The following is a 144,179-nucleotide window of genomic DNA, read 5'->3' on the forward strand; positions in this document are numbered from 1 at the left end:
GAAATTGCTTGCAAAAATGTGTTTATTGAGCAAAATTGCATGCAAATATGTATATTTGGAAAAGTTCATTTGAAATGCTAGTGAATTTTCATGAGGGCTTTTAGAACAAACAACAAACAAACTGATGTATAAAACTGAAGGTAAGACTGGAAGAATGAGAAACTGAGAGAATCAAAACTCACAGGTTCTCCCATTCCTTGTTCCTGGAAAGCGTGTTTTCGGTTGTAGCCAGTAACTGCTCTGTACTGTTAAAACTAGGAACTGAGGGATGGGCAGACATCTAGTAATGTGCATGTTTGTGTGTGTCCATCTGTCGGTGTTTTATATTTAAGGAACTGAGATCACTCTAGAAAAATACTAGCGAAACTGCACGTTAGAAAATCTAATATCAGCATACCACTGTTTTCATGTGGGTGGAAAATCGGACAAGCAGTCAGTGACACATCCATGAGAATTAAGCGTAACAAAATGAAGACAGATGGTTCCCCTGGCAGTGCTCACTTATATCTACGGTCCAGGGATCAGCCAGACCAAAGAAAATGGGAAGAAACAGGGCACCAGAGGCCCACAGAGGTCGCCGAGGTGGATTCCAAGTGACAACTCAGGAAAAAGAAGTAGTGTTGTCCCGATGAGCTCTGATATAGACACAGTCTCTAGGGCTGGCACTGATTACATAAGACTCACGACTAAAGATGGGCAGAGAAGTCTTTTTTCCAGACCCGACCAATTTTTCATGGAGTCATGCATCAATACATTCCATTCCATTCCCTCATTAATCTGTGGGTTTATTTAAAAACCTGCACAGAAAAAAAGTTTACATATTACCAGGGACTACAGAGCTGAAGGAAGGCACACATGGGTCTTTGCCATGGGCCAGGGGCAGATTTTGGGGTGTGTGACTGGTTCAGTTGCACTGGGTGCAGAGCCTCAGGGACATTGCAGAGGGCACTACAACTAAAATGTGGAATGAAAGGTGAGAAGCGGGGGGTGCTGAATTTTGGTGCCATACAGAATTCTGCTGAAATTTGAGGTCTGCCACTGCCAGGTCCCAAGAGGCCACTGGGAGGTTACATTCCTTGCCTCCCAGGAAGAAGTCATGGCAAGAAGGAAACCAAGCTGGCCTCATTCATTGGCCACTGAAGGAGTAGCTGGGAATTCTTGTTTCCTTCTTCCCTCTCTATTTTTGTCATCCTTTTGTGCCATATTCATTACTTTGTGAGCCTGCTATGAACTGCCCTATATTTCAGGATCCTTATGGTGCACTGCAAATTATAGAGGAAGTGAGAAAAGGGCCTTCTATGTGTTGACCCCCCACTTCTGGAACAGAGGTGGATTTAGGGCAGCACGACCAGTTCCACCCCACCGGGTGCTGAGCCTAGGAGGCCCCACAAGACGTTGATGGAGAGAATTGAGCAGAACAGAAGGCAATAGGCAGGGGGCACCAATTTTTGGCCTCACCCAGGGTTCTGCTGAAATTTAAAAGACCAAATTCTTCCCCTGCTCTGGAATGCCACCCCTGCTACACAAGAGAGAGAATTAATAATAATGTTTTTTGGTACTTTTCTATCCTGCTCGTATTTTTATCTGTTTGTTCAACATAATATATCTGCTGCTTGCTTGCAAATAGAATCTCTGAGTTTTTCTTTCTCCAATCTGGAGCAGAGGGTTGCTAAATAACGCAACCAAGAAACCCCATTAAAATAATAGGGCAAAACTATGGGGGGGGGACACCCAAGAAGCAGTGTGTTGGGTGCTGACTTTACTCAGGCCATTGGATAAGGTGAGGACTGGTGGTCATTTGAAGGCTGTGTGTTTCACCCGTTATACTATAAGCAGGTACAGTGGTACCTCAGTTTTTGAACGTCTCCGTTGATGAACATCTTGGTTTTCTAACGCCATCAACCCAGAAGTAAATGCTTTGGTTTTCGAACACACCTCGGAAGTCGAGCATGAAATGTGGCTTCCATATTGAGTTTTCCATTTTGAGGCTTCTGTACTGAGTTTTTGGGTTTTGAACGTTTTGGAACTCAAACGGTCTTCCGGAATGGATTACATTCGAAAATCGAGGTATCACTGTGTTTGGATTGGTTGAACTAAACAGAGGGGGAAAGGTTTGTTTTATGAATATGATTGCTTCATGGCAGTTGGTTGGACATGATGGGTGTTAGAATAAAAGAATCATAGAACCGTCATTTAGGGACATCTAGTCCAAACCCCTGCAATGCAAGAAACTCAAATAAAGCATCCTTGACAGGTGGCCATCCAACCTCTGCATTAAAACCTTCACAGTCTCCTGAGGGAGACAGTTGCACTGGTGCTGGCAAACCTCCCTTGGATCTGTGTGATGATGGGCTGGTTTAGAGATTAAAAGAAGCAATTAATCTCTCCCCCCCCCCAGTTAACTAAATAAATCTCATAAAAGCAAGTTACGGAAATTTAAGGTGAGTTCCTTAGGATGGAGCCTTTGGAGCTCAGAATCTGGTGGCTTTTCACAAGATGAAAGTAAAGTTTAGCCAGGCTCCAGCGTTAATCTATCACGGTGACAAATGCCTCCTCCATAATCCATCATTCATGCAGAATCTATGGCAATGCAGAATAAGGGGCTGACGCTCTCAGTAACAAGTGTTTACATATTATGGACAGAGCCCTCCCTAAATATGAGCAGTCCATAAAAATTATAAATGGGTGGCAACAGCCCTGCACCAACTTTCCATGCCTCCCTGGAGAGGCCCGCGTCACACTTGGGAGAGCCAAGTGCTTTCCAAGCCACTTATCATCTTTGTGGCTCTCTGAATTAGCCTTAATGTCGACATCCATGAAATGATGTGGCCCGAATGGGAGGGAAGGTGATGCAAAGGGAAGACTTTTGTGAACCTGATGGGAGGGCCAGGCCTGGCCTGCTCTGAAATATTTCATCATTGTGTCTGTCCACATTTATTTCTATCTTTCCCGGGAAGCTCTCTCGCGAAGCAGTTCATGGTTGAATCACTGCTCTCCTTTTAAAAAAATAATAAAAAATCTACTTTCTTTCTAAAGAATCTACAATTTCTATCTTCGTGGTTATGGTCCAAAGCAGTGACACATATCAGCAGTGCCCTGGGAGGTGAAGATTAGAAATGATATTTTGCTTCGAAAAGCTCATTGGTAGCTTATTTCCATGGATTAAAAAATCCAAGTCTATTTAAAGAGGCCTGAAGGAACATTCCATCCACGTCAAGCCAAGAGGCAACATACACATTATGTCTGTTGATCATATATTAACTAATTTAAATTATTTTCACCCTGCTGTTTAGTTGGTGGGGGGGAACTCCCAGAGCGGTTTCCATAAGGTCAATTTTTTTATTCCCTGTCTGCAGGCTTTCAATTTAGAAGGCACAACACAAAAGCAGACCCTCCAAGTGTCCCTATTTTCCAGGGACAGTCCCAGTTTTACAGAGCCATCCCAGTTTCTGATTTCATCCTGAAATGTCCCACTTTTACTTAGGATGTCCCTGTTTTAATCGGACAAATGTTGGAGGGTATGGAGTTAGGCAACTCCTGAGCCAAGGAAATAAGTAACTACAACCTTTAGAAGACACCTGAACATATCCCTAAATAGGGAAGTTATTTAATGTTTAATGGGTGGCTTATTATTATTATGGAATAGTACATCCCTATTTTCATTGGACAAATGTTGCAGGGTATTCAGAAGTGGAAAGGGATGGAAGGGAAGAGGAAAACAAGAAACCTCATGTAGCGTTTGCCTCCTAGGTGGGTCATAAGGAAAGGGTTAAATGAGTGTGAAGTGATTGGCCAGTGGGAACCCAAGGGGGAGGAGTTAGAGTTAGAGTTGGTGTTGTTTGGAAGTCAGTTGGGAGTTGGAGAAGGAAGAGGGAGGATAAGTCTGTGGGTTGGTTGAGTTGTGAGAGAGTGAGAGGAACTGTTAGGTGGAGTCAGATAGATAGTTGGGATAATCAGTTTGAAGTTGTTAGGAACGTGTAGGTCAGTAAAGAAACTAAGATTAAGAAACTGACAAGAAAAAATAACTGAAACCTTAAACTTGTTCATGCTTATAAAAATAAACTTGATTATTTGTTAATGTTAACAATTGTCTGGACTCCGTGTGTACCCGAGGGAAACGGGTTGGTGGCAGCGAAGAGGCAATCACAGGGGTGGCACAGGGATCAATAGATCGTCAAACGTCTGGGGACCCTGTGTGATCGCCATACCTCAGCTACCATTCTTAATGTTACATAGTAGTTTTTAGAATGATCACCTGTTAGAATGGAAATATTACAGAGAGGAAGAGTATTGAATGGAGCTGGTCTCTTAGCAGAACCTACAGAATGTTTCTACTACAAATTCTAAATTCCTATTTCCAAATTCAGTGTTGTTTCTCCTTCCTAATTCCAGTTAAACTCAACTATATGAATGTTTTCCAAACTTGGGTCTCCAGCTACAACTCCCATCATCCCTATCTAGTAAGATCAGTGATCAGGGATGATGGGAACTAAATAGATCTGCTAATGGGAGTCAGCGGAATGAATCCTGCTAAGCACATGGGACTTCTCCCCACTTGTCTCTCCCCTTGTATCCTCCTGTTCCCCCAACCATCTATGGGGGATCAGGAGAACCCCCAGAAGAGTAGGGGGAAGGGGAGAGTGTTCCATCAAGCAAGCAGGAATACTAGTGCTGATGGAATGACCTTTTTAGCATTGCTATGAATTCCACCCTAGTTGTCTTTCCACTGACCAGCTTCTGTGGAATCTGGCTGTAAATACTGTGAAATAATAGTACAAATTAGTAGGTATTGTATCTTGGTCTAAAAGCCTGGGCTATTTCACTGCAAACAATGCACAGTCTTGGGGAAAAAACTCAAAAATGATCAGACAGAAACATTTGGGGAAAGACAGTTCCTTTGTCTGTCCTTCTCAATATAATTTCATATCTAATTTCGAGACAGCAGTACAAATCACCCCTTCAAGCTTTGAAACGGCTCTTTTAATCAGAGGACACTGTTCCCCCACAACAAATATGAAAAGCATTTAAAGTGGTTTTCTAGCAGGAGTGCATTACTTTTGACCTCTGCTGAAAGACCACAATAAAAAGAATTCAATGAGGTTTGCTCTCTTAAAATCCTTAGTTCTCAAGCTTTGGTGAGCACGTGGAATATGATCACAGATGGACAATGTCTTTGTAACAGGGTTCAAAAGTCCATAGATCTCCCGAAGATGCCAATTATCAGAGCTCAGATTTTGCAAAACAAACAGATGCATACATGGTTCTCAAAATATACAATACAGATCTTTTTTTTTTTTTTTTGAAAGCCAGAATTATCACAATATTTTTGAGTTCTCCTCAAAATGCCTGCGGCATCAGGCAGTCAGATTTTGGGGTCAACATTTTGAATGGGCTTCCCAAGCTTTCCCTAGGAAATTTCTGAGAAGAAGAAGAAGAAGAAGAAGAAGAAGAAGAAGAAGAAGAAGAAGAAGAAGAAGAAAAAGAAGAAGAAGAGAGAAGAAGAAGAAGAGTGGTCTTTTCCTATGTGTTCTCTCAAAGCTCAGAAAAATGGACCTGGAGAATCCCACTGTCCCCACTCAATCCTCCAACACACACACCCAATTTTTTAAATTGGTTGGAGAGAAGGAGACAAGAAACTGGTTATAGAGAATTCTGAGAAAATCTGCAGTCCATTACTTACTTGCATGTGCTGTGCATGTAGGCTTCAGGGCCTGCCCAACACAGATGCCATTTTGTTCCCAAGAGTTATAGCGACAACTTGGATGCAATGACACACCGCTCCAAAACCACAGTTTTACCTTGTTTGTTAAGGCCAGTCTAAGATTTGATTCAATCCCATTTCACCCAGGTGCATTCAGTTACAAAAGTGATCAAGAACAAATGAACATGAATTTAGTCAAAGACAATACAGTGGTACCGCTGGTTGCGAACGGGATCCGTTCCGGAGGCCCGTTTGCAACATGAAAAGTGCGCAACCTGAAGCGCCATATCTGTACAGGTGCATGGTATGATTTGGCACTTGTGCTCATGCGCAAGCAGCAAAACCCGGAAGTAACCCTTTCCAGTATTTCCGGGTTGCAACCTGAAAACATAACATGAAACAAACGTAAAATGAGGTATGACTGTATGTAAAGGTAAAGGTAAAGGGACCCCTGACCATTAGGTCCAGTCGTGACCGACTCTGGGGTTGCGGTGATCATCTCGCTTTATTGGCCGAGGGAGCTGGCGTACAGCTTCCGGGTCATGTGGCCAGCATGACGAAGCCGCTTCTGGCGAACCAGAGCAGCGCACGGAAACACCGTTTACCTTCCCGCCGGAGCAGTACCTATTTATCTACTTGCACTTTGATGTGCTTTCGAACTGCTAGGTTGGCAGGAGCAGGGACCGAGCAACGGGAGCTCACCCCGTCACAGGGATTCGAACCACCGACCTTCTGATCGGCAAGTCCTAGGCTCTGTGGTTTAACCCACAGCACCACCCGCATCCCTATGACAGTATGAGGCTTTCATTAATTTGGTCAGATGGGTATGACTGCATCGTACCAGGGCTGAAAAGCAAGGTGGCATGGCTCTGCCTGCTGAGCAGAGGTGTGTGGGCGTCTCGAGTGCTCGCTTTTGGCTGCCTTCTGCATAAATGGTAGAAGGAGCTGCTCTTTGATGCTGGGCTCAGCCGTTCTGGTTTGTAAACGTAAGAGAATGAAAAGGATGCTGCCGTCAGCCCACTTCAATTGAGCGAGGCTGTGGCATCTGAAGCACAGTTCTCCCTCAACTGTAGCCGTCACTCAGAAAGAATGAGGAAGTGGGGTGACAGAGGGAAGGGGCCTTTGATGCTTAGAGAGGGGAGGCAGCATTTAGCTGAGAAATTACCAACTCCAAATTGCTGATCGTATACTGCCGTCCACTTATTCGGGCAAGGATAAGCAAGCGTTCAGTTACAGCACAGATGGCTCCAGGTCCAGCAGATGTGCTGAAAACTCAAAAGGACAATTCTCCTCACAAGGTGTGGGAATGCTAAAAAGGGTGGTTTGAGGTTGGGAGAGTAGCCCTGAAGCAATTCTTTATTTCCATACATCTCTGAGACAGTATCAGACATCAGCAACGCCTTTGCAAAACTTCTATCAGATACCTGGGAGGAACATTTAAGATTAGCAAATGAATTGTTAAAATGCACAGATGCAGTGAAGTTGGACCTGCAAGAAAGCGGTAGCTGTGAGGACTGCTCCCATGCAGGGGATCAGTCATCCATAGACCTTCCTAGGATATTCCATTCCATTCTACTTCATATTTCCATCCCCTCTTGCCATAGGCAGTCACCATTCTGTGGTGACTGAGCATGCTCAGTCATTTCTTAGCTGTTGGAGATTGTTCCCCTCCATTTTTCTTTAAAAAAACTATTTCACCTGAGTAATAATCCCCAAATAAACTTTCCATTTTACTTTAGCAGCAGCCAGCCCCACTCAAGTCTGCCAACAATCTCTGGGACACATTGAAGAGGCCTCTTTAACCATCCCGAGGGGGTCAAGTCAAGAAGAAAGACACAAGCCCAGGTGAATTCTCCTCACCTTCTGCTTTCATTATGAAAGTTTTCCACATCCCCTAAATATCCTCTTAATTGTTCTCAAACATCTGCCCTTTCTAAATCACCTTCTTCTGATGGAGCTGCAAAAGGCATTACTATTTTAGGTTCTTTCTGTGCTGAAGCTGAAGCAGTAAGCTGGGGGACTTTCAGAAGAGATTGCACTAAAATGTCAACAGATGGCTTGCTAATCATATTGGAAAAAAACTACTCCTTGCTGTTCTAAAATGGCTTTTTTTTTCAGTGACTAGATCAGAAAGGAATGTTTATGATATAAAACATATTACTCACAACGTCTTTTAATTATCATACTTAATCATCAAGGTCAGGATGATAATTGTTTCTAAAAATTAACACCTAATTTTTCCAAGAAACTTACCCAAACGCATGGTCAGATTCACGAAATTTCCTCACGTGAGTATGAAAAAATGCGTTTGCTCCTCCGCTGAACCAAATGTATATGCAAATGCCATGAAAGATTTTCAGATGCAATACCTATTAAAGGCACAGCCTAATTAGTCCGATTCCTACCTTCTGAATGCAGTCCTTCTAACCATATGCCCCAAGTGGGGTGCCATGTGGGCGCATAGCAACAGTACACATTGAAGATGCACTTTTCATAACACAGTATTACTCAGTGCCACACAAATGCATCCATGGCACATAGAGTTATTGTGACCTGTTGGAAACAACTTTTTTGGGGGAGGGGGGAGAATCAACCCTGCTATGATAGCTTGGTAAATACTTGATGATGAATAAGTAAGCCTGATGGGTCACTAGTCCACATTATGCGCTTACATGAAAAGAAAAGCTACACTTCCTAGATGGCTCAATGGGAATATTGTCCCCCTTTAATTTTGTATTATTCTGAATTTTTTATAGAGAGATGGTGTGTTGAGTATAAGTTGGAGATCTCTGTTAGACTATGGCACACCAGATGAATAGGTTGCAGATAGCAGGACTGTCTGGAACAAGTCCGGAAGCCTACAGAGAGTTCATGTCAAACATTCCCAAGGGATACAATTAAAGTGAATGGAAATGGAGTAAAAAAAGATGGGTGTCTCTTTGTGAACAAGGTTACAATCTCTGGTGGGTGGTCACTGTTCCTTAAAAGAAATTTGGTGATCTATGAATGATTCAGACAGTCAGGGGCATCTTACCCATAGACGTTAGTGGCGCGGGGCACCAGGGTGCCAGATTTTGGAGGGCGCCACAGGCTTAGTGTCCGGAAAGGAGAGTCAGGGCGTGCTCCCTTCCCCGCTCTGGGGCAGCCTGCTCCTTGCCTCTCAACCGCCCATCGGAGCACGCTGCGTCCGGCTCAGGGAAGCCCCTTTGCATCCCCTCCCACCAGGGCTGCCTGGGCACCTAGCAGGTGCAACTGGGGGCGGGCATGTCTCTCCTGCCCCTCTCTGGCTGTGTCACTGCCTGCACACCTCCCTGTGGAGTCTGCAAGTGGAGCAGGGAAGCACCCTGTGCAATCCCAGTGCTGAGTGAGGACGGAACATCTGGCAGGCCACCTGATCTGCTTGCTGGCCCTCCTGTCACGCGGACTTCCCTGGATGGGGTCAGGTAAGGGGCGCCGGGTGCTTAGAGGGAGTCTTTGTGGGAGGGTGCAGGTGGCTGTCTGGGTTGTGATCCGGGCGCCGCTTACTTATGTGCAGCGCTGAGCGCGTGTTGGACCATGAGATGTAAACAAGCCAGCCTGAAGTCTCCCCCCCTTAAAAAAGGTCGGCAACTCTGGGAAATGGGGGGGGGCAAAGATATTTGCACCACGGCACCGGATATGCTTAAGACAGCCCTGTAGACAGTTAGTATGATATGTGACCAAACCATCCTGGAATTATTTGTGTAGCAAGAAGTTGAAGATTTATCTTGATTCTGGAATCACATTATCATTTTCAACAAAGAGTGGAACTATCTTTTTGGTGAGATCCAGGTAGGACAGGATTGTTAGCAGTAGGCATGGATGGATCTGCTGTGTTTCATTCTGGAAGTAGTCTGCCAAATTGTTTATTTATACATCATCATTTATAATCATTTGACAACAATGGATTATGTTCCTGCACCAGAGGACCAGTTTTCATCATGAACATAGCAAGAAGGGAAAGGGTTAACCCCTCCTTTCACCTGCTGTGAATCAGATAATTAGCAGAGCCTCCAGCACATGCTATTTGCAGGTTTGTTTGTTAAAGCATGCATGCTAAATATAAAGGGTGGCATTCAACTAAGTTTTACTCAGAGCATTGAACCCATTGAAATGGATGAAGATAACCAAGTTTGGTCCATGTATCCCAAATGCAGATTGTTATAATGGCATTATGATATTAGCACTTTTGTTTTCAATTCTTTTCCTAGCTAGGGATTCCCTAGCATGGAATTTGCCTTTTTTGCTGTCACCACAGACCGGGTTGACATCTTTATCAAGCTACCTACTGTGACCCCAAAGTCTTGTTCCTGGGCATTATGTGTTTCCCCATAACATACACATTTTCACAAAGCAGTTACTTCGAATGAAATTCGTTTCTGTACATTATCTTCACTAATGTGTGCATTCTTTTGGCGAACTTTACCTTAGTGCATACATTCGTATACACACCGGCTAGAGAACTGTGTTGCAAAATTCAGAGAAGAACAAATCTGAAAAGATGGTGATTTGAATTCCCCCCCCCCCATCTGTAATCCTGCCGATGGCTGCTGCTGCTGCACCGTGAGTTGGGGAAGGCCGCTCCCTCCTCAGGCTAATTCCATCTGGCCCAGGGGGCGGGGCCTAGACTGACTCACCACCGCCACAGCTTAAGAGGCCTCATTGAGGCACTGGGACACCGCTGCTGCTGCTGCACCGTGAGTTGGGGAAAGCCGCTCTCTCTTGTAGGCCCACTCCACCAGGCCTAGGGGGCAGGGCCCACACCCGCCCCCGCTACAGCTTTGAGGACACTGGTGCTGCTGCAGCAAATGTTAAAAATGTTTTTATATATTTTAAGGTGTTTTAAAGGGGTTTTTACTTTTTACTTTGTTGTACCACCGTGAACGGTGGTTTTTATTGATGTATTTTTATTTTGTTCCATTTTATTTTGGTTTGGGGTTGGATATTGAGTGGGGTGGGGTGGTTTTGTTTGGTATACTTGTTTTTGGTTTGTTTTGTTTTTCTATTTTGTAAATGGAGGTTGGTTTGAGGCTTGGGATTGCTACCGTAGTGGGGCGAGGGAGGTATGGCGGTGGGGGCAGATGTCATAGGCGAAGGGGATCGAGATACGGATATGCTCGTACCCCTTCCAATCTGCGCCCCATCCCGAGGGACGAGGGTAGGGTGAGCAAGGATTACTCACCTCCGTCACTGGTGTTGTGCAATGCCAGGTCTATAGGCAACAAAACCGCCACCCTGCGAGATTTCTTCACCTCGCAGGGGGTTGACCTGGCTTGTGTGACGGAGACCTGGGCGCGCGAAGGGGAAACTGTTACCTTACGAGAAATGGCGCCCCCGGGTTTCTCCGTCCTCCACCAGTCGCAGACTGTGGGCCGGGGGGGAGGGGTGGCATTATTAATCCGGGAAGATTGTTCTTTCAGGGCTCTACCATCGCCATCGATCCCCGGCATTGAATGTGTTGGCCTAGTGTGGGGCTCCAAGGTGAGCTTGGCTGTCTGGCTGGTGTACCGGCCACCTAGCGCACCAGCAGCCACCCTGTCAGGCCTGCTAGAGGCGGTGGCCGGCTGGGCCTTGGAGTTCCCTAACCTATTGGTATTGGGGGACTTCAACGTCCATGCTGATGCCACTCCCTCCTCACAGGCTCTGGACCTGGTGTCTTCCATGGCGACACTAGGGCTCTCCCAGTCTGTTTTGGGCCCCACACATCAAGCAGGCCACACGCTGGATCTGATCTTTGGCGTCGGTATAGATGTGATCATGTCTCCTCCGATGAAGGTGCCATGGTCTGATCACTACGCTCTGAAAGCCAGGATTGATTTTCCACCCCCACCCTGCTTAGGTGGCGAGCCAATTTGGGCTCGCCCACAGAGGCTGATGGACCCTGATAGATTCCATCAGGCCTTGCGGGACCTTGCTCCCCCTGGCGACTCATTGACTGAGCTTGTTGAGGGCTGGAATATCCAGCTCCTAGCAGCTATCGATGAGATCGCACCTAGGTGCCCTCTGCGACCCCGCAGAAACCGGGCTCCCTGGTTTACCGAGGAGCTTCGGAAAATGAAGCGGGAGCTCAGATGGCTAGAGCGAGTATGGCGGGGTGCCCGTGACGGAGCCTCAAGAACATCTTATAGGGTTTTTATGAAAACCTACGAGATGGCAGTGAAGGCCGCTAAGAAGTCTTACTTCTCGGCCTCCATTGCCTCCGCTAGCTCTCGCCCAGCGCAATTATTTAGTATAATTAGGTCTTTAACGTCCCTTGAAGGACAGCCAAATTTAAATAACAATTTGACACACAGCTGTGAGGCATTTGCGAGCTTTTTTTGTGGAGAAGGTCCTGTTGCTCCGCCATGACCTCCCTGCCAATTTGGATACAATAAAGGAACTGGAGGCCCCTCGACTGTCCTCGGGTCCAGTATTGGACCACTTTGACCGGATATCCCCAGCCGATGTGGACAGACTCCTCCGAGCTGGAAAGCCCACCAACTGTCCTCTTGACCCGTGCCCATCTTGGCTGATTAGAGCGTGTCCAGACGAGGTGCGGGCCCCCCTGGGTGATATCATCAATTTGTCCCTTGGCACCGGGATATTCCCAGGGGAACTGAAGGAGGCAGTGGTGCATCCACTCTTAAAGAAAACATCATTAGATCCCTTAGATCTATCCAATCACCGCCCGGTTTCGAATCTTCCATTCCTGGGTAAGGTGATTGAGAGAGCGGTTGCTGAACAGCTTGGTAGGTTTCTGGATGAAACATCGGCTCTGGATCCATTCCAGTCCGGCTTCTGCGCTGGTCATGGAACCGAGATGGCTCTGGTCGCCCTAACAGATGATCTCCGCAGGCAACTGGATCGAGGCGGGTTGGGGCTGCTGATTCTTCTAGACCTGTCAGCAGTCTTCGACATGGTCGATCACGAACTCCTGGACCACCGCCTTGCCGATGTGGGGATCCAGGGCACAGTCCTTCAATGGCTGCGCTCGTTTCTCTCTGGTCGGGGACAGAGGGTGGCGCTTGGGGGGGAATTGTCATCGCACCACTCCTTGGTGTGTGGAGTGCCTCAGGGTGCGATTCTCTCCCCGATGCTTTTTAACATCTTTATGCGCCCCCTCGCCCAGCTTGTCCGGAGTTTTGGGCTGGGTTGCCATCAGTATGCCGATGACACCCAACTCTATCTGTTGATGGATGGCCATTCTGACTCGGCCCCAGACACACTGGCCAGATGTCTGGAAGCTGTGGCTGGATGGCTACTTGGGAGCCGGTTGAAGTTAAATCCTTCGAAGACAGAGGTCCTCTGGCTGGGACGGAGCGATATGGGATTGAGGGGGCAACTCCCATCTCTTGCGGGGGTGCAATTAGTGCCAGCATCGTCCGTTAAGAGTTTGGGTGTAATCTTTGATACCTCCCTCTCTATGGAGGCGCAGATTACAGCTATAACAAAGGCAGCATTTTTTCATCTCCGCCAAGCTAAGCAGTTGGCTCCTTATCTCTCTCGCCCTGACCTAGCCACTGTGATCCACGCGATGGTCACCTCCAGACTGGATTATTGTAACTCGCTCTACGTGGGGCTGCCCTTGAGACTGACCCAGAAACTCCAGCGGGTGCAGAATGCCGCGACGAGACTCCTTATGGGGTCTTCGCTGTGAGATCACATTCATCCGGTATTCTACCAGCTGCACTGGCTCCCGGTGGAGTACAGGATCAGGTTTAAGGTGCTGGTTTTAACCTTTAAAGCCCTATACGGCCTAGGACCCTCGTACCTACGGGACCGCCTCTCCTGGTATGTGCCACAGAGGAACTTATGGTCTGCAAATAAAAACATCTTGAAGATCCCAGGCCACAGAGAGGTTAGGCTGACCTCAACTAGAGCCAGGGCTTTCTCAGCCGCGGCTCCAATCTGGTGGAACGCTCTGTCACAAGAGACTAGGGCCCTGCGGGACCTGACATCTTTCCGCAGGGCCTGCAAGACAGAGCTGTTCCACCAGGCCTTTGGTCAGGGCGCAGCCTGACCCCCTCCTCTGGCAATCTGCACAGAATTTTGCTTAATGGTTGCCATGAATTTGATTTTAATTAAGTTTTATAATGAAATGTTTTTAGAACGTTGGATTATTTTGATTGTTGTTAGCCGCCCTGAGCCCAGCCTCGGCTGGGGAGGGCGGGATATAAATAAAATTTATTATTATTATTATTATTATTATTATTATTATTATTATTATATTGTGCATGGGGTGGGGGCTGCTTTAGTTGATTGCAATAATGGCAAAATAAAAGTGAAAACACAAAGCAGAAGAATTCACCCCCCCCACTGTCCTTCAGGTAAGCCTCTGTCTCCTAAAAGTTACTTAGAATTATCTCTTCCCCACAGAGAAATCACCAGAACACAGCTCCAAATTTTCTGCCCCTGAGAATGAGGGGGTGAACCTCAGACACTGAACTTGCAACCTACCTTTACTGTGTGATATTGTTTTATATTATGTTGTAAGCTGAGATTGAAGTGGGGGATATAAATCTTATAAAGAAAGATATAAGCAAATAAATAAATTTGATTTGACTACCTAGTAAAGACAGGAGGGCGGGGGCAGTGCAGAGGCAACCTGTATTATGTTGCTTCCATATTGCCACATGAACTTCAAAGGGTAGGAACTGTCTGGTGTGTAAGGTAGAGACAGAGGCCACATTCACACCACACATGTAATAATAATAATAATAATAATAATAATAATAATAATACTCCGTCCATATGGCTGGGTTTCCCCAGCCACTCTGGGCGGCTTCCAGCAAAATATTAAAATACAATAATTCATCAAATATTAAAAGCTTCCCTAAACAGAGCTGCCTTCAGATGCCTTCTAAAAGTCAGGTAGTTGTTTATATCTTTGGCATCTGGTGGGAGCGCATTCCACAGGGCGGGAGCCACTACCGAGAAGGCCCTCTGCCTGGTTCCATGTAACTTTGCTTCTCGCAGTGAGGGAACCTCCAGAAGGCCCTCGGAGTTGGACCTCAGCGTCTGAGCTGAGCGATGGGGGTAAAGCACTGTGATCCCACTTTAAACAGTCATGGCTCCCCCCAAAGAATTTTGGGAGCTGTGGTTTGTTAAGGGTGCTGAGAGTTGTTCAGAAAGACAGTTCTGGGAGGGGAGGGGGGTCAGTTAAGAAGTCCTCTCCTTTTTGGAGCTTCAGTGCTTGGCAACAACCATTTTATTTCAGCTGGCACAGGAAAGTTTCCTGGTTTCATGGTTAATTTTCACTTTTATCCTTGTTACATCTTTTAAGAACGTAAGACGTGACTGCTGGATCAAGTCAATGGCCCATCTACTGCAGCATCTGGTTCTCACCTGACTGCTTAGAGACTACAGTGTTAAGCCAATTGTTGAATTAAAAACATAAATAGCATCAGGTTCTGCTTGGGCTTTCTGGCCCCGATGCTTGACCCTGTCTTGTCTTCATAAACATCTTTTGTCAACTCTTAGCACCACAGAAGGATCTGAATGGTAAAGGTAAAGGACCCCTGGATGGTTAAGTCCAGTCAAAGGTGACTATGGGGTTGCGTTGCTCATCTCACTTTCAGGCCGAGGGAGCCAGCGTTTGTCCACAGACAGCTTTCCAGGTCATGTGGCCAGCATGACTAAACAGCTTCTGGAGCAACAGAACACTATGACGGAAACCAGAGCACACAGAAATGCTGTTTACCTTTCTGCTGCAGCGGTACCTATTTATCTACTTGCACTGATGTGCTTTCAAACTTCTAGGCTGGCAGGAGCTGGGACAGAGCAACTGGAGCTCACCTCGTCACAGGGATTCAAACCGCCAACCTTCTGATCAGCAAGCCCAAGAGGCTGAGTGGTTTAGACCACAGCGCCACCCACATCTGAATGGTCAGCCTGCTTGCCCCAGTGTATATATTTACACCACATATGACTCCCAGATTAGACTTCCTGTTCTGTAGGCTTTTTTAAAAGCATAAGTGGGGATCCAATCCTAGAATCAGGAATACTGTTTTAAGAGAAGTTTCTGCATTAGTGGGGTGTGGGTTTGAGAGGAGGAGCACCTATAGACAATCAGTGTGGGATTCAGCTTACTAGTCCTGCTGATGGAAGCCCACAGGAGGACTTCAGCCAGCACAATGGGACTTCCCCCCTCCTCCGCTCACTGCCCCCCAATTGGTTTGGTGGGTCAGAAGAACCCCCAGAATAGTGCCCAGGGGAGGAGGGGGATGATTCTGTCCAGCAAGCTGAAAAGCTGGTGCTAACGGAACAATTGCCATAGCGCTACATTGAATTCCCCCCTCTGCGTTTTGTCAGAGGACTTCTCATGCACACCTGGAAATGTAGGTTTCCACCATAAAAGTGTCACCCTAACACAACAAATGTGCCTTATACAAGAAACTGACTTTTCTAGTTAGACAAGTGATGGGAAAATGAGAAGAATGAATGAAAGAATGAATAAATGAATAACAGGAAGGTGTGCAAACGCCCCATAAGCAAATCAGGATGAATGTTCATTGTCGTCTAACCTCCCCACATACAACTCAGAACAAATGCTCAACAAAGGCTTGATAGCATCTAACCTCTGTGTAAGCAAATCAGGACGAATGTTCAATGAATAAGTCATCTGGAAGAACCGAGAGAGAAAGAGAACAAAAAACCTAAAACTTACAAGGGTGAGAAGATGAAGCTCTCCTTTTCTCCTCTTCCCTGCCTGCCAAATGTGATGGACCTTTATCCAGTAATAATAATGATGATAAATATTTAATAATCATAATTAATTACAATAATTCATCTTAAAGCTGCGGAGAGGCCTATATGTGTCATCTGGCACATAGGCGGGGAGAGGTAGCGCATACCTTTGTTCTATTTGACACCAAAAGATTCAGCTATATCGCCTGTTCTTCCTCTTTTTAAAAAAAAATGTTTAAAAATTGATGCAGGAAATTATAACTGGACTTTTAAAAACATTCCACTCTGACAGGAGGAGAGAGATCAGTGTCTTTGTTTTGCACAACTTATTGAAGTTTGATGTCCTTTGAGGAATATTTTTCATAACCCACTGTTTGCTGTCCTGTATATTCAATTATTTAGAACAAGCAATCTGTCATTTTATTGTTTCCCTCCAATTATATAACTTTGGTGACAGTGGTGACAGAGAGAGAGGATTCTTTGCATGGGGAAGAAAACCTTGCCATACGATTTCTGAGACTTAGGTATGTATTTATGTTCATACATATTTGTGTTCTTGTTTTTAGGGTTTCGGTGGCTGCACCAGAAGGGTTTTGATGCCATTTGGGGGCAGAAGAATTTAGAGGTATCTTTTTTTCCCTGAGCAAGAGTTTCAAAAGGAATAAGGATTCTTGAAATGTAAGCAGAATTAAGATTGGAGAGCCTCTATGCAGGCACCTAACGGCAGCTAGCTTTGAGTGCCTAGTCTGCTGAATGCAGATTGCAGAAGCTTGGGATCTTTCATTACATTCTGAGATAGAAAAGAACTTCTCGGGGAAATGACATTTGATTTGAATCTGAATTTAGCCAGCCGTTATGAGCTGGGTAAATCGGCACTCGGAATCAACTAATGATTACCTTTGCTAACATTGCTAGCTTGAACGAGATATATCTGGCTCAGTAGTAACTCATCCTCCTCACCGCCCCATTTCAGCCCCTTTCACTAGCGCACAGGGCCTCCGTGTAATGAAGGAAGGACTGTAAAGGTAAAGATAAAAGAACCCCGGAGAGTTAAGTCCAGTCAAAGGTGACCATGGGGTTGCGGCACTTATCTCACTTTCAGGCTGAGGGAGTGGCGTTTGTCCACAGACAGGTTTCCGGGTCGTGCAGCCAGCATGACTAAACCACTTCTGGCACAACGGGACACCGTGACGGAAACCAGAGTGCACGGAAACACCATTTACCTTCCCGCCACAGTGGTACCTATTTATCTACTTGCACTGGCGTGCTTTCGAACTGCTAGGTTGGCAGGAGCTGGGACAGAGCAACAGGAGCTCACCCCATTGTGGGGATTCGAACCGCCAACCTTCCCATTGGCAAGCTCAAGAGGCTCAGTGGTTTAGACCACAGCTCCACCCGCGTCCCTAGGAAGGACTGTAGGTCAGTGGGGAAGCAGCTGCTTTGCTTGCAGAAGGTGTCAGGTTCAACCCCTGCCATATTCATGGAGGACTGGGACACACGCCCAGTCTGAAACCCTACTGCTGGTCAAGGTAGACGATACCAATCAGATGGACCAATGGTTTCATTCAGCATAAGGCGGTTTCTTATGTTCCAGTGTTCCAGCCATGGAATGCTTTTAGTGTGAGGAACAGCCTCACAGGGGCGAGCTCTGACTGCTCTCTCTGCGTGTTTTGAGCCAATGCTCAAGCAAAGAGTCCCTGATCAGAGGGAGAGCTGCCTCCATGATGGAACATTGCAGATTTTGTTGTGATATATGTATTTAGAGTCGGGGGGGTGGCAGAGCCTGGCACTGCAGCCAGAGCACCCTGTGCAGCACATGTTCTTTGAACAAAAGGAGCCACACCCACACTTCTGAAAGGGCTTAGATCAGCTCTCTTAAGTGGAACAATGGCCATGCTGGTTTTCTGGAAATATTTGTGGTTGACCATTTTGGCAGACTAGTTAAGGTGGATTTTAGCCAATTTAGGGTCATCCATGCAGCCCTGTGGTTAATTTTGACAGCGCATTCATGAATTATGCTAAGAATGCAGTTTCGTCCTTAATATGTTGTGGATTTAAGAATTTTTTAAAAAAATAGGATTATTGTCAATTCAGCAAACGCTGTGGAAAACATCCATTTTAATTTGGCGGAGAGATTTCAGATTTGGCTTCTCTTAAGGAGGCAGCACTGCCTATTAGGGACGGGTGAAACTGTCAATTTCAGTTTCTCTCCATTGTTCTCCAGTTCTCCACATTTTCAGTTCAGTTTGTGATTATTATTTTTTAATGCAAGCTCTCATTCAAATTCGCCAGCAGTTCAGTGCGAATTCCTTGTAAGATAAAGTATAATTCTTTGTTTGCCATTTCACCCAATATATATATATATATATATATATATATATATATATATATATATTGGAAAGAAAATTTCCCTTCTGTAGTGCATGTTTTAATGCCATGTTCTGTGCATTTCTGTGCACACTTTACCATTGCATATGTATTTTTGTACACATTGCTTAGCTGCAGAACTGCATTGCAAAATTCAGAAAAGTGCAAATTTTGAAGGCTGGCCACAATCCCCCACCTCCCACCACTGAACATTGTTTGGGAAAGTGAGAGCTAGGTAGATTCACCTATAAAAGGGAACTGAACCCAGTTTCTGTCCCACAACTCCTGTTTATACATGAGCTGAAAGAAGGAGCATTTTATTATGGGAAGGGAAGCAGAAAACCGAGATCTGGGTAACCCGAGATATTTGGATATTTCTCTGAGAACTGAAAATCAAAACCTAATGCCTGCCTCCATCCTCCTCCCACTGCCTTAAAGGGAGCTCCTAGTGGAAATTTTCCATGCAGTCCTGATTTGCATGCTGGGTGTAAATTTTTCTAGGACGTTTTCCAGAAATCTGCATTTAGATAGAAAGTACTTTAAAAAGTCGAAAACCTGAGATTTTATGTGTGTCCTATTTTTCCTCGTGCCCCCCCCCCCGGATAGCTAAAAAGAAAGCAATTTTTACTTATTTTTTACACTATCTCAGATCAGTAAGACTCCAGCACACCTTCCAACATATTATGAAGATTGAAAAATACATTAATCCTTCTCCCACCCCCTGCAAACCAAACATCTGAGTCAACTGAGCCCCTGTGATCTATCAACCAGATAGATGGCAAGAGTTACCTGCAGCTCTCTGTTCACTTGAGCTTTAAACAATGTGAAGCAAGCCTTACCTCTCATCTGGAGGCAAACAAATTTTAGGGGCAAACTTGATACACTGGTCTCTCCTTCTGTTTACTGTTCTTTGCTGCTTTCACCTTCCAAGCTTCTAATGCCCTCTGTCTCTCCCTACAGCCCCTTTTCACTGGTTAACTAGCTGCCATGAGTTTAAAGGCTGGAGGACAAAGGAGAATGGGAGGCTGAGCCCTGATAACAGAGCCTTCAAAGGTGGAGAGGTGAGGAATCCTAGCTTTACTTGAGCTACCCCTCTTGTCATCTTAAGAGAGATATCATCATCTCTTCTAATCTCTTATGCTTTATTTTTGTTTTTCGGTCAGTGGGAAAGTTTTCTGCCCTAATGAAAAATGATCCACTTTGATTCATTATATGCATTCCAAATTATTATTATTATTATTATTATTATTATTATTATTATTATTACTTATACCACACCCATCTGACTGGATTTCCCCAGCCACTCTGGGCAGCTCCCCACAGAATATTATTATTATTATTATTAATAATAATAATAATAATAATAACAATAAAGTGATAAAATATCAAACATTAAAAACTTCCCTAAACAGGGCTGCCTTCGGATGTCTTCTAAAAGTCAGATAGTTATTTCCTTGACATCTGGTGGGCGGGTGTTCCACAGGGTGGGCACCACTACTGAGAAAGCCCTCTGCCTGGTTCTCTTTAGCTTCACTTCTCTTAGTGAGGGAACCACCAGAAGGCACTCGGAGCTGAACCTCAGTGTCTGGGCTGAGCAATGGGGGTGGAGACGTTCCTTCAGGTAGATTTCCAGGTTCTTCTCAGGTACTTATTGTGGTGCAACCTGCTGAATACATTGTGGGACGAACTCTCAACCTAGTGTGTGGTTACTAATTGGTTTGACTTTGAGCTATTACCCCTCAAATCAGAAAGTCACCATGGTTCTGTGGCTGCTATTGCTGAATGCCAGGTTGGCTCAGAGTAAGACCTCATGCATCCACGATCTGACTGTGTATAAGGAGGCAGATCTGTACCACTGAGACCTGGATGGCTGAGCAGGGTGAAGTTGGTCTCACCCAGCTGTGCCCACCTGGGTACTCGTGGCAGCATCAGGGCAGACTTGAGGGTCTGGGAGGGCCTTCTTCTTTTGCAATCCTGTGAGGTATATACCTTCCTGTTTTTAATTTTTGTTTTAAAAAGGCCAGTGCATTCCCTAAACATGATAGCAAATTAAAAAAAAGTAGCTTCTTTTGATAGAAACTTTACACTACAAAAAAAAAAATGTGGACATTGCTAAGCTTGTGTCCATTACATTTTGCCTGAAACATTTTGCTTAGAAAGAATAAACATTGATCACTAACCACTAAGATACCATCATAGGTGAAAATAATGTTTGCAAATGAAAATATTTCTGTGCATCTGAGTTGGGCTCCTAGTTTTTTGGTTAGAAGATACCATCATGAGCAAAAATAATCATGAACGCACCATAAGGATGGGCCCTAAGGATGCAATCCTAAAGGTTGTAGTGGGAGATCCTAAGGAAATTTAATCACCTGATCCAACATCTTAATATGTTAAAGCTTAATATACATACAGAACACACTCACACACACAGTCTGCTGGTTCTGAACATAGAAGTTTCAAGGACATTCAAACTTCTCAAGGGCATTTATCAATGGGAATTGTTGCATTTGCTTTTTTTTTTTTGTCCTAACTAACACAATCCATTCCAAAATAAATGTGCAAAGTATATCTAACTGATATTGCCCTCCCCGTTCCAGGGTGGACTGCAGTTTGGCAGAAAACAACAGCATGAATCCCTTTCACATGTAGCCTTTTAGCTGTCCCTTCAAAACACTGATCAGATGTTGGAAGCCGAACTGTTTTGCGGGTGTGTTGGATTGGCAGGGGCCGGACTTGGGTTTCAATTTTCTGTCTCTACCAACACAAATTTTGTCAGTAAGCCTGCCAAAACCATGCAAGCGAGAGTTGGCAACGTTGGTGGAAAGCTAAATTGGGAATTCAGTGGGAATTTTTGTCATCCCAAAAGGTTTGCGCTGATGGACGGCTCATCTAATGAAGTCCATTTGCCCGACAGAAGAGGCTTCAACTACTAGTCGATGGTTGACAAGACTCTCTCTCCCTCTCCCTCTCCCTCTCTCCCTCTCTCCCTCTCTCTCTCTCTCTCTCCCTCCCTCCCTCTCTCTCTCTCTCTCTCTCTCTGCTTCAGTTGAAGATGCTGCAGAAAAGTTATACTATCTAGTGATATGCTTCTGATGGGGTATCTGGAAAGCTTAAGGGATGTAATTTAATTTGAAGCTCTGAACACAGATTATATCTGAAGGTTCCCCAGATGAAAAAAATAAAATGTAAAACAACTACTGCCACTAAATTCGATTGTTCTTGTTCGCCTTATATTCTGTGTTCAGAAAGATTGGGGGGGATTGGGGGATTCCGTAAGGTTGCCTTTAAAGAGTTTGGTTCTCCAACTACAGTGGGGTTGCCCTGGGGTCACATCCCAGCTCAGCTATAGCCTCCCTGGGTGGTGTGAGTGAGTCAATTTCTCTCTCCTTCAGCCAGACCTAAGCAGGGAGCAACAGGGGAAATTGTCCTGGGCCTCACACATGGGCCTCAACACATCATCTCGGACAAATTGTGTAGTCCATTTGAGAGAAAATGGCACTGATCCAAAATGCAGTGAGAAGGAACGGGGAGGGCTTCAAATGAGCATTTAGACTCTAGCCTTCTTTTCTGACAGTGGTGGACTTTGGGGTCAAAAATTTCAGCGGTGCCCTCTGTGACGCAAATATTTGGCACCTCCCCACCTCGTAGTTGTGGTGTCCATTGTGCCACTCCACAAGGCTCTGCACACACAGCCTCTGTTTCTGATCTTAAAATATGAGACCCTTAAAGAATCCTTATTTTTCAGGAGCAGTCCCGGATTTACAGAAGCCATCCCAGTTTCTGATTTAATCCCGAAATGTCCCACTTTTAATTCAGACGTCTCTATTTTCATCTGAGAAATTTTGGAGGGTATGGAGTTATGTGATTCAGAAACCAAGGAGATAAGTAACTATACAACCTTTAGAAGACATCTGAAGGCAGCCATGCATAGGGAAGTTTTTTGTTTTTTAATGTTTAATGTTTTCTTACGTTTTTATATATGTTGGAAGCCACCCAGAGTGGCTGGGGCAATCCAGTCAGATGGACAGGGTATAAATTTTATTATTGCTGTTGAACAGGACATCTCAATTTTCATTGGAGAAATGTTGGAGGGTATGAAATATTCTTGGCATGAGATCCTGCACCCCTCTCCCATGGTTGTGCTGCTCCTTAGTGGGTTTGAAGGTGGCAGTTTATCCCATTTCCCCAAGAGTTAATTTTCACTTTATATTTGAGCTTTCGCATTGCGTAAAAAAAACACTTCCAGAAAGGTAATGGGATGTAATACATGTTTACTGCTGATTTACGTGCTCTTTGATTATAGGGAAAATCTGTTTGCAACCCTCTTAACCCAGACATTTGCAGGAGTAAAACAACGAAACTTGAGGTGGCATACCAGAATACAGTTCTTTCTTGCTGCTATTATGGGGAAACAGAAGTGCACACCATACCCACTGGCACCTCTGGCATGGCATGCCAGCACATTGGTCAAAAAGCAACAGTCCCATAAAACAACAGCCCAGTACGTCCACTGCCACACCTGCAGATGTAAAGGAGCTTAAAGGGGCTGAAAAGCACTGCCCAAGCATCACCCTCTGGAAACAATAATCCAAGTAGGACCAGAACCACCACAAAGTGGTGCCACCCACCCCTAGGACAGAGGGATACCATGGCTGATGATATCAAAAGCTTCTGAGAGGTCAATGAGAATCAACAAGACACATTTACCCTCTCTCCTGACATAGGTCATCATACAGAGTCGTAGCCCAAAACACACCATGCTGGCTAAACTTGCCCAGTTTGAGCCAATGTTTAGTATACTGAGTCCAGTTACGCTTCTGGTTACATAGAAAGATGAAAATATCTGAGCCACACTTCCACAATCTGGTTCTCTCCAGATTGTTAGACTACAACTTGCACCAACTGCACTCAGCATGGCCAATGATAAGGGATGATGGGAGTTACGGTCCAAACCATCTGGAGGAAACCAGTTTGAAGAAGGCTGCTCTGCATTTGCACCAAAAACACTCACTGTGAACAGTTCCCCACCCCTGGTGTAGATGGTTCATCAGGATGACCAAATGACCAGGGTGGTAACATGTTGATTCTGGGATAGATTGCACCATCTCTTTACTCTGGTGTTGCCAGACATTGGGTGGGGTGGGGGGAATAAACCAGAGGAAACAAATATTTGATTTAAAAGAATTACTGTTCCGTATAAAGAAAAGTGCATCTAGCCCTAATTTTAGCTATCAGAAATGGTTCAAACTGAAAGCAGATTTTCTAAGCTGCACTGACGAATTTCCAAATGTGTCTGCTTTAACCAATTTGGTCTCTGATCACTGTATGCAAAGTCCCTTCTTCTCCCCCACCGCTCACCGCACCCTTTCCCTCTGGTAAAGATAGCGACGCTTAACTGGATGGTCTCTCTTAATGCAATATGCTGATTAATAAAATGTGTTATAATAGGTGAGACATGCTCTTTAAGGCTTTCAAAGCTTTGTAGTCACCCATTAATTCAAGTGCAAATTGAAATATGGTTACATTCTGTGGAAATAAAGTGACTCAGACTTCAAGGATCCCCATTTTACTTACACTTATGAAGTTTGAGATAATTCACCACAGACAGAGCAACAGCAGCTACAGAGGGGATCAATTTGGCCATTCCCTCACCCCCTCCCTCTCTTAAAGCTTCATATCTTTTTCTAGAAGAGAAACAAAGCCCTGATCTTCTCCCAACTTTTTGGTTTCAGCAATGGTTTTCTAGCTCTTTCCTTTTACAAATCAGTTACACCTGAACAAGTCAAGAAAATCAGGGTACATTTACAGTGGATTGAAAGCCAAAGATTTTTCAGTGTTTCTTTGGATAGAAAGCAACCCTACAGATTTCAAATACAAAAGTTTGAAACGTGTTCTCCTTAAAAAAAAAAACCACAAAAAACCAAACACACACACACACAAACCAGGTCCACATTTTTGAATCAGGTCAAAATTTTAAATTTTGTAACCAGTTGTGCTACAGGTGAGATCATTGAGAATACCATGAGGCCAAAACTATGTTCCAGCAGCAGCAACAAGGTGGACAAAAGAGAAGGCTGCTTCTCTGTTAGACCCCCAAAGCCCTCCTGACAGAACTTGCCATTCTAAAGATCCCAGGAGCTTGACAGGTATTCCAAATCCACACAAATGCCAGTAACTCCCAGGGATTTTTGAACAGAAAAGTTCCTGCTGGCGAGGCTTAAGAGCCTAAAGATGACCTGAAGGACAACCTTTCCCTTTCTGCGTGCACTTTCCTGCTTCTGGGAGGTAAGTTTTGGGAACAGTAAAGGAGTTGCTGCTTCAGGACAGGCCTGAACTTATTTATAAACTGTGCCAAAATGTAAAGGGCCAGATTCACATAAGTTTTTGCATGAGCAGAAGCAAGTGTAATAAGTTTTGCTAGGGTAACAAGACTTCCCTTTTTCTTTCCCCCATACCCCCTGCAAACGCTCCTCAAATGTGCTAAGTATGACTATCTTTGGATACCATTCTAAGTTTGTAAAAAAGCATCGCCTAGTCTCTAAAAACCTCAAATCCTCTCATTGTAGAAAATGAGTTGGTGTCATGCTGTGTGTATACATTTATAGAGTTTATTTGCAAGCTACAATTTAATCAAGGTGGACCGATAAGTGGATCTGGCTCATTGTGTTTACCTGCAAACACAATTCACTTTTAAAAAAAGAAAAGAAGTGTGCCTGCGTAAGCTAGAGTATATTGGAATCCAGAGAACATATAAGCAAATAAATGCACTGACGATAATAAGAATGGAATAGTCCGTGTTGATGCTTGCAGTTTACTTGGAATAGGCACATTTAAAGCATATCAGGTCCTCTGGCTGAATTTTGCATTACACAACTTGTGGTCCACCACAGACATATTAAAATGATATCACTCTTCCCACCCTCCCAAATTTTCTCAGCCTTTCCCATTTCACTGTCTTTCATTCGGATGAACCCCCTACTCCTCCTATTCAGTCATGAATCTAGATTACTGTGGTGGGATCTGAATCTTCTGGCGATTCTCAGTATCCAGTGAGCCGATTAGATAAATGAAGCAATGCTCTTATTTTTAACTCAATCCAACAAGAAAGGAAAGGGCTGAAACCCACACAGGCTTTCCAGTTTGTGTGTGGCCATTTAATAATGTCACGTTGCCCATGAGTACAAGGCAGCTCAAGCTTCAGTCCAATGCTCACTGACTTAGTGACTGACATGCTCTGTGGCAGCAGTGGAGAACATCCAGGCTTCCCCATTCAGCCCACCCAGCTGCTTTGGCCAAGCCAAGCTCACCATGCCAGATGTTGGCAGGCACCAGGCTTGCAAGACCTGATGATCAGCTGATCATGGGTGGTTGAAAAGCAAAGGACCCATTGCAAGGGCCAACAATCAGCTGACACAAAGTGGGGTCACCTAATGCCATCCTCCCTGGATGTCATCATGACAGCAGGCAACCGACAGGTGAGCAGCCCCTCCCACCTGTCAAAGCTGGCTGCAGTATGTGTGCGAATGGGATAAGGATCTGTCCAGCACTCAGGATCCAGTTCCTCACCCCTATGGCTTTGGAATCAGCGGGGGTTTGTTCCAAATAAACATGGATACATATGGGCTCCGTGGGCTGGTTCTGATTTTCCACCCGCTCACATGGAGGCAGCTGAGAGATGTTTCCATTGAAAAGGGGGAGATCCCCTTTTTGTTGTTGTGTTATCAGTAATTTAGAAAACCGAGCTCCTTTAAGCATGCAGCAATGAAAGGGTCAAAGCCATAGTATTAACAGAACCCTCCCGAGGACAAATGTTGTTTACAGTATATGTTTAAAATAATATTCCTGGCTAGTAGGACTTTCCCCTTAGGATAGTGCAATTACAACAGTAACAGAGGATTAATTAAAGCCTTTCCCACAGGTGTTGCTGGAGATCTGGAATCGGCCAAACGGGGATACATTACTAACTTGGCACAGGGGTGAACAGACCAGAAGCCGCTGACAATAATTACTGAGGCAGAAGGGTAGGGTTGAGCCTCTTTGCCTCCTCCGCCTCCTCTGCCTCCTCCTCCTCTCTCGTCCTTGCTTTGTTTATCTGATTTTGATTAATACCTTCATTTCATAAGATACAATGCCAAAGAGGCACAATAGATCGCTCCTTTTGTGTGTGTGTGTGTGTGTGTGAGAGAGAGAGAGAGAGAAAGAAAGAAAGAAAGAAAGAAAGAAAGAAAGAAAGACCAGTCCTTCCAATGCTGAATCCAATAAGGAAGGAATTTCTTCCTGATCATCTTAAGGAGTGCCTGTTTCCAACACCTGCATTTAAGGAACATTGCCCCACTTTCCCAAAGGCTTTCTCTCAGGGAAAGAAGGCACAGTTTAGGATTCCCCCACCCACAAATCCCTCTGAATACTTGGCACTATAGGGTTCACGCACTGAGCCTCAGGCTAACATTGATCTGCCAATGTGCTTGAATCATCCGGTGAAGTGATCTGTTTTGCTGGCCTCTTTGTTACGGTGCCAGCCTACGCGGAGACGCGATGGTTTTAGCAGGTCAGGGCTGATGCGTTGAGGAACCAGCCAGAGGGCAGGGAGTTGGTCCTTACACCCCTTTGATGGCATCGTTTGGATGGCTTTAAAAGGGGATTCGACAAATTCCTTGGGGAGGAGCAATCAGTCCATGGACGCTTGCCATGATGGATTTATGAACCCTCCAAGTCCAGAGGCAGAATGTCTCTGAATATCCACCACAGCAGGAGAACCCTGCTGCCTTCAAGCCATGCTGGTGGGCTTCCTGGAGGCATCTAGCTGGTCCCTGCAGAAAGCAGGATACTGAACAGAGATGGGCCTTCGAGAGAGCTTTTCTTACATTATCATTTGAGTGTGGAGAACTGACAAGCTAGAATTACATTACATTCACATGAACACAAGTGAATAATATGAAATAATTCTGAGGATTTTTTTACATGTGTGCATAAGAGCCTTGCTAGGTCAGGCCAAAAGCCCTTCTAGTCTAGCGTCCTCTTCTCACGGTGGCAAACCACTGTGCCTGCAAGCAGGCCTCTTATTTCTCGTTGGTAGCTCAGGGCCTTTCCAGTGTTGGCACCCCTTCTCTGGAATTCCATCAGTAGACGAGCTCTCCCAGTACTGCTGCTGATCTTTTCAGTGCCAGGTAAGGGCCCTTTTTATTTGCTGAAACTTTTAAAATGCATTGATGCAATTTTATCTTATTGATTTGGGTTCTAAGTGACCAGATATAGCTACTGTTAATCATGCTTTGTACCGTTCTACTGATTGGTGGTTTCAGTGATTGCTATTAAATATATCTTATCAGCAGAGTTGGCCTATGTGAATAATGTTTCAATGTAAATCATTTGGGATTATTAAGAACTTAAGTGAATTTGTTAGACTGTGCAAACTCCATTCTCCACCCAACCCATTGTTTTCTCACCCTAAACCCATGATGCAAATAACAAGGTGGTGGAAAGTTGCCTTTTGTTGGCACTGGGAGTGGACCTATATCTAACTGGGTCTGGAATACCTAAGGGGATGTCTCTGACTTTGTGTTCCATGGTTATCTTTGAGATCAAATTAGGGTGCATTCATAGCAATGTTGTCTGTGAAATGTGTTGCAATATTGAGGGTGTGTAAGACATAACAGCTTCAGTGGTTGCCCCACACTTGTGGGACTCTGGTTCCTTTGAAGATATGCCAAATTCCACACCTATATAATTCCACCTAAAGTGGCTAGCTGTAGGGTGGTGTAATATTATGTGATATACTTTCCCACTTCTGATGCACAAATGGCCCATTATTTTGGTAAGGATGTGTGTGATGCAAAGAGGTAGAAAATTATCTTTGGCTCTATAGGAAGAAAAGCAGGTAATTGGATGTGCACTGCAATGAAATACAGACGATGGGTTTTGGAGGGTGGGCATTATATGAATGTGGTGTACAACTAGAATTCAAATCTGCATGGTACTGCTGTGAGAGATGCCTGGTGGGCATTCAGCTAGGGATCATGATGTACAATTCAGCCAACTGCGCATAACAATACTGCAGAGAATTATGCATACATGTATACATAAGTTTATTTGATTGCCGCCTTTCCATAGTTCAAACCATGCTCAAGGCACCTTACAACATGAGGAAAAAAATAAATACATAATCACAACAAAAGTAGTAAAAAACAATAAATAAAACATAAAAAATACTCAACCAAATCAAATAATTTCCACAGAAATCATCATCATCATCAGACCGATAATCCTCCCAAACAGAACACCCCAAAACAATACCCCAGTCCAATTATGCAGCAATTCAGGCCTTGCATCAGATTTTGCAGATAAGTGTACAGTGCGTGTGGTCCCAGAAATAGATGGACAATTGGAAATATCTCAGGAAAGGAAGAAACATGGACAGCATTCACACATTGTGTTATCTGGACTGGCACAGCATGAATAAGCAGGAATGAACAGCAGCAAAATTTGGATTCGCACCCTCCCCTCTCCTTCAACTCCTGAACAGCTGCTTCCACTTTTTCTCAACCATGGTTGGTTGTGTTGTATGGACAGACAAACTGTGATCAGCTACATTTGGCCAACCAGACAACTTCAAAGAGTGGTTTACAAAGCTGGCTTGTCTAAAGTGCCCCTTGTTTAAGATTATCCACAATTCTGGGTTCAGACAGCTCAGCACACTGTGGTTAATCATATGCCAAAGCTTCCAAACTCCTCCCAGCTGTGCAGGAGGAAGAGACAGGAGTAAGGGAGCCAGTGTGGTGTAGTGGTTAAGAGTGGTAGATTCGTAATCTGATGAACCGGGTTCACTTCCCTGCTCCTCCACATGCAGCTGCTGGGTGACCTTGGGGTAGTCACACTTCTCTGAAGTCTCTCAGCCCCACTCACCTCACAAACTGTTTGTTGTGGGGGAGGAAGGGAAAGGAGATTGTTAGCTGCTTTGAGACTCCTTTGGGTAGTGATAAAGTGGGGTATCAAATCCAAACTCCTCCTCCTCCTCCTCCTCCTCCTCTTCGGAGTGTGCAAGCTTGAGTCTCACTGCAGTGTGTTTCTTCCCATTCATATCACCCTATGATTTAGTGCAGGCTTGGGGACCTATGGCCCTCCAGGTGTTATCGAACTCCAACTCTCATCAGCCACAGCCTGATGACCAGTGGTCAGGGATGGTGGGAATTACAGTCCAACAACACTGGGAGGACAGCAGCTTTCTCCTCCCTGATTTGGCATCATCTGCAACCACTGCCAGGTTTTGCATCATTAGGTAGCTTTGATTTACCTGGTTGGACGTAATAGGTTTTAATATTTGTTGTTTGTTCTGAATGTCCCATAATCATGCCAGAATTTGTATTATCTCTCTTCCCCCTCCCCCTCCCCACAAACATACACAATATTTGGAGAATGAGCCCTATTCCGGCATTCAAAATGAACTTGTGGGCCGGGAGACCATTACCTACATTTGCTCACTGTGTCATTCACTGATTCGACACTAGCTGAACAAGAGCACTTCCCACCCCCCCAACACAAAGCTTTAAACAAACTTACAGTCTCATGAAAAAGCTAGGCTAGGCTTTGCTTTTTTACTGATACTTTGGAATTTTTCTCAGAGTGTCCTGCTGACTGCAAAAAAAAGAAGAAGAAGAAGTTCCTAAGTAAAAATAAAAATAAAATCAATATGTACTAGTCCAATAATTCTCGAAGGCGCGCATGAATAATAGGACCCAGGACGGAAGGCTGTGTACCATCACATCCCGCAGTTGCCCCCTGATACCTAACTTAGTCTATGTTGTGGACTGGGATTCATATTTGTCCGTATAAATCTGCTCTCCAAGGGTCCAATATCTTAAAAAAGATAGTGTTATATACTGTACTACTGATTGAGAGTTGTTTTGTGCATATTACAGGCGGTGGGCAGACGACGCAGTTGCTTGGTGGGGTTTCTGCCTCTGATATTCCCCAAGTGATTCTGTTCCTGTTCTGCGCATATTGGGAGTTTATGCATGCCCGCTGGCGTCCCAGGGATTGGTTACAAAGCTTATGATGTGAGCAGTGGGTGCATTGTGTTTCCAACCTTACCTGGACATATATTGAAAGCGCATGTCGCCTGGGCACATCTGGGAAAGATTTCATTGATCACACAGGGACTTTGAATGTGGGCCCTGTTATTTTACGATTTTAGGAAGCATGGCCATAAACCCCCTTCCTGCCACAAGAGCTCCTTGGTCTGCACACAGAGGGGGTGGAGAGACAAAGAGAATAGAGGCAGACAAAGAGAACAGAGGCAGGCGAAGGGAGCTAACAAGTCATCAATTCAACCCTCTGCCATAAAGCTACTTACCCAGTATCTTTTAGCATCCCCAGTGAATTCGTTCTGCGTATTTCTTGAAAATAATCTCTCGGAAAGTAGCTCCCACAACATCCCTAGGTGGCCTGTTGCTGAGAAGCTTCCTTACCTGTATATGCGGATTAAAAATCAACCCTCCTGCACAAACACTGGCCTGAATGCCTGTGCCTGGTTTGCAAAGTCCTAGACAGAGAAACGAGGGCTTAACTGAAAACACAGAACCCGCTGATTTGTAAGGAGAGGCGACAAAAATGCAGAGTATATACAAATGTATATATCATGGGCAACTGAGGGCAACTGATAATTCTGTGATTGCGAGGTAAATCTGGAAGGAGGAGCTGTTATCATTGCTGGTAATGTGCACCATTGTGGAGTGGGAAGGAGCATTTCTTGGAAGTCATCTGAGACACCGTGGCTGCTCTGTTATCACTGTAGCATCAGCACCAGGGTGGGGCTGGTTGCCAACACCCAGAGATCCAGGGCCTTGTCGCTACACTCTCTCCTTGCTGTTGCTATGGCTAAGCTGAGCAGCCAATGCCATATTGTGACAGTCTTGCTATCACTGAAACTACATCAATCCAGCCCATTCCAATGTACATTTTTTGCTGATGGTGTCATGGGGCTACGCTGTTCACAGGACCTCTGCCCAGTTGAGTTGCTGCACTTTATCGGAAAGGGGAGGGGGAGATTGAAGGCATTGGTGCAAAAACACCAGCAGGTGTGCCAGATTGGCTCCACCAGCAGTGCGCCAACCTCACCATCACTGTGCCCCGTTCCACCTCTTTATCTTGCCATGAGTCAGTCAGCTGGAGGTCAGGCACATGGCGCAACCCCAGTAACAGTAGCTAACAATTAGAATTGCTTTCTTCCTCAGAGCAGTGGAGCAGATTCAGTCTAATGGGACAGACCAAACGAATAGACAGTTGCAAGAGGGATAAACAAGAGGTGGGGTGCTGGTATGGTGTATTTATCCTGGTTTCATTCAGTCTTTTATGATTGCTGGTTTTGGTCTGCCTCTTTTATTTTAGGTACTGTATGATGGGTTTTGCAATACATTTAGCTGCTGTTTGGAAGGGTTTGCTGTTGCTATTGGTTTTTCTTTTCACTATTGTGTGGAAGCTGTCTTATGAGGGTTCTTACTCTAAAAAGGCATTTCAAGGGGGGAAATAATCTCAATAATAAAAAAAGGAGTAGGCTGGAGGTTAATTTACTTTTTCCACCCTCTTTTCCAGCATCAGCATTGGTCCTCTTGCACTGGCCACCCCTCTCCCCCCACCCAAAAAAATGCCTATGGAATAATATTTTAAATTACTACAACATCTAAGGCAAAAATAACTAGAGCAAAAATAACTATTCAATCATATAGGTGCCTGCTGAAGGTCAGTGGGACTTATTCAGAGAAGGTTTCAGCATTACAGTGTAATTCTACACATGCCTACTCAGAAGTAAATACCATTGTTTTCAGTGGGTCTTATTTTAGGTAGCTCTGCACAAACAGTTATCAGCTAGAGTAACCAATGGACTGACTTGGTATAATGCAACCGTCTATGTTCTTATGTTGGATGAAGCACCATGACACAAAATGGGACTTAATTCTATTCTGAATAGACAAATATGGGATTGCGCTCTTATATTCTAATTGCATTTCCTCCAGATTAAGTGCACCTGATTCCAGTGGTCTTTCATCCTGTAATCTGAATAGAACACATCACACAATCTTTTCCAAGTTTGCACCTGGGCTCACAGACCAGATTTCCCAAAACTGATCTATAGCACTGAATTTCTGATGTAACTGTTGCCAAAATGCCTACATTATTTTTGTATCAATTAGGCACATTAAGCAGATTTGCATGAGTGCTCTTCTTTTGCATTTATTGATTCTGCTTTTACTAGTCATGAGCAAAGGGGAGCCCGATCTCCCAACCACTGAATATTGTGTTTGGCCGTCTCTTCTGATATTTCGGCAAAAAAATTACTCACATGCATTTTCAGCCATAAGGACTAGAAACCTTTCTATTCAAAAACAGAAGCTGGGATTCTAGGGATGCCAGAAACTGCATTATACCAGTCAGAGTGTATGTACACCTCGAATTGTCTGCTCCAGTGGCTCCCAGAATGGCCACCAGAGATTCTTCCCATCACTTGCTACCTGACCCTACATATCAAGAAATGAACCTGGGATCTTCTGCATTTATGTGCTGTACCACTGAGCTAAGGCCCTTCCTCCCTTGGGAAGCTGAATTCTGTGCCACATTTCTGCTCTTTTCTGTACTTGAACAAGTGCAGAATTCATACAGCCCTGGCTGCAAGCGGTCGCCAGTAGGTGGTGCTGGTTGTTGTTCTAAGAAACCAAGTGCTCTTTGACTCATTTACCGTCACATACCTGTGGTAAGCAGCCTTGTGAGCAGACAGATGAGAATTGTAAGAGGTAAGCTCGAGGCAAACGAAACATCTCCCAGAGCTCCAAGATGTAGCCTCCTCTACTGTCTAGCCTACCTTGCTTTGCTTTTCTGTCATAGCTTAGCTATTGGGTTTGGGTGGTTTCCATTTCCTTTTTGACACTGGCAACGGAAGGAACTCAAAACCCCAAACAAGGGAGCCTTCCATATATTTACAGGGGATCTCACCAGTGGAAGGACATTGAAGATATTTGGAAGGAAGATAAAGCTTATCAATGACTGTGTCTCCACAGTCAGAGGAAGTAATGTTTCTCAATACCAGCTTCTGGAAACCAAGGGAGAGGGGAGAGAATACTCTTGTCCTTCTTAAGGGTTTGCCTTTGAGGCATCTGGTTAATCACTGTGAGAACAGAATGATGGAGTTGATGGGCCCTTGGCCTGATGACCCAGCAGGCTAGTTTTTTGTGTTTGTGTAGAGGAATTCCTGAACCAAAGTACTGAATGCTACCTGCTCTTACATAACCACATGCCCACCAACCACTGCCCTGATAGCAACATTGAGCCATACTTCACCAAAAAACATACTTCACTTTATCTGTAGATGGGGCAGGTGCATGCACACAACCCCCACCTATGGGGCATGCAGGTTTCTCTTTCAACCTTCACACGTCCAATCAGCGTTCCCAGTTATGGTGCCATTTCACTTAGAAACCCTCTTCAGACCTTTGTGCTAAATACACAAGAGTTTGATGAGAGAGAAGTCTTTGCACCCAGGGATGTTGCCTCCTAACCAGACCACAAGATGTTCACTTCTCACCCTCCAAAACCCATCTATCTGTTTTATACTGCTTTTCAATTGTGCTTTTCTGCTTGGCAGGGGGTTGGACTCGATGGCCCTTGTGGTCTCTTCCAACTCTATGATTCTATGATTCTATGATTTTAACATGCCCAAATTCCTAAAAGCATCAATAAAAAATAATGCATAATAATTAAAGGGGAGCAATGCAGAAAAGCACTTTAAAAAAAGCCAGATCATAAGTACATAAGCAAAGTGCCCCACATTCATCTTAGGTAATATATGGAAGCTTCAGTCATATGGGGAATCACCCCCCCCAATCATGCTGTTCCTTCCTCTACCAGTGCATTCACCCCACCTAATGACTCAAGAATGATGCAACTGCAGATTTTTCATATCTTACGAAACCAACCTATGAATTGACCACAAGGAGGTGGTTATTTGGTGGCTACTGTGCCGCCACAGAAACTCACTCACCCACTGTGTCTTTCTGCAAGAGCAGCAAGATATCAGGCGTGTTTGCATGAGAAATGAAATGAGGGGTGTGAAATGAGTGTGTTTGTGTGTGTGGAGAGGGTTGGAGAGAAGATGCAAATGTGCTTTGGAGCCACAAGGCATCGTGCCTTGGAAGTGAGGTGGGAAGAAGAATGGGCATGGAAAGATGCCAGGCAACTCCCAAACAGGACTTCCTTTAACCTTTTGCCAGAATTTAGAAGTGGGTTAACAACATAACCAGGCCATTGGCCCATCTAGTCTAGCATCCTGCTCTCACACTGGCCAACCAGATGTCTCTGGGAAATGTGCAGGCAGGATGCAAGCCCAAGAACACTCTGTCCTCCTGCGGTTTCCAGCAATTGGTATTCAGAAGCATTACTGCATCCAACTGTGGTGGCAGAACCTAGCTATCATGGCTAGTGGCCTTTGATAGCCTTCTCCTTCATGAATTTATCCCATCCTCTTCTAAAGCCATCTGAGTTGGCGGCCATCACTGCCTCTTGCGGGAGCAACTTCCATCGTTTAACTATGCACTGCACTAAGAAGTGCATGGTTAGCTACAGTCATGTAGTTATATCTTCAGAATTAACACACAAAAAGCTTTCTTGTGTGTGAAGAAAATGCCTACAAGAGGTGGCTGTAAAAAACACACAAAAACAAGACAAAACGAAAACCAACCCAAACAATTGATGCAGCTGGTTTCTCACCAGGGTGTGTGCTTGTGTACAGTGGTACCTCGGGTTAAGAACTTAATTCGTTCTGGAGGTCCGTTCTTAACCTGAAACTGTTCTTAACCTGAGGTACCACTTTAGCTAATGGGGCCTCCCGCTGCCACCGTGCCGCCACCACGCAATTTCTGTTCTCATCCTGAAGCAAAGTTCTTAACCCGAGGTACTGTTTCTGGGTTAGCGAAGTCTGTAACCTGAAGTGTCTGTAACCTGAAGCGTCTCTAACCCCAGGTACCACTGTATTTGGAAATCTGACCCCACTTGCAGATTTCTTGTTCCAGTTCTGATTCAAAATGCACCTCACAGATTCTGTTGCAGCCTTCACCCTAGGAAGGAGGCCACCCTTGCCTTGCACACCTGCTTCAGGGGAAACAGATTGTTCCTGAGGGCTTTACTCCTGCAGAAGAACAGGACAGTGTCGCTGCAGAGGGATACAATGCCTTGGGCATTGTGGTAATTGTAAATGATTTCTCATATCTAGCTGTTTGGCATGGGGACCACACCACTGCACAGAAGACCAGCCTGGTCCCCTGTAGTGAGCAGGTGGCGTTTAAATTTCCCAGAATGCATTGCATCACTATTGCACATACAGTGGTACCTCGGGTTAAGTACTTAATTCGTTCCGTTCTTAACCTGAAGCTGTTCTTAACCTGAAGCACCACTTTAGCTAATCGGGCCTCCCGCTGGCGCCGCACCACCAGAACACGATTTCTGTTCTCATCCTGAAGTAAAGTTCTTGACCCGAGGTACTATTTCTGGGTTAGCGGAGTCTTTAACCTGAAGCGTATGTAACCCGAGTGAACCAGTGACCTTCTACATGCATCTAAAGCTCTGTTGCTCAGCTCTGGAGGTGCAGAGAATGAACAGCAGTCTATTCTTCCACCCAATCTAAACATTTATGTCCCGTTCAAAGAGGCCATGTTTGCTGCTCTGAATATCTTGGCGTGGACAGTCGATGTAAAATAAATGCACAGTGAGGTGTCTGCAGAAGCTGGGCGCCATGTGTCACAATGAGTTTTGCCGCACCTGATCTGCACAATCTGGAGAGGAGAAGGGGGGTAGGGGTGGAGAAAGTATCACTTGGTATCATTCTGTCTTCAGTGGAGCTATAAAATAAATGGCTGCATGGCTGCAAGCTATAATTGGTGCCACATGGCTTAAAGCCAAGCTCGCTTGCTTTCTCAAGGCAAAGTCTTTCGGATGTCTGGCTTTGATGGGATTTGGCCGGAGATGGTAGAGAGAGAGAAAAGCGCCGAAGTGTGAGCTAGGGGGACAAGGACTTCAGGAGTTCTCCCCCTCCCCTAGCAAAGCCTTCACCTCTTGTGATCACGGGACTCCAGGAAGCAGCACCTTCCATGACGTGCCGGTGTTGAGCAGCGAGGAGCCAAAGTGCAGCGGCTGTTGTTTCCCAGGCAGAAATGGTTCGGCAGGAAGCCAGTTCTTAATCACACAGCCACATCATATCATTACGGAGCGTCACTCGGCGCAACCACTTGCTGCACACCCTGCACCTCTGCAGCATGATGCTGGCTTCCTGCCAGTGGTTTAGAGAAGGGGGGGGGAGAGAGAGAAAGCTGCTATCGGCTTATATAATTGCTTCCCCTGATGAAACAACCCACTGAAATGGCAGAGCTAAAGAGGGAGGGAGAGCTACAAGACCACAAAGTTCCCAGACTTCCAAGTCCAGATCTATTAAGCACCAATTAAACTGCTGGCCAGCTTCAGATGTCCACCACAATTGGACTCTATTGTCAGCTTTGCTGCCAGGCTCAGCACAGAGGCCAAGGGGGAAATGTGCAGAAGAACTAAGACTCTCTCTCTCTCTCTCTCTCTCTCTCTCTCTCTCTCTCTCTCTCTCTCTCTCTTGCTCTCTCGCTCTCTGAGCAAAGTTTGGCAAAAGTGAGAAAACTGGTACAGCTGCACTCCTTGTGTGTAATACAGCACGATTCAGGGCTGTGTAAATATATCTTTAATATACAGTGGTACCTCGGGTTAAGAACTTAATTCGTTCCGGAGGTACGTTCTTAATCTGAAATTGTTCTTAACCTGAAGCACCACTTTAGCTAATGGGGCATCACACTGCCGGAGCAAGATTTCTGTTCTTATCCTGAAGCAAAGTTCATAACCCAAGGTAATATTTCTGGGTTAGCAGAGTCTGTAACCTGAAGCGTATGTATCCTGAAGCGTACGTAACCTGAGGTACCACTGTATATAGTGTTACACAATAGCATTGGTTTGGCTATATGGCAGGCATTCCAGACTTCGTACAGAGAAGGAAAAGGGGTGACACTTTCAACAAACTTATGGAATAAAAACATCTTAATGTCTTTGTATTTTCAGGGTCAAACATCCTGCTCATAATGTACTGGGCTAAGGGTGCCACTTGCTAAATTTGCAAGGGCATAAATAGAGCTGGACTAAGATGGATAGGGAATACTTTTTAAATCTGGCTTGGCAGCAGAATTTAATATCTGGGGTTGTTGTTTTTCCTTTTCTAAAATCTGTATATTAATGTTTAAGGGAAAGTCTTTGTAGCATAACAGAGTTCAGGTCAGATAAGAAGGAGCTTCAGTGTCACAATCTCAAATACTTATCAATACATCCAAGATAACTTTTGTTTGACAGGGTGGGAGCAGCGGTGAAGCTTCATGCTCCGGCACCGGGGGGCAGAGAGCAGGCGGGGGTGGGGCAGGGCGCGCGTCCTGGGGGCAGGTCACCCAGCATGGAGGGGGGGCAGCCACGATGGCACCCTGCCGGGATCGCACTGCCAGGGGCGGTGCGCTCCCCCCGCACTCCTCTTCCTCCAAGAGAACAGAAATACTCTGCTGCTTCAGACCATCTGGCCCAGGGATGGCTAACCTGTGCTGTTCTTGGAGTCCATCTCCCATCAGCCTTAGGAAGACGGAAGTTGTAGTCCAGATGCTTTGAGACTACAATTCCCATCATCCCTGACCACTGGTCCTGTTAGCTAGGGATGATGGGAGTTGTAGTCCCAAAACGTCTGGAGGGCCGAGTTTGCCTATGCCTGTTGTAGTCCAACAACTTCAGAGAGCCACAGGTGAGTGAGCCCTGATCTAGTCAAATACTTTGTCTTCTAACTGATGTCTGCAGTAAACCGACAGGGGACATAGGGTTCACACAAGCACACTGCATCTAAAACGTGGACATTGTATTTTGTTATCATGACTAAAAGCAACTAACAATTCATTAATCCATGAACTACCTAAGTGATTAGCTTTCACTATATCTTATAAATACTGTATGAATACAGTAGGTTCATAATTTGCTGTGCATATAAGTATTTTTTTGTGTCAGTCCTACGCTTATCAGTTTCATTAGGTGACATTGAGTTACTGCAAGAGAGGGAGGGGGGGGGAAATCCCCATTCATACACAATGAAACAGCTGAAAGCAATTTCTTTCCTACTTAGGTCCAATTTCACACAGGATGTATTTAACCCCAATTTTTTGCAGATAATCTAGGCGAACATATAATGTGAGAACCATATCAGACAGATCAGTGGTCTGTTTCTGAGATTCGTAATGTTAGGAGACACAGGTCATCATTTCAGCCCCATTTCCTTAAGCAAGCCTCTGTGTCAGTGTTCATGCTACAAATATATATTGGCTTTATCAAGGGTGGTGCTGAGATTTTTCAGAGATGCCTAGGCAATCTTCTGGAACTACAGTTCCCATGAATCCCTGAGAGGGAATAGAAAGCTAAAACAGTTTTACCCTCAGAGATGCGGCTGTGCTGGTTGTGGGAAGACTTCATTTGCTAGGTAAACTTGTGTCGACACCTCATGTGGTGGGGAAAATGGGCATTTTTTTGCATTATTTGATAACTTTGGGCATAGTAAGTACCGGACAAAAGATTCATTTAGGATCCCAATTTGGTGCTTTGGATACTGGCCAGAGTCAGGAGGCTTCATAGTTTACCTTGAGTCTGAACCAGGACACATGTTCAGGAAAACCAAAGCTTCATGCTTTCCATTCCCAGAATGGTTTAACCAGTGCTTTTTTCGGGTGGGGGGTGCGCAGGGGTACGCATACGCCTAAACATTTTGTGAATCTAAGTTTGGCCTCATTGAGGGGCAGTATTTCAATATGAGTAGGAAAATGAGAGTACCCCTAAACATTCTTTAAGAAAAAAGTGCTGAGTTTAACAATCAAACCCTCTTCACAGGGAACTCTGGGAATTGTAGCTCTGTGAAGGGAACAGGGGCATCTTAACAACTCTCAGCACCCTTAATAAACCACAGCTCCCAGAATTCTTAGGGGGAAGCCATGATTGCATAAAAAGTGGTATCATAGTGCTTTAAATGTTGTGAATGTAGCCCAGGGTTCCAGAATGCCGGACCCCAGGACTCTCAAAAAAGATTATGGAAAAAAGAGTGCTCATCTGTATGTACTGTAGCTGTCAGCAAGGAAAGTACTCTAAAATAAACCTCTTTATTTAAGAACCATAGTCTCGGTCCCTGTTTTGATTTTGAAGAATCCCGGCCCTCTGAACTGAGTTCTTCTCTGGGAGCCAACACATTTTCACAGTCCCAGTAAACCATGGTTTGGCTTACCATGTCTTGCAAGCCACAACATTCATGGAGGATAAGGCTGGCTATTAGTCATAATGGCTAAATAAGAACATAAGAAGAGCGCCTATTGGATCAGGCCAATGGCCCATCTAGTCCAGCATCCTGCTGTTGTTGTTGTTGTTGTTGTTGTTGTTGTTGTTGTTGTTGTTGTTATTATTATTATTATTATTATTATTATTATTATATTTAACTTTCTCTACCACCCTTCACCCTGTTTATATTGGAAACAGGGCAGTTTACAATATAAAAAAACAACATGCATAACAAACAAAACCAATAATCCCCAGCCCGAAACACACAGTTAAAAATGCTGTAGATGGTTTAATTAGCCAAAGACCTGGAAGAAGGGGAATGTTTTGCCTGGCCTGGCACCTAAAGATATGTAACGAAGGAGCCAGGCGAGCCTCCTGGGAATGAGCATTCCGCAAACAGATAGCCACCACAGAAAAGGCCCTGTTCTCTTTTTTTAAAAAATAATATTTATTGCTTTTAAAGATTACAAAAAAGGAAAAGAAAAGAAAAGAAGACAAGAGATAAAAAACAAAAGAGAAAAAACACAATACAAAACAATATACAAACAACACAAAACACAACCCAAACCCATTAAACTAAACACATCAAATTAAACTAACCAAAACCCACTCCCTAAACCTAACCCTAAATAAAACGAAAACGAAAACAATTTAAAAACATACATACATCATCCCTTTTCCATTCTCTATCTTTCATTCCCTTGTTTCCTCGACCTCCTCTCACCTCCCTTTTTGTATTCCACTTCTAATAATTTTTTCAGCAAATCCTTTCCATCTTTCTCCATTTTCTGTCATATTGTAAATAACATATTTTTAAACCTTATTTTCCATTAAAACTAAAATACTTATATATGCTTAACTCCTTATAACATTTCTGCTAAGTCCATAGAATATCATTCCACCATTTTTCTATCACTCATTAGTTTTACAGTATTTCTATATATAAACTTTAAATTTTCCAATCTTCTTCCACCATCTCCTCTCCCTGGTTTCGGATTCTGCCAGTCCTTTCCGTCCACTCCATATAGTCCATTAACCTGAAGATCTTATGTCCTGCAGACATAAGAGAAAAGGCCCTGTTCTCACAGTGGCTGACCAGATGTCTGCAGGAAATTCTCAAGCAGGACCTGAGCACAAGAGCGTTCTGCCCACCACTCCCATGGTTCCCAGCAGCTGGTATTCATAAACATTACTGCCTTTGACTGTGGAGACAGAGCATAGTCATCATGGCTGGTAGCCATTGAGAGCTTTATCAATTTGTCTAATCCTTTTAAAAGCCAGTTGGAGGCCATCCCTGCCCTCTCTGGGAGTGAGTTCCCAAGTTTAACTGTGCACCGCATGCCCTTGAATACCAATTACTGGGAGAATAGCAATCGGAGAGGGCTGTTGCCTGCGTGTCCTACTTTTTTGGTCTTTTGAGAGGCATCAGACTGGAAAATGGAAACCCAAGGCTGGACTAGATAGTTCTGTTCCACCAGGATGTTAGTGGGGAGTCTTCCCCACCCTTGTCTTTTCAAAGTTCCTCTGCGTCCGCTACCAGCGATGCATCTTTCTAGTTTGTTTGTTGATTTAAAATATTTCTAATCATGCCTTTCCATGAATCATGCCCAAGGCAGCCATCATCAATAATATATACAGAAATGTCAATGAAGCCATTGAACAATTACAAACAGCAGCAATAAAAACCAATAAACAAACAAGCAGGGTTAAAGCATTACAGAAGAGCAGGTACATTATTAATAAAACAATGCAAAACTGTAGAGAGAACAGCATGTCAGAATAAAAGCTAATAATCTTTCAGGCCAGAAACCCCTCTGCCTAAACAGGAAAGTTTTTACATAGAAGTAAAGAAGAAATCAATTAGGGGTAGCCGTGGGGATGTAAAGCTATCTGGGGAGAATATTCCACTTTTGTGGGGCTGCCACGGAAAAGACCCTCTCTCTGGTTCTTGCAAACACAGTTTAGAAAACGGTGCAATAGCAAGTCAGGTTATATTTTGCTTAGTTGCCATTTTGCTGAGCTAATCTAGACACACATTGCCTCCCTCGAAATTCTGTAGGGAGCAATAAAAAAACCACTAAAACAGCAAATGCCCTGCTGATTGCACAAATCAGGTGCAACATGGAGGGCACCTGGAAACCATGCATTTTTGCTAACACCACCTCCAGGCTGGTGCACCACAGTTGGATCCTCCATCTGCGACTTGTCTTGTTTAGAACTATTGGCTGTCCCAGCTCTGCCCCCATTTCCACCCTCTCCCTACTCCCAATATGAGACATAATGGATCCCATCCATTATTCTAATGTGAAAACCAATTGGCACTGTGCCTTAATGGAGAGCCAGTGTGGTGTAGTGGTTAAGAGCCGTAGACTCGTAATCTGGGGGACCGGGTTCGCATCTCCACTCCTCCACATGCAGCTGCTGGGTGACCTTGGGCCAGTCACACTTCTCTGAAGTCTCTCAGCCCCACTCACCTCACAGAGTGTTTGTTGTGGGGAAGGAAGGGAAAGGAGAATGTTAGCCGCTTTGAGACTCCTTTGGGTAGTGATAAAGCGGGATATCAAATCCAAACTCTTCTTCTTCTTCTTCTCTTCTTAATGAAGGCCTATGAGATTTGGTATATGCTGGTTATCTCTGACAGGGAGGCTCTCACTTGTAGCTTCTGCCCACTCACAGTTTAGGCAGTTGCAGTCTGGAGTTCCCTGATGGAGTCCTCCCTGGAGAGCAGCACAGCCAAGCAGAGCTGAACAGAGGGACACCTACGCATGCCTTCTCCTGTGTGGCAGATCAGGGAGTTGGGCTGCTTTGTCCAACATGCTGTGGTCTAAACCACTGAGCCTCTTGGGCTTGCTGATCAGAAGGTCAACGGTTCAAATCCCCGCGACAGGGTGAGCTACCACTGCTCTGTCCCAGCTCCTGCCAGCCTATCAGTTTGAAAGCACGCCAGTGCAAGTAGATAAATAGGTGCCACTGTGGCGGGAAGGAAAACAGCATTTCCGTGCGCTCTGGCACTCATCACGGTCCTCCGTGTGCCAGTAGCAGTTTAGTCATGCTGGTCACATGACCTGGAAAACAGTCTGTGGACAAAATGCCGGCTCCCGTGGCCTGAAAGTGAGATGAGCGCCGCAATCCCATAGTCGCCTTTGACTGGACTTAACCATCCAGGAGTCCTTTACCTTTGCCCTACACCACCAAACCAAAAGGATGTCATAGAATCATATGGTTCCGGAACTGGAATATTAATAGATAATGTGTAAAACGTGCAGGGGTAAGCAAGGAAATAATAAAAGAATCAGTTGACTAATTATTAAATTACAACAACACAACAAAATGGAAGAAGTAAAATATATATATTGAGATCACACATGGGTGAAGGGGAGTGGGGGGTATAGGGGAATTTATAAAAAAAATCTAATATAATATTTCTAATTGTGTTTCATTTATATACAGCAAAGGGAAGTTTATAGCAATTTGGTATATTTTAATTTAGTCAACTATGGATTTTGAATTTGATGTTTGTTATTCTGTTTTGGTTTTGAAATTTTTTAAAAAGTGAAAGAATAATAGAATTATAGAGTTGAAAAGGACCCCAAGGGTCGTCTAGTCCAAGCCCCTGCAATGCATCCATGACAGATGTCCATCCAACCTCTGCTTAAAATAAACTTCTTCTTATTATTATTATCTCCAAGTAAGGAGAGTCCACCACCTCTTGTCAACATTTGCAAAGCCTCCCCCAAAATTCCCTTTGGGTGCATGCAAGTTCTTGTGAGGTGCTCCAAACAGCTCTTTTTGGGATCCCAGCCATCATTTAGCCATGTCTTTAGAAGAAATCTGAAGGCAGCCCTGTGCAGGCAAGTTTTTTTAAAAATATTTGATGTTTTATTATGCTTTTGTATTTGTGGAAAGCCACCCAGGGTGGCTGGGGCAACCCAGTCAGTTAGTTGGGCAGGGTAAAATTCATTATTATTATTATTATTATTATTATTATTATTATTATTATTATTATTTTATTATTATTATTCAGAAACAAAGCAGTGCTATGCTATGCCTTAATGCGGGGCTGTGAGATTTGGTTGCTGTTCTGTCATCTGGGGGAAAGTGCAGGCAACAAAGGAGTGAAGTCTTGATAAAGGAAGACTGAAGAGTGCATATGTCTCGCTGTTATACATGATTAAAATAAAGCCTCCAACCTTATTTTATGATGATGTTTGTATAACATATGGCTTTCTAGAGACAGTCCTAACCATTACCTCTTTATCTGTTTAGAGCAGGATTCTCGGCTATTTATTATAAGCAAGCAGCTCACTAATATACTGGCATTTTTATCGTTAAGGTCAGTGCAATGATAGAATTTGCTTCTGCTTTCCTTGTTGCTTATAGAGAGAGAGAAAAAAAAAAGTCAGATACTTGCAAAGGTTGGGTTATTTCCTCCTCCCCTTCTTTGCACTTAGCTTCTGACATTAGCAGGGTACATGTTTTAGTGTCTATTTCCCACTGGAGCTAAAACATCAAATTAATAAATGATGGTAGGGCAAGGAAGAAAGTATCAGGGTCTGGCTTCATGCAGATCTCGCTGTGTTTTTCCATTTGTAAAGCTAATCAAACACATTTCTTCTCTCTCTCTCTCTCTCTCTCTCTCTCTCTCTCTCTCAAAGTCAGCTATGGTATTGCCTGCCTGACAGACAGCTCTCAACTCTAATTAGTGTGGGTGTCTTTTCAGATACTGTACAGCACAGAGATATTGCTTGTAATTTCATGAACATGTGTACTGTTAGTTTTCTTTTCACTAGGCTAGACTCAAGACAATTGCTTGACACATTGGGGATGAAAGCAAATATAACTAGGCAGTTTGTCTTGTACCAGATGGGCGGTTTTGGCCATCCAGGTTAGTGCTGTCTGCTCTGAATGGCAGAAGCTCTCTGTGGTCTCAGGTGGAGGTCTTGCCCCCTCACCTACAACCTGGAGAGACAAGGGCTTGACCTGGAGAGGCTAGCATTGAGTCTGGGACCTTCTGTAGGCCAAGCAATGCATTCTAACACTGAGTGGTGGTTCTCTTTTCTGTCTTTTGCAGGATGTTTAAAGGGATTTCAGCAAAATCTCTCAGGGGTGTTTCTCTAAGTTGCCTGCTGAATTTATTTCTATAAAGAGAAATCCAAGGGAAATTTGGAAGAGCTTATTCAAGGGCAGGGGGGTCATGTAGAAATTCTAAGGAAATCTGAAAGGATTTTGATGAAACTCACAAAATTATGCTTCTTCCTCTCTCTCTCAAATCCTTAAGGTAAAGGGTAAAGGGACCCCTGACCGTTAAGTCCAGTCCCGGACGACTCTGGGGTTGCGGGGCTCATCTTGCTTTAATGGCCGAGGGAGCCGGCATTTGTCCGCAGACAGCTTCCAGGTCATGTGGCCAGCATGACTAAACCACTTCTGGCGAACCAGAGCAGTGCACGGAAATGCCGTTTATCTTCCCACCAGAGCGGTACCTATTTATCTACTTGCACTTTGATGTGCTTTTGAACTGCTAGGTAGGCAGGAGCAGGGACCAAGCAACAGGAGCTCACCCCGTCGCGGGGATTCGAACCGCCAACCTTCTGATCGGCAAGTCCTAGGCTCTGTGGTTTAGACCACAGTGCCACCTGCGCATCCTTAATCTGATCCAAATAATTTCTCCAGATTTGAGAGTCCTTCTAGTTCTCTACCGTGTTTTTTTACCCTCCTGGCTCTACTCACTGCATTCTCTGTGGCTCCAGCAGATTTTGAAGAATAGAGGAACATAAAGAAGGTCCTCTGCATTAAGGCAGTGGTCCATCTGGTCTAGCATCCTGTTCTCACCATGGCCAACTAGATGCTTGTGGGAAACCTGTAAGCAGGATTTGAGCACAGGAGCCCTCTCCCCTCCTGCAGTTTTCAGCAACTGGTATGCAGAAGCATTGCTACCTGAGACAGTGAGTGCAGAGCATTGTCATCATGGCTAGTGGCCATCAATAACCCTGTCCTGAATTTGTCTACTTCTCCTTTAAACTCATCTAACTTTTTTTTTTTTTTGCATGTTCAGACCCAGAAACCTCCCCCCTAAATAAATTCACACTTGACTCAAATTTTGGTTTTTTGCAGAATTTAGGCCACAACTTTATTGATTACAGAAAGTGACTGGTTGCATAGGCTCTGGTTCGACTAGCTCCCTGACATGCAGGGAGCGCTGACCCAGGGTTCCACCATAGGTCAGCCAAGGGTGAACACCTGGATAAGCGGAAAGCCAGGAACAGGCTAACTCTACCACCCAAATGTCCCCCTGGACTCAGGCACGGGCACAACCCTCTCTCAGGGGTTGACCAAACCATCGAGTCCCTGGATTCCTTTAATGGAATACCCTTCACATAGGGATGGCGAGAGCATTCTCCCATCCCTATCACCTGAACCAGAGCCTATCCGCAACCTTACAAGTTGTGACAATTTGCTACACAGCAGGCAAAACCCAAATGGCAACAGCCAATCAGCCAAGTGGGGGAATTCCTGCCGTGCCCCTGTCCCAATGACAGATGACACATGATGGCATAGCAAGGTCAAGCACAAAGCCCTAAAAGTAGGGAGAGGTGGGTGGGTGTTCCGAATGCATGTGCCGAAAGAGGAAGCTCTGGATCACGTGCATGGGCATAAATAGGTCCCTCGAACCATTTGGACTGCGTCCCATTGGCCAGATTACACCCAGCTATGATGGACCTACCAATCAGGTGTGGTGGCCGACTAATCGTACCCACCCACAACACAGGGTGTCAGTTTTCCAGGTCTCACTACAATACATGCCCTCTTTAAGGGAGGACCTGATTTGCCAAGGTTTCCCTGATTTCAGCTCTCTGGTGCTGAACCTGGTTAGTCCTCAGTTTTGTCACTTTGAAGGTACTTTGAGGACATCAGTGGCAGCTTTTACGCACGAAGCTCAAAATATAATGTTAAAAACAACAGCAGAGGAGTTGCCACGAAGCAAAAATCGGATCAGATGCTATCTATTGGTAAACATGAGGACAGTCCAACTGTTTGGATTTTGTTTTTTAGCTGCTTGGAAAGGCTGAGTTTCAATGTTGTGCATAAGCCTAAAGATTGTATGTGTGATCCGCGTAGAAATTCCACATGCTTCATCTCTGTCTAAGGAGACCAAATCTGTTCCCGCAAAAAGGCTTATCTGCTTGGGCTTAGTATGTTGCAGAGATCGTCTCCATTATTTTGCCCCATCTGAAACGGACTAAGGATTCACCCAGACTTCCATTTGCGCCACGTTTTCTGGACATTGGCCCGAGAGGTTTTTCTTTTCACCCTTCCATTTTCCTCAGGAAAATCTGCCGTTTACTGCTGAATCGGAACAAATGTCAATCGGGTTTTCTACAGATTGGTGTTCATTCTGATTCAGAGGTAGACAGTGGGTTTTCCTGGGGAAAGTCACAGGACAAAAGAGAAACCACATTGAAAGCAGCGTCAAGCCACTTTAAATAGTCGTGGCTTTCCCCAAAGAATCTTGGGAACTGTAGATTGTTAAGGGTGCAGATAGTTGTTAGGAGACCCCTATTCCACTGCAGTTTCCATAGTTCCCTGGGAAGGGGAATTGATTGATAAACTACTGTGGAATTTGTCTTGTTTCCTGCTTCTGAAACTGAAGGCCCCTTGTAGTCATCATTGGAAAGCCTTTTGTAGACCTATCCTCCATGACTTTGTCAGGAGCCTTTCAAAAAGCCAACTCTGATCGTGGCCATAATCCCACATTGAGAACCAGTAGGGTGTAGTGGTTAGAGGTTGGCCTAGGCCCCGGGAGACCCGGGTTCAAATCCTTGCTCAGCCATGAAGCCCACGGATGACCTTGGGCCAGTCACAGTCTCTCAGCCTAACCTATCTCACAGGGTTGTTGTGAGGATGAAATGGGGAGGGGGAGAGCAACACACACCACCTTGAGCTACTTGGAGTAAAGGTGGGATATGAATGTAATAGTAAATAAACAGAGAAATGGTAAAATCAATCAATTAAGCTACGCCTTGTGCAAATAACTAACGAGCAATTCTGTAACATTTGGGTTGGTGGATGCCTGGATTGGTGCAGCGCCAAAATCTGCCCTCCAATTTCTGGAAAGTTTTATTTTCCTGTGAAAGAGGCTTCCATGGGTTGTTTTGCGTTTTTTGCCTCATTCTCAGGGCACTGTAGGATTTCTTTAGAATTTTGTTGAGTGGTGTGTGTCGCTTTGGGTATCTAAGCTTCTTGATCTATGACAGCCCCATGGAAGGAACTACTTCAAGATGAGTTCCTATAGACTTTGCTTGAAGCATGGGCACCCAGGGAGGCTGCAGAGTGCAGAGCCCTGGTGAGATGGTTTAGAGAGTGAGAGAAAGGACACTCACAAAGACCCCGAAGCCACCTGAGAAGCAAAGTTAAATGCAACAAAAAGCCTGCACCTCCCCCATGAGAATTTTACTGAATCACCATTTGCTTTTTCTAATTTTTGAATGCATCCCCCGTACTCATTAATTCTTCTTTTTTTAAAAGGAGAGATTGGAGAATGTTTTAAAAAAGAAAAAAAGAAAAGAAATGCAGGATAATTTTTGACACATCACTTGCTCAGATGCTCTCATTGTGATGATGAATGTAAACCTCTCTGAAACAATGGTCAGGGGATCATTACAGAAACATTTCATGAAAAATTGCAAATGAGTAAACTTTGAACAAAGGCTGCCTACACAAGCCCTTCTGTTATATATCAGAGCAGCAGCATGCTGGCACCGGGAAGGAAGAGCAAAACGAAACCCTCTCTTGAATTCTTTACGCCATTTCACACATTCCCCGGCAAATGGAATCAAATTTGCCACTGACAATACACTCAACAGGAGTTGCAATAAATCCTGTATGTCTGATTCATGATAGCTATCTTCAAATATCTGAAGGGCTGTCACATGGAAGATGGAGCAAGCTTGTTTTCTCCTGCTCCGGAGGGTAGGATTCAAACCAATGGATTCAAGTGACAAGAAAGGAGAATCTGAGTCTACATTAGGAAGAACTTTCTGACAGTAAGAGCTGTTCAACAGTGGAATTGACTACTGTGGAAAGTGATGGTCTCTCCTTCCTTGGAGGTTTTTAAGCAGAGGTTGGATGGCCACCTGTCATGGATGCTTTAGCTGTCATTCCTTCATTGCAGGGGGTTCGACTAGATGACGCTTGGAGTCCCTTCTGACTCTACATTTCTATTATTCTTGTCACGGTCTGGTTCACGGGCAACCGAAGTCCTGGCTGGGGACGTTGGGACTGAGGGCAAGACGATGGGGTGGGAGCAGGAATGGGAGTCTAGAAGCCAGGAGTCAGGAAGCCAAGAGTCCGAGGGTCAGAGAGCTGGGAGTCAAGAAGCCAAGGGTCAGAAAGCAAGGAGTCATGAAGTCAGGTGTCTGAGGATCAAGAAGCAAGGAGTCAAGGAGCCAAACACAGCAAGGCAGGGAACATGTTGCTGTGGTAAAGAGCCAAAGGGAAATGCTGACCTTATATCCCTTCCTGTCTCTTGCTACCAGGTGCTGTGAGTTACCAATCGGCCTCACCTGTGCAGCCGCGCCTTGCCTCTTCAGAACAAACTTAGGAAGGCCCCAGTCCTGCAAAGTCCTACTGGTCACAGGGCCTGGCTCCTGCATGCACTCCTGGCAATTCGTACATCTGTGTACTGCACACTGTTTATGTCCCATCCCCTCATGGCACATTCAGGAGTGCTCTTTAATTAAACTTGGACATATACCTAAAAACGTAACACCTGAAGAAGTTTCCTTGCCAGGGAAAATGGTTTCATAATAGGTTTTATTGTTTCTCTTTGTTTCTTTCCCCCTTTTTTGTTCTTTTCTAATTGATACTATAAAAACAAGAGGTTTAGTTTATGGTTTGTTTTTTTTGTTTAAGAAAAGCACTTCACTTCCTTTGCTCACGCACTGCACCCCTTGGGGGAGCCTCAGCAGAAGGATATAAATCGTTCAAGCAAATATTTGGTGTGTGCTGTGGCTTCCTAAAAATAACTTGCTACTTTTTACTACTGTAAAAATAGCCTTCTCCCAAGTAGACATGGCATGTCGTTTCCAACAGTGAAATTTCCCGGCATCTGGAATCAATGGAAAGCCCTTTTTACTCACAACAGGTAGGGATTCTCTTTTCTTTTCGAGGGGGGCGGGACATATTACGATCTTTCATAAGGTCAATAAACTCCCATGGGAGGGAGCAGAATAAAGTGGTGTTGCGCAATACGTGTCATAAGGACTGTCTGCTGAGTTAAATCTCAAGCTCCCACAAAGTCACTAAGGGGTAAGAGGTCTCCACAATCCTAGTATTGCATATATGTGTATGTGAGACTAAGTGAGTGAGTGATGTCTGTCTTACAACATGTGTGGGCTTCGAAGCACAACATACGAGTTTCAAAGCAGGCTCTAAAGATTCATGGGTCTATAATGCATAGTACCAAGGTTGCAGGTTCAATTCCCATATGGGACAGCTGCATATTCCTGCACTGCAGGGGGTTGGACTGGATGATCCTCAGGGTCCCTTCCAAGTCCACAGTTCTATGATTCTATATGCACAAATCAAGGAGGCCAGATGGATGGATGGATGGATGGATGGATCCATTCATTCATTCATTCATTCATTCCTTTTGCAAGATTTATATACTGCTTGATCGAAATAAACCCTCATAGCAGTTTACAAAAAAAGAATAAAGCGATAAAATTAAACCAAGTTAAAAACAACTACAGTGGTACCTCGGGTTAAGTACTTAATTTGTTCCGGAGGTCCGTGCTTAACCTGAAACTGTTCTTAACCTGAAGCACCACTTTAGCTAATGGGGCCTCCTGCTGCTGCCGTACCATCGGAGCACAATTTCTGTTCTCATCCTGAAGCAAAGTTCTTAACCTGAAGCACTATTTCTGGGTTAGCAGAGTCTGTAACCTGAAGCGTATGTAACCTGAAGCGTATGTAACCCGAGGTACCACTGTATTTATTCAAAAATAATAAAATCTGGCAATAAGATTTTTTAAAAAAACACCCCAGATTAAAAGACATGTCAACATTCTACATTTCTGAATGGGCTTGTCTAAACAAAAAAATGTTTTTAGCAGGCACTGAAAAGAGTACATCCCTGATAGCAATAGTCAGGGAGCTCCAAATGCAGGTGCTGCCACACTAAAAGATGGAGAGAGTGTTATACAACACCTCTAGCAGTGCCAGTTTGGCAGATCAAAGTCGCCCGGTGGGGTAAGGAGACCTCACAAGTAAGCTGGTCCCAAGCTGGTTAGAGCTTTAGAAGCTAATCATGTTAAACTTGGCCTGGTAGCAAACTGGCAACCAGTGCAAGTCTCTGAGCAGAGGTGTTATGTACAGACAGGGTCTGTCTCCTATCAGCAATTGTGCTGCAGCATTCTGTACTAACTTCAGATTCCTGTTCCAGGCCACTCTTTTTGGGTTGTACCTATACAGAAGGCAGGTTGCTGGCTGCATGCTTCATCATGCAGACACACACACACACACACACAGACCACCTGCCTGCACACAGAAAAGTAGAATATCAGGGCTAAGTTAGATTCCTTCCCTGTTTATATGCCAGTTTTCTGCACTCAGGTCATTAATTTTCTTAGGGGACAATATTCAAATAACCTTCCTGCAGGGTGCAAGCCTACCAGAGCTGTACCACATGATTATATGGTTTAAATCTCAACCTGACTGTGCACAACCAAGGCTGCATTTCTACATGCAAGGAATGATGTATCTGCTTCTTCATGAGTGAAATCATGTGTGGGCGCCCCACCGGGATCATCTGCCATTGTAGCACTTGTGCAATTGGCTCACGGGGCAAGAATTAAGAGAAGGGCAAAGTGGTGGAGTGCAGGCTTTGAGTGCAAAAAAAGATCCCAGGTTTAGTCCTGAGCATCTCTGGGTAAGTCTGAGACCCTGGAGAGCCACTGCCAGCTGACGTAGATAAGAACGATCTAAATGGACCGATGCTCTGACTCAGTAAACAGGTTTCCGACATATCTCTGCCATTCAGATATGACCAGAACAAGGCGGAGGGGATCCAGCTATGGGGAAGAAGTAGCTGCACCTTTCTGGTAACATATGCATTGGATCTCATTCAACACAACTGGCTCGTTACGCATATGAATTGACAAGACTTTATCTTTGCAGCATTCGGCACATGGCAAAGCAGTTGCCTGTGCTTAGGACACACCCGGTTTGAAGAAACAACTGCATTCATAACAAAAGTGCTAACTTAGCAGGAGAATTAAGCTTGTTTATGTGCATCAAAGTTACCACTTTGTACCACTCCAGCTCTGCTCTGGATTGTGTGTGGCACAAACCACTTTTGTGACCAGGGAGAAGAATCGGCAGAAGAAGAATGGAAGAAATTCAAAGACTATTTGCAAAAATATTGTAACATTAAGGAATACTGAGTGATGTTGGATTGAAATTAAGGGGTTATCAGCTGTAATGGTACAAAAGAATATGAAAAAATAGTTCTTTTTTGTACATAAGTAAAAGTATAAGTTACAATAATTTAAGAAGATGGATAGAAAATAAGGTTTATAGCTGTAATGCTATGAGATAAGGATTTGCTGGATGAACAATTTGAACTGGAATACAAGAAGGGGAGGTATGAGGAGGTCAGGGAAATATGTTATTGGAAAATAAGATATGAAATTTATGTGTTTTTAATATTTTTTCTTTTTAATTTTTTCCCTTTTTTCTTTCTATTTTTGGTTTGTATAAAATGGAAAATCTTAATAAATATCTTCTTAAAATAAAAAACAAACCACTTTTGGTTTACTTTTTTAAAAAGTAAAAACAAAAATATTTTTTTTAAAAAAACAACAACCCTGCAGCCAGGGTGTGGGTGTGCTTGTTTTCTATTTCCAGGGTGCATGGCCTGATTGATCAGGATTCCTATCCCCATTTTTAAAACCCTATGAAGGTAAAGGTAAAGGACCCCTGGACGGTTAAGTCCAGTCAAAGACAACTATGGGGTTGTGGCGCTCATCTTGCTTTCAGGCCAAGGGAGCCGGTGTTTGTCACAGACTGCTTTCCAGGTCATGTGGCCAGCATGACTAAACCGCTTCTAGAAGAAGAAGAGTTTGGATTTGATATCCCGCTTTATCACTACCCAAAGGAGTCTCAAAGTGGCTAACATTCTCCTTTCCCTTCCTCCCCCACAACAAACACTCTGTGAGGTGAGTGGGGCTGAGAGACTTAAAAGAAGTGTGACTAGCCCAAGGTCACCCAGCAGCTGCATGTGGAGGAGTGGAGACGCCAACCCGGTTCCCCAGATTACGAATCTACCGCTCTTAACCACTACACCACACTGGCTCTCTAGTGCAATGGGACACCGTGATGGAAACCAGAGTGCATGGAAACACCGTTTACCTTCCTGCCACAGCGGTACCATTTACAGTATCTACTTGCACTGGTGTGCTTTCGACCTGCTAGGTTGGCAGGAGCTGGGACAGAGCAATTGGAGCTCACCCTGTCACGGGGATTCGAACTGCCAACCTTCTGCTCAGCAAGCCCAAGAGGCTCAGTGGTTTAGACCACAATGCCACCTGCGTCCTATGAATGTAGAAGGCAGCCACCTTCAGCCTAAAGCTGGTCATGCATTGGCTATGGAGAAAACATGGGCAGCTGTAGGTCCTGAATGCCTGAACAGGACTTAACAGCTCATGCCTTCTAGGTACAATTCACATAAATCGACAAACATACGGATTCAGTTTCTGTCTCTCTGCATCTCTCCTTTAGGTCTTCTTGTCATTTTACCTCGATCCCCGGAGAGAAGCTGAAAACCCAGTATGGGTTGGGGGGTCCTTGAGAACTTTTGTGTTACACTCATGCCTTATTCCAGCTGCTCCTTGTCTCAAAGGAAACATTGATTGATAGACCCAAGGCCCACCCAGTGACAAGAGAGGCCCAGCGTCAAGGCTTCTCTTGCATTCCTTTTTCGTTCCTTTTGGGGGGGAGAGGAGAGGGGGGGAGGGAGACATTACAGCAGGGTTGACTTGCCATATGCTGTCGGAGAGATGAGAAATCTTGGAGGCTTGATAGCCTTAATCCCCACCGCAGAAGTGTATAAAATTTCACAGCTTAGCTGCCAGAAAAGCCAAGACCACACCAGGAAAGCCGTCTGCATACAAGAAGATACCTGCCAGGTCTTGTCTGCCAGAGCCTGGACTAATGATGAATACACAATGTCCCAATCAATCAAACTGGATTTGTCTTTGCCCCAGGTCTAGGTGAGGTCTGGTATGAGGTGACCATAACTGTCAAGCATGCAGTAGTCGTGGCCAAGAAAATGACTGCATATTTATGCATTTTCTCAAAGTGAGGGTGAATAAATGTCTTTATTTCTGAACCAAACTGCCTCACGGCACACCAAGTACACTACACAGGCCCCCTGCATACATGTGTATTCAGTTTATACCAAGATATCACCATCTTCATTTCTTGGTACATGTTTTATATGCAGGTACAGTCTGTGCTTAAATATTCATATATACATACGTACACATTCCTTTGTGTCTCTTTCCCCAATGTGTTCTTGTTCGGAGCTTTGCATATGATTTTAATACAGCCACTTGGAATATGATCACATTAAGAACCGAGAAACACACCACTCTAGCAGAACCGAACCACAACACTATACACACACGTACACGTGTGTGTGTGTGTGTGTGTGTGTGTGAACTGCAGGGAGAATGAGCTTTGTTGCATCGGTATTAATTCTCCATCACTGTCATTACACTCTGTCGGATAAATTGGCAATGATCACATTTCGAAAAAGGCTTATTTGCATGGGAAACCACAATGGCTCTCAATGAAGAGGGACAGGGAGCTCAAAAGCAGAGCCCATGTGTTGTGTAGTGTCTGTGTTTCTCTCATAGATTCTACTAGCTACTGTAGTGGTCAAGCATAATAATCCTACACAGAGTTCAGTGTGCACCATTATGCAACAAGAAGGCTCTTGTTCATAAAACATTCCCCATTCACTTCTGTGGGATGGGCAGCTGTGACCTCCCTTTGCCTTCCAGGCAGTATTTCTTGCATGAGAATCAACAGGAAGTTCTTCTGCTTTGCCGTCTATTTTATTTTTGTTCTAGCCAATGGGAGGTACAGACCCATGCAAGTTCAACAGAGCTCCATCCCTCCAGCAAACCAGTTGATTTGGACATGCTTCCTCTCATGCAGGGATGAGGGACCAGATGTTGTTGGACACAGCCTCCTATCACCCCCAGCCAACATGGTCAGCGGTCAGAGAAGGTGGGAGTTGTCACCCAACATCTGGATGGCCAGAGGTTCCTCACTGCTGCTTTAATAATAATAGAAATAATAATTTTATTATTTGTACCCCGCCCATCTGACTGAGTTGCCCCAGCCACTCTGGGTGGCTTCCAGCATATACACTAGAACCTCAAACATTAAAAACTTCCTTGTACGGAGCTGCCTTCAGGTGTCTTCTAAAAGTCAAATAGTTGTCTATCTGTTTGACATCTGATGGGAGGGAGTTTCACAGGGGTGAGCTTCACTATTAGTAGTAGTGGTAGTAGTAGTAATATACTGCCCTATAACTGCAAGCCTCAGGGCGGTTCACAGGATAAAATCACAATATAAAAACACAAAATACATAATCAAAACAAAAACAAAAACAACCTAATAACTCTCCTTCCCCCAACACATTTTAAAAGGGCATTGGATGTCAATCAACCAAAGGCCTGGTTAAAGAGGAACATTTTTGCCTGGCACCTAAAGGTGTATAATGAAGGCACCAGGCGAACTTCCCTGGGCAGAGATGGGGTGCCACTGCAGAGAAGGCCCGTTCTTGTGTGGTCACCCTGTGGACCTCTCATGGAGGAGGCACACAAAGAAGAGCTTCACTACCTCTGCCTGGTTTCCTATAACCTCACTTCTCACAGTGAGGGAACTGCCAGAAGGCCCTCGGAGCTGCACCTCAGTGTCTGGGCTAGATGCTGGGGGTGGAGATGCTCCTTCAGGTATACAAGGCTGAGGCTGTTCAAGGCTTTAAAGGTCAGCAGCAACACTTTCCTGCATTGTTTTATCACCCATTTGTGGTGGGGTGGAGATAGAAATGGCTTGCACACACACCTACCATGAGATGTTCATCGAAATGTCTTTTTCATTCTTCAGACTTCCAGCAATTCACTTGGAAATAATTCAGTGAGGCCTTCCCTCCTCCTCCTCACTCACCCATGTTAATAATTTTGCTGATGGTAGCAACATTTTTTTGTGTCTTCAAAATCCATACAGATGTTTTAGCTGAGAAAGAGCCTCCAAATTCCCTTCAAATTTCATATCCAATGAAGGGAGAAGTGAAGTGAAGAGATTTATCCTGATGCCTTGGCAAGGCGGAATGGGGGGTCTCGTATAACACGGGAGACCCACAGAGCTGCACTGTCCTGTTTCCCACCATCATTAATTGCAGGAAACAGGACAAGGTATGGAGCTGTCCAGTTACATTACCGGTTGTGGGGACCCTCTTTCTCATGGATGAAACCACACATTTCTGGACTGAATTCCATCCGTCACAGCAGTCCATGGCAACTTGTGTTGCCTCTGTAATTTCACCTAAAGTGAAAACCCAAAGTGAGTTTCAGGGTTGCTCCTCAGGCCAACTATCTGAGGAAATCCAAGAGAACCCAAAGGAGTCAAAATAAGAGTAATGAAATATCTTGGCTTCTGTTTCTAGGTTGGGACAAGCTGCTAGGAGTGGAGAAGTGGAGAACTAACCCTTTGTCTGATATGGCTTTTAGAGTCAGAGTTCACAATGTAGAAACATTTAAGAATGTAAGAAGAGCCTACTGGAAAGGCCATAGCTCAGTGGTAGGGTAGCTGCTTTGCATACAAAAGGTCCCAGGTTCAATCCCCTGCTTCTCCAGGTTGGGCTGGAAGAGACCGCCTGTCTGAACCTCTATAGAGCCATAACCAGTCATTGCAAACAGTGCTGATGTCAAGGAGCTGTCAGATGAGCCCAGGTCATCCATAGGGCAGGAAAGCACAGGAGGCACGGAATGCAACCTCGTTTTATTAACAGAAAATAACAACTGAGCAGAGTTACTAAGATGTCTCAATCAGCTCGAGGCATGGCTGAAACTGACCACTGGCCCTTCCCTTCTCCCTCTAGCGTCTCCCTCTGGATCCCTCCCAAGCAGACAAATGCTGCATCAAGAGGGTGGGCTCCTCCTCTGGACCGGTCTGGTCCATTGCTCAGCAATGTGCAGGACTCTCCTCAAGCAGGGTGTCAGAGGAGGAGGAGTCAGCAAGACTGGGACTCTCCTGGTGCTGTGTAGCAAGGGCAATCTCTGACTCCTCCCTGTCTGGGTCTGCTCTCACACTGTGGCTCTCAGTCTCGAACCCTGTCCTGAAAGGAGCTCCTTCGCCTGCCCCCCCTTGATCGCTCAACCCCTCTGCTTCTACACCCATGTGCAAATTAATTGAAACAACCAATGTCGTTTGTTGTACAAAACTCACATCTACATGTACAAAACTCACATCTACATACGTGAGTAACGGATATGACCTCTGCTATTTTTAAGCAGCATTTGAACATGGTTTGGCATGGAGTCTACTAGTTTCGAGCGATCACTGTTGATTTTCGGATCCCTGTACCACACTTGAATCAGCGCCTGAATGAGCTTCTCCATAGTCGTATAGTCTACAGAATGGAGGCAACTTTTGCATTTAGACCACAAATTTTCAATGGGATTTGTGTCCAGGGAATTCCATGGCCAATCAAGTACCTGCATTTGCTGCTCTGTCATGAATTTCTTCACCACTTTTGATGTGTGACGGGGGTAAGTCCTGCTGCAATATCCCAGTACCGTCAGGATTCCTCTTTTCCAGCTCTGGAATAACTCTCTTTCGTAGAACCTCAATATATTGTGGCGAGCGCATCATTCCTTCTATTGGCTGCAGGCTTCTGACACCATAATGATCAACTGAATTTTCGTGTTTGTTTTGAGTACAGGCTTACGAGTAAGATAGAAAACATGCCTTGTTTCAATTAATTTGCACAAGGGTGTAGCATCTCCCAGCTTGTCTCTTCCCCAGATTGCTCCTCAGTGTCTCAAATCCACAATCCAGGGGCTAAATTGCCGTCTTCTGTGTCCTCCCTGGTTAGGGGGGCTCTTAGGCGAGTGGCTCCCCCCACTCTTCCTCATCCAGCCAGTCCATGACCCTGATCTATATGGTCCAATGACCTGAGTGTGGACCCCCAACATGTGTTATTCATACTTTCTCTGAACCTGGAGATTTCATGGAGCCTTCATGACTAATAGACAAATCCTCCTCTGTTGATCTGTCTAATTCTCCTTTAAATCCATCTAAGTTTCTGGCCATCACCACATTTTGAGGTGGTTATGGAATCTGGATCTTGTCCAGTGGGTAAAAAGGTAAAGGTAAAGGGACCCCTGACTCTGGGGTTGCGGTGCTCATCTCGCTTTATTGGATGAGGGAGCCAGCGTACAGCCTCCGGGTCATGTGGCCAGCATGACTAAGCCGCTTCTGGCAAACCAGAGCAGTGCACGGAAACACCGTTTACCTTCCCGCCAGAGCGGTACCTATTTATCTACTTGCACTTTGACGTGCTTTCGAACTGCTAGGTTGGCAGGAGCAGGGACCGAGCAATGGGAGCTCACCCCATCACGGGGATTCAAACTACCGACCTTCTGATCGTCAAGTCCTAGGCTCTGTGGATTAACCCACAGCACAAATACTGCTTTATCACATTTGTTGTTTCTTTTAGCAGCTGGATTATATAAGATAATAATAATTTTAAGAGCCTGGGTTATGAATGTTACTTTATAGCAGGAAGCCGTATGGCGGCTCCTTGGTGCCTCCCACTCTCCGGGAGCTTTGAATTCTGAGTATCATTCCAAAGGGAATTTCCCACAATTAAAGTCAAGTCCTGGCCAGCCTAAGGTGGTGCCGGTCAGAGCTAGTAGTGCTGTGTGTGTCTTTTGCAAACGTGTGTCACAATGGTAATTGGAGACTGGAACGGCACAGCTATTGCAGCCAGCCGTTTGCGGGGGCTTTTGGCTGAGCGAAACTACCCAGATCGGAGGCAGGGCTTCTCGCCGTTGATTGCAGTCCTATATGCACTCACATGGGAGCAAATCCCAGTGAACTCAGTGAAGCTGACATCTGAGTAGACATGCACAAGGCTGTGCTGTAAGGCTGCAGGCCAATGCCCTTTTGAGATTAAGGGTTCGTGCACACTTCCCTTGGTTTCATCCATTTGTCTTGGGATTTCTAGCTTTTTGTTTTGTCCCACCGCTTTCCCCAGGGGAAACCTGTGGTTTACTGCTGAATCAGGACAAACATCAACCTGCAGAAAACCTGAATGGCATTTGTTCTGATTCAGTGGTAAACAGCAGGTTTTCCCGGGAAAAGTGGCATGATGAAGGAAGAACCTATTGGATCCAAGCCTAGAAATCACAAACAGGAGCATGGATCAGCCCTAAATCTCATTAAACTCAATGGGACTTACTTCTGAGCAGACATATGTAGCCTTGTGCTGCAGTTGTTGATAGAAAAGAGGCAGATAAATATGAAATAATGGCAAATTGTGAATGCATATGGAGGAGTAAGGCAAGCAGTCCTAATTTCAGAGTTCAGTGTGTGGAGGAAAATATTTCAGGGTGGCAGGGGGATGATTTGCAAACAGGTTTAAAGCCTGTTGTTCAATATATTAAAGATCAAAATGCAAAAGAACATGTTGTATGCTAAGAGCATCTGTTATGGTTATATTTTTTTAAGCATCTCACAATTAATTAGACAACATCACTCAAAAGAATCCCTTTTTGGGAGCAAAAGGATTTGTGCCTTTAACATGCATACCTAGTACATAGGCTCCTGTAACTGCTTATAGTCAATAGTTACAAGTGTAAAGAATAAGTAAGTTGGTTCAAAAAACAGGAATAGGATGCAATTTTACGTTTTGGTATTGAGTACAATGGGGGAGAATTTTCACAGTGTGTTTGTGTGTTTCAGAAAAATCCCAGCCAGATTAAAAGGCCACTCCTTCATTTAGTAAATATTACATTGCCAAAGTGCAGTACATATTGAGAACATTGGTGGTGGTTATTTTCTGTATTTCATCATAACCACATGTGCATATTCAGTGCACATTTATTTTTCTTATTCTTTTTTTCCATAAAATTTATATACTACTTGATTGCTTTTTAAAAAACTCCAAAAACTCAAAATGGTTTACCAAAAGATAAAGCAAGAAAACTGAGAAAAATTCACAGCCATACTTTAAAACATACCAAAGCATTTGGGAGGCTTGTCTAAACAGGAATATTTTTAGCAGGCGCTGAAAAGAGTGCAGTGAATAACCCTTGCCTGATATCAATAGGCAGGGAGTTCCAAAGCGCAGGTGCTGCCACACTAAACAATCAAGTTCTTACAAATGCAAATGGGTATTATGCGATGCCTGTAGCGGTGTCAGTTCTACCAACTGAAGCGGTCAAGTGGGGTAAGGTGATCTTGTAGGTAAACTGGTTCCAAATTCTTAAGGGCTTTATATGCCCTTAGTAACAGCTTGAACTTGGCCCAATAGCAAATCGGTAACCAGTGTGGATCTCTGAGCGCAGGTGTTACATGCAGGCAAGGCCTTGCTCCTGCCGTCAATCGTGCTGCGGCATTCTGCACTAACTGCAGCTTCCGGAACATGTGCAAGGGAACCCACATTGCAAGAGTCCTGTCTTGAAGGAATCAGTGCATGAACTACTGTGGCAAGGCTTCCCTGGTCCAGGAAAGGATGTACCTGTCAAACTAGCTGCAGTTGGTAAAAGGCAGTTCTAGCCACTGAGGCTACTTGAGCCTGCAGGGACAGAGCTGGATGTGGAAGTGAACCTGCTCCTTCAGGGAGAGGGCAACGTCATCCAGGCTGGGCAAGTAGCCCCATAATGCCTTGCCAAGGTTCAAGCTCAGCTTGTTTTCCTCCATTCATTTCACCACTGCATCCAGGCAATGGCATCTCACCCCGAAACTCCTAATGGCTTCTTGTAGGTATTCAATAGTACCAGAGAGAAGATGATCCCCTGCGACCCGCTATAATGTAGCTGCCAGAGGACCAAAGGGCACTTTCCCAATTCTTGGGATCCCTTCCAGTTGGGATTCAGGCCTCATCACGGGACTGAAACTGCCTTGGTTGCACTGGTTGATGATCTCCGGCAGGCTAGGGACAAAGGTGAAAGCTGTTTCCTAGTTCTGCTGGATCTCTCAGCGGCGTTTGATACCATCGACCATAACATCCTTCTGGACCGTCTTGAGGGGCTGGGAGCTGGGGGCACTGTCATGCAGTGGTTCCGCTCCTTCCTCCTGGGCCGTGTTCAGAAAGTGGTGGTGGGGGATGAGTGTTCAGACCCCTGGGCTCTCACTTGCGGGGTGCCTCAGGGTTCTGTCCTCTCCCCCATGCTTTTCAACATTTACATGCAGCCGCTGGGAGAGATCATCAGGAGGTTTGGGCTGGGTGTTCATCAGTATGCGGATGATACCCAGCTCTACCTCTCTTTTAAATCAGAACCAGTGAAGGCGGTGAAGGTCCTGTGTGAGTGTCTGGAAGCGGTTGGAGGATGGATGGCGGCTAACAGATTGAGGTTGAATCCTGACAAGACAGAAGTACTGTTTTTGGGGGACAGGAGGCGGGCAGGTGTGGAGGATTCCCTGGTCCTGAATGGGGTAACTGTGCCCCTGAAGGACCAGGTGCGCAGCCTGGGAGTCATTTTGGACTCACAGCTGTCCATGGAGGCACAGGTCAAATCTGTGTCCAGGGCAGCTGTTTACCAGCTCCATCTGGTACGTAGGCTGAGACCCTATCTGCCTGCGGACTGTCTTGCCAGAGTGGTACATGCTCTGGTTATCTCCCGCTTGGACTACTGCAATGCACTCTACGTGGGGCTACCTTTGAAGGTGACTCGGAAACTACAACTAATCCAGAATGCGGCAGCTAGACTGGTGACTGGGGGCGGCCGCCGAGACCATATAACACCGGTCTTGAAAGACCTACATTGGCTCCCAGTACGTTTCCGAGCACAATTCAAAGTGATGGTGCTGACCTTTAAAGCCCTAAACGGCCTCGGTCCAGTATACCTGAAGGAGCGTCTCCACCCCCATCGTTCTGCCCAGACGCTGAGGTCCAGCGCCGAGGGCCTTCTGGCGGTTCCCTCATTGCGAGAAGCAAAGCTACAGGGAACCAGGCAGAGGGCCTTCTCGGTAGTGGCGCCCGCCCTGTGGAACGCCCTTCCAGCAGATGTCAAAGCGATAAATAACTACTTGACATTCAGAAGACATCTTAAGGCAGCCCTGTTCAGGGAAGTTTTTAACGTGTGATATTTTACTGTATTTTTGGTTTCTATGGAAGCTGCCCAAAGTGGCTGGGGAGGCCCAGCCAGATGGGCGGGGTATAAATAATAAATTATTATTATTATTATTATTATTATTATTATTATTATTATTATCTTACTCTCAGGAAAGTATGATTGGAACCATTGTCATACAGTGCCCCCTATTCCCACCTTTTTTCTGCGGGAGAGGAATCACGCAGGATCACAGCAACCATAATAATAATAATAATAATAATAATAATAATAATAATAATGTATTTATTTATATGCCGCCCATCTGGCTTGGTTTCCCCAGCCACTCTGGGTGGCTCCCAACAGAATGTTAAAAATGTGATAAAACATCAGACATTAAAAACTTCCCTAAACTGGGCTGCCTTCAGATGTCTTCTAAAAGTCAGATAGTTGTTTATCTCCCTGACATCTGACGGGAGGGCGCCACCACTGAGAAGGCCCTCTGCCTGGTTCCCTGTATCCTCACTTCTTGCAGGGAGGGAACCGCCAGAAGGCCCTCGGCGCTGGACCTCGGTCTCTGGGCTGAATGATGGGGGTGGAGACGCTCCTTCAGGTATACTGAGCCGAGGCCATTTAGGGCTTTAAAGGTCAGCACCAACACTTTGAATTGTGCTCAGAAATGTAAATGGCCACCGTTCTTTCGCGATACAAAACAGGAAGGCGGCACCCGGGAAGATGGCATCCTGCATTTTGGCTTCGATGTGTTGGGGGCTATGCCCATGCCCCTTTCGTGGATCGAGTTTAAGAATATCTGAAGTTGTGAGAAAAAAAGTCTAAGGAAAGAGCTAAGACTGTTTCTGTGTGCCAAAGGATCCTGTCTCAGCCTAGTCCTTCCTCCACAGAGGAGTTTTAAATTGACTACTTCTCCTTCCTCATTTCCATGTTTAACAAACGGACTGTTTCGTCGACCTTGTTTGCATGCCGCTTCCGTTCCTCTCAATGAAAGGATAAACTCCACATGCCTAAGTATTAAGGAGAGGACAGACTCTCAAGGTAAAATCTGTCTGGCCATATATTGTTCCGCAGAGTTCATGGGCGGATGTGCGAGGGATCATGCATGATGGAAGAGCTCGTAATAGGCTGGTTGACTTTGTATGAGGACGTTGGCCCTAACACGATGCTAATAGAAGCATCTCATAATAAAATCCTAATTGTGTGAGTGATATGGAGGCACCCGCTCTATCTACCATCTCCCTGCTTCCAAGCCGCTGTGATGCTCTCTCATAGGAACAATATAGGAGTGACCATATCAGATGACCCCTGCTACATGTTACCGGTACTCATAAATCCTAATCTGGCAAATTCAATCTCTCTTGGCACAAGAAGGACATTTTAAATCTAGATGCTTCAATCCTGGTTCTCGGCGAGAAAAGTATTAAAGCAGCGCTGATACAGCTATCAGATCAAATACATTTTCCATGATTCTGCCTGGGATGGATTAAAATGTAGGTCCTTGTGATCAAAGGGCAGGGAATGAAAGCAATACACTTGTCTGTGTCCTCTTCTTCTTCTTGCATTGACTCAACAGACTTGCTGCCTCTCTCTCTCTCCCCCCCCCCCCCACACCTCCCCTTTTCGACAGAGTGCAGGAATCTTAACACTCCATTTGGGGCTGCAGGTGATGTTTCCTAAACTACCTGTATTATGTAAATGACCTGCTAAAACAACTGAAGCGTCTGATCATTTTCAGGCTGAAAATGGAACAATCAAAACTATAGAAGCCGAGAAGCAGAGCAGTTCCCTGCAATTATCTGTTTTGAAGCAATGCATTGATTTGACGTTCTTAAGAAGCCACAGATGTCTGATTTCATAATATAATTTGTAGAAGTTAATAAAGAGGCGAGTTAAACAGTTGCCGACACACATCACGTTTACATGTGTTCAAAAGAACTTTCTTTAAAAAAGAAGAAAAAACACTTTCCAAATCTTACCCAACAGATTTGCGGTGTCATTATTCTTATTATCTAAAAGCCTATCCATTTTCATGGAGGGCGGTTGATGCTGGGGGATGGAAAGTTCTTGTCCTTTCACCAACTCTAGTGCCTTGCTTTCTCCCTGCTCCCTGCCAATCTATCACTGAATGAGGCCATTCCCACATGAAGAGAAAAGGCCAGGGCCAGATTTGTTCTTCCAGACTTGGCGCACCCTTCTTGCACTTGATTTGCAGTTCTTGCGCTTTCCTCCAGAGGGAGCCCCTGGCAGCCATCCCAGCCTCTGTCTGCTACGCTCTATGCTAGATTTTGTTTCTTACCTGCATGATAGTTTAACAGAAATTTAGGGAATATTTGTGTTACTCATCTGAATGTTCAAAGCACTTTACAGGGAAGTGAGAGACAGGTGAAAAATACGAGGGAAGGGGGGGTCACAAAGATGAATGTGCCAACCACATCCCATCACTATTCTTGCCACTGTCCATGGGTGGTTGTTGTTGTTTAGCCGTTTAGTTGTGTCCGACTCTTCGTGACCCCATGGACCAGAGCACGCCAGGCATTCCTGTTTTCCACTGCTTCCCGCAGCTTGGTCAAACTCATGTTCGTAGCTTCGAGAACACTGTCCAACCATCTCGTCCTCTGTCGTCCCCTTCTCCTTGTGCCTTCAGTCTTTCCCAACATCAGGGTCTTTTCCAGGGAGTCTTCTCTTCTCATGAGGTGGCCAAAGTATTGGAGCCTTGGCTTCACAATCTGTCCTTCCAGTGAGCACTCAGGGCTGATTTCCTGCAGAATGGATAGGTTTGATCTTCTTGCAGTCCATGGGACTCTCAAGAATCTCCTCCAGCACCATAATACAAAAGCATCAATTCTTCAGTGATCAGCCTTCTTTATGGTCCAGCTCTCACTTCCATACATCACTAAGGGAGAATTTAGTACTCATTAATGTTAGAATCTTTATTTGCCACAGTTCTAAAATGGACACAGATTCTCTAGGAGAAACTTTGGCCCAGAGGGGGACCAGATTTGGAGCCAGCTTACGGGGTGGTCACTGCCATGACCATGGGAGGGATCCATTTTCCCTGGAATCTTGTGGGGCTTCCTTCTGTTGTATGGCCCAGTGAGCTTCTGGGGAGAAGTGGGAGGCAGGCCCTTTAAAAGGGCCATACAGCCCCAGACTCGGTCTCTCTTGCCTTGTGGCTGGATTTCCCAGCCCTCTCTCTAGAGTCTTCCACTGATGAAGCTGGTGGCCACTGGTTTACAGGGCTGGGAAGGAATTTTGCTCTTGACCACACCTGGTCTTTGAGTGGGAGGTTTTTGCCTTTTTCTCAGCGGTTAGCTGGTGACTGTGAGGGGTCTCCTACAGAGCTATTTGTCACAGCTTGGAAACAAATGACATTGGGTGGGATCTGAGCATAATGGTGACCCTCTTAAAGCTTCTTGAGGAGGTGCAACAGCTCCTGGCCCAGGTCAGGGTGGGCAGGGTCCAGCTCCACTCAACTCAGGTCACTGGTGCGATTCCAGTTGCATGGTGTGTTGGGCCTCGTATGCTTCTCAACTCCCAATACATTCCCCAATTGGTGTGCTGAGATGGTGTATCAGGCTTCAGATCAGAAGTATTTATGGGATAACCAGCCCTGACCCAATGCCATGCGAATGGCCAGGGATGTTGGGAGTTGCAGTTCAGCAACATCTGGTCCCCCACTCCTTCTACACCGTCTCTTTGTTACTATTGTGATGAAATATCAACAGTGCTTTTATTCTAGGGGTACTTAAAGGTACCCAATGCCAGCACCTCTTTTTTCCAAATGTTAAAAGTGTGCCATTGACTGTAACAACTTCATGGTGAGTACTGACACCTTTTTTCTTTTTTAAAAAGCACTCATCATCATCATCGTTCTAGCATTTCAAAGCTTTGTTTTGTGTGATAAACTTTGTACTTTAGTCAAGAAAGAAAGGTATCCAGTTATCAATTTGCCCTATAAAAAACTGAGCAAAAAATGTGTTTCTTTCTCCACCCCCCCACCCCGCTTGCGAAATGTTGGCAAGTCAGAGAGTTTCCATGAATGCATTTGATACTTCAGAATTAGTCATCTCAGACTTTTCATTAGGATATCTTCATCTACATTACTGAGACCAGTCTCTATGGCACCATTTCCTAATTATTTGGCTTTCCCCTGGAGGTGTTTAGCATAAGGAAAGGCTTCTCTTGCTACATCTTCTGTCACATGACTGTTCATCACTCCCCACAATGATATGAATGGCACTCAGCTGGCCTTTGGACATGGCACTGAGATAAAAACCTCACTTGCTGATCTTCTTTTAAGTTTTTTGTTTTTTTTTAAGCATACACACAGAGAGTCTTCGTGTTTAAAGAACAGGATTGGGAAAATTGTCACCATTCTTTGACACTACTGCCCATGTTATGTTAACAAGAAAATGGGTGCTCACTCTTATGCAGGAAGGATTCAAGTGTATGCCAGAAATTTAGGTTAGATTAAAGTGTTTTGGTGCCCTGCTGCAACCAGGGTATTGGTTTTTTTTTAGTGGTACCTTGGTTCTCGAACGGGGCTTAGTTGACAAACAAATCAGCTCCCTAACACCGCAAACCCGGAAGTAAGTGTTCTGGTTTGCGAACATTTTTCGGAAGCCGAAAGTCCATTTCGGCTGTTGGCATTGTTTCCGGGGCCAGCCAATCAGAAGCTGCGTCTTGGTTTTTGAACGTTTTGGAAGTCGAACGGACTTCCAGAATGGATTGAGTTTGAGAACCAAGGTACCACTGTATAAACACTCCGGAACCAGATCAGGATGGAGTGCATGCCTGCCCACCCTTTGAACCTTCAAGTGTTCAGCTGAATGAGTGAACACACCCAAAGTTTGAGAGACCCTAGTGAGGATGGTTGGAAGGTGCTGTGTGCACATGCTATGTCACCATGTCAGGGCAAAGTGGGTTCTCTGGATCACAAACCATCAACAGTGTGAATCTTTCCAATTTTCTGCCATGCTGGATGTTCTCCCTAGAGTCAGGCATAAGGAAGCTTTGGCCCTTTGGGTGCTGTTTCACTCCAATTAACAATCCCTGTTCCCCGGAAACTCTGGAAATCATAGCTCTGTGAGGGAAATCTTGAGGTAATTCCTTCCAGAGGGCTTTACCAGATCAGGAAGCTATTATTGATCATGGCTACAAGGAAATTTCAGGTTCAGAGGTGTATTGTTCTCCCCCTTTCCATTTCCTCCACACAACAACCATGTGAGGTACCTTCGGCTGAGAGACTATGACTGGCCCAAGGTCACCCAGTGAGCTTCATGGCTGAGCAGGGATTTGAACCTGGGTCTCCCAGGTCCTAGTCCAACATCTCACCACTACACCCTGCTGGTTCGCAGCATGGGATTATTGCCACTATCAAAGAAGGCATGGTAGACAGGTCTACCAAAGTCTCACCAATGATTGCATGGAACCTTTAGGTTCAGAGGCAGGAAACATGGCAATCATAGAATTCTGGAAATGGAAGGGAACTTGGATGTCATTTATTCCCTACCTTTCTTCATTGTAAGATGAGCGGTGCAGGATTCAGCTTTGGCATTCCTGACTAGATACCCCCTCCCAATCCAATTCCCAGAATATATTAACAATCAATCCAACCTTCCCAAGGAGCTCTGGGAATCATACCTCTGTGAGGAGAATAGGGGTTTCCTGAAAACTCTCAGCATCCTTAACAAACTACAATTCCCATGATTCTTTGTGTGGCGGGGTAGCCATGATTGCTGAAGCGGTACAAGAGTCCTTTAAATGTGGCCTGAGCAGCATTTGTTTACTTCTGGGGACAGTGGACTCATGCCTCTATACACCGAGTACATAATATATCACAAAACAGGGAGTGTACATCACTTGCTTGTTGACAGGAAAACAGTGGCCGTGTGTATTTCCTTAAGGGGCTGCCTTTCCCAAAGGATAAGCTGAGTGTTGGCATCTGGCAAGTTGCAGCTTTGTCCTAGATAAAATAAATACGTTTAGCTTTTTCACTGAAGCGGCTGCCCAAAGTGTTGTGAAACCAGTCAGGGAGTGAGTGACGGGTGTGGCTTTTGGAGGCTGGAGAGGGCATCTTAATTCTGAGGTAATCTTCCTCAGGGTTACTTTGCTAACGCAACGTGATTGAAGTTGGTGGTGACGACGATCTGCGGGTACTAAAATGTGCCTCCCACACATGGGAAGCTGGCAGTGGACACAAGTTCAGAACAGTCCGAATTTTTCTGAGCTGATTCAGAAGACACGTCTCCCTCTTCCCCATCCCCACCCTGACTCTCCCTGTTTCACGTAGAGTTGTAGACAATCTGGAAAAGATTTTGGCTGTGTACACACTACCCTTTGCTTCGGCTCCTGTGTGGTGTTCGGCGATATGTACAGATGGCATTAGCCACATGAGGCTGCACATGCACTACACCTTTGAAGTGCATTTCTCCCCCTCAGTGTGTTCATAACCTAAGACAGTGGTTTTCAACCAGTGTGCTGTGGCACCCTGGGGTGCCTTGCATGATGGTCAGGGGTGCCACGGGCAACACTGGCCTGTGCCCCTCTTTCCTTCCCTCCCTCCCTCCTCTGATGCCCTCTCACATCTCTGCCTCCCAAACGCTTGCACAGCTGTTCGTTGAAGCCCTGGCTACAAGCTCTGCAGGTGAATGGTGCCTCTGGGGCAGGCCAGGGGGTGCTTCCTAGGCCCCTGTGGGGCAGTGTGAGAAATCACTTCTCTTTGGGGCAGAGGGGGCAGCTCAGAGACCAGGGGCGGCACTTGTGGCTTCCCAGAGGAGTCCCAAGGAGAGGGGAGAAGATAGGAGGCTGAGGGAACACTTCACAAGGGATAGGGTGTTTGAAAAGGAATGAGGGGCTGCCAGCTCTGCAGGCAAGGAGTGATGTAACTGGGCTCCTCAGCCCCACAGGGGCGCCGCAGAAAGAATGTAGTTGCTCAAAGGAGCTGAGGACTCAAAATGGTTGAAAACCTGTGCCCTAAGAGATTGAATGTGGGGTGGGTGGGGAATGTGGGGCACAGAGAGAGAGGGGGGGGAGAGAGAGTCTTTAAATACGAAATAATTAGCGCACACACCTTACTGAAACTCCTTGGGTTCTTTATTTTTGTCATTGCAATTTTTAAGTGGAAGTTTTAAACTGTTTTGAATTGTTGTGTCCCACCCAGTGATCTTGTTGTTTAAATTATTTTAAATTGTTGTGTCCCACCCAGTGACCTTAGGGTGAAAGACAGGTAGACGGAACTCACCAGAACTGAGTTCTGGCACCTCTCAGGTGGGCACCATCTTCATTATAAGAGAACAAGGGAGGCCTTCATGGTGAGTTCTGGCACCTCTTTTTCTAGAAAAATAGCACCGATCCATCATCACATGGCAAATTAGTGTTACACTGCCTTTCTATTTGTGCAATAGACGTCCACGTCTGTACTGGAACTCACCCCTGCTCTCCTCTGCAGCCCCCCACCCTCACATCGTGTCAAAATCTGCTCCTGAGGGTTGGAGGGTCCATAGCAGCAGATTTTAGAGGCATGTGGGAAAAGGAGAGGAAGGGCAAATCCTGATGTGCTTGTGAAAGGCCGCTCTTCTCGTGTTGAATACAACCCTTCGTCTTTTTCCCTCCAAACCCTCACAACTGAGAGAGGACTGGCGAAGCGGGTATTCGGATACTGTTTCAGCTTCACAAATGTACGTTTTATGAAAAAGCAAAGTGAAACCATCTCTCGTGCCCTCAGAAAGAAGTGGCTTGGAAAAGTATCTCTTTTTCTTTTCCCTTTCTTTTCATGTTTCCATTGAGCACCACTGGCAAGTCAGGCCATCTTGGACAGCGGTAATTTTCAGTCAGAGGATTGCCTTGAAAGCCGGAAAAGCCACAGAGTTAATAGGAACCAGGCGGAGAAAGTGAAGGCTAGACCAAGGAATCCATAGGCAGAACCTTCCAGAAAAGAAAAAAAAAGACTTGGCTGTGGGAGGTCTGGCTGAGTCACGCATGGCCACAGATTGGCCTGGCACCTTCAGAGCAGAGGATCAGATCAAGGACTTGGCATATGGATCGCAGCCTGAGTTTTCGAACTCCTCACACGCTTTTGTAGATTTTCATCTATGCTGGTACTTTCTGCCAATAGAGTCTGACTCTGCTAAGGATATATATATATATATATATATATATATATATATATATATATATCAGTCCCTCCATGTGGAAGTCCCTCATAAATATCATGGGAATTAATTTGTACATGTCCCTGTTCCTTGCCAAGGCGCTGCTATGCATGATGCATCTTTATGCTTCCCGAGTCTATATAGTGTGTAAATCAGTCACTGTGGACTGATACGAGCAACCCATTGGGGAGTGCTACTAGAAGGAATAGCGAAGGAAGACATGCTTTGAAATGAGGGGAAGGACCCAGGTACGACTGCATTAACTTAACAAACACAGGCCTGGAGATAATGCTAGCAGCGAGGCAGACCGAGGATCGGAAGAAGCAGGTACAGGGGAGAAGGTTTCTGTATTTGCTGCCTGGTGTGAGGGAGCTGTTGACAGATATCCCAAATTAAGCACTGCAGATAGAACAGGGGAGAGAGTAAAAGAAAGAAAAACATGCCCGGAAAGTTGCTGTAATTTATTAGCGCATTGAAGAAGCCCTTCACATTTAATCAGTCGCAGCTGTGTCACATTTGATCTATTCTTAGAAATGGATCTCATTAGGGATTATATTCCCCCCACCAGCACCTCCTTCCTTCACACAGGGCTAAGCAATGAGGGAGTAGTGTACAGGGTTTCTGGACCCCACACGCAATTGCTTTTGGATCACAGCCCATATGGATCATGCTCCATGCTGCTGAGGGTTAGGGGATGCAACTTCTTGGGCCTAGAGTCTAGTTTCATGGGGATGGCAAGAAGGGGAGAAGTGGCAGGAATGGGGTTGTGGAAGAGACAAGGGGTAGTAGTGGAAAGAGAGAGGGAAGGGGTAGAACCACTCATCCTTGGCTCTGCCAGTGTGGTGTAGTGGTTAAGAATGGTAGACTTGTAATCTGGTGAACCGGGTTTGATTCCCCGCTCCTCCACATGCAGCTGCTGGGTGACCTTGGGCTAGTCAAACTTCTCTGAAGTCTCTCAGCCTCACTCACCTCATAGAGTGTTTGTTGTGGGGAGGAAGGGAAAGGAGATTGTTAGCCGCTTTGAGACTAACTCCTTAGGGTAGTGATAAAGCGAGATACCAAATCCAAACTCCTCCTCCTCCTCCTCCTCCTCCTCCTCCTCCTCCTCCTCCTCTTCTTCTTCTCCTTGCCTGTTTCCGACTCTTGCCCTATCCACTGCTAGCAAGTGGACAACCTCCATTTCCTCATTTCCCATGAGGAAATGTGGTCCTCTCTCAAGGAAAGATGGCCCACCTCTAATCTAAATACAGTCCAGGGCTGTGTGCACACCATACATTTGAAGCACATTTCCCCTTGGGGGGGGAATCATGGGATTTGTAGTTTACTGCAGCTATAACAAAGGTGGCATTTTTTCACCTCTGCCAAGCTAAGCAGTTGGTCCCTTACCTTTCTCGCCCTGACCTAGCCACTGTGATCCACGCAATGGTCACCTCCAGGCTTGATTATTTAAACTCACTCCACGTGGGGCTGCCCTTGAGACTGACCCAGAAACTCCAGCGGGTGCAGAATGCTGTGGCGAGACTCCTTACGGGGTCCTCACCATGGGATCACATTTGCCAAGTGCTATACCAGCTACACTGGCTCCCAGTGGAGTACAGGATCAGCTTTAAGGTGCTGGTTTTAACCTTTAAAGCCCTATACAGCCTAGGACCCTCGTACCTACGGGACCGCCTCTCCTGGTATGTCCCAAGGAGGACCTTATGGTCTTCAAATAAAAACATCTTGGCGATCCCGGGCCACAGGGAGGTTAGGTTGGCCTTGACCAGAGCCAGAGCTTTTCCGGACGTGGCCCCAATCTGGTGGAACGCTCTGTCACAAGAGACTAGGGCCCTGCGGGACTTGATATCTTTCTGCAGGGCCTGCAAGATGAAGCTGTTCCACCAGGCCTTTGGCCAAGGCACAGTCTGACCCCCTCTCTCCTTCTGTAATCCTCATAGAACTCTAACCCGATGGTTGCCATTAATTTGATTCTGAATTGATTTTAGAATGTATTTTAATTAATTGACTATGTGATTTTATGTACACTGTGGTATTTTTACTTGTTGTTAGTAGCTCTGAGCCCAGCTTTGGCCGGGGAGGGTGGGATACAAATTATTATTATTATTATTATTATTATTATTACTACTACTACTACTACTACTACTACTACTACCACTACTACGATTGCCAGCACCCTATAGTTCCCAAGATTTTCTTGGGTGGAGGGAGAAATGTGTTTTACATGTATAGTGTGTATGCATCCAAGGTCTGAAATGGATTTGGAAATTTGGGCTGCAAATGAGTCCCTTCAGGCATCTCTTCCTCACATTGTTTCTCAAAAGCAAGTGGGGAAAGCAGAGAGGACTCCATGTACCATCTGAAGTCTCCCATAGAATCTCAGATCCTGATGCATGCAGGACAGCTGGGTGGTGTACTACTACTACTACTAATAATGATGATGATGATGATGATGTAGTCTGCTATGTAGACTACCCAACCCATCCAGGTCTCATTACCCATCCCCACCAGACATGATCATGCATCCAAGAGACCAACACAGTCTGAATTATGCACCTTGTAGGTTTTATACATGCCTCAATGAGTGCATCCAAACTCAAATATGCAGTGTGTGGATCTGGTCCTTATTCACAGCCTCATTCATGTTCGGCAATGTAGAGCAAACATGTCCAGTGAGTCCCTCACTTGTTGCCCTTCAATTGGCTAGAAGATGACCTCACCAACCTACTCAGAGCTGTCATGAGAAGGAGAAAGTCTCAGGAACGTGGACTCAGCACTAGCTACACCTTTCTTATCATCTCCCTTGCTAGAGCAGTAGCATATTACTGCGCTCTGCCCTACTCTGGCTCACCATTTGGCGTTGTTCCTTAGAACCACTTCGCTTAGATCTCTTTGCTTAGCAGCGGCTGGATTAAGTATGCAGTGACATGGAGAACGAGTGCTGTTTTGAGGGTGCGGGGGTGAAGCCAGTGAATGCTAAACTAAACCATTTAATCATGCTTGCCATATGGAATAGAGGGTTTATGCTTACATAGGTTGAGAATAAAACAAACAAAGGGTACCTGCAGATGTTTTCAATTAACACATAATAGATAAGACCAAGCGCAGGAGTCTTTCTTCCCTCCCTCCCTCCCTCCTTCCTTCCTTCCTTTTCTTTTTTCTTTCTACACAGTTTCACTTCTTGAGAAACGCAACAGGAGCAAGACAGGAAGCCGGAAGGTTGACCATCTCCTCTCTGCCATACTTTAAGAAGAAGACCAGCAATAAAAGGAACATTCTAGGTAATCTTTCGCTTTGGCAACTGATAGATTCCCCCCCACCCCCCTCCACCAAGTGCATTTGGGAAACCCAAATTTGCAATTCTGCAGAAACTAAAGTTATTCAATTGTTTGTTTTTGATGCTTGTTTCGTAACCAGAAAGGCTTTCCCCAAAAGAATGCTGTGGTTTCATTTAAGGACAAACTAACAAGGCTTTCTGCCAAACGTCTGAAAAGTGATGTGATCTAGAGGGTAGAAGCAGTGAGCAGGGGAGGTCCAATAGCTGCCTCTCTGTGTGCTTGCCTTCCCCAAATGCCCATTTTTAGTTTGCGTTCCCAGAGACAACTTTGCTATGGCTGCATAGGGGGCATCCAAGGGGGCAAGTGTCCATGCAAGGCACTTGCTCCCCATTTCTGAACTGCTGTCATTAACACGTGCTCTTATTTGTCTTTCTTGCCCATCTAGAAATATAATTTGCCCCTTCTGTACTCCCCCAATTGTTCTTTTTCCTGGTGCTGCCATTGTATGGCTGGAGGGGAAGTATGGGGCAGAAATTTGGTTAATTTTGCATTTTAATGGAAATGCAATTCAGGCGTGCCAGTCCAAAACATGAAACTAAATGTAGCTAATCCTTAAGAAATGTATATGTCTCCCAATTTTGCACCACAGTTCCCTAACCCAAAAAATGCATTGCTTTAAAAATAATATGTGATCCATATAATAGGAGAAATGCACACTAACAGGGCTACGGTTTTTAGGGCTTTTAAATAATAATAATAAAGGCATAGTGATACAGAAATAAACATAAGATTGGAAAAATAAGAAACTAAGAGAAACCAAAACCGACACATCTATCCCTAGATGGGAACAGGAGAAAAACAGGGGACAGGTAAAGAGTTAAGCATCAGAGTTAATGGTCTTCATTTTTCCCCCTTCCTGCTGTCAGTCTTAGATGTTCTGCAAGATTCTCCTTCCTGACAACCACAGGAAGATTGAGAAAAGATTGGCCATGCTCCGTCAGAAGAGCATGAGACTCTTAATCACAGGGTCATGGGCCTGATCCCCACGTTGGGCAAAAGATTCCTGCATTGCAGGGGTTTGGACTAGATGACTCTCATCATCCCTTCCAACTCTACTATTCTATTATTCTACAATTCTCATCATCGGTGTTTCTTCTGGGTCTGAGGGCGCTTCCACAGTGTTGCTGTTTTGGGGTGAGACTGAGTCACATATCAGCAAACTCAGCTTGCACAATTAAAGGGCCACAATACTGTTTCGTTTAGGAATTTTGTTGTTTAGTTGTGTCCGACTCTTCATGACCCCATGGACCAGAGCACACCAGGCACTCCTGTCTTCCACTGCCTCCCTCAGTTTGGTCAAACTCATGTTAGTAGCTTCAAGAACACTGTCCAGCCATCTCATCCTCTGTCGTCCCCTTCTCCTTGTGCCCTCAATCTTTCCCAGCATCAGGGTCTTTTCCAGGGAGTCTTCTCTTCTCATGAGGTGGCCCAAGTATTAGAGCCTCAGCTTCAGGATCTGTCCTTCCAGTGAGCACTCAGGGCTGATTTCCTTCAGAATGGATCGGTTTGATCTTCTTGCAGTCCATGGGACTCTCAAGAGTCTCCTCCAGCACCATAATTCAAAAGCATTGATTCTTCGGTGATCAGCCTTCTTTATGGTCCAGCTCTCACTTCCATACATCACTACTGGGAAAACCAGGGAAAACAATATGTAAAGGATGGATACGATAAGGCACTCGAAAGCTAGTGTCAGGTTAATCTGGAGGGGGGAAATCATCACAAGTTGGATAACTTTTCTGAGCCAGTCCAAAGGTTCAGAAACATCTTCCCATCTGCACTTCGGCTGTGTTTGCACTCATTGTATTTCCAGTGCTGGGTTTTTAATCTGAGTCCTTACACCCTTCCTAATTCGTCTCTAGCCAAGGTGTGAACACCTTTCCATAGAAAATATGTCCCCTCTCTGTCAGCACTCCCTGATCAATTGAAGCTAAGTTGGTGGGAACAGCTGGTGGAAGAGGAGAGAGAGAGAGAGCTGTGAAACACCCCAGAAAAACAACAACTTCACTAGGCTTAAGACAGTAATGTGAACACACCCTGAATCTGGAGCTCCTTTCTCTGGGGTGATGCTGCTGAATTGAGTTGGGGATGGTTTGATTCAGTTTTCAAGGGCAATACCAAGGTTAGAAGGAGAGAACCCACCTCCTATTGAACCTCTGCTGGGGGGGGGGAGTTCTTCCTACCCTCAGATTTCCACTTGCACCTTCTTTCTACACATGCCCGTGCATCCTAATGAAGTAATTTAGTTCCATTAAAAATGTAGGAACTAGTAAATGCAATGGTCCCTTCACTAGGTGTGGGCTTTTATCTCCCCACCCCAGTTTTAGCCATATAAGCAACATGTTGATCTAACTGCATTTGGGGATTAAGTGTCAGCAATTCTTCTCTGGCTCAGATGTTAATCCAAGGAGGGAAAGAATTTGCGGGTTTACAAAGCTTGCCTCTCCATCCCGCCGCACAAGAGATTTTCAATCCCTCGGACTACTGTGTAAAATAAAGTTTTCCAGAGATACAGTAAGAGTAAAAAAATAAATAATAATCTTGCTGACAATAAGCAATCCAGCATTAAGCCCCAGTTTGCTCAGATTAGCATGCAAAGGGGGAAGGTTCAGGTGCCTTGCACAATAGCAAAATCCTATTAATGGCACCAGAGAGGCAGGGGGACTTCACCAGATAACTAAATCCATTGATCTCTAATCCTCTGGGCCTTTCTGACTCTGGAAGAGTTGCTTGCGTGGCTTCGGTCCAGGACCAACACACTGCCAAAAAACACTTAGTTCTTCGGCAGCCAACAAAAAGCGCCACTCTGCATGTGGGAACAGCATAAAATGCGGAGGGGCGGGGGGAAGAGAGAGGAAGAAAATGGTGTTTTGAGTTTAGCCTGACGAACATCAGCACGGAGCGCGGGCTGATGCTAAAATGAAATGGCAGACATTTTAATCATACCTTTGAAGCGGGACAGGGGATATGGAGAGGGGACACATGTGTGCGCTAATTAAAAGAGACTTGGGTGGCATGTGAGGCTTCCTCTGCTGTAAGTTTCCTCTCAAGAGTGCCGGTTCAAAACCATCCTGAGGGAAGACATTACTATTCATGTGCATTTCTTGCAGGCTTAAGACATTCAAAAGGATACGCCGTGGAAGGTAGATGCATTTTACCTTCTGTTTAGACGTAAACGCAGCAGTGATGCATATGGATTAGCAATTACGCCGTGCTCCGGTGGCAAAAGAGTTTTAGAAACTATTAGGGGAAATAGTGAGGTATCTGTAGCTATCCTATTAGTCCATATTCACCATCGCGCTTTAATGCATTGCGCTCCTTTCTTCCTGCTTGCCTTTGTAAACATAATGTGGTTTGGAATGTATAGAAAATTTAGGAATATATTAAACAAGTAAGAGTCCTCAAATATTTGTGAATGTGGGTTGTAGTGCTGTTGCTTTAATGGTTATGTAGTTTTTTTCTGCATGCATTCCTCTTTTTCTGTTTTACACACTCCAAATTCACCATTACACATACCACTTTCGAGGTGCATTCAGAAGTGGGTAATATTAGGTTGGTTTTCCAGATTGTACTGCTGCTACTTCTGTCTCATTTCCTAATGTTCCTTTCACACTGCGTCACCTGTTGCATTATGGGGTTGTGGCTTTTTTTCCGGGTATACCAGCATGGCACGCTAAATTTCATTCACACAAGTGGCCGTGGTATGACACAACGCTGAACGTTGTTGGGACTCATCACTTCTTCAGTTCACTCACTAAAACAGTAGGAAAGCAGCATACCACCCCAAATTCCGTCACTTTTCCAGGTATATGGGGCTGTAAACAGATATTTTCTGGAATCACGTAACATGGGAATAAGCACTAAACACGTGCTATATTCCGTTAGTTTTCCAGAAATGGCTTTCAAATTGTGCAAAACTCAAATATAAAGTGAAACGTTGGGGGAATGGGATCATAAGCCATGTGAATGCAGACTTAGACACAGAGAACTTCTTCTTCCTCTTCCTCCTCTTCTTCTTCCTCCCTCTCCTCCTCCTCCTCCTCTTCCTCTTCCAAATACAAGAACCATTAAACACTTATACAGCAGCACATCTAATGGCAATTGTTTTATCCATTGACTCGAGACATAAATTTACACATTCAACATTCAAACATATTACTTAACGTACCCTCTCCATTGAGAATATTGAGTGGTTGGTATAATAGAGTCTTGATTTTGGTCAATGCCTTGATAGTGTTGCCTTGCACCTTGGTAAGCAGATAGGATTTGAGATGGGCATTGGAGGGCACCGAACCCAAGAAAACACACAAAAAAACCAATGGCCTCCCTATCATACTGGTGCAAAACAGAAAGGGATTTGCGCCATCATTGGCATGAGCACCTTTGATTTAGTCCCATGACCATGTCTTAGGCTCTGAAAATTTTCTGTGAAAAAAGGTGGGGTGAAGGATAGAGAGTACCAATGCTGTTGATGCAGGGCAGATTGTTGGCACCAAACCCATTGCTCCTTCCATGGCTGGAGTTGTGACATTGTCCTTGACCCCACTGCTCTCTCCTGGTCATTGGAAGGAGCTGTGTCTGCCTTGTTTGCCTTGGTTCCTAGAGTGGTTTAACCATCAATCCCTCTTCCCAGGGAACTGTGGGAATTTGCAGCTCTGAACAGGGTTCTCCTAACAGCTCTCAGCACCCTTTAAGAAAATACAGTCCCCAGGACTCTTTGCGGAAGCCATGACTGTTTAAAGTGGTATTACACTGCTTTAAAGGTACAGCCGTACCTCAGATGTTGAACGCAATCCATTCCAGAAGTCCGTTCGACTTCCAAAACGTTCAGAAACCAAGGCATGGCTTCTGATTGGCTGCAGGAAGCTCCAGCAGCCATTCGGAAGCCGCGGAAGCCACGTCTGACGTTTGGATTCCAAAGAACGTTCGCAAAAACTCACTTCCGGGTTTGCGGCATTCAGGAGCCAAAACGTTCGACTCGCAAGGTGTTCGACTTCTGAGGAATGACTGTATAGTGAAGATGTGGCCCAGGTGTGTTCAAAACAGATCAGGTTGCTTCCAGATGCTACAGATACGGATAACAAGGCAGATCTTGTTGTCTCTGCACATCGCTAATACGCAGCAGTTTGATCTGGCATCTTAATCCCAGTTAACTAGTAGGAAAAGAGAAGGAGAAAGATTGATTATAATTATAGTCTGGAAAATAATGTTTGCAGCCGAAGAAAGGAGAGCATGTTAGAACATTTGAAACAATTGTTTGTCCTATATTTACAAGTTGCAGGGGATGTTTTTTTTTCTTCTCTGTGCCACATTCCTCCCTTGTCTGTGCTGAGGTTTAAATCGGTCATGAAAGAGAAGCCTTCCAAACCTTTCTCAAAACTTGCCTGGCCATTCGCAAATGCTACGTGTTTTCTCTCCTTCAGAACACATTGAACGCGACCGCAGTTCAGAGAAGAGGGCGTACTTGTAAAAGAAAAAAGAAGTTAAAAACAACAGCAATCAAATTTGAATTCTGGAACGATATATACGGATAATGGCCCACCAGCTTTTGCTACCGTCTTCCTCCCACCCCCCAGCCCCCGCCAGCCTAGGATTTGGCCTGCTGAGCAGACATTGATTTTGCATGGTAGAATAACTCATCAGTTTTTTGGCAGAGGCCCAGAGACGAAGCGGCTGATTAGACTGTGGACGCACCTGAGTGCACAACCGAAGACAGCCCCCTGGATACCTTTCTCATGTTTTCACAGGTGGGCTTCAGCTAAATTAGTAATGGGAACTCACCTCTGATTCCTTTTCCCCTTCTGGCTCAACCAAAGTGTGTGTGTGTGTGTGTGTGTGTGTGTGTGCGTGTGTGCGCGCGCCCACAGAGAGAGAGGAGAATGAGAAAGTATAGATTCCGAAGGGTCTGGAATTCTAGAAGGCCAGCAAAGAGATGTGGAAATAATTGGGCACAATTACTTAAAGCTAACAACAAGGTGGTTTATTTATTTTTTTAAGTGAAATGTGTCCAGTGAGAATGTATTGAATTCCATGCAGATTTTGGCTTAACCCCTCAGTTCTCGGTCCCAATTAAAACAGAAGGCTCAGCTCCTCAAATTTACTTTTGTTGTTGTTTTTCTGCACCTGAGTGATAAACCTAGTGTCATCCAGAAGCTGTGGAGCTATCACTCTCATCATCCCTGGTTGGGGCTGATGAAAATCAATGTTCTGGAGTGTTAGAGGTGATCCACTTCTGTTAAAACACACAGACACACACACCTCCCTTCTTTCTCTCTGTTTTTTACCCTTCCTTCTTCTCCCTCCTCTTGTCTGCCCACACGGGGCACACAGCCTGATGGATCAGGTCAGTGCCCACACTTTGGGCACACAGCCTGATGGATCAGGTCAGTGTTCCATCTAGTCCAGCATCCTGTTCTCACAGTGATCCTCCAGAACCCTAAAGGAAGCCTGCAAACAGGACCTGAGGGCAACAACACTATCCTTTCCTGTGGGTTCTAGCAACTGGTATTCAGAAGCATACTGTCTCCAAACGTGAAGGCAGAGCATAGCTATCATAGCTAGGAGCCATTCATAGCCTTTACCACAACGACGTGGGTGGCGCTGTGGTCTAAACCACTGAGCCTCTTGGGCTTGCCCATCGGAAGGTCAGCAGTTTGAATCCCCGTGACGGGGTGAGCTTCTGTTGCTCTGTCCCAACTCCTGCCAACCTAGCAGTTCGAAAGCACACCACTGCAAATAGATAAATAGGTACCACTGTGGTGGAAAGGTAAATGGTGTTTCCGTGCACTCTGGTTTCTATCATGGTGTTCCGTTGCACCAGAAGCGGTTTAGTCATGCTGGCCATATGGCCCAGAAACCTGTCTTTGGACAAATGCCAGCTCCATCAACCTGGTAGCAAGATGAGCGCCACAACCCCATAGTCACCTTTGACCGGACTTAACCGTCCAGGGGTCCTTTACCTTTACCTTACCTTTACCTCCACGAATTTGTCTAATCCTCTTTTACAGCCATCCGCTTTAGTGCCTGTCACCACCTCCTGTAGAAAGGAGTTGCAAAATTCATCTCTGTGCTGTGCGAATAGGTACTTTCTTTTCTCTGTCCTGAATCTTCCGGCATTCTGCTTCATTAGATGCCCATTAGTTTTTAGTGTTATGAGAGGAGCAAAACTTTCCCAGGTCAATGCATAATTTCCTACACTTTGTTTAGTCGTTTAGTCATGTCCGACTCTTCGTGATCCCATGGACCAGAGCACGCCAGGCACTCCTGTCTTCCACTGCCTCCCGCAGTTTGGTCAAACTCATGCTGGTAGCTTCAAGAACACTGTCCAGCCATCTCATCCTCTGTTGTCCCCTTCTCCTTGTGCCCTCAATCTTTCCTAGCATCAGGGTCTTTTCCAGGGAGTCTTCTCTTCTCATGAGGTGGCCAAAGTATTGGAGCCTTAGCTTCACAATCTGTCCTTCCAGTGAGCACTCAGGGCTGATTTCCTTCAGAATGGATAGGTTTGATCTTCTTGCAGTCCCTGGGACTCTCAAGAGTCTCCTCCAGGACCATCATTCAAAAGCATCAATTCTTCGGCGATCAGCCTTCTTTATGGTCCAGCTCTCACTTCCATACATCACTACTGGGAAAACCATAGCTTTAACTATACGGACCTTTGTCAGCAAGGTGATGTCTCAACTTTTTAAGATGCTGTCTATCCTACATTTATATTATTGTTTAATATTATTATTTGTAGAGAACTTCAGAATGTCATAACTTATTGGTGCACAATAAAATCAGTACATAAAATACACAATAGGTAGCCTATTTGAAGCAAGGACTGGTTCTTAATTTTTGTTTTTTTGAGGGGGTGGTAGGATGGGAAAGTTAAGGGCTGTAAGTGGTGCTCACAAGATGTTGCTGGAATACAAGCCCTACGGTCCCTGACCATTGGCCAAAACTTCTGGAGGGCATGAAGCTGAGAAAGGCTGACTTGGAGTATCCTGGCAAGGCACTTGTGACATCAGACTGGGTCAGGATAGGTTTGCCTCAGAGATGGAAAGAGGACACTGCCCCAACGAAGAAAAAATGGCAAGCAAAGTTACTGGAAATGAACGTCATTTCTATGAAGAAATGGCAAAAGTTAGAGGAAGATTAAGAAATCAAGAAGAAAGAAGTTTTGACAAAGAATGGGGGAGATATGTGGACTATCTAAAAATTATTGCACACAATTTAACACATCAGCAGGATTAATTTAATATCAAGCAGTTAAAAGGTGACTTTGGAAGAATTGTAGAGAGTAACAAACGAAAGGAGTTAAGGGGGAGATGCAGTTTTTACAAGAAACCTAGTAAGGGGAGGAGGGAAGTCAATACAAGTATGTATGTAAACGAAATTGATTATTATTGTTGTTAAACTGAAAAATGAAAATTATCAAAAAGAGGAAAGGCTTACCTTGTGCCGTCTGTCAAGACTGTCAGGCATCGTAGGAATCAGAGCAAATGTCAATCTGCAGAAAACCTTATTGCTGTTTGATCTGATTCAGAGATAAAACTCAGGGTTTCTCCAGGGAAAGCACTGGGACAAAAAAACCCCAACAAAAACAACAAAACAGAGCTTTAAAGCCCGGACTTCTGCCTAGAAGCATGGTACAAAAGGAAGGCTGGATGAGCCCCAAACTGATCTCACTGGGATTTCACACAAAAGTCTACTCCTGGTTAGTTTTCTCCATCTCAGCAACCTAATTTGGGAGGATGAGATTGACTTTGTTAGACACCTGGGAAGCATAAACCCTTGCAGATCTACTGGAGCTCACCCAGGTAATCTGCCAGTAAATCTTGATTCAGCGCATTCAGTATTGTGCACCCAATTTTGTGAAACTCCCTTCTGGCTGAGGTCAGATGGGGCCCCGCTCCCTGTTGACCTTCCAGCACTTCATGAATACTTTTTTTTTTTTTTTAATGGAAGCAGGTTTTTAACTTGACTCTGATTTTATGGTTTAAATTCATTTTTAATTCACTTAAACTCATTGTTAGTCGACCATATGCCTCCCCCCCCCACCAACACATGTGTGATTAAGCAGTATATAAATTGTGGAAATAAATAGTTTCTTCTCAACCCTATTAAGCATTGTGCATAATTTCACATGCCTCTGTCATGTCCTCCCCCTGCTGCAATCACTTTCACATGGATCCCGCCGGGTCCTTACTAGTACATTTTCACAAGTGGGGCCAGTAACATAATGTTGCAGTATGCAGTGTTCTTATTCCATGCCCTTTTCCTGGATACACCATTCCATCCCCTTTCCCCTCATTGTTGTGTTCCAGACGAATAGGAAGCCAGCATTCTGTGTCTACTTGGCATGCTCAGTTCCCACTGATTGGTAGATGTTTCCCCCTTAGGGTTTTCTCTTATCTGTCTATCTATCATCTATATCTACCTATCTACCTATCTATCTATCATCTATCTATCATGTGGGATGTGGGTGATGCTGTGGTCTAAACCACTGAGCCTCTTGGGCTTGCTGATCAGAAGGTCGGCAGTTCGAATCCCTTCAACAGGGTGAGCTCCTGTTGCTCTGTCCCAGCTCCTGCCAACCTAGCAGTTCAAAAGCACCCTAGTGCAAGTAGATAAATAGGTCCCAGGAAAGTAAAGGGTGTTTCTGTGTGCTCTGGTTTCTGTCACGATGTTCCATTGCGCCAGAAGTGGTTTAGTCATGCTGTTTGCATGTTCCAGAAAGCTGTCTGTGGACAAACGCTGGCTCCCATGCGCTTCAGGTTACATACGCTTCAGGTTACAGACTCCGCTAACCCAGAAATAGTGCTTCGGGTTAAGAACTTTGCTTTAGGATGAGAACAGAAATTGCACGCCGGCGGGGCGGCGACAGCAGGAGGCCCCATTAGCTAAAGTGGTGCTTCAGGTTAAGAACAGTTTCAGGTTAAGAACGGACCTCTGGAACGAATTAAGTACTTAACCCGAGGTAACACTGTAACTTTTACTTATCATCTATGCAAGCATTAAGGTTCCCCTGAGTTTGCTGATACCTCCATCTTGTGTGTGGACAGTATCATATTCAAAGAATGGGCTCATTACTAGTGCATAGGGTTTACGCTGGCCTTACTCTCTAAGCCAGCTTTTCCCGGTTCTTCCTAGCCATTCCCAAACTGATCTGATCCTTAGGGATCTCTCTCTCTCTCTCTCTCTCTCTCTCTCTCTCTCTCTCTCTCTCTCTCTCTCCCCCTTGCTTCCCTTCCCTACACCACCAAAGTGGGGAGGGGGTGCAATGCCCCATTGCATATTTAATTTCTCTTCATCCCAAAGCAAATGCTTCTGATTCTATTCCTGTGGCAATTTCTGGAGTAATTACTTTGCTTTGTTTTGTTTGCACATACAGATGAAATTGCTCCCCAATTGGACCAGTTTCTCCCTTCCGCTGCTTCATGCTGGGAATGGTTAATCTGCACTCTGTAGAACCAAATAACACAGCACTCAAATAGGGAACCAGTGAGGCTGCTTTAATCAAAAAATTGTGTTTGGGTGAAATCAAAGTAGTTTTTAGGAATCCAACAGCTGTCCATAGAGGACATTTTCAAAGCTAGAGATTTTTATTATTTTGTTTAATACAATAGATGTAGAGATGGTGGTTAACATGACTTTCTTTCCTTCATTGTGCGGCAGCAAGAGGACTAAGGCCACATTCACACCATAAATTCAAAGCACTATGATACCATTTTAAGCAGCCATAGTTTCCCCCAAAGAATTCTGGGAGATGTAGTTTGTTAAAGAAGCTGAGAGGTGTTAGGAGGCTCCTGTTCCTTTCACAGAGTTCCCTGTGAAGAGGGATTGCTTGTTGATCCTGGGAATTGTATTTCTCTCAGAGGAACAGGGGTCTCCCAATAACTTTCGGCACCCTTAACAAACTACAGTTCCCAGGATTCTTTGCAGTGGCATCACAGTGCTCTAAATGTATGGTCCAAATGTGGCCTATGCCAGGATGCACTGGATTCTCTGCCAGCCCAGCTCCCCTCTCCCCCCATCCTGAAATACCTTGTTGCTGAAGTTTACAATGGCAGTCGCCTCCGCCACAGCTGGGCGCAGATCCCTTTTGGCTCTTCCTCACTGGCAGAGGCTAGCAGTGCCAGACATAGCTAGACAGCAGGGACTCCACACACCCAAATCCAAACCTAGCACAGCAGACAGGATTGCTCCATCCGTGGCAGAGTACTAAAGCCACGCTGGTGGTGACATTGTAATATTCAAATCTGTGTCCCTCAATGCAGCCCGGCTCGCTTCGTGTATAAATATGTTGTTAAGCAGCCAACTAAATCCTAACTCCAGGTTGGTATTCTTAATTTCCACCAGGGACCATAGTAATAAGTTTGTCAGTCCCCCCTCCCCTTTAACCAGTGAACTGTGACAGAATTATTTTGCAACTTAACAACTCTACAAATTATTCTCATTTCCACTCCGGCGTTAACCCTCGCCGCCCGCCGCCCCCCTCACAGGGCTGATTTAACTAGTGTTAAGTATAAAACACTTTAGCGAGGTAAGCTTTGTGTAGTCACAAGAACTAGATTAATGCACATGGGTAATTTCTGGCACTGGTTAAATGCCTATAGTGCTGAACTTCGCAAGAGTAGGATTGATGAGTTCAGCCATTAGGTGCTGAAGTGTAGAGCTGCGAGAGACGGCTTGTTTCTTGTTTAAATTGAAATCATTTCAATTCATTTCCTTCTTGGTTGGACAGAAGCATGTTTTTCAATAGGGAGGAAATCTTGAGGGAATCCATTGACCCAGCCAGTCATATAATGCAAAAAGTTAATGGGCAAAAATGATATTCATCTGCAGTTTATAATAGCATTTTCTTATTCTTCTCCCTGCCGTCCCTTCTCCACCAACCCTCCGAACCTTACAAAAGCAAGCATATAATAAGAGCAACAGCAAGGCTGTCCGAGGCACAACCTTTTAACAATTATCAGGTCTGTAGCAAAATAAAATTAAATTTAAGCAAAGGGGGGTGAGGTGGGGTGGGGGGAACGGAACACCAATTTTGATGCTGAGATAACAAATTATAAATTATGGAAGTCAGAGGCACCAAACAACTTGTAAGCAACCGTCCCGTCTCTTAGCAACAAGCCGGGCGAAAGCTGCTTGTTGATACGACGAGAGCAGACAGGGTTGTTTTGCAGTGATTACCACCAAGGAACCGGGAACAACATTTTAACACCTGCCGCAGGGCACTGCTGCACCTAGCTATGCATCTCTCCAGTGGCCCACAAAGCCTGGGCTAGATGCCAGAAGGCTTCTGAGGCCTACCTCTCCACCGCAGCAGGCTGGGGGAAACAAAAAGGACCCCGGAGGAAAGATCAAAGAGGCAAAGTTCAGGTGTGTGATGCACCCGCGCCAGAGCTCTGTTCCTTTCAATACCCTTCCAGAAATTAGAAGCGATAGCAGGTTCCACTGCTTATACTTCCTCTCCTCCCATCAGCCGTTCTTTCTTTTTTCTTTAACGCAGTGGTGGATGGGGCCACTTCAACAGCAGTACAAAGGCTACCGCTGTGTCAGGAATGCATCTGAAGACCAATGGATGCAGCTCACTTATAACACCTTCAGTGCACAGGAGCTGTTTGACTATAGTTGATCGGTGTGTTCAGTGTGTAACTGTATTGTCTCAGCTGCTTTGGATCCAGCAGTTTTGCAGAGACGTACTACGAACAATGGGAAATTCACCCAGGCCCCGAGAGATCTAACCTTCCACCGATTGTCAAGTGGATTCCCCAAGTGGATTTGCCGACTTGCTAGCAGAAGTGCCGTGCTTATTGCTACAAATACGTGACTGGTTAAAGGATAGTAGCCAACGCTCAAGAACGCCCAATCTTGCTAATAAGACTTGGAGTAACAAAGTGAATATTGCTTGGGTGAGGCAAGGTAGCCCAGTGTCCTATTGTATAATTGACAGTTCATGATCACTATGATTTTGTGCTGATAACTAGAAGGTCTAATCCAGCCTTTCTCAACTTTGAGATGGGCTACTGCTTCCATCGTTCCTAGCCAGCATGACCAATGGTCAAGGGTGATGGGATTTGTAGTACAAGAACACCTGGGGACCCAAGGTTGAGAAAGGCTGATCTAATCTCTGAATTGTTGGATTAGCATAAAGCACAAACACATGGCAATGAAGAAGAATCCATGATGCAGAGCAAAAGGCCACCAGGTGAAGAGATTACTATAGAAATTTATTTAATGGGCATAGATGGTTTGAAGCCAATGGACTCCAGTCCAATCTAGCTGCCCAGATTAATTATTCCAGTTTGACTCCTCCTTCCTTCCTGTCCTTTGAGGTTTCTAAATGAGTAACTATGAAGTACTGTTTTTGTTGAAGTTGTGAGAGTGTGTAAAGTTTCACCCAGTTTTTATGTCTGCATCATATTATTTATTTATGTCTATGTCATTCCTGTAGAAGTATTTGTTCCAAAATGTGTTGGGCCTAAGGGGGGGGGGATTGCGTGTGGTGCACCTGGAGGTTTTTCTCCTTTTCTTCCAGTTCTCACTAGATTTACTCCCATACCCAGTGATCTGCCACTTTATTTTCAACACATTTGTTCCTATGGAGAAAGAAAAAATGGCCACAATATTGCTGAGGATGGCAATATTATTGGCCACAGCAAGCCTTCTTCTTCACCACTGACAGTGGGATTCTGCTCATACCAGGCTCCTTGCAAATAAATGCAAGGACTCTCTCAGGCACAGGCCCTACCTTATTTATTTTTTATATATTTTAATAATGTGTACCTCACCTAATCTGCAAAGAAATTCAACAAGGGGGCTTTCAATCCAAAGCAGTAGTAATATATATGACAGTTCTCCATTACAGTTGCAAATACTAACATTAAAGCGAGGACCCGCTGCAAAACTTTTTAAAAACAGCCCCCCAAATAGTGTTGAGGACTGACTTGGAATGGATTTTTCTGAAAAGCACAATGCGGAGCTTATTCATGCAGATTCCCTGCCACCAAGTACCACTTTGCTCCTTGATCTCGACAAGAAGTTAGTTACATTTTACCAGTTATGCTAAAAATACAAACAATTCTCACATATAATATGCATTATAATGCACATAAAAATTGCCAGATATTATAAGCATATACAGTGGTACCTCTAGTTATGAACTTAATTCGTTCCGGAGGTCTGTTCTTAACCTGAAACTGCTCTTAACTAGAGGCGTGCTTTCGCTAATGGGGCCGCTGCGCCGCCGGCACACAATTTCCGTTCTCATCCTGGGGCAAAGTTCTCAATTCTTCCAGGTTAGCGGAGTTTGTAACCTGAAGCATTTGTAGCCTGAGGCATTTGTAACTTGAAGTACCACTGTACACTCCAGTTTTCCCAAAGAAACCAGCTCAGCGAATCATATAATCATCGAGTTGCAGGGTTGGAAGGGACCCTGAGGGTCATCTAGTCCAACCCTCTGCAATGCAGGAATCTCAACTAAAGCATCCATGACAAATGGCCATCCAAACTCTGTGTGATGGCCTGGGATTCAGACTCGGAGGCTGAACCTGAGGAATCCCAGCCTGCACAGGATTCCCCACCTCCAGAACCAGCTGGGGCTTGAGCCTGAAGGGTCCTTACCTGTGCAGGCACCAGCTGAGTCTGCTCTGGCTCCTGAGGTGATGGAGGACCCATTGCCTGCAGGTGCTCCACTCTCAGCCCCGTCAGGGGAGGCTGAGGTTGCCTCTGGGTCTGGTAACCCTCCAGCCTCTCCTGAGCTGCAGAGGCTCAAGGCACAGAGGCGGAGGGAACTAAATTCCCACAGGAGGAGTGCTCGCCTCTAGGCCAGGAGAGGTGACTCACCTGTGGACTGGGGCCGCCCGATGCCTCGGGGCAGATAAAAGCCAGCCAGTCCCAGTCCCAAGTTGTGGGAGCCAGTTTCTGCCTGCACCCTGGACTGCCGGATCTTCTGACCTCGCCCAACTCCCTGCCTTGGACCCAGCTTCAGCTTTGACAGAAGGCCTCAATACTGCACCCTCGACCTTGGACTGGACTCAGACCACGCCTCACGGAAACCCATGGGACCAGCACACTCTGCTTAAAAGGAAAGAAAATCCCTAGCTCCAAAGGAGTCTGTTCAATCGTCCAGCAGCAGTTACTGTCAGAAAGTCCTTCCTGGTGTTTTGTCAGAATCTCCTTTCCTGTAACTTGAAGCCATTGGTATGGATCCTACCTCCCAGAGTAGGAGAAAATAAGCTTGCTCTAACTTCCATATGACAGCCCTTGAGCCTATGATACCTTACAATGATGAGTCTTTTGTGAGCATCCTATTATCTGTATTTCTGGACAGAGGCTGTCAATCTTGCACAAAATGCATAGCCATTACTTATTTGTTGCATAGATTTCTTTCCTCGGAGAGAGTGCTTCTGTCTCATTCCAGGTTTGTCGCATCCCCCCCACCCCCACCCCCGGTGGTAAAATACCAAAATTTTGTTGCTGAGAAAATGCATGTTTCCCAATAACATCCACTGCGATCGTGAATGTTTCTGGAATGTGTTCGACATGTGTTACAGGACCCTATTGGATTAAGGGTGCAATAAATATCCACAGTGCCTGGTTTCTGAAATGAAAATGGCATATTCTCAGCTATGGACACACTTCCCAAATAAAGAAATGGCTTTCTGAAAAGTTATTGCAGGCCAGGGTGAGTTGGGGGCCGGATGGAAAGGTGCAGGCTTGCTGCACAGATGTTGCTCAATTAAGCCAATTTCACAGAAAGGGGGAAGGCTTTCTTTTCTTTTCTCTAGCCCCGTTTCGTTTCTTTTCTTTTGCTACACCTCGGCACCACATGCAATAACAAGCCAGTCAGCACTTTGAAGGGGAAATGGCGCACGGTTGTTTCTAGCAGCAAATTAACCATTTGAAGAAATAATAATAATCCCACCCTCGTAACTATTATATATCTGCTTTTGTGAATAAAGGTCCCAAGCACATATATCACTTTCTACTTGTGTAGAGGTATCAGCAGAAATGGCACAGGACATTTGACATCTCCCTGTATTGGTTATGTTATGTGTGCAGTGGTCTGTGTTCGCCTGAGCTCAAGTCTGGACTAGGATCCAGAGCCATGTGTTTTGGTTTGATACATCACATAGTATTGCCAGGGTTTGGGCTACTGGCATTGGCTCTTAAGCTCTGGGTTACGATTCGTAGCTTGGGGGTTTAGACAGCCAATCACGTTGAGAGTGGCAGTGGCCCAGACCTTCAGAAATGCATATAAGCAGTTGTTTTGCCCCTGTTTGACAGTTCTGTTCCGTTCGCAATCAGGTCAATAAAGTCTCTTGCTTTTTATCACTGTGTCCCGCCTCGTAGAAACCTATGTACTCTTCAGGTAATGAACTATGATGTTCTTAGTGATGAGAGACACTCTCCTGCCCCCCGTACTATTTAGTGGCACCGGTGATAGTTACTTCTTTGAAGCAGGGATGGAGAACCAGAGGCATTTCAGATGGATTGGGGCAACAATGTCATGCTAGATGGGGCTGATGGGAATTATAGTCTAGTGCTACTGGTTCCCTACTCCTGCTTTAGAGAGTGGATTTGGAAAACCAAACTACCAGCCAGTTGCTCCCTTTCCTGAGCAAGGTTCTGGAGCAAGTGGTCACAGACCGGATCCAGGTGCTTTTGGAAGAAACTGATTTTCTGGATCCATTTCAATTGGGGTTTAGGCCCAGTTTTGGCACAGAAACTGCTTTGGTTGCCATGCATGATCACCTCTGTTGAGAGAGAGATAAGGGAAACATGTCCCTGTTAATTCTTCTCCACCTCTCAGCAGCTTTCGATACCATTGACTATGGTATCCTTCTGGAGCGAACTAGGGTTGGGTGGCACCACTTTGCTGTAGTTCCAGTCCTACTTGGATGACTGCTCCTAGAGGGTGTTGCTTGGGGAATGCTTTTCAACCCCATGGAACCTTCAGCGTGGGGTTCCTCAGGGCTCAATCCTATCCCTTATCCCCCTATCCCCACCACTGGATGGGGTTATCCGGAGGTTCGTTGTCAGCAGTATGCTGATGACACTCAACTCTTTTTATCCTTTACATCTGCAGGTGAGGCAGTGGAAGTGCTGGACCAGTGTCTTGCCTCAGTTATGGACTGGATGAGAGCCAACAAACTGAAACTCAGTTCACATAAGACTGAGGCACTGTTGGTGATTGTTTCCCTAGACCAGATGGTCTTGATGGGGTTACACTTCCTCTGAAGGAGCAGGTTTGTAGCTTGGGGGTACTCATGGATCCTTTGCTGTTGCTCAAGGCTCAGGTGGCATCAGCTTCGGCTGGTGGCCCAGCTAAGCCCCTGAATGGACAGGGATAGTCTAACTACTGTTGCCTATGCTCTGGTAACCTTAAGGTTAGATTACCGTAATGCATTATGCATAGGGCTGCCTCTGAAGATGGTTCGTAAACTTCAGCTAGTGCAGAATTCAGTGGCCAGGTTGCTCACCAGAGCAAGACGGTTTAAGCATATTACACTGATCCTGGTCTGACAGCACTAGCTACCAATTAGTTTCCGAGCCCAATTCAAAGTCCTGGTTTTGACCTATAAAGCCTTAAATGGCTCAGGACCACAACACCTCAAGGACCTCCTCTTTCCATGTGAACCTACCCGGACTCTGAGAACATCTTCTGAGGCCCTTCTTCATGTGCCTCCTCCACAAGAGGTCCAGAGGGTGGCAACACGAGAACAGGCTTTCTCTGAAGTGGCTCCCCGTCTGTGGAATGCTCTCCCCAAGGAAGTTCGCCTGGCGCCTTCATTATACCCCTTTAGGCACCAGGCAAAGACTTTCCTTTTTAACCAGGCCTTGGTTTGATTTGATGTCCATCCTGTGCCCTTTTAAAATGGGGGACGGGGGTTATTGGGTTGTTGTTTTTATTTTGATTATATATTTTCTGGTTTTATATTTTGATTTTCTTCTGTGAACCGCCCTGAAACCTCCGGGTATATGATGATGATGATGATGATGATGATGATGATGATGAAAGGCCCACCCTGCTGAGTAAAACCATAAGGAGAGCCTGCTAGATCGGGCCAATGGCCCACCTAGTCAAGCATCCTGTTCTCCCTATGACCAGCCAGATGTGCGAAGGCTACAAGCACAATCTGAGCACAAGAGCAACTGGTTACAGCTTGCATGGGGTTTGGGGGCATGAGGAATAGATGAGGCGAAGGATTGGTATCTGAAGCATTTAAACCGGTGATAAGGACAATCGGGCAGCAAGATTTCTTGGGCCAGTACCAAAGTCATTACTGCTGTGAAGGGGCAACATAACTTAGAAAGAGCAGTGTGTGCAGCCCTGCCCATTTAGCTTCAATTTCTGCAACCCATGCAGGCTCCCTGCACAATTAAGAGTCCTGGAAAAGAAGGGTTCTGAATTGCACACGGTGCTTCCACGAATAGAAAAAGGATCCCCACTGCACTAGAACATTTTGGTGAATTTTCATGAGGACTTATAAAAATAGTCAAAAAAATCACAAGCTGATGTGGAACTGAACTTCAGATGGGGGGGGGGGGACCCGAGAAACTATACTTGGCATGTTCACACATACACACACAGCTGAAAAAAATTCATGTTGAACACCATGCCAAATTATACTCTGCCCTAAGCAACAATAATTTGTCATGTATGGACCTTTCGGTTTGTTTTCCTCAGTTTAATCCATGGCACTTCTCTCCCAAAGTGGAGAGCTGCAAGCTGGTTTACAAACAGGAGCAGAACTATTTCCCCATGACACAAACACTACTTCCCTCCACCAGCCCTTAATTGCAGAGGAAGTTTACTGCACTTTTGTCACTGGTTTAGGCTTGCACTAAGTATTGCACTAAGGGAAAAGTCTGGGGCTTTTCTGTCATTGGCAAGGCCCTAAGGCTCACCAGGCAGGAGTGGGTTTCCTCCACTGCTTCCCCCGCCACAACTTACCGGTGGCCAATTTGAATGCGGAGCCCTACACACAACACATCCTCCTTCTGTGAGACAGTTTTAACATAGTACCTCCAGGCTCTACCATCCCAGAATGCCGTGCGACACCCTGGCAGTAGTTCAGCTGAAGACTAAACATTTGGCTCGCTGACAGCAGAGCTGCCAAGAGTTGGCAACAGGAGACTCAAAGGGAAGCAGCAGGCTGCTAAACCCTTTCACATTTTTAATTAGATCCACACACCCATGTCTTTGAGCTATCATAAATATACAGATGACACAGAGAACATTATTTAGGGGGTAAAACACACACACACAAGCACACACGCACACACATGCGCGCACACACACATTGTGCTGTGGTATCTCTTACCTTATTAAAATAATTTACCTACAGCGAGGTGGGGGAGGAGAGGGAGCCGTGTGACATTTCGCACCGATCGCTGCCTGTGACTACAGTACATTTTATCCTGCCTGCCTTGTATGTACGCAGGTCTCTGGAATAACTGACACCTAGACTTAGGAGCTGCAATAGCATCGCCAGGAGAGGGCATTATCAGCCCCAACTCTAATATGTAATTTCCCAGCAGAACGATAGATCCAAGCTTTAAGTATTCTTGAGTGTGTGCCTTGCTACAGTGATATTGTTGTTAATCCTCCTTATTCCCTTTCTCGCTCCTGCTATCCGAACTTTCCCGGAGACACTGAAAGGAATGCAGGGGATTGTAATTGTTTTTTTTTTTTTAGCTTTCCTCCGGAATCCCTGCTCACACACCTTACCAGATCCTTCCTTTCTTTCTTTTATCTCCTTTCTGCAGAGCTTGCCCTCTCGGAGTTAGTTTCAAGAAGAGAGTGCTTAAAATCAGTAGGGGTTTTGAGTGACCTGTGTGTTAATGTCAATGTGAAACTTCTTAGAACATGACAGTACAGCACAAGCGGCTACAAGCGTCTCCAAATTAAATGTCCTTTGAATTCTAACTGCATTGTCATCTTCTTGCTTTCTCCATGTTTACTTGGTTTTCAAACCACGCACATTTAATATAGGGCATGTTAGGATTGACACTGGAGTTTTTCCTAAATTCAATTTAAAAAATGGGGTTTGTTTCTCATGTGAAACATATTAAGAATCTGAAGGGGAAATGTTTGTGTGGAGGGAATGTTCTTGCAAAAGTCTCAGGATATTCATCTGTCTAAGTGCTGCCAAGTGGTAACCCTGCACCCATGAGTGCCTGCAACAGTGTTGGGGAACTTTTGACCTGGAGCTTCCATCAGTCTTGGCCAGCCAACCTCAGGGATGATGGGAGTTGAAGTCTAGCAACATCTAGAGCAGTGTTTCCCAAACTTGGGTCTCCAGCTGTTTTTTTAGACTACAACTCCCATCATTCCTAGCTAGCAAGACCAGTGGTGAGGGATTATGAGAATTGTAGTCTGAAAACAGCTGGAGACTCAAGTTTGGGAAACACTGATCTAGATCCATCTCTCTGGCTTATGTGGCCACCAAGCTTTGCCTGAACTGAATTTCAAAGTTACTACAAAGATTCTTCACAGGCAAAGCATCTCGGTTATATAGTTTCAATAAGGCCAGCAAAATTTCTTAAGCTTGTTTCCTGTATTACCAGGCAATTGTGTAAAGCAAAATTGCAAGGAAATTTGGTAGCCTTTCCATTAAAGTTACCAGATTTTTTTCAATGAATCCGGGGACACTTTTCAATTTCCTACTAAATAGGATTTTGTCAGGGGGCTGATTTGTAAATCTGGGGACTGTCCCTGGGAAATGGGGACGTCTGGTAACCTTACCCACCATGGACAAAACATTTGACAATTTTCAAAGTAGGCCAAATGAGTTTTGATAGGAATCATAAACAGTGTGGGGGTTTGGGGGAATTTGAGGGGGGGGAAGGTATACACCCCATCCCCGGTTAGTTGCCAGGTTTGCCTGAAGCAAATTTCAGCACAAACTTGAAGGTTCCTCTTAGTGCAAAGCATTCAAATAATCCCGAAAGAAACCAAAATTACAACACCTGCTTGTCCATTTTTGATGGATACGTTTCAATATTTGCTGCCTGAATGAGGAAGTAGCCTTAGAGCACTCTTGGGGGCGGGGTATTCCTTGGACTCAGCTGATTGGAGCAATTACAAGCCTGTGTCCCAGTGACTAGCTTTGTGATCTTTTTTGAGCAGTTATGGGCTACCTTTACTTCTGGAAAGTTTGAGAAACAATATGCAAGGCTCCATTCTTTAGCGTCCAAGTTGACTTCAACGTACTAGTTAGGGTGGCCAATTTTGCACTCACTGTCGAAAAAGAAAAAAAAATGCATGACCCCAAAAAGAGGAGAACAGAGGACATTGATAGGCACAGAATTCACAAATGGTGATTTATATTTATAGATGCCAATAGAGAAATAATTCCTATAATTTAAGGACATAAATAGTGCATGCTACCCTAGAAGAGAATACTGTAAGCAAGTGACCTGTAGGTGAGCAACTTCAAGGTCCCCGCTCTCCTTTTTTTTTTTTTTTTGTAGAGTTATTTATCTTTTACCCCTTTTAAATATAATACACCTTCAGAGCACTGTCTGTCATCCTTTCAGAATAGAGGGTTGTCCTCTATAAAGCAGTATGATGTAGCCATCATAGAGCTGGTAGATATTTAAAGCCCTAGTGCTGGTAGATATTGAAACTTAAGCAGGGCCTTGTCACACCACCCCAATACTTTCCTGCTTCCTTAGACCAGCAGATTGAGTGTTGATCTGCCTCCCATCCTTTGTGTCAGCAAACAATAGTGCCCTGCAGGACAGGTTGCAGATTTGTGGGGCTACAAATAAAATTAAAGAAGCTAATTTTGTTGCTGCTGCTGCTGCTGTTTTGACCTGGAAAGCTGACATACAGAGCAACCTTGCATCTCCCTTGTTATGAAGTCTTCACATCACTGTTCCGAACTGAAACTGTAGCTGTATCATCAACCTGCAGCAAGAAAGAGACAAGCACAAAGCATGTTTGTTACTGGGACCCCCAAGGGGTTGAGTTTTCCTTCTTGTACTTTTCCTAATTTTAAAGAAAATTTAACAAGGAAATGAAATACTTGAAATGCTGGGAGGAAATGAAGGATCACATGCAATCCCGCCTCTGAGCACAAATTTTATAAATAGACACTCTGGCAAACATCAAAGAAATTGCTGCAGAGAGAAACTAACTGATCATGTATATTTTACATTGCCCGTTTATTCTGAACAGAGTTAGCCCCATACTGCCAGTTAACTCTGAAAGAGCAAGTAAAACACTGCCCACTTGGGACATTAGAAAATTCTCTTCTCCTTCCCCCCCCCCAGACCATATGTATTCTTCCTCCAATCCATTAATTGAACATAGACACACTTTACATAACCTGTATACATAATCTGAAAAACATGGGCAAAATGAATTGACCTAAGCTAATGAAATATTCCTAGAGGCATCTAGAGGCAAGGAAACCAAGGGCACTAATGGGACAAAATAAAGTAGCTGAATGTAAGAAAAGCCTTGGTGGATCAAGACAAAAGCCACTGCAGCCCAGCATCTTGTTCTCACAGTTGCTTTTGTTGAACTCATTCCCAGCTTTATGAAACCTTTTTCTTCTGAAAGAATGCAGTGAAGTTTGAATGTTCCTTCAGCAAGAGAAATGTGTGTCCCATTCTCTGTTTAGTTACTCATGTTCTCTGGAACCAACATGGCAGTCGCATTCTAAACCAGGGATGCCCAACTTCTGCATTCTTGAGGGCCACCCCTATTTCTAGACAAAAAGGAACCAAAAGAGTATTTTGTCATTCAGCCACATGTGGTTTGGCTCTATAGCAGACTCTGTAGAAGTTGCTGAATTCTAACTCCCCTCAACCCCAGTAAGTCAGGGATTGTGGGATTTGTAGTTCATTGATAACTGGAGGGCCAAAGGTTTCTCACACCTGCTCTGTAAGAAAGCTCACACCACCCACACACCCCCTAAACACATTATTTCTCTACAGTTTGGAATGGTGACTGAAAGGAAGATGGATTTCAGACCAAGATGGAGAACTGAGGCAGTGGAGAAAGGCCAAAAGTCAGAAGAAATGCTAAGAGTGTAATTAAGTCTTGAAACTGGAGGCAGGGGGACTCTCATAAATCCTCAGAACCATGCTGGCCAGTTGATTCCCTTCCACCCCAAAAGGATGCTAAGGAAGCAGTCATTGCTTCAGTCAAGAGATTTCTGAAGTGAAAATTGCATAGGTATTTCCTTAGCCATAAAAAAATGGAAAGGAAAGGAAACAGGGAAAAGATCTGCCTCTAAATAGTAGATGTCTGTTTCTTATTATTAAAGATGCAAAAACCAGGAGCTAATTTCATTGAGACTAAAACAATTTATCCCTCTGGCTAATCTCTTGCTGGAAGGAAACCGTCTCAGGTGAGTAATGTTACTCAAACGAGTAACATTTCATGCCTTGACCATCATTTGACACAGAGCAAAACAGTAAGCATCTAATTAGTACCATGGAAATCTGGCTCACATATGTGTAAGTGCTGAACTCTTTAAAGAAACCATACTGGTTATGAAGCCTTGAAAATAAAACATACGAGACTGAAAGAGGCTCAACTCCTTCTCACTTTTTTATTTTTCTTCAGGGAAATAATCTCCTTTTTCACGTTTGTAATGAAAGGGGCAGAGTTTAAGGATAGAGAAGAATTTTGTATAGGTCCACATTTTTCGATGACCTAACCTAATTTGTGTTGGAAATGCAATAGCAGAGATCATTCCGTGTGTAAGCAGAGGACTAGCATGTGTGGCTTTGCTTTGTTTCATCTTCATCAGAGATCTCTTCTTATGTTCCCATGTATAATATGTGTTTTATCTCTCCCCAAGATACTGAGGGAGGGAATCAGACAGTGTCAACATAGGGAGAAGAAAGATGGACAGGTAAGCATTGCCATGTCTCTCTGTCCTTGGTACCTACCCTGGAAAAGTCGAAGAAATAAGCAAAGCAACATAGAAGGCAGCTTTGGCAACTCCACCCAAGCAATCTGGGCAGCTGCCCAGGGCCCTGGCACTGCGAAGGGGCCCACAGGCATCTTTCTGCATGGGCCCTGACACAGCTCCTTCTGTCAGGATGAATGTGAACGACACAGCAGCTCACAAAGCCAAGTGCAAGAACAAAAGTAAATTATCAGCGTGCCCTGAATCTCTGATGCTGTTCCAAAACTTGGACCCCACTGGCAACAGAGGCTGAAATTTTGAAGGTCTTTTCCTCAAGGCCCATGGATTCCTGGAGCTGGGCCTTATAGGAGGGCGGGCAGAGAGGGTAAGGAAATCCAATATGGAATCAATGGAACAGTTACTGCTTCTTCCATCTATGCTAGGACTAAGAGTAACAGATGGACCACACGCTGCATCCAAGACGTCAAGGCCTTTCCTACAGCCACCACAGGGCAACTCACCATGAGCCAGTCATTGTGGATGGAGACTGCAGACCATGAGTTGGCCCAGTCTTGCTTTAAGGGGCCTGGATGCCTAAGGAATGGATTGCTGAACCACCTGTTCAGTGGAATGGTGAGCCAGTCAATTGCAATTCCAGCATCAAAAAATGGCAGGGTAACATGAGAAATGATCATACTGTGTGTCATACACTCAATTTAAAGCAGGAATGGGGAAGCTGTCTCCAGATGTTTTGTTGGATGACTACAACTCCCATCATCCCTGACTATTGGCTGTGCTGGTCGGGGTTGATGGTAGTTGGAGTCCAACAAGATCTGCCTGAAATGCTCCTTTGGATGTTACTTACAGTGGCACAGGAATAGTGTCAACATAACTCTTTCCAGCTTATTGTAACAGTGGTGGAAGTCCATGTTATGGGGGGTACTCCACTTTCTACATCAGCCTAGACACTTTTGATTACAGTGGTATGAACTTAATTCATTCCGGAGGTCCGTTTGTAACCCGAAACCGTTCTTAACATGAGGCACGCTTTCACTAATGGTGCCTCCCGTTGCTGCTGCACCGCCAGCGCACGACTTCTGCTCGCATCCCAGGGCAAAGTTCGCAAAAAGCGGCATCCACTTAGCGGAGCTCGTAATCCGAAGCATTCGTAAGGAGGGCAGTATGTAACACGAGGTTCCACTGTATTCTTGTCATGGATGTCTGGTGTCTTTTGAGCAGTGCGAGAAGTAGTCACATGACAGGCACTCCCATGCCTCTAAAAAAAATTGGACCATAGAGTTGGAAGGAACCATGGGGGCCATCTAGTCCATACCCCTGCAATACAGGAATCCTTTTTGCCCAGCGTGGGGCTCAAAATACACGACCCTGAGATTCAAGTCCTTTCAACTAAAAGAAGTAGGAATTGGACCTGGAACCTCATACAAGCAAAGCATGTGCTCTACAACTGCAGTTACCAGTTATAAGGAAGACCATAAAAGGATCCTGGTGCCTGGTGGACCAGGCCAATGGTCCATCTAACAGAGCATCCTGTTGTTGCTGTGGCCAGCAGAATGCCTCTGCGAAACCTGCAAGCAGGACCCCCTCCCGAAGTTTTCAGCGACTGGTGTTCAAAAGCATCACTGCCCGTGGAGATGGAACACATGGCACATTGATGCACCACCCAGATCTAGTTTCATTCGGCTTCTTGCTGCCTTCCAGAAGGCAACCGGGTGGTTGTATTTATTTGAGCTAGTGACTTTCTTATTCTTTATGAGCCACCTTGTGCTGAACATCACCAGCATGTTTTAAATATTGTAGAGGACAGGGCCAGATTAAGACCTTTACAGGCCTTAAGCACTTAAAGGATTTTGGTGCCCCCATTTATATATCTAATTCAGCCAACATGACTAAGATAAAAATGGTCGGCATGGCGTGGGGGAAAGGGGTTTTGTTACATCTCCTGTGGGTGGGAACCACGAAAGCGTCTTAAAGATTACTTGGAACTTGTATTCCTGCTGTAAAGCACTGAGGAGTTCCTACAGAATGTTTCAGCAGACATTTGCCACTTTCCAGTATTTTTCTTCTGGACTAGGAGGATGAGGAAAAGAAGGTTACTAAAGTCCCTCAGTAAAGGTGACAAAGAGAGAAAGAGAGGAAGAGAGAGGGAAAAGGCAAATAAATACCATCAGAAGCTGTAGATTACATCCGCTTAAATAAAATAGATAATGTGTGCCCTGAGAGCTGACCTTTACCATACAAAGGAAGGTTATATTTCAGAGCTTATTTCCTTGCTGTGCTTATTTGTATTGAAAGTAATGTCGTTAATGCACAATGAAGGGGGGGGGGAGGGAGAGACTTGACTACCCTCAGTATTTACTGCATTTCTGTTCTCAGAAAATGCTCTGAAATGCCACCGTGATAGCGAAGGTGGCTGAGGTGACTGTTCCCCCTGGAAAGGGGGAGAGTTTTCCAGGTGAAAACATGCATTTTCTCCCCTGAAAAGTTGCTGGTGTTTCAGACTACCTTTTATTTTGTATCACCTTGCCTTCTGCACTGTGTTTTCAGCACAAATGCCTCCGCTCCCAGTTTGGACTGACAGCAAAAAGTTGTTTCTCCAGTGCTCTCCTAGCCCCAGACCAGACTTGTTTATTCTCATTAATTATTATTTCAATTTGTGTGCCACTTTTCCAGCCTGCGCCCCACTGAAAGAAGCAACTCACAACACAACTGTAATAAATGGATAATTACAATAGCAGTCTAATGCTAATTCCTAATATGACGATCCAGATAAAGAACTCATTTTGATAATACGGACATGAAAGCATTCTAAAAGAATATTAAATTGTTCAGGTCCACGACTGCACCATAAAGAGACTGGTTGAGAATAGACCATCAATCATTAAAACACATCAATTGATATCAGTTCATTAAAATATATAAACCAGAATCAGATATGATAAACATTTCCAGAGGAGTCAGATTTTATAACCAGCAACCAGCTGGTTATGGCAATAATATAACTTGGCTCAGTTGGTAGAGCATGAGACTCTTAATCTCAGGGTCCGAGACTCACATTGGGCAAAAGATTCCTGAGTTGCAGGGACTTGGACCTCATGGTCCTTTCTATATGATTCTACACCCTAAGTATATTTAGCATTTGCATAGCACCTATCCTGAACTTTAAATATGCTTCTATCAGCAATCTGTACAACTGTGAAAGGTAGACCGGTTTATCTTCCCCATCTTCTAGGTGAGAGAGTAGAGGCAGAGACAAAAATAATTGTGGCTTGCCTATGCTGTGATTCCTTCCAGGACCGTCTTTACCCAGGGTGCAAGGGGTGCGGGGCAGACGGGCACCAAATTCTAGGGGGCGCCAGGCACTCACCACTGAAGCCTCCTAAGCACTTAACTATCTACCTGTTGTGAAATAATAAATAATTTTGATCAAGCTAGAAGAACGAAATGCATATATACAGTGGTACCTCAGGTTACATACGCTTCAGGTTACAGACTCCGCTAACCCAGATATATTACCTCGGGTTAAGAACTTTGCTTCAGGATGATAACAGAAATCATGCTCTGGCGGCGTGGCAGCAGCAGGAGGCCCCATTATCTAAAGTGGTGCTTCAGGTTAAGAACAGTTTTAGGTTAAGAACGGACCTCCAGAACGAATTACGTATTTAACCCGAGGTACCACTGTACCTAGGTATTACCGAAATGTATACCTACTGTTGCACTAAAGGACTTTCGACTTTGTATGCTCATTTACCAAAGATGCGCCGTGCCAGCGGTGGTGCTTCTCATTCACAATGGCGGCACTTGTCAGACTCAACAACGGCGCTTGTCATTCACAACAGCGCCATGCACATGAAATTGGGGGCGTATCTTTGCACCCCGGCGGCACGTATGCTAAAGACAGTGCTGATTCCTTCACTCTCTTAGCTACTTTTATACAGGGCAAAGTATCCTCTGGCACACCCCATCCTAAACGGGTCGGCCCCTGCATATGGATTTCTCTGGCAGGTAGGTATGAGCTGCCCTGTTAAGTGCCCCCCGGTACCCCACCCCTCTGGGAACTGCAGGATATATAAAATGGCAGCTGGCAGACCCAGCCCAATGGGTAGGGGAGGGATTGCATGCACCCCCAAATGGGAAAGCACCCCAATGAAAACACCTCTGTCCCTACGCTCCCCACAACCAGATATTTTGTTTTGAAATCTGCACCCAGTGAATAGCCTTGCTAAACGGAAGACACTGGGCATTCAGTGGGGAGAGGAAATCCAAGTTGCTCACTTCAGAAGCTGGGTCCCTTTCCTGCTCATTAAGTGGCTGGAGCATGGAATGCGCAGCTCTTTCACCAAGTCCTCCGCTGTGGTGCCCTCTGGACACTGTGTATTACCAGGTCTCCTCTGGTGGTTTCAGCACTGTGTATTATTTGAGGGTAAGCTAATCCCACAGCAATTCATCTCCGTCCAGGTATGTGCATACCTCTTTCCCACATAAAGGCATCTGAGTAGCTCTTTGAAGTCATTACTGACCCTCAGGGGGCAGAGGAAGGCCCTGCTGCGCTGTTTGTGCTTTTTCATAATGTATTAAATGTTCCCGATCATTTCCTTTGTGCGGACAAAGACATAATGAAGCTCGAGGCTGGGTTCGTCTGCGGAATTCTGCCTTCTGCCTTTGCAAGTGAAGAAGCACAGCTGGCAGGAGGAGAGAGAGAGAGGGCTCCAGAAAGGAAGGATGCTAGGAGATAGGACGGGCCAGGAGCTGGAGAAAAGGGGCAACTGGACTCATTATCGGTGCCCCCCTTCTCCACAAGATAGCCTGTGACATGTTACAAAAGCATCCAAGCCAGCGACAGTGGTTGTCAGATTGTTTTAGAGATCAGGAGTGGCATCTGAAATTGGCCTGCATTGCAGGGGAACAAAATGTGACATCAAACTAAGCCTGTGTACGCAGCCCTGCTTGACTGCATAGGGGTCTTGTGTTGGTGAGAGGAGAAACGTGAGCTGTCTTTATAGATTGGAAGTACTTTCCCTGCACCACTTCCAGGTTCCTTGTCACTCATAATATCCGATGAAATGCTTCATGAACCAATCATGCAGCTGCCCTGAAAATCTTCCAGAGGAGCTGTCAAACACCCTATTAACACACTTACTGACACTGGCCACAGATGACTGTCTTTCTAACATGCCAGACTCAAAGTATAAATAGTTTTGTTGCAGGATTTACTCAGCACAATTGAATATTAAAGCCCTAAATAAATAATGCCACATTTTTACTTTAAAACATTAAAAATGAAAATCTGTATGGGCTCAGCTCGGGAGAATTCTTTCATTTAGCCAGAAGATTTAGACATGTCTTGATTGTTCACATCTAGTTGTGGGGAGCAGAATGGATGTTGCACACCCACATAATATAAACTCCGGTTTTCAGATGACTCCAGCACAAACTTTTTTCACATTGCCAAACTACTAATAGTCACTTCTCCTGAAGCAGCCACACTGATCTTTAATATTCCATGACCAATCCTTCTCCCCCAGAAGTTGTGATATTTATGAACATCCCATGACACCACAGCACCTCAGCCTGTCATTGTTAGTCATTCTGCCATTCTTTAGAAGGAAGTTTAAGTTGTAAACACACAGGGGCACTGCTGTTTGATGGGCACCATTTCAGTATAGGACTCCTTTCATTTTAGAGGGAATTAGGAGAATTTTCACACCAAAGCTAATAGGTGCAATAACAATTGAGGGGGGAAAGAATATTGAGTTAAATTTTTAATTATGCTGCAATCCTATACTTTCTTGGGGGGGAATTCTGTTGAAATCAGTGTTACGCATTTCAGGATGAAGGTATGTGGTTAATAACATAGCGTTGATATGAAATATAGAAATGTTTTGATTGGTAAAAGTGTAATATGGGAGACAGAGCTCCCCCCATCCCGCTAATCAGAATTTAGTTCTCACATCCTTTCTTTTTAAATAATTTTTATTAATTTTGGAAATGTATAATTGAAATTAATTATGATTTGGTATGATTTGATATTGTAATAATGTGGCCCTTATTGCGTGCTGAGGTCCCCCAAAACACCCCTACCCCAATAACTCACACATCACTCATAAATTTTTGTTTAAGGTTTTTGGCATAGTTTTGGCCACAACTTTATTAAACATACAAATTGTGAGTGGTTGCTTAGGCATTGGTTATGACTATCTGTCCCCCCCGCCTTGGGGGACAGCACTGACTCCCGGATTCCAGCGAAAGCCAGTGTGGAGGAACAAGATCAGGGATAACTGGAGCTGCGACACAGACCCTCAGCTTCTCCCCGCATGCTCCCAGGAGCTTACGCGGCCCGCACCCGATTCCAGGGGTTTGGACGAGAGGATGGTAAGCCCCTGAATTCCTTTAACGGAATTCCCATGCAGCAGCAGCATTGGAGGGGCAGGCACAGCCAATCCATACCCCTCCACCAACCAATTTAAACCAATGCCTAACCGCCAACCTTACAAGTTGTGACGATTTGCTACGCAGTAGGCAAAAACCAAATGGCACACACTAATCAGCCAAATGGAAAAATTCCTACCAGGCCCCCGCACCAAGGCGGACGACCCCATGATAGGCATAGCAAGGTCAAAGCACAAGCCCAAAAGGGAGGGCGGGCGGGTGATCCGGTTCCCACATTGAAAGAGAAAGCAGCTTGCTGTGAACCTTGTTTAAATAAGCTGTTCCCACCCCCAAATTGGCAACATCAATTTTATCCCAGCAACTCAAACAGCCAATCCTTGCCAGGCCCCTCTATCTTATACTGCCTGGCAACTATGGGGTGTCTTGCTAGGCCCCATCCGCAACACGTGCTCTCCTTTAGTGAGAACACGCTTTGCAGTGTTATTAATGAAAAATAATAATTCTCACATTCTGTGCCTCTGTCCCACAAATGTATTTCTAGGTGCCCTCATTGTTTTGAAGGGAGGCTTTTCAATCGCCATCCCCTCCATTTTGTAACTACATTTAAAGTTAATAGTAGCCTTCAGTCCAACAGAACCAGGGCACACAATAATGGTTCAATGCAAGTAAAAATTCGAAGCATATGTGGGGCTTCCTTGCTAGGTGAAACACCTGGAGATGATGAGGAGAACAAAGAGATTTTCAGTTGATTGTCAGCATTTTCCAGTGAGGTTAAAAAAATGTGACAAGATGGTTGCCTAAGGTTTTGTGTTAAAGCAGGGCTGAGGAGAACCTGTAGAACTCCCAATGTTGTTAGACTCCAACTCCCACCAGCCCCAGTCAGCATGGCCAGCGGCCAGGGATGATGGGAGTTGTAGTGGAGGACCACAGTGTTCCCACCCTAACTAGAATTTTGAGGTTCTTCTTCAAGTGAGTCATCTGAGAAAGCAGAATAATTTTTAACTCTCTATTAATATTAGGCAGCAGACACCTTCATTGCACTGTTTCTGGCACCCGTTGAAAGCTTTTTTTGTTTTGTTTAGACAACCCTGCCCAGCTGTATGTGTGTATATAGTTTACTATTTTCAATGTCTGTTTTTAATGAATATTTTATATTAGCTTATGTAAACAAGCTTCCTTTTGTATTAACTGCAATAAAAATCCTGCAAAATAAATAAAATATAAGTGCCTCCCCTAATTCACCACCAAAGAAGTGTTGGATTTGGGGAGGGGCATGGCCAGCTCAACATTAAATAAAACTGCAGAACTTTCTCATCCCAAAATAAACAGACAAACTGTTGGTCTTTCATATTGTTTTCCTGTGTAAGAGTCTTCAGGCTTACAGGGGCTGCGCGCACAGCCACCCATTTAAAACACATTTTGCCCCCAAATAATTTACAGAGCTAAAATCCTGTGATCCTCTAAGAGCTGGATGAGATGTCAATGTGCCTTAACTGTATCGTGTGTACGCAGCCTGGGACCGAAATGAATCCATGGAGGCAGTTGCAGAGAAAATTGTGAACTCTTGCCAAGTGACTCCAGAATTATATTTCTTCCCCTCAACTCTCCTGTTGTTTATTTTACTAGGGGGCAAATGAAGTACACAAGTGCTTAAGCCCTGAGAAGGCATTCATTTCACATCCCCCCCTCCTCAAGATCCAATTTATTCTATTACTAAATAGTGCCAAAGGTAATGTATTTAAAAGAGATGTTGAAGTGATCAGGTTAAAATTTATGTTCACTAAAGGAAAGAGGTGGCTTAATTGAATTGGCGCACTTAACTCATTAACCCTTTGCCTCTAGGACTAATAAGGATGAACTCCTCGCTGCTAATAATCACAAAGGTACAAAGTTGCGCTTTTCATCCCTGCTTGGGAAAAAAGCGAGAGGGAGGGGAGGAGGCATAAAAGGGAGGGAGGGTGGGAGAGAGAATGAGAATATGCTCAGCCGGATGGACTTTGCTTGCTTGTAAAATCTTGAAATGAATTGCATGAATGTGAATTCTTCCCATTTGAAGTGCAAGTATATTGAGGAAGTTGGTACCTTTCCTGGCAGCCTATATGCATTGCCAGCCACAGAGGTTGTGTGCCCCATCCTGGTTTCTCTGGCTCCACCAGTTGCATGCCCTCCAACATTTCTCCGATGAAAATAGGGGTGTCCTATTCCACAATCATCATCATCATCCTTTTATTACTTATATTCCACCCATCTGACTGGGTTGCCCCAGCCGCTCAGAGTGGCTTCCAACATATATAAAACCATAATAAAACAATAAAATCAAAAAGCTTCCCTATACAGAGCTTCCCTATACAGACCAAACCTAGACAGCATCTTAAAAAGCAGAGACATCACCTTGCCAGCAAAGGTCCGTATAGTTAAAGCTATGGTTTTCCCAGTAGTGATGTATGGAAGTGAGAGCTGGACCATAAAGAAGGCTGATCGCCAAAGAATTGATGCTTTTGAATTATGGTGCTGGAGGAGACTCTTGAGAGTCCCATGGACTGCTAGAAGATCAAACCGATCCATTCTGAAGGAAATCAGCCCTGAGTTCTCACTGGAAGGACAAATCCTGAAACTGAGGCTCCAATACTTTGGCCACCTCATGAGAAGAGAAGACTCCCTGGAAAAGACCCTGATTTTGGGAAAGACTGAGGGCACAAGGAGAAGGGGATGACAGGACGAGATGGTTGGACAGTGTTCCCGAAGCTACCAGCATGAGTTTGACCAAACTGCGGGAGGCAGTGGAAGACAGAAGTGCCTGGCGTGCTCTGGTCCATGGGGTCACGAAGAGTCGGACACGCTAAATGACTAAACAACAACAACATACAGAGCTGCCTTCAGGTGTGGTATAGTTTTTTATTGCCTTGGCTTGGGGGTTGCATAACTCCATACCCTCCAACACTTCTCCTATGAAAATAGGGATGTCCTAAGGTAAAGCAGGACAATCCAGGATCAAATCAGAAATGGGAACAGCTTCTGTAAATCCGGGACTGTACCTGCAAAATAGAGACAGGAGGGTCAGCAGCTGTGATGTGGACATGCAGGGACAGCCAAGCACTGACATGGAATGAAATCACTGGTACATAAATAAGTAGGACCTGGCACACCATGCACTTTAAGGGCATTGTTCCCCCCAAAGCATCCTGGGAACTGTGGTTAACTCCTCAAAGAGATAAAATTCCAAGTATCGTTAACAAACCACAGTTCCCAGGATTCTCTAGGGAAAGCCGGCTTTTAAGAAGCTTAATCAAGACATTCTTCCCCAGTGTGGTGAGATATATTGGGTTCTCCCTCCCCCCTTTAAATTATGATAATTATTTCTAAATTGGCATCTATTCACATAAATTAGCATATGCAAATTGGTGTCCTCTTTCAGCCTCCATTTTTAGTGATGCATTTACACTCCTTTTTTGGCAGTGTGGAGATTCAACTTTGATATAACTAACATTGCAAAAATAAAAGACGCCAGTACTTCTGCTAAATCTTGCCCTCATCAGATCTTATAATAATAATAATAATAATAATAATAATAATAATAATAATAATAATAATTTATTATTTGTACCCCGCCCATCTGGCTGGGTTTCCCCAGCCACTCTGGGCGGCTTCCAACAAAGATGAAAGATACACTAAAATGTCACATATTAAAAACTTCCCTGAACAGGGCTGCCTTCAGATGTCTTCTGAATGTCAGGTAGATGTTTATCGCTTTGACATCTGATGGGAGGGCGTTCCACAGGGCAGGCGCCACTACCGAGAAGGCCCTCTGCCTGGTTCCCCGTAACTTGGCCTCTCGCAGTGAGGGAACCGCCAGAAGGCCCTTGGCACTGGACCTCAGTGTCCGGGCAGAATGATGGGGGAGGAGACGCTCCTTCAGATATACTGGACCGAGGCCATTTAGGGCTTTAAAGGTCAGCACCAATACTTTGAATTGTGCTCGGAAACGTACTGGGAGCCAATGTAGGTCTTTCAAGACCGGTGTTATATGGTCTCGGCGGCCGCCCCCAGTCACCAGTCTAGCTGCCGCATTCTGGATTAATTGTAGTTTCCGGGTCACCTTCAAAGGTAGCCCCACGTAGAGCACATTGCAGTAGTCCAAGCGGGAGATAACCAGAGCATGTACCACTCTGGCAAGACAGTCTGCAGGCAGATAGGGTCTCAGCCTACGTACCAGATGGAGCTGGTAAACAGCTGCCCTGGATACAGATTTGACCTGTGCCTCCATGGACAGCTGTGAGTCCAAAATGACTCCCAGGCTGCGCACCTGGTCCTTCAGGGGCACAGTTACCCCATTCAGGACCAGGGAATCCTCCACACCTGCCCGCCTCCTGTCCCCCAAAAACAGTACTTCTGTCTTGTCAGGATTCAACCTCAATCTGTTAGCTGCCATCCATCCTCCAACCGCTTCCAGACACTCACACAGGACCTTCACTGCCTTCACTGGTTCTGATTTAAAAGAGAGGTAGAGCTGGGTATCATCCGCATACTGATGAACACCCAGCCCAAACCTCCTGATGATCTCTCCCAGTGGCTGCATGTAAATGTTGAAAAGCATGGGGGAGAGGACAGAACCCTGAGGCACCCCACAAGTGAGAGCCCAGGGGTCTGAACACTCATCCCCCACCACCACTTTCTGAACACGGCCCAGGAGGAAGGAGCGGAAACACTGTATGACAGTGCCCCCAGCTCCCAGCCCCTCAAGACGGTCCAGAAGGATGTTATGGTCGATGGTATCAAATGCCGCTGAGAGATCCAGCAGAACTAGGAAACAGCTCTCACCTTTGTCCCTAGCCCACCGGAGATCATCAACCAGTGCGACCAAGGCAGTTTCAGTCCCATGATGAGGACTGAATCCCGACTGGAAGGGATCCAAATGGTCCGCTTCTTCCAGGCGTGCCTGGAGTTGTTCAGCAACCACTCGCTCAATCACCTTGCCCAAGAACTGAAGATTTGAGACCTGGCGATAATTGGCCATCGTGGCCGCATCTAAAGATGGTTTTTTTAAGAAGCGGTTTAATAACCGCCTCTTTCAGCGGGTCTGGGAAGGCTCCCTCACGGAGGGAAGCATTCACCACCCCACGAAGCCCATCACCCAGTCCTTCCTGGCTAGCTTTTATAAGCCAGGATGGGCAAGGATCCAGGAGACAGGTGGTTGGCTTCACTCGTCCAAGCAGCCTGTCCACATCCTCGGAGGTAACAGATTGGAATTGATCCCACACAACTTGACTAGACAGGACTCTAGCACTCTCCCGCCCTGGCCCTGCTCCCACGGTGGAGTCTACTTCTTCCCGAATCTGAGCGATTTTATCTGCAAAAAACTCATTGCAGGGCCCGTACTGGGCCCTGATGTCGCAGGTGGTTCCGCTAAATTGTGAACCACCTGAAAAAGTCTCCTGCTGCTGTTTTCTGCAGATGCAATACAGGCGGCGAAGAAAGTCTTCTTCGCCGTCGCTATCGCCACTTGGTAGGCTCGACGTTGAGCTCTAACCTGTGTCCGGTCAGATTCGGAATGAGTTATCCGCCACCGGCACTCTAGCCGTCTCAACGATTGTTTCATTGCCCTCAGATCCGTGGAAAACCACGGGGCTCTCCGGGCTCCATGCAATCGGAGAGGGCGCTTCGGAGCCAAACAGTCAATAGCCCTGGTTAACTCCACATTCCAGCGGGCCACCAGGGAATCGGCTGAAAGGCCATCAACATGGGATAAAGCATCCCCTACCACTCTCTGGAAACCATTTGGTTCCATTAAGTGGCGGGGGCGGACCATCCGAATCGGTCCCACCTCCCTGCAGAGGGGATGGGTCGCAGAGAAGTCCAGTTGCACCAGGAAGTGATCTGACCATGGCACTTCTTTCGTTTCGCTTTTACTTAGTGTCAGATCACCAACATCCATAGAGGTAAACACCAGGTCCAAGGCATGTCCGCGGCTATGGGTTGGGCCAGACTTATTCAGGGACAGCCCCATGGAGGCCATGCTTTCCACGAAGTCCAGAGCGGCCCCTTGTAAGGTCGTGTCGGCATGGATGTTAAAATCCCTTAGGATGACCAAGCTAGGTGTCTCCAGGAGAACATCCGCCACGACCTGAAGCAGCTCGGGCAGGGAATCCTTGGTGCAGCGGGGAGGTCGGTACACCAAAAGGAATCCTGTACTGCCCCTATTGCCCAACTTCCAGAACATGCACTTGGAAAACTGGGTCTTCCCAATAGGACGCCTGGTGCAAACTAATGACTTCCTAAAAATCACTGCAACCCCCCCCCCTCCCCGCCCACATGACCTGGGTTGCTGTGCGTAAGAGAAACCTGGTGGACAAGCAGCGGCAAGGACAGGCCCATCTGCTTCATCCAACCAAGTCTCTGTTACACATGCCAGGTCAAGTCCTCCATCCATGATCAAGTCATGGATGGCAGTGGTCTTATGAATCATTGACCTGGCATTGCACAGCAACACTTTCAGGTCATGTGGATATCCCTTGCTGATTCTAGTATCCATCCGGTCAGGACCAGACCTGGAGGCAGGGATAGTCCTCAGACAACGACTAAACCTGCCCCCTCTGTAATGACATGGTCTGGTCTTAGCGTAACTCCTCCTCCTACCTGTGATCACTGAGATCGGTTGTCCCAGTGCATCCCCCCCCCTGTGGAACATGCCCCAGCCATTTTGTGGGCTGGGACCTACTCCCCAGCAGCCCTGACCCCTCCCCCTAAGAACAAAATAACACCTTAAAAAAAACAAAAAAAACAATACAAACAAAAAACAATAAAAATTACAAAAACATAAAATCAAACAAATTCCCAGGCCCAATAAACATCCATCCCCCCCCACATACAAAAAATTCAAAAGAAAAAATTTAAAACATTCAAAAAGCACTCTGCAACCCTCCAGCAGTAACAGCAACTGTCCTAGTGAGGCCCATCAGGCCCTGCCCTGGGCCAGGTGGTAAGTGGCAGGAAGGAGGAGGGCCCCAGACACTCACACAGGAGAGTCCTCCTGGGCAGCAGAGGACAGCAGTCCCTGTGAGGCTTCAGGCCCCGCCCTGGGCCAGGTAGATGGTAAGCGGCAACAGCAGGGCCCTCAGACACTCACACAGGAGAGTCCTCCTGGGCAGCAGAGCGCAGCAGTCCCTGTGAGGCTTCAGGCCCCGCCCTGGGCCAGGTAGGTGGTAAGCGGCAAGATCTTGCTGTGTCAATCTCTGGTTTTTAGCAGAGCACCTAATATTTCCGAAGATGCTTTCTACCTGCTAGTATCTCTCCTGCGCATGACTTACTTTCTGAAGATTCTCTAATTATATTTCCTTAAATCAACCTTTAGCCTGTCCCAATGCTCAAACGGCTAAGCTGTCACAATTAATGCTCCTTTCAAAGGGCATCAAATAAAAAAACTTTGCTTCCTGACAAAAAGGAGAAAAATCTATAAGATGAAACCAAAATGTATTCCATTAGAGAGCTACAGAGAGAATGAACTCCAATTAAGCTGGACTTAGAGATCAAATTCGCATTTGGTAGGTCAAGTTGAAAATCAGGATATATTCTCTTCATTCAAAACTGATTTATGAAAAGTCTGGGATTCAGTGTCCCCAAAATGTTGGTCTTTGGGGGGAAGTAATTTAGGGCCAAACTACAGTTGACATTGGCAGGGCAATTCATTACATGGCTACTCAGAAGTAAATCCTGTTGAGTTCAACAAAGTTTGCTCCTAACCTAAACAAGGTGAAGTTGTATCTTCTCTTTTTTAAAAAAGTAAAATAACATCTGCTGCTATCAGCCTCAAATCAGAATTGGGGCTTTAACCCTTTCCTATACACTATGTTCCCAACAATTTTTATATTTGGCTGTCTGCATGGGGGTGGGGGGAGGGAGAGGACTTTTGTCAGAACTGCAGCGCAGGAAAGAAGGATTAACAGTCGTCTTCTTCTTTCTCTGGCGATCACTCTTAGCCAAGTAAGATTGTCTTCCATGAACACAGTCTTAACAGTTAGTCTGTAAGTGACTGTGGAGGCCAATTCTGGATCCACACGTCCTTCCACAGTGGGGACATTGGTTTCCGGGCGGGAGTTGATCACAGTGTGGATTTGCCAAGTGTGCCTTCCTCTTAGCACATTTCTCCCTTGCGTCCTGAGTTTGAGTGACACCTTTGGTAAAGGCTGTTCTCCAACTGGAGCGCTCACAGGCCAGTGTTTCCCAGTTGTCAGTGTTTATACTACATTTTTTAAGATTTGCCTTGAGACAGTCTTAAAAACTCTTTTGTTGCAGTGCAGGAAGGAAGGATTAAAAGTACCCCCCTACGTTCCTGATTTGGGGGCCATGTGTCCGGACATTGAAAGCAGAAACATACAGATACATGCAACAGGCAATAGCCATTCCGGTGATATGCTAGCCATCTTCAAATATCTGAAGATCTGTACCATGTAAGATGGAGAAGACTTGTTTTCTTCTGCTCCAGAAGGGAGGACATGAACTAATGGCTTTGAATTAGAAGGAAATTACGACAAAATGTTGAGAACAACCTTCTGATGGTAAGGGTTGTTTGACAGAGGAACAGACTCCTTCAGAAGGTGGTGGACTCTCCTTCCTTGGAGGTTTTTAAGCAGAGGTTTTAAGCTATCTGCCAAGGATTCTTTAGCGGTGCTTCCTGCATTGCAGGGGGTTGGACAAGATGGCCGTCAAGGTCCCTTCCAACCCTAGAATTCATTGAATTTCCAGGAACACTGTTAGTGTCAAATGTACCGTGGATCACACTATTTATGAAATTGCCAACTGGAGGTTAGTTCCAGACTGAGGAACATAGTCATCAGTCGTTTGTCAAGTCAGACCATTAGTCCATCAAGCTCAGTACGTTGACAGGCAGTGGCAGGGGACATTCCCAGCCCCTCCTGGAGTACCAGAGATGGAAGCTGGGATCTTCTGCATGTAAAAGCAGAAGCTCCATCATTGAGCTATGACCCTTCCCAAATGGCTTAGTCATGCCTAGTATCAAACCATTGAAATCAATGGTAATCATAACACACTTGTGTTATTGATTTCAGTGGGTTGGCTCTGAGCATGGCTAACTCTAGATCCAATGTAAAAGAATAAAATTATAAAGCTTAACTTTAATTAAAGGGATAAGGCAGTCACAATGGGATGGATTCAACTAAGTTGTTGGGCTAGCAGAACCTGCAGGTCCTGTTAAGGTGCAGATGGATCACCTTAGCACAGCATTGGAATCCCACCCACTGCTTTCATGTGATCATGGGCTCTAAAACATCTGGAATGAGAGCCAGCAAGGTGTAGTGGTTAAGAGCGGTAGTCTCGTAATCTGGGGAACCGGGTTCGTGTCTCTGCTCCTCCACATGCAGCTGCTGGGTGACCTTGGGTTAGTCACACTTCTCTGAAGTCTCTCAGCCTCACTCACCTCACAGAGTGGGGGAGGAAGGAAAAGGAGATTTTTAGCCGCTTTGAGACTCCTTAGGGTAGTGATAAAGCGGGATATCAAATCCAAACTCCAACTCCTACTCCTACTCCTCCTCCCCCTCCACTTCTTCTTCTTCTTCATCATCATCATCTTCCCCTGCTTCAGAAATTCTGAAGAAGTTTTTGTATACCCTGTTGGAAGTCTCCCAGAGTGGCTGGGGCAACCCAGTCAGATGGGCAGGGTACCAAACAATTATGATGCTGCTGCTATGAGATCGCTGGCCACAGAAACAAAGAGGAGCAGAAAGTCCACATAGGATGACAACATCCAGCTGGCTGTTTGTGTTACAGGTTTCCTGCCTGGCCAACCTGCCACAGGTCCCTAGAAGAGGCATGGGAACTGCATGGGAGTTGCTGAACTACAACTCCCATTATCACCGGCCATTGGACTTGCTTTCCAGGGCTGATGGGAGTTGTACTTTGGCCACATCTGGATGGCTACAGGTTCCCACACCTGCCCTAGAGCTTCAGAGGTTATGGGCTAGGTGTGCTTGACGCTATTCTCGGTGCTTCATTCAAGCATAAGTTTCCACAAATCTACGAGGCAGCAATATAAACACAAAGGTGTTGCCTGCTTGCTGGGAAAATATGTGGTCTTTCTTTTCAATTGAGAAAGAGGATTTGCACATTTGCAGTAGGCCCTGTTGAGCCCGAGTCTCTCGCATCAGATCTACTTCCCCTTGCCAATCTCTGTAATAAACACAGGGGGGGCCTTCAGCATCATTATTATCATCACCTTGTTATTGCTGCTTCCTCTCCCCACCACCACCACCCCAGAACATTATGATATATTACCCCATTTCAGTGCAGTTTATGTTATTACATAAGTACCTCAAATGACAAACTCAAGCATACCGGGGTATCCCTGCAAAGCGCCACGTAAACCGTAAATCATATTAGGATAATTTGGAGCCTTGAAAAGATTCAAAGGTTTCAGAGTGGCTCAAAAATATAACTTTCCGCTCTGTATGCTTTACACGACACCACCTTGGTTTGCCAGTGTAGAAAGAGCAAAGATCGTCAACATATCTAAGAACTGTCGATCACTTCCGTTTCTCATCATGTTTAGTTTTTTATTTCCATGGCTCACAGGGAGCTGCCTTATACCATTGGTCAGACCATTGGTCCACCTGCCTCAGTACTGTCTACACTGGCTGGTAGCATCTCTTGAGGGTTCCAGACACAGAACATTCCCAGTTCTCTGTGGAGATGTCTGGGATTGAACCTGACTGGTATTGCTACAGACTGTGTTTGGGGGGGGTGTCCCCTAAACCCTCGAAATTAATAAATGCTAGGATTTTGCTTATTTGGGATGTGAAGGGGGAAATATAAGCTGCAGAGGAATTCCTGGGCTAGTTTATGCAAAAATGACCTGGCTAAGCTAGGGCCATTAAGGTAAGGTTACCAGACGTCCCCGTTTCCCGGGGACAGTCCCCGGATTTACAAATCAGTCCCCATACAAAACCCATTGAAATTGAAAAGTGTCCTCAGATTCACTGGGGGAAAAAATCTGCTGACCTTACATTAAGGAACAATAGAGTGTTTCAGCACTGGATAAGGTATTACCCAACTCTTAGGTGTGCAGGGTGACCTGGTCTGTCTCCCTCATGGCCAACTAATGAGGATCCTCAGGTGAATGGTTGGCAGGATGGTTAAAGCTGCAACCCTAAACACTTAGCAGGGCAGCCTTTGCTAATTTGGGATCCTCCTGACATTTTGGACCACAACCTCCATGAGTTTCAGCCATGCTGCTCATGGGAATTGTAGTCCAACAATATCTGGAGGGCACCAGGTTGGCTGTGCTAGGGAGTACACCCTCCTTGGAGTCAGTGTGGCTTCCTTCCAAATAATCCTACACAAAACTGCACAATAAATACAACAACTTGTACTGCAAGGTTGCACTTGTGGCCTCAGATTTCCAAAGGAGATTTCTCTGAATGTCACTAAAAGAAATGCATTGTTCTCTTTCTCACTTCCTTTCTCTATATGCATTTCTGTCAAGGGCCACTTAGTTTTTCAGTATTTTGCACCAAGAATCGGGAGGAAATCTCTTTTCCATTGAAATGCTAATGGGAGAGTAAACTGTATAATAAGACTGCATCCCCTTTGGGCTCACGTATAATTTACACATAAAATGAAACAGCACATGCCCTTGTTTCCTAGCAAATTTGTTTAATTATCTTTCTTTAAAAGCTTTCTTTTTTTCAATTAATTTTCAATATCTTTTTTTTAAAAAGGAATACAAAATGTCCATATACCTGATAATTAAATAATGTTTGGGGAATAATTAAATTATCTAATAAAGGAAATTTGTCCGGCTATGTAACATAACTAACACTGTGCAATGCTTTTGCTAATATCGCCTCATCACGAAAGAGTGTTAACAAAAAACAAAACAAAAAAGCACCCTTCCAGTGTTCTGGATTTCAGTCTAGCAGAGACTGTGCTGAAACTATGAAGTTTCTTCTGTCACAGTACTGGAATGAGAGAAGACCCTGTTTGCTGAAAGTCTCCCTTTCACCACTGATATTAGTTGCCAAAGTAAGGGGACCGTTGGTTTGTATAGCCCTATTCAGTTGCTCTTTCTTGCAGTTAGAATCCCATCAGGGTAGATTGGGGCTCAGCTTGGGGGTCACACCTGTGCTGCCATTACATCTCCTGCAAGCCCCGCCCACCATTCTTCAAGTGGAAGTTCTGAAGCGGGGACATGAGCTGCTTCCCACACAATTTAGAATCCTGGGGAACCAGAGTTCCATTGCATGCAGGGAGTCTAACTTTGGCCACATTCACACCATACATTGAAAGCACTATGATGCCACTTTATACGGTCCTGGCCTCCCCACCACTCCCCAAAGAATTCTGGGAGCTGTAGTTGTGCTGGAAGTTGCTAGGAAACCCCTATTTCATTCACAGAGCTACAATTGCAGAGTGGTTTAGCAATCAACCCCTCTTCCCAGGCAACTCTGGGAACTAATTCTGGGAGTGGAAGATGCCTTGACAACTCTCAGCATCTTTAACAAACTGCAGCCCCCAGAATTCTTATGGGGGAGGTAGTGGCCATACAAAATGGCATCATAGTGCTTTAAATGTTGGCATGAATGTGGTCATTGACTCTTCTCTACAGACCTTCTCATGGAGGGGTGCAGGGTGGGACCAGCAGGGCATCTGTCAGCAGAACTTTTTACAGCATGGGTGGGGAACGGTGGCCCTCCAGATGTTGTAATACATCATCTTCCATCAGCCCCTTGTAACATGGCCAATGGACATAGATTATGGAATGTCTTGGGGGTAGTATCTCTGGTGGGGGACACGCCGTGCTCCTTCTGGGGTAGTATGTCCACCTTCGGTCCTCACCCTGCACTCAGATCTCACTGTGGCTCCTAGAAGCTGTCAGCATGTGACAGCAGCCACACAAATGGATTCAACTGGCAGGCTAAACCAGGTGAGGGTAGTTGATGGGTCTTGAACCCTTGATGATTTAGGTGCCTGTCAACCTGGGAAGATAGCCCATATAGGAGAAGGGAAACTCTGATCCGAAAATTCCACTGCCTTGTAGGATCTCTTCAGAAGAAGAGGAGGCCAAGGAGTAAACCCTGGAGTGTTGTCCCTAAGATGGTTAGATAGGGCCTGCAGCCAAGCTGGTGCCAAATGTATTGCTCTGTTTACCTTTGAGCCACATCAGCAAGGCCAAGAGGGAGTCTTGTTGTCTGGGCAGCGCAGGACCTCCATACACACTGCCCATGGTTATGCCCTGGGGAGGTCACTTGGGTGCTGCTAATGCAGTGGTTTAACTTCACCCCCAGAGGCACACTCCATTGTCTTTCGAGACAGACAGATGCTAACAGTCCAACAACATCTGGTTCCCCATTTGGGCAATGAGAGGGTTGAGAAACAATGGGGCCTCAAATAGGCTTGTTAAATGGGCAGAGGGAGAAAGAGAGGGATTTCACTCAGCCCTGGTTTTAACCTTGGGAAGAAATGCTCCATCATTCCAATAAAGAGTCAAGTTACCGGATTTTGTACCAGAAGAAGCTACCAGATAGTCTTCAAATGCAGCCCCTCATACAGCAGTACTTGAAACTGACTATTGTAGTAGTCAGTTTCAAGTGCTTTGCTGCCAGACATACCATACAAGGCACGTTGCAGTGCTGATGGAAATGGGCAGTGTAGGCAGTCCAGTTTCAAAGGAGGCCTTAGATAGTCAGGGGAGCTGCAAGCACAACGTCAAGTGTGTTAATAATACTAGCATTTAATGTGGTTGGGAAACCATTGGCGACTAATGTGCTGTGTAGGAAATGACAGGCAATATCTCTAGCAACTTAATTGTACTAGGGAGCCTGGCAAAGGGTAAACACAACAGCAATAATGTCTCAAAAATAAATATAGCTGTTGCGTTTGTAAGGGAAGCTTCATTTAATCGTTAAGAGATTAGATGTTCACAGCAGTGCATGAAATACAATCGGGTAATTAGGGGCTGAACTTCAAAAGTTTATATTGTTCCAGATGACATATACTGCATGTGTTTATGTATGTGTGCACTGGGCTCAGAAGCAGGGTCCTTTGTTTTTTGCCAGGTTTTCAGAGAGTGTGAACAAAGTAAAGAGTCCATGATTAAATGGGCTTCGGTCAAGCTTGAACAACTTGTGAGCCATCAAGCTGAGTGTCACCCAGAAACCATGCACTGTGGTGTGCTGATCTTTGACAATACTCTGCCATGTTGTTGTTGTTTATAGTTCCAAGCAGCAAAAACAAGATGTTCGTTGAACATTCCGGGCCACTGTAAGCACATGAAATGTCTGCTGGATTAGACTAACGAAGATCAAGCTAAATCCCCATTCTCTTTCCTGTATTGGCCTCTTTGAAGCTTATAAGCAAGTCATGAAATAAGGCCCTTCCGCCGCTTGATTGATTCACCCCGAACAGTAGGTGTGTAAAGTTATACTGCCACTAGATTTGGAGGGTCTATTTAGCTATTCAGCTTGATGACTCACCTATGACCCAGGGAATACCCAAAAGCTCACTGATTTTCTGAAGAAGGCTCAATTTATTTAGAATGCAGGTCTCACTCATTTGCCCTATTAAAGAATCATTGAATTGTAGAGTTGGAAGAGACCACGAGAACCATCTGGTCCAACCACCTGCGATGTAGGCACCTTTTGCCCAATGTGGGGCTCAAACCCATAACCCTGAGATGAAGAGTCTCAAGCTCTATCCTTATGGTTTCCCATGTTTGTTGCCAACCCCTCCATGTGCACCCACCTCCATGCCAGATCAGGTGTTTGATATGAGACTGTAAGTGTTGCTTTTTAGATTTCTCCACTCATTCTCTGAAGAACTGCATTAGTTCCTAACACCTAAAGTAGCCCTGAATTCTCTGTGTCACATCCATTTCCCCATAGCCTGGGAATAAGGCTTTTCCATTGGCAATTACAGCGATGGGGAACCAGTGGCCCTCCAAATGTTGTCAGACTCTAGCTCCCATCATCCCATCATCCCTGCCCACTTGCCATGATGGCTGGGAGATTGAGTCCACTTGTTCCTCATCTCTGAGCTACCTGATGTACAGCTAGATATTTCTCCAGAGCCTTCTCCATAAGGCAAGGATGGGGAACTTGATCTGACTGGCTGTCCAAATACTTCCTTCCCCTACCCACCCGCTAGGCTAATTTTGACTGGTGGGTGGGTGGGGTCACCCAACTGTCAATCACCTGACATCTTTAAGGCATCAGGTGACATATTGAAGCTAAGCCCCTTTGAAGGCCAGCTGTCAGCTGGAAGATACAATTGAATACAAACTGCTTGCAAATAGATTTTTATGTGCAGGGGGAGTACATCTTATACATACATATGTGCATGCACATCTCTCTCTCTCTCTCTCTCTCTCTCTCTCTCTCTCTCTCTCTCTGAATCTTGAGTATTAAAACAGACCACAGAAATGTAATTAAATACACTTGGGTCATCATGGCACAACTTTACCAAGTCAAACAAGTATGTTCACCAATAATATATAAAGAGTCCGAACTGCACCATCCTTACTATTCTTTCAAATCTATGACTGTTTTTACTATTGCCCATATATCTGGAGACTGTGGATATACTTTTAATTTTTCATTATTAATAAATTCTCTGTTTAAAATGGGTTTTAACCATGGCGTAAAAAAATGAAAATAACATAAAATGCAAGGACAGCTAATCCATTGAAGCTTCCCAAAGGTGGTTTCATGGTGAACTATTCATTAGCAATCCCAACTTGTGTTAAAAATAAAATACTTTAAAGTATTTTGGCTCTGAGAGCAATGTTACATTAAAAGTCCATCTAAATGTAATCATTTTTATTAGCTCCCATAAAAATTAAATTTCCTCCATAGGTGAACTTAACCATCAAAGCACAAATGGCTAATTTAGCTTCCTCTTCAGAAACCAAGGCTGCAATCCTACACTATCTTAGCTGGAGGTAAGCCTCATTGAAACCAGTGGGACTTACTTCTGAGTAGACATTAGTAGGCTTGTATTGTAAAACACTGTAGATTTTGAGAAGTATTGCTTATTTAAGGCTTTTGACTTGGGTGATGAATAGAAATGAATAGGTTCCTTTTTTAATCATCCACAAAGTGAACCAGCTTTCAAAGCAATAAATATGAAGATACATAACTATAAAGATTTACAGATAGCACAGATGTCATCTGTGAATTCCGCATCCATCACTGAAAGGCTTCTTTAATTCAAGTTTTCAGAAGATTGTGAAACCATTATTTGAGTTAGGCTGCATTCCTAACTCCACTAATCTGAATCATAGAATCATAGAATCATAGAATCATAGAGTTGGAAGAGACCACAAGGGCCATTGAGTCCAACCCCCTGCCAAGCAGGAAACACCATCAGAGCACTCCTGACATATGGTTGTCAAGCCTCTGCTTAAAGACCTCCAAAGAAGGAGACTCCAATGAATTCCATTGGAGCCCCAATGAATTCCATAGGACTTACTTCTGAGTAGTCATGGTTAACATTGTGCTGTTAGCTACCAACCCATATTTATATTTAATTGCATTTATATTCTACGTTTTCGCCTAAGGAGCTCTAAGTGCCATATATGGTTCTCCACTGCCTCATTTAATCCCCACAATGATAACCCTGTGAAGTAGGTAAGTCTGAAGGCAGTTCCTGACCCAAGGACATTCCAGTGAGCTTCATGGCCCAGTGAGAATTCGAACCCGGGTGCGAATCAAACACTCTAACCACTACTCCACACATGGAGCTATAAGCCATATTTAGCCAGCACAGCTAGACTGCAGAACAAACTTCTGTGTTTCTTCTAAAATGTTGTTGTAAATGTATTTATTTATTTATTTACTTACTTACTTACTTACTTACTTACTTACTTACTTACTTATACCCCACTGATCTGGCTTGGTTTCCCCAGCCACTCTGGGCAGCTCCCAACAGAATATTAAAAACATGATAAAACATCATTTAAAACAACAACAATAGCAACAACAACAACTTATTTATATCCTGCCCATCTGGCTGGATTTCCCCAGCCGCTCTGGGCGGCTCCCAACAGAATATTAAAAATACGACAAAACTTCAAACATTAAAAACTTCCCTAAACAGGCATGCCTTCCGATGTCTTCTAAAAGTCACATAGTTGTTTATTTCCTTGACATCTTATGGGAGGGTGTTCCACAGGGAGGGCCCCACCACCAAGAAGGCCCTCTGCCTGGCTCCCTGTAATCTCACTTCTCGCAGAGAAGGAACCGCCAGAAGGCCCTCAGAGCTGGACCTCAGTGTCCAGGCTGAACAATGGGGATGGAGACGCTCCCTCAGGTTGTCAGGGAACTGCCATCGGGAGAACTGGAGAGGAAGGGGCTCACAGAGGCTGGCAGAGACTTGTCAGCTGAGGAGGGAACCAGCAGGGGGAGAGAGGCAGTTCCAAGGGATAGTGAGTCGGAGATATGGCGCAGAGACACCTCCAGCAGCAACAGCGGGGAGGTTTCAGGACCTCCCATAGGAACGCCCACTCCCCGCCGGAAACTATCGCGTCGAGAGTCCAGAAGGCGCGTTTCCGTTAAGGAGCTTTTATGCTGGAAGAAGTTCCGCAAACGCCCACTGTCAGATTCTGCCAGCGACTGAGGGAGCCATGCTTATGGAGCTCCGTTACAGACAGAGGTTTGTGCACTCAGCCAAACTCTGAGGGACTAGGAATTTCACGCACAAGCAGCTAATCATCCCATCACACAAGTATACTGGTCTGAGGCCGTTTAGGGCTTTAAAGGTCAGCACCAACACTTTGAATTGTGCTTGGAAACGTACTGGGAGCCAATGTAGGTCATATATAACAACAACAACAACAACAACAACAACACATTTTATTTATATCCCGCCCTCCCCAGCCGAAGCCGGGCTTAGGGCGGCTAACAACAATAAAACAGTACAAAAATACAACACAGCACAACTATCTAAAATCATTCATTATAAAATTAATTCAAATCAAGCCACTGGCAACCATTGGGCCAGAGCTCCGTGAAGATTGCCGAGGGAGGGAGTCAGGCTGTGCCCTGGCCAAAGCCCTGGTGGAACAGCTCTGTCTTGCAGGCCCTGCGGAAAGATGTCAAGTCCTGCAGGGCCCTAGTCTCTTGTGACAGAGTGTTCCACCTGATCGGAGCCACAGCCGAAAAAGCCCTGGCTCTAGTTGAGGCCAGCCTAACCTCTCTGTGGCCTGGGACCTTCAAGATGTTTTTATTTGAAGACCGTAAGTTTCTCTTTGGGACATACCAGGAGAGGCGGTCCCGTAGGTACGAGGGTCCTAGGCCGTATAGGGCTTTAAAGGTTAAAACCAGCACCTTAAACCTGATCCTGTACTCCACTGGGAGCCAGTGCAGCTGGTATAGCACCGGGTGAATGTGATCTCGCAGCGAAGACCCCATAAGGAGTCTCGCTGCAGCATTCTGCACCCGCTGGAGTTTCTGGGTCAGTCTCAAGGGCAGCCCCACATAGAGCGAGTTACAATAATCCAGTCTGGAGGTGACCGTTGCGTGGATCACAGTGGCTAGGTCAGGGCGAGAGAGGTAAGGAGCCAACTGCTTAGCTTGGCGGAGATGGAAAAATGCCGCCTTTGTTATAGCTGCAATCTGAGCCTCCATGGAAAGGGAGGTGTCGAAGATTACACCCAAACTCTTAACGGACGGTGCTGGCACTAATTGCGTCCCCGCAAGAGATGGGAGCTGCCCCCCCAATCCCATATCGTCCCGTCCCAGCCACAGGAGCTCTGTCTCCAAAGGATTTAGCTTCAACCAGCTCCCACGTAACCATCCATATATATATGGCTTTCTAAACCTGTGACAGGACATCACTATACAGCAGCTTTGGTGCAGATTGAGAGCAGACAAATGTGTGTCTTAATGATATCTCGGCTCTCAGTAAATTATTCATATTGTTATGGGGGGGTTAGCAGTAAAACCAAGGCATGGGGAACCAGTGGTCCTCCAGATGTTGTTGACTCTAGTGGTCGGGAGTTATGGGAGTGGAGTCCAATGTATTACACTGTAGCAGCACCCACTCCAAATTCTCTGCTCGTTCCACAAGTTGAAGACCACTTTTTTATAAAAAAAAAATCACTTTCCTCTTCATGTGGTCATTTCATCATAATTTCCAGCCAACTAAATGAGAAGAAGCTGCAGCCATGCACGGACATCATTTTATCTTTAAGCCAGGGGTAGCTAACCTGTGATATTCCAGATGTTGTTGTGTTTCAAGTCTTATCAGCCCCTGACTGCATGTCAAATCGTCAGGGAGAATGGGTGTTAGAAGTTAGTCACCGCTTTTGACCAAGGGGTCGGAAGTTAGTCTCCGCTTTTGAAAGGGTACCAGTCATTTTGAGTTTAGCAAAGCACCCTAACTATAATCCGGAAAAGAAGAGAAAAGAAAAGAGAGAGAAGTAGTGATGATGTTTGCAACAAATAACAAGCAACTCGAATGTATGCATCTGAGCACAGTTGGTAGTTGGAATGCTCTGATGTATATGTCAGCAGAATACAGGCTCGAAACACAAGGGATGAGCCAATGTAATTGCCTTTTGCTGTGATCTCTTGGTTTTTCAGTTGAAGAGATCATGTTGAGGGGTCTATGCCACTTCTTTTCTCATAAGCTTTAGGCACTTAGAAGTATTTTCTCCCATTCTTAATTTGCCTGGAGCAAGGCTTTTATCTAGACTTTTAGCCAAGAGGCACCTACTGAAATATTCATTGGCAGAAATTGTGCCATGGGTGTTTTTCCCCATTTGTCCAGTTGTGTGTCATTATAATGAGCCTGAGCAGGATGAAAATAGTATTTGACACAGAAGAATGGTGTCCTCCCAAGGCTTTATTAAATAGGCAATTAACCCTTTTTGGTAAGAAACTGTAGAGGCTAATGGGAGTTGAGAATTAGCCCTCTGTTCATGCTCACATCTTTTCCTTTCTCTTTCTTTTCCTTTCTTTTTTTCTGAGGACACTTTCTAAGGAGTTGCAGGGTGACAGAGCATGATTTCCTGAAGTTTTGAATTCTGCTTTAAAAAGAAATGCTTTAGAAGCCACTGGTGTTTGAAAAAATAGCATGAAGCAAGGGAACAAGGTTCTCCATGTTGAGTTGTGGAAATGAACAGTGAATATCTTCTTGGAGTAATTAAAGAAGAGATCTTGGCACAGTGATATTCCTAGAGTACCGTATATATCTTGGGTGAATGTGTGCAAGGGAGATGGAAACAGGATAGTGCCCACTTCCATACATTCAGATAATGGTCTCAGCAGAGCCTACACACATCCATGTTGTATAACTATAAGGTCCGTTTAGACTGGAGGTGGGAGAGAACTTTGATTTGGTTCATATTTGAAGGGGAACCCGTCAAATTCACAACTTCCGAAACTACATGAGAAATGAAACACAGCCATCGTTCAAAATTTGCCCTCATCTGAATTTTGCAATGCTGTTCTCCAGCTAAATAATGTGTACCCCCCCCCCAAAAAAATCCATATACGGTATTCTCTATATGGATTTTTAAAATAGGGAATTCCTTTCAGGAATTATAGGGACAGAACTACCCAAGCTGTATAGAAATTTATTCAAGTATGTGACTACAGCGGCAAGAATATTACTAGTCCAAAAATGGGGGGGGGGGGGAGAGAAGTCCCAGCAAAGGAAGAATGGATACAAAAACTTACGGAATATGCAAAAATGGCAAAACTTATCAGAAAAATAAGAAATCAAGGTAACAAACTTTTTATAAAAGAATGGAAATGGTTTATTGAATATTTACAAATAAACTGTAAACAACTAAGAACATTGGCAGGATTATTGTAATAACCTGCAGTTTTATAAGAGTATATATTTAAAGTAGATGCATAAATGAGCAAATTAAGTTCATTTGGATATGCAGAAAATATTAAAAATAAATTTAAGGAACCACAGAAAGAAGGGGAAGGAAGTCAAGTTCTGAAATCTTAAAATGACTGTAAAATCAGTGAAATGTATAAAATTGAAAACCATAAATAAATAAAAACAAAAACAAAAACCCACCCATATATTAGTGAGAATAACATACAAAGTGTATTATATTAGGGGGAATTGGTTACTTGGTAATTTTGATGGAGACAGACATAACTCTCCAGGGAGGAACTACTACCAAGAAAGTCCTGTCACAGATCAGTGCCAGCAGTACCATCAACAGCCCCATGTCTGGGCTGATCTTAAGTCTCAAGATGGTTAATATCAGGGCAGGCAATCTTTTGGGTCTCAAACCACTTAGAGCTTCGTACCCCAGTACTCATACGTTGAATTGGTGCCCTCCTCCCACTGTCCTTGACATATGAATCTAAGTAGGTTGCCACTATGGAGAGGACTTCCTTCATTGAAGGAACATGCCTAGAGAATTACCTCCAGAAATGCTCAACTGGCAGACCCTTGAAAATCCTTTGGGTGACAAGGGAAGTATTCCCGCTCCCTGACTTTCTAAATTTTCTTTGTTAATTTTTGAGTTCAGGGGTGCCAACTATAGGGGGCTCTGTGTGCCCGAGCACCCCAAAACAATATTGTTGTGGGTGCTCAGCACCCACACCACAGGGCTCCCTGTGGGGATGCTGCCTGAGGCCTTGCAAGACCTCAGAACCTGACTTCCGGTGGCCACTGGAAGTCAGGTTCCATGGCCGGGGGGGGAGGGACCTGCACGTGATGTCATGACATCACGTTGCAACATGACATCATGCTGTCGCATGGGCTGGGCACCCATAAGCTGGGGCCCAAGTCAGCTCCCCTGTTAGGGTTCTTGCTGTTGCTCTATTGGACTTTATTGATTGGTTGCAGACCACTGCTTTGTTCATTTACAGTTTCAATATGTGCACTCTCCCTGGCAGATAGATTGATAATAGGATCTACCACCCCACCTCCCAGCTTATTAGTTCCAGCTGCATATCTTGCATATGCTAGATTCATATAATATTCTATCATTGGTGATCAGGGAATTCCATACTAAAGGTAGAGAGGAAAAATAGATACCATCATCACATCAAGCTTTATATTCCACTTAAGAAAATATTTCATGAGCGTTTTATCTGAGGATTCAAAAACTGCATTCTAAGATTGATAGTTTTGCAAATAGATGTAAAGGAATTTCCATATCTCTGTTTGACTTTGTTGGCCAAAAATGTTACTGGATGTCAAAGCAAAATATTAAAATGTCAAAGCAAAATATTGCATGCATAACACTTCTGTGATTGTGATGTCTTTTAAAGGGGGAGGGGAAATGTGTAATGTCAGTGACATTTAGCACGAACTCTAATTGTTGATTGCAGTCATTATTATGATCAATATATAAATAGATGATGAGTGGAAATTATTTTTCTTCTCCAAGCCTGTAGATAATGAGAATATTGGAAGATCCTTCAAGTGATCAGGGTTGGATTATTGTTGCTTCTGGAGTGGCAATAGCCAAGCTTGATCTCCAAAGATTTACTGCAGAATGTTTAACTATTTGCCCCAAACTGGGGATAGAGAATTTCTTTCAGTATTTTTTTAATGCTTGATGTTTTATTATGTTTTTATATGTGCTGGAAGCCACCCAGAGTGGCTGGGGAAACCCAGACAGATGGGTGGGGTATAAATAATAAAATTGTTGTTGTTGTGCATTTTTAAGCAAATTAATGCAGTGCACTGAAATATGTGCATGTGTAAATTTACTTCTAGCAATGTGTACATTGGAACTCCTTGCCTATTGACATGAAGTTTATACCAGAAATTTAAATTGCTGATATTAAAGTGGATTAAGTACTCTGTTATTTTAGTGCAGGCATGTCCAGCTCTCTAGAGACTGAGATTTACTCCCAATAAAATAAAACTGGCAGTGATCTACCCATTGTCATTGCCAAAGATGTTGAGCTTCTTTTAGGGAGGGAGAAACCAGACTTGTTGAGCTTTTTTTGGGAAGAAGTGAACAGAGTAATTGAGCTTTTTTATGGGGGGGGGGAGATCTACCTGTCAATCACAGCCAACCAGTTGTACATGTCTGCTCTAGTGCGAGAAATCCACTTAAAAAAAAAACCTTTGTGGTTAGGAAAGTGATGGGTAAACACTCTGAAAAGTGTGGGATCATAGAATCATAGAATTTGAGAGTTGGAAAGAACATCAAGGGTCATCTAGTCCAGACTAGATTCTAGTCCAACCACCTGCAATGCAGGGATCTCGGCTAAAGCATCCATGATAGATGGCCATCCAACATCTGCTTAAAAAACCCCAAGGAAGGAGAATCCACCATCTCTCATGGGAGTCTGTTCCACTGCTGAACAGCTCTTACTGTCAGAAAGTTTTTCCAGATGTTTAGTCGGAATCTCCTTTCTTGCAACTTGAAGCTATTGGTTCAATTCCTACCCTCCAGAGCAGGAGAAAACAAGCATGCTCCCTCTTCCATGTGACAGCCCTTAAGATATTTGAAGATGGCTATCCTATCTCCTCTCAGTCTTCTCTTTTCCAGGCTAAACATACCCAGCTCCTTCAAGCGCTCCTCATAAGGCTTACTTTCCCGGCCCTTGATCATCTTGGTTGCCCTCCTCTGCACACGTTCCAGCTTGTCAACATCCTTCTTAAATTTATGAATCAGTGATTCATCAGAAGGCATTTATCAACCACAGAATCAAATCAGGATGATTTCAGGATTAATGGTTCTTGTTGTATAACCTCCCCACAAACAAATCAGGACAAATGCTCAATGGAGACCATTGTCTAATCTCTGAGTAAGCTTTGTGCGATCAAATTGGGATGAATGCTCAATGAACAGGTCGTCCGGAAGGGCTCTCCGTAGAACAATAGTAAGACTTCAGTTACAATTACAGTAGCCAGAAATGTCACAAGCTGAGCTTGACAGTCAGCTTGAGTGAAGAAGTCTATAGCTGCCAGCAGAAGAATTCAGCAGCTGGTGCCCACCTGATCTCCGGAAGGGGGGGGGGGGACATTCCACATAGTAGGCACCATCAGAGATATATGTATGTGAGGTTGGCATGGAATGGCAAGAGACTGATCAGACCATCCCCACCCCAGGCCAGTGCTGGATTTACATATAAGCTAAACAAGCTATAGCTTAGGGCCCCACTCTCTTGGGGGCCCCCAAAAAAATTAAAGGAAAAATACCCTGGATGTACATTTCCAAAATATTAGATAAAAAACAAATAAAACCTACATACAGCAACAGTGTTTTGTGTTGTGTAGGCTCCTATGATGTAAGAAATGGACCGCACCTGCTAGCCTGCTCCCTAAAATATCACATATAAAGGGCCCCATTACCTTCAGTAGCTTAGGGCCTCATCAAACGTAATCCAGCCGTGGCCTAGGCTATCGAGAGAGAGTCATGAAGAAGGACATACTTCTTCAGATGGAATAGTCTTCTCTATGATACTCACATGAACAACAGACTTTGAGCAGAGAACTAATCACTGTTCTTTGGTGGTGTTTATGGGCATTTCCGGATGTGTCAAAGAGTTTTCCATCTTTCAGATTTTTACCTATTCAAGAGGTCCCCCCCCCTTCAGACTTTCTGTCCATTTGTGAAGGGTCTGGGGCAGAGACAATGGAGATAAGGGCATGGGGCGGAGCCTCCCACCTCCCACTCCATGCATCCTTGGAGGGTAATTTCTGACAGGGGCTTGGGTGTTTTCAGAAACCTTTAGAAGACTTTGTGTTCGGTAATAACAGGTTACGCTGGACATGTGCCAGGTGGCAAGCTTTCTGGCAACAGCTCATTTGTATGTTTATGTTGAAATCCCAGGTACCAGCTGCCTTTTCATTAGACAGTTATTTTCTGCATTGAGTTCAGTAGGGCTAAATGGTTATCAAGTTTTCTTTTGCTATGGAAAATAAACTCTTTTGATGCTTTCCCATTAAAATCATGCTTGCCATTTACTGCCATTTCTCACCCTTCATGGGCCTATTTTTCATCTTTAAACACAGCCAAGGTTGGCATTACATTCGTCTTAAAGAACCGTCTTGAAAGCGCCAATGTTATTTCCATCAGTGTCTTTCAGATCCCACAGCTGCATTAACTCAATGAAGCAGTCAGTCTTGTCTTAGGCAATTTTGATGTAATCAAAAAGTGCTCTAACACCCTTGGCTGCACTCAGGCTTCTAAGAGGGTAGCATTATGATTTTATTTTCTTGGAAAACACTGTTTATGCTACAGAGCAGCAGAAAGAAAGGGGGAAGAAATTGAAGACAAGGGATGGTTGGAGGTTCTTAATGCCAGCAATAGCTGTGGTAAGAACATAGGAAGGGCCAGGTGGCCCCCAAAACATGGCAATAGCCATTTCCTAGCAACTGGTATTCAGAGGCATGATGGAGGTGGGTTTGTTTGTTTGTTTGTTTGTTTGTTTGTTTGTTTGTTTGTTTAATGTTGAGGTCAGAAAACAGGCTGGATTCCGACTCTCGTCAGCTCTTCCATCAGAAAAGATACCAGAGAACTTAAAGACGAAATTGAAGACAGGTTTACAACCTAAGACACAACACAAAAGGGAAAAGAGATGGCGAGGAGGAGAAAAGCAATCTCATGCACCAGTTCTTAAAAGTTAGAGATTGCACAGTTCAGAAAGAGAAACCAGCCTGTCAGCAGCACTTTCCTGTGTCTCCCCCTTTCACAGTCTGATGGAATTACAGTACTGCAATTCAGCCGTGAATCTGTGGTTCCAGTCTTGATTGATTTTTCATTGGAACCAATTGGAGACTCATTGGAATCTGCCTTAAGCGATGCAGTCAATCAGCCTTCCCCAAGGCTGGGGGTTCCCCTCAAAGGTTTTGTACTCAAGTGTCCATCAGCCCCAGCCAGCATGGCCAATGGTCAGGAATAATGAGAGTTGTAGTCCAACGACATATGGAAGGTACCACGTTGGTAAAGGCTGTGGAAGAGGCTTTGTATGTACTCGTGTCTTGCTTTGGGTTGGACCTCAAGCTATGCTAGTATTGAGATGTCCACCAGACATACAGAGCCAAGCTCATTCATACCTGCATTTTATTTTATTTTAGATTTTAAAACATTTTATTTTTGCATATTAAAAAAAATAATTAAAATAATTTGAACCAAAAAAAAAAAATGGCACTCGGTTAACTGCATTTTACAGCTTGGTACAGCTTTGCATATGTTCAGGTGTTACTAGATTACTGTAATCCCTTCCCAGAATCTTCTTTCAAGACACATGCAAGCTCTTTCATGCCACCAGGACCAAGTTGGACAGGCAGATGGAAAGGGCAGCGCCTTCGTTCACAACATCAGTAGTTCTCTCTATTCTTTAAGTTTTTTAGGATGTGAAAGGGGCAGTACAGTCATTCAAACTTTATCCAACCTCTTTGCATCTTTCAAAGTTAAAACTGCTAAAAGAAGTAAAATAAGAAGGCAATGCTTGTGCAATGTACAGTGCATAATTTGGAAGGACCGGTTTCATTACGATTCACCGGCTTGCTTCTCCTGTTCAATTGTTTCTTTTGAAGGCAGTGGGTTTTTCTCTTGTGTTTCCATCTTCTTCAACTTAGACTTGTCGAATTTCTCAATTTCAGCCATATCTGGTTTGTCAGACATATCTGCCGATTGATCAGTGATGCACTCTCTTCAGGTACAATTCCGCTCTTTTCCATACCTGCATTTCTAACCAAAAGAAGATGCTCAAAGTGGTTTACAGGCAACATTGAAAGTTAATATGCAATTCCAATTAGCTGGGTCAATAGAGAAACACATCTGCAGGTATTATGGTGGCTTTTAGAAGGTAGGTAGAATATGTTGAGTTGGGTGTTTCCTCTAATGATAGAAAAGACTCAAAATTAGCCTTTCTCATTTGTGCTTTGCCCTTTCTGTTTTAAGAAGCCAGTTGTAATGTGATGCTGGCTTTCCCTTTTGTCCTCTTAAATGTGAATAGTAAAAACAGTTGCTTGCATTCTTCCTACACATCTGCAATATAATTTCCAGTAAGGCCATGCATGCAGACAATTGGTATGAGGCCCTTTCCTATGAAAAAATGGTGGGTTGCATGCATTGTCATTGGCCATGGCTGCACCCGTCCTTCAAGAGCTTTCCAAAGCCCTGGGATGCTCTCAGTGGGCTCCATTTACTGGGTTTTGGAGTATGTTATCTCAGCAGATGTTTAGCCCACTGAACCCTTAAAAAGACTGGCAGGGCTTGACCTTCCCACAATTCCATCTCTCTGGAACTTCTGTTATCAGTATTTAGAGGACCTATCACCTGTTCTGTAGTCACATGGTGCTGCATGCTGGTGGGTCAGGGGAACGTCTTCAGACTCCCAAGGATAGTTCAGATGGAAGCAGTGCAGAAAGTGTGGAATGACTGGTTTATCATCTGAACCACTCCTCCTCATGCCAGCACTGGGACATGACAGTGTCACATGCTAATTTGTGCATGTGGCAGAAGGGCATGAATGTTCAAGCTTCCTTGCTGTACTTACATGAATTAATGAACTGGCACAAGGATTAGAAAACCCCATGCTTCTGTTGGTCCTCTGCGATTCTACTGTTCTATGGTTGCGTACTGACTCTACTTTTAAAGCCCATTCAAAGCCTATTTCCCCCCACAAAAAATTCCTGGGCAACATAGTTTACCCCTCACAGAGTTGTAATTCTAGCAATCCTTACTTTCTAGCAATTCCTTGATGGGACAGGGAGGGGCTTATAGAGGGGCTTAATATGCATAGAGATCACTCTTAGATGCGATACCTGCTGCCATGAGTTCTCTTTTTAGCTGCTGGGTCAAATCAAGGAATATATACTGGCTCAAATATTTCATCCCACCGTGTGTTATCCTGGATGCTATATGGCTCGGCGTGATCAAGTTCATTGTGTAAAGTATCACATTCTAAAGCTCTGCATTTCAGAGCCTTCCCAGAGTGGGAGCAAGCCTAGCCAAACAAATCTATAAAATCTACAGAAATTGTATGGCGTTTGCTCACTCTTTTTTCCTATGAATCCCTTCTCATTTTCAGTCTGAGTTGCATGAGATTGTACTTTTCTAAAGTAGGAAAGATTTATCAATTTTGTATTTAAATCTGAAGCTCACAGCTCTAATCGTAATTTAATATGACTAAATACGTGCATACTTTATGGTCAATCATCCAGATCTTTTACAAGGTCCCTTGGCTTTGGAATTACTAAATCTTAAATGGTACTATATATGAGCCTTGTCTGACATGACATATATTGAAACAGACTGCAGAACGATCACTTAGTGATGAGAACCTTGCTACAGTTTTAGTGAACCAAAGCTAAGAGGCAAATTATTCAATTATAGTAAATTTACAGTAGCTTAATATTTGATAGAAGTGGTTCTTCTATCATCAGAGCGTTGCATTGGAAACCCTTGAGCAGCAAAATAGCTCCGGAAATTCCGAGGCTGTTTTAGCCACTTATTAAGAAAATTCATCTATCTTGATCTTTTATGAACACTTTGTGCCTCTTATAGCTTGTGTGCAGTAATTATTATAACATATTTTCCATACGCACTTTTGACTCTTCAGATTAGTCTTAAATTGTGAACTAATCCAGAAGGGGGAGCAAGAATGCAGACGGGGGGGGGGGGAGAGTCAACCATAAATGGGAATAGATAGGCCACATGATTTATCTGCACAGAGCAAGAGCTCTTCCAGGTGGCTCTAATCCGGGGAGACAATGTGATGACCCTCCAGATCTTCTGCACTGCAATGCCTATCAGTCAGTATGGTCCATCATCAGGGATGATGGGGAATGTAAAAACATCTGGAGGATTCCATGTTGACCATACATGCTCCAGATGTTGTAGGACTCCAACTCCCTTCATCATTGGCCATGCTGGATGGGTCAGGGGTTTCTTTTGGGGGGGGTTAAAAAAAGATTTTCCAACTGTGCATTCCACCAGACACCCACACTCACAAACCGAATGAGCTTTGCTCCCTTGCTTACAACTTGTTTTGGTGTTGGTTCCTCCATAGGAGTCAACAGCTGTTCTGTGCCATACAATAACTAACAAGCAACCCAGTGGCCCCGGCACTGTTGTGAATCTTAACTCAGTGACCTGTGCCAGGGCCATTGGATGATCCTGAAAATTACGGTATATCTTTTCCAGCTGCCTCATCAAACTTTGGCCTGTGCTTGTCCTAGCCAGCAAGGAACTCCAAAAACGATCTACAGCTGCTACAGTTCTCCTCTGTCCCCGAGCGCCTTCTTGCTCAGCCCTTCAGCCCTGATTCTGCTAAGTTCACTGGTGATCATAGAATCCAACTCCTAGTCCCCTTGTCCCCACCCAAATAAAATATTTGAGGGGACTGGGCCCCCAAAGTTGATGGACATTGCCATTCAATTGGTGTGCTTGCAGTGCATCTTGTGATCAGTTATGTGGGGCAGGACTTACCTGCCCTCTCCCACACAATAGTCTATTCAAGTTGGCATCTCTTACGGTAATTCGCTGCTAGTTCGCTCTCAGTTGAGGAAAAAAACCAAAACCATAGCACGGGCTATGACACTTTCTTCATGATCTGCAGGTTCCTCCTCCATCCTTTTCTAACCCTTCCAGTGAAAGTGAATATTGGAAGATTCAGGACAGACCAAAGAAAGTACTTCTTTACATAAAAAAAAGGTAAAGGGACCCCTGACCATTAGGTCCAGTCGTGACCGACTCTGGGGTTGTGGCGCTCATCTCGCTTTATTGGCCGAGGGAGCCGGCGTACAGTCATGTGGCCAGCAGGACTAAGCTGCTTCTGGTGAACCAGAGCAGCGCACGGAAACACAGTTTACCTTCCCTGCCAGAGCAGTACCTATTTATCTACTTGCACTTTGACGTGCTTTCAAACTGCTAGGTTGGCAGGAGCAGGGACCGAGCAACGGGAGCTCACCCCGTCGCGGGGATTTGAACCGCCGACCTTCTAATCGGCAAGCCCTAGGCTCTGTGGTTTAACCCACAGCGCCACCCGCGTTCCTACTTCTTTACATAGCAGGTAGTTAAATTGTGAATTTGATGCCACAGGATGAAGTGGCAGCTTTACTAGTGGGTTAGACGCATTTGTGGAGGATAAATGAATTTAATAAATATTATATAGATATCTAGATATAGATGCATTGCACTCATATGCGTAGGCTCAGAGTAGCCCACAATATCTGAATCAGCCATTCATTGTTCCTTTTCATATATTTTACAGCAGCTGGCACGATTGTTTTGAATAAACAGCCCTTCCTCTTTTCCCCTTTAAAATGCATTTGAAAAGACACTCGCCCAGTACAATTTGTATGTATGCTTGAAAGCCACTAATCCCCATTTTAGCCTCAGTGTAGGGACTAGGCTGCAGAGCAAAGTGTGTGCGATTAATAGAGAAGAATCTGCCTGCCTTTCTCATTTCTTTTATTAACACGCGCACCTTAGGCTGGTCCGAGCGGAAAGAAAACAGTGTTGTGAAAAAGAAAGGGGAGAGATCATCTTTTACCTTTTAACCCGGGGATTGTCAATTTCTATCAGGGGAGGCAAGGCCTGACACGCTCAGGGTAGCTGCAGCCTGATTTGCATATGGCGAATTCTTTCATCAGCAGCAGGAATTGTGACAGGGGCTAATTAGCATTTCCACCCCGTATTCAATTCTTTTATTTTATTTTTTTTGAGGACAAGTGCCAGAAGCAGTGGAGGAAGTTTAACTAAACCCAGATTTTGATTTTCTCTCCCCCACAAAAAAAAAAAAAAAAGGGTTCTGATTTTGGAAGAAGAAAATGATGATGATGAAATAATCACCATAATAACAACAGCATAGATTGCCATGGTGGTGGAGGGACCCATAGGAAAGGGAGAGCGAATTCAGTCAGGAAATTAAGTACAGGCATAACATGCGTGGATTCTTTTCAGCTTCTAAAGGCATTAAGGCATGGCCTTTTGGCAAAAAGAATTACTCTTTGTATTCACCCCAATGTGGGAGGCTACTGAGAGCCATGTTGCATGGACAGCTCATCACCCATGAGTCAAGGTAAGGAGACTGCCTTGGAATGATCCACAAGGGCAGAAGATCCCAGTGTAGATCTTTGGTCTCCCCTTGTTTCTGGTGTAGATCTTCACTCCTCACTTCTTCACTGGCAGGGAGAGGGCACTATTTTGAGGTTCGCCTCAGGTGCTGGGTTAGAATTCTTCCTTTATAGTCTTATATTTGGAGTTGTTCAATCATGGGAGCCTATGCATAGAGCTGCAAGTTTAGATGTCTTCTAAAGGTTGTATAGTTACTTATCTCCTTGGCTCAGGGGTCGCATAACTCCATACCCTCCAACCATTTCTCTGATGAAAACAGGGACGTCCTAAGGAAAAGTGGGACACTCCAGGATCGGATGAGAAACTGGGACAAATTCTGTAAATCCGGGACTGTCCCCGGAAAAGAGGGACAATTGGAAGGTGTACACTATTGCACATGGAGGGTTATTCTGTGCTTACTGCAATCTGCACTCATTTGTTCTATTCTGCCTTCTAAAGCAAAAAAAAAAAAAAGTGTTAGTAAACCGATCTAAATCTCCTTTATTAAAAGAAACTTTTTAAAAAACAAAAATTAAGTATTCAGTGGTACCACTAGTTGCGTTCCGCTATTGTTATGGACTTTCAGCTTACGAACACAGCAAACCCAGAAGTGTTTACTCCCGGGTTCACCACTCACACATGCGCAGAAGTGATCTGCATGCTTCATGAATGCACAAAAGCGATCTGTGCGCTTCATGCATGTGCAGAAGCGCTCAATCGCGCCACGCACATGCACGGAAGAGGCGCTCTAGTTGCGGACTTTTCAGGGTGAGACTGGCACCCCAAAATGGATTAAGTCCGCGACTAGAGGTACCACTGTATTTATATCCCACTTTCCCCCAAGTTGGGATTCAAGGTAGCTTACATTTTTAAAACATCATTATAAAACATAGGAATGTTTAATAGGTGGTTTTAATGCTCACAGCATAACTGACTTCACTTATCATGGAACAGTTATAATTAGGTGTTGAAGAGCCTCATCTATAGCTCCCAGCACCCCCTACACCACCCCAAAAATATTTTCCAAAAATACAAAAAGAGAGAGCATGATTTACCAGGGACAGGACCCAGAATAATGAGACTGCTTCTGATGGATAGAGACATTTGAAGCATGGGAAATGAGTGACTCATTACAGATGAAATAAAAGAGACCATATTAAGGAGTTATTAGTCCAGCTCGTAGGTGCAACGCAGACATAAAGTTTAAGTCCTTGAGCATTACTCCAAGGAAGTACAATCTTAAGTTGGGGAGCAAACTGCTAAAAGTAGTAGCCTGTGATGACATCCATCACCACATCAACTTGTGAGGGACCCATCAAAAGAAGACAATTGCCATTTTATGGATTTCATACCACTCAATCAGGACAATGAAGACTCCCTTTGGAATCGTACTTGTAATTGGGGTGCTATTGGAAGAGGGATGATGTGGAGATGATTTGACTGTGGAATCATCTGGGAGGCATTTTGGGGTGTTTGGGGGGTCACTTAAGGACTTGCAAGCCTCTTCCCTTTTACAGCTCATTTTTGCATGTCTAATTTATGGCCTCGGTCAGCAGATTCTAACTAGGAATGAGGGAGACATTTGACTCAGGTTGTTGGAGGGAAATCCAAGCATACACTGCAACTCGGAGAAGCTCACCCCCCAAATGCCCCATCAATCATTGTGCGGGGAGACACTGTTTGAACTTGGATGACTATCAGCGTAGCACCAGGAAGATTTCAGGACATTGCTTTCCCTTGTTCCTCGCACAGAGCAGTTGCTAAGAAGAGCATAAGTTACAAACTAAGATGTCTCCGGTTCAAATCCCATTAATTAAAATTAAAAAACTGAATGAACGGAATAGAGATCACTCGAAAGGTAACAAAATAGGTGCTAGGCAAGCATATTAATGGGAAGAGTGAGCAGATATGGAAGTTGCTTTGTATTGCAATGTTCCATCTAGCTCCACTGACCAACAATGGCTGGATCTCAGACAGGAGTTTTTCCTGGCCTTCTGGGAGGTGCCTAGAATTGAACCTGGTATCTTCTGCATGCAAATCGCTGCATGTTAACCCTGATCTATGAGCCTTCCCTTAGGTGCCACCGCAGAAAAGATTCCTGTGTTCTCCAAGAGTCACCCACCTAAGCTCAGAAGAAGGCAGCACATGGAGAAGAACTTCAGCCAAAGGCAGATTTTGTGAAAGGCCAGTTAGACGCTCAGGGTCTCTGTCCAGTTTTGTTGCAGCTCTGTTGTCTGTTTCTCCCCTATAATGTCCAAGTAGTAAAATGACAAAGGGCAAGACTCAACTAATTAGTCCTACTAGTGGAAGTCTGTGCAAAGATTTCTGCTAGAGCATCAGAGCGTCCACTCCTTTCCTCCCCTTCCATGCTTCCCACGATTGGTTCGGGGAGGGTGGGAGGACTCCCAAAACAGCATGCGGGGAGAGGAGAGGGGTGCAATTGTTCTGTCTGGTGAGCTGAAAAGCTGGTGATGTTGGAATGATTGCCATAGTGCTATGCTGAATTCCTCCCCAAAGCTTCCCATTCATATGGACCTGCCTGTCCAACCCTCCCTCCAAATCTCCATTCACTTTGCAAAAGTTTTTAAAGAGGCTTCTCTATGCATGCCTACTGCTGAGCACCCATGACTTTTTGCACAGTCAGGAATCCTGGTTAGAGAGGGTTATTGTGTGAATAACTTGTGTGTTGCAGTTGGGGCAGATGAAGGTGTCCGATTCTGCTGCTGCAGATTCAACATGGTGGTGTTATGCCCCTCTGCGCACCTCCCAGTAGTTGTTCCACCTCTGGTCACTGCTGTGGATATTGACATGGGGCTGCCTGGCTTAAGGCAGGCAGTAGCTGACCAGTGAGACACGGTGATCTCTCCTACCAATGAAGGCAACCCGTAGCACTGGTACTGTACGCCAATCCGGTTGAACTTATAGCTCGTAACTGCTGCCTCCCACGTTGGCCCTTTCTTTTTGAACTCGCAATTTTTATGCCTTACAATGAGAGGAGCGGAAGGCAGATCCCTTTGATACCTAGAGAACAGCATTGCACAAACACAGCTTAGGCTCCTACCTGGATTGTTCTTTAATTACAGAAAATTAACGAGGAGAGTTCTCCCTGACAGCCCCATGCCTCTAACTGTGTTTGTGAAAATATTCTGCGCTTTCAGAAGTGCAGAACTTCCATGCCTTTAGGATATAGCAGTTCTTTACTTGGATTCAAATGATTAAAGAGCTAATTTTCTTAGTGGGAGGTTGGTACATTTCTACCAGATAACTGCATTATAGGGATATGGGTACTTTTCAGTTTCACGACAGCCTAGGGAATTTCGAGTCACCCAACTTTCCGTGAGCTGCAGTTCAGAATACGTGCCACCGTGAAAGCAAACGGGAAACCACACACTAGGTACAAACAGCTTCTGAAGCCCCTATTTATTACATAGCTGGGGACTCTCTTTTTTCTCTTGGGGACTGACTTGTGCAGATCTGTTCTATTTGATCAAGATCTGCTCTGTTTAAATGAGTACATTCATTTACATCACAGAGTTAATTTACTCTGCATTATTCCACTAGTGTTTTCTACTGATTTTCAATGTTGCTGCAATTGTTCATTTTAAACTGCTTTAAATAAAACACACACACGTTCAATAATTTATATCATAAATTATCAGGGCACTTTAGGCCAAGTTGGGCATCTCTGATGGACCCCAGCACTTAATTTATAAATAAAGGAGTTGCAGTCCTTTTGGTTAGGAATTCTGGCTTAGGAATTCAACCTTCCAATTATGGATATGGAGGACCCATCTAAATTTTTATCAGTAATGAGGAAATGCCCTCTGCACATGCACCGGGGAACTCTTTTCTTTGCTGTCACTTTGCCATTTACGGGGTGGGAGGGGGCTGATAGCTGGCAGAACACTTGAAGGGGAATGATCCTGCACACCACCATCCAACAGGCCTCCTTGAATCCTTATGGGGGGGGGGGAGTTTATCTTCAAGGGCCAGAATGCAATAGCTTCTGCATCCAAGATGAGTAGACGAACTTGGATAGCCTTAAAAGAGGATTGGACAAATTCATGGAGGGCAAGAATATCAATGGCTACTAACCCTCATAGCTATGTTCCTCCTCTGTTGTTGAAGGCAGCATGCATGGGAATACTGGGAATCACAAATGGGGAGAGTGCTGTTGCCCCCCATGTTTCACTTGTGGGCTTCCTATAAGCATCTGATTGGCCAGGGTGGGAAGAGGATCCAGGAATGGATGATCTAGCACAGGGGTCAGCAGACTTTTTCAGCAGGGGGCCGGTCCACTGACCCTCAGACCTTGTGGGGGCCCGGGCTATATTTTTTTTGGGGGGGGGTGAATGAATTCCTATGCCCCACAAATAACCCAGAGGTGCATTTTAAATAAAAGCACACATTCTACTCATGTAAAAACACGCTGATTCTCAGACTGTCTGCTGGCTGGATTTAAAAGGCGAGTGGACTGGATCCGGCCCCTGGGCCTTACTTTGCCTACCCATGATCTAGCAGGCTCTTTCCATGCTCTTATGGGGGTTATACTACAACTCTCACCATCCCTTGTGGAAAATGCCAATGCCTCCACTGTGACCTGAAGCAACTTGATTTGTGCGAATTGGGCTCTTATTTGTGAGTGTCCAGACAGAATAATACTTTCCCCCATAAGGTGACTAATGTGTTTGCCTATAGTCCGCAAAGGCTTATCCATCCAAAAAGACAGTGTTTTCGAAGATCCTTTCTCGACATTCGAGCAAGTCCATCACAGCTTCAGCTCAGGATTTTTTGGGGGTTTTTTGGAGGAAAATAATAACCACAGACCGGCCTTTGCTTCTGTGAAGGAACCTTCCCCCCCCCCCCCACACACACACACTTTATAATATTTTATAATGTTGCTTAAAAGCAGATGGAGATTGATGTCAATTCTTTCTTTTTCAGTAGTTATACACAGTACAGTAATCTGGGTTCAGACAAGTTAGCTTATTGAATGAAAACCCTCACCCCACCCCACTGGTCTGCATTCCAGAATTCAAAAGGAGTTTTTTTTGGGGGGGTGGAATCGAGGCTGGGATTAGAGCCAGACTGAAGAGTACCGATGCAGTCTGTCAGCAAGCCCTGAGGTAACAATATCATAATTTATAAATTCTACCAACAATAGGCTAGCAATTAAAGAGGTAAGTTTCCTTTTCCCTGTCCCCGTTTCCAGCCAAAAAGATCTCAAAAGCTCAAGCAAATGCGTTTCATTTCAAGAAAGGGGGGGGGGAGAGAGAGAATAAAATAAAACACAAAGTTAAGAGTGGAGAGAGGAGGAGAGGAAGAAAGGAAAGGGACTTCGTTTTTGCTTCTGTTGTAACTTGCAACTCTTAACTTCTCCTGCTCTCGTGGCTGACAGTAAGCCGGACACGGCGACATGCCTCTTCAAGTGACCCAGAGTAGCGTTCATGCCCAAGCAGTTTTGAACATTTAATTGGTGTTATTTTAATAGAGCACAGAGGACCCGCGATTCTGTTGGGATAAACGGGTGGAAATGTCATGCCTGTGCTAGCTGAGCTCTGCAGATTTCCTACCCCAAAGGAAGGTGGGAGAAAGGGACGGCTAATGCAGGCCACAAGAAACTGAAAATAAGGACTATATCCCCCCACAACTGTCAGAAGCAGAATAACAGACAGTGCTGAGCTAAAGCACATCCAGGCCACACATTTAAAACATGAGGATACCCTAGCCTAAGGTTACCAGACGTCCCCATTTCCCGGGGACAATCCCCGGATTTACAAATCAGTCCCCTGACAAAACAATCTATTTAGTAGGAAGTTGAAAATAGTCCCCAGATTCATTGAAAAAAATATGGTAACCTTACCATTGTCTCCCCCAAAGAATCATGGGAGCTGTAGTTGTTAGGAGGGTTGTTAGGAGACCCCTATTCCCTTCACAGAGTTACAATTCCCAGAGTTCCCTTGGAAGAGGAATGGACTCTGGGAGGGGGAATAGGGGGTCTCCTGAAAACTCTCAGCACCCTTAACAAACTACAGCTCCCACTATTCTCTGGGCAAAGCCATGACTTTTAAAAGTGGTATCTGAGTATGGTCTGAATGTGGCCCTAGATGGACCAATGGTCCGACTCAGCTTCGTATGTTCCAAGCTCAAATCTGTGAGTGTTATCCAATCACTCTTGGAGGAACCTGATTTTCTAGATCCATTTCAGCTGGGGTTTAGGCCTGGTTTTGGCACAGAAACTGCTTTGGTCGCCCTGTATAATGACTCTGTCAGGAGAAAGACAAGGGAAATGTGTCCCTGTCAATTCATCTCGACTTCAGTCTCAGTAGCTCTTGATACCAGCAACCATGGTATCCTTCTGGTGGTTTGTGGTGGTTCCTCCTTGGATGGTTATTTCCAGCGGGAGCGCTTTTCGGCACCCATTGAGTTTTCAAAGTGGGTTCCTCAGGGTCTGATTTTATCCCCCATGCTGTGTAACATCTACCTGAAACCACTGCATGGGGTCATCCAGAGTTCTGGATTACTTTATCAGCAATATGCTGATGACCCACAACTCTATTTCTCCTTTACATCTGCAGGTGAGGCAGTAGATGTGCTGTTCTGTACACTAGTTGCTGGAAATGGCAGCAGGAGAAAGTGACCTTGTGCTCAGGTCTTTCTTGAAGGTTTTCCACAGGCGTTTGTGGTTGGTCACTGTGAGAATAGGATGCTGGACTAGATCTGCCATAGGCCTGATCCAGCTTGTTCTTATTGTGTCCTTATGCTGTGTGTGTAGCCATTCTTACATGAAAACATTTCCCTCCCAAGAACTACTGTTTTATCCTTTTTGTAAACTTTTAATCTTGTTTCTTAAAACTTTTGTGAAGAAGAAGAAGAAGAAGAAGAAGAGGAGGAGGAGTTTGGATTTGATATCCCGCTTTATCACAACCCAAAGGAGTCTCAAAGCAGCTAACATTCTCCTTTCCCTTCCTCCCCCACAACAAACACTCTGTGAGGTGAGTGGGGCTGAGAGACTTCAAAGAAGTGTGACTAGCCCAAGGTCACCCAGCAGCTGCATGTGGAGGAGCGGGGAAGAGAACCCGGTTCCCCAGATTACGAATCTATCGCTCTTAACCACTACACCACACTGTGGTATCTTTTCATATGCCACCCCTGTCCAAGTGTCAAGTTCTGCGCTGTATTCAGTGGCGGAGGAAGGGGGTGCGTTGAGAGAGGGTTGCCCCTGGTGTCACCACTGGGAGGGGGTGACAAAATGCCAGGCGGCACTCACCACAGGACCTGCAGCACGCCCAAGCCATGCGTCTCTCCGCTCTGCCCCAACAGTCTACTCACTGCCTCCCGCCGAACTGTACGGCAGCTGAGTGGGAAGAGGCAGGCAGACTCTGCCGCTGGCTGTATTGCAGGTTCTCAATGAGACACAAAGTACTAGTAAGTTTTAGGCTTGTTAGTGGAAAGCAGTCGGAAGTAAACAACTCATTCCCCTAGCGGCAGCAAGAGTCTACTGAGAAGCATGGGCAAACAGAGGGGGACACTCCCGTTTTGGCTAGATCTCCTTTCCCATCTCTACATGGCGCTACGTGGCGCAAGCTGGAGTGCCGAGACAGTCCCACACAATTATCTTGTTGACAAGGTGGTAAACTTGTGGGCTAGACGATGCACCTGATATTTAGATCTGCAGTTGTTTAATGAGCCATACCTAAAGAGTGTTCATTAATGGCTCCACTTCAGCATGGAGAGCAGTGACAAGTAGAGAGCTGCAGGGGTCTCTCCTGGGCCCATTGTTGTTCCACATCTTTGTAAATGATTTGGACAAAAGGAGCAGAGGGGATGCTCATCACATTTGCCGATGACACCAAACTGGGTGGGGTACTTTAGAAGACAAGGAACAGGATTCAAGGTGATCTTGACAGAATGCAGAACTGGGTCAAAACTAACTGAACAAATTTCAAAAGAGATTTTGGCAAAGTTTTCCATTTGGTAGGCAAAATCAGATGCAGAAACATACCATGGAGTGACACCTAACTTGAAAGCTGTACTGTATGAAAAGGATCTAAGGGTCTTTGTAGACCACAAGCTAAGCATGAGACAGCAGTGCAATGCTGAACAGGCTAATGCAATTATTATTATTAGTTAATATTATAATTCATTAAATTTCTATGCCACCCTTCATCCAAGAATCACAGGGCAATTTACAAAATGAAAACTCAAAAACATAGCAATTCTAGGCTGCATCAACAGAAGTAATGTCCAGATCATGAGAAGTAATGGTTCCACTCTATTTTGGAAGATGTTGAGGGACTTAGATAACAAGTCCTATGAAGAAGTTGGATATGCTGGCGAAGGGATTATCAAAAGGTGATATGATAGTCATCTTCAAATACTTGATGAGCTGCAATGTAGATGACAGAGAAACTGTCTCTTCTGATGTTCCAGAGAGTAGGGCCTGACCCAATGGTCAGATTGCAAGAAAGGGGGTTTCAGCTAAACATCAGGAACATAGTATGAGCTGTTTGATATTGACAACGGCGGAAGGGTAGACTCTCTTTTGTTAGAGATGGGATGCTGGGATGTCCATGTTATCTGTGTTGCTTTAGCATTTTCTACATTGCTTAGGGGGCTAGACTATAGGCTCTTTGAGCTCCCAACTCTGTGAGCCTAAAGACAGGAGAGTGCAGCTTTTAATTTCTGCATAGCTTGCATAAGGTTTGAAGGGGATTTTGTATAGGGAATAAGCTTTCTCCGCCATGTCATTTCATTGTCTAATGTTACACTGGCTTGGCGAAAGCAGGAAGCATCATTTAACTGTGTTTCTTCCTATCCCACCCTCCACACACAATGTGTGAAATTGCTCTGCGATTCTGACACTAACAAGACTGCAACATTGAGTATTTGGCCTCGTTTC

General features: G+C 44.9%; 1 protein-coding gene and 2 long non-coding RNA genes across 4 annotated transcripts; 1 reads left to right on the forward strand and 2 right to left on the reverse strand.

Annotated features, from left to right (window-relative positions):
- Nucleotides 1-27,245: 27,245 nt before the first annotated feature.
- On the forward strand, nt 27,246-91,853 carry LOC310766607. Of its 2 annotated transcripts, XR_014550279.1 has the most exons (5): nt 27,246-27,921; nt 73,837-73,945; nt 90,293-90,356; nt 91,074-91,237; nt 91,436-91,853. It is a non-coding gene; the product is annotated as an uncharacterized lncRNA (long non-coding RNA). The 2 variants fall into 2 exon arrangements; XR_014550280.1 differs by lacking the exon at nt 90,293-90,356.
- A 3,447-nt stretch (nt 91,854-95,300) lies between these two features.
- On the reverse strand, nt 95,301-98,466 carry LOC310749647. Its single transcript, XR_014541693.1, has 2 exons — nt 98,382-98,466; nt 95,301-95,903 (listed from the first exon to the last, which is right to left on the reverse strand). It is a non-coding gene; the product is annotated as an uncharacterized lncRNA (long non-coding RNA).
- A 32,079-nt stretch (nt 98,467-130,545) lies between these two features.
- LOC310751972 (thymosin beta-4-like) lies at nt 130,546-130,893 on the reverse strand. The gene has a single exon (XM_083591700.1). It carries the CDS (start codon nt 130,835-130,837, stop codon nt 130,703-130,705), a length of 135 nt encoding a protein of 44 aa, XP_083447826.1. The 5' UTR covers nt 130,838-130,893; the 3' UTR covers nt 130,546-130,702.
- Between the last annotated feature and the right edge of the window lie 13,286 nt (nt 130,894-144,179).

Source organism: Podarcis filfolensis (genome assembly GCF_964270895.1).
Source record: "Podarcis filfolensis genome assembly, chromosome: 1".
NCBI classification, from domain to species: Eukaryota; Metazoa; Chordata; class Lepidosauria; order Squamata; family Lacertidae; genus Podarcis; species Podarcis filfolensis.

What these genes read in the sequence shown, in the direction of transcription:
- LOC310751972 (XM_083591700.1), bottom strand. Translation starts at nt 130,837, where the DNA reads ATGTCTGACAAACCAGATATGGCTGAAATTGAGAAATTCGACAAGTCT.